Source organism: Larimichthys crocea, chromosome XV (assembly GCF_000972845.2).
Source record: "Larimichthys crocea isolate SSNF chromosome XV, L_crocea_2.0, whole genome shotgun sequence".
Classification (NCBI taxonomy): domain Eukaryota; kingdom Metazoa; phylum Chordata; class Actinopteri; family Sciaenidae; genus Larimichthys; species Larimichthys crocea.
The window spans coordinates 18,763,123-18,907,301 of NC_040025.1; the positions used below are offsets into that span (position 1 = coordinate 18,763,123).

At 39.0% G+C, this 144,179-nt stretch overlaps 7 protein-coding genes across 13 annotated transcripts; 2 read left to right on the forward strand and 5 right to left on the reverse strand.

The window, feature by feature from the left end:
• Positions 1-331: 331 nt before the first annotated feature.
• dffa (DNA fragmentation factor, alpha polypeptide) lies at positions 332-7,411 on the forward strand. The gene is made up of 6 exons (XM_027288838.1): positions 332-563; positions 1,808-1,966; positions 2,042-2,196; positions 2,755-2,959; positions 4,100-4,227; positions 4,954-7,411. Exons 1-6 carry the CDS (start codon positions 473-475, stop codon positions 5,176-5,178), a joined length of 963 nt encoding a protein of 320 aa, XP_027144639.1. The 5' UTR covers positions 332-472; the 3' UTR covers positions 5,179-7,411.
• Positions 7,412-7,511: 100 nt separating this feature from the next.
• Positions 7,512-26,016, reverse strand: masp2 (MBL associated serine protease 2). Its single transcript, XM_027288839.1, has 7 exons — positions 25,965-26,016; positions 12,209-12,303; positions 11,913-12,135; positions 11,654-11,831; positions 10,867-10,998; positions 9,443-9,639; positions 7,512-9,220 (listed from the first exon to the last, which is right to left on the reverse strand). The coding sequence occupies exons 2-7, from the start codon at positions 12,214-12,216 to the stop codon at positions 9,050-9,052; spliced, it is 909 nt and encodes a 302-aa protein (XP_027144640.1). The 5' UTR covers positions 12,217-12,303; positions 25,965-26,016; the 3' UTR covers positions 7,512-9,049.
• Positions 26,017-28,002: 1,986 nt separating this feature from the next.
• sst6.1 (somatostatin family member 6.1) lies at positions 28,003-29,166 on the reverse strand. The gene is made up of 3 exons (XM_027288717.1): positions 28,826-29,166; positions 28,236-28,483; positions 28,003-28,180 (listed from the first exon to the last, which is right to left on the reverse strand). Exons 1-2 carry the CDS (start codon positions 28,928-28,930, stop codon positions 28,256-28,258), a joined length of 333 nt encoding a protein of 110 aa, XP_027144518.1. The 5' UTR covers positions 28,931-29,166; the 3' UTR covers positions 28,003-28,180; positions 28,236-28,255.
• Positions 29,167-32,696: 3,530 nt separating this feature from the next.
• On the reverse strand, positions 32,697-35,866 carry srm (spermidine synthase). Its single transcript, XM_027288982.1, has 9 exons — positions 35,700-35,866; positions 35,455-35,594; positions 35,008-35,128; positions 34,825-34,917; positions 34,542-34,695; positions 34,379-34,462; positions 34,077-34,222; positions 33,838-33,960; positions 32,697-33,754 (listed from the first exon to the last, which is right to left on the reverse strand). Exons 2-9 carry the CDS (start codon positions 35,583-35,585, stop codon positions 33,737-33,739), a joined length of 870 nt encoding a protein of 289 aa, XP_027144783.1. The 5' UTR covers positions 35,586-35,594; positions 35,700-35,866; the 3' UTR covers positions 32,697-33,736.
• A 2,429-nt stretch (positions 35,867-38,295) lies between these two features.
• Positions 38,296-48,790, reverse strand: exosc10 (exosome component 10). Its single transcript, XM_027288948.1, has 25 exons — positions 48,583-48,790; positions 47,462-47,598; positions 47,023-47,146; positions 46,832-46,936; positions 46,483-46,642; positions 46,260-46,368; positions 46,095-46,170; positions 45,899-46,009; positions 45,547-45,690; positions 44,326-44,516; positions 43,973-44,129; positions 43,652-43,800; positions 43,420-43,470; positions 43,189-43,300; positions 42,999-43,046; positions 42,833-42,908; positions 42,647-42,756; positions 42,466-42,558; positions 42,309-42,377; positions 42,113-42,215; positions 41,954-42,027; positions 39,528-39,708; positions 38,839-38,903; positions 38,680-38,756; positions 38,296-38,558 (listed from the first exon to the last, which is right to left on the reverse strand). The coding sequence occupies exons 1-25, from the start codon at positions 48,703-48,705 to the stop codon at positions 38,528-38,530; spliced, it is 2,676 nt and encodes an 891-aa protein (XP_027144749.1). The 5' UTR covers positions 48,706-48,790; the 3' UTR covers positions 38,296-38,527.
• A 1,244-nt stretch (positions 48,791-50,034) lies between these two features.
• On the reverse strand, positions 50,035-82,203 carry cntn3a.2 (contactin 3a, tandem duplicate 2). Of its 2 annotated transcripts, XM_019274691.2 has the most exons (24): positions 81,968-82,203; positions 81,669-81,752; positions 78,912-79,049; positions 78,204-78,339; positions 75,075-75,250; positions 73,691-73,786; positions 73,340-73,543; positions 72,380-72,482; positions 71,833-72,017; positions 70,871-71,007; positions 69,595-69,724; positions 68,978-69,128; positions 68,591-68,718; positions 67,152-67,321; positions 65,635-65,752; positions 61,343-61,501; positions 59,507-59,656; positions 59,248-59,318; positions 58,398-58,632; positions 57,773-57,882; positions 56,079-56,265; positions 55,755-55,867; positions 55,416-55,584; positions 50,035-54,420 (listed from the first exon to the last, which is right to left on the reverse strand). In XM_019274691.2, exons 3-24 carry the CDS (start codon positions 78,964-78,966, stop codon positions 54,323-54,325), a joined length of 3,081 nt encoding a protein of 1,026 aa, XP_019130236.2. In that variant the 5' UTR covers positions 78,967-79,049; positions 81,669-81,752; positions 81,968-82,203; the 3' UTR covers positions 50,035-54,322. The 2 variants fall into 2 exon arrangements, with proteins under 2 accessions (XP_019130236.2, XP_019130235.2); XM_019274690.2 differs by having other exon boundaries at positions 81,669-82,203.
• Positions 82,204-95,685: 13,482 nt separating this feature from the next.
• Positions 95,686-143,059, forward strand: chl1a (cell adhesion molecule L1-like a). 6 transcript variants are annotated; one of them, XM_027288917.1, is made up of 29 exons: positions 111,643-111,757; positions 111,853-111,910; positions 113,956-114,131; positions 114,676-114,784; positions 114,907-115,091; positions 115,226-115,348; positions 116,634-116,804; positions 117,165-117,203; positions 117,394-117,505; positions 117,619-117,800; positions 117,940-118,074; positions 118,170-118,310; positions 120,217-120,328; positions 120,585-120,751; positions 121,568-121,733; positions 122,132-122,256; positions 122,496-122,600; positions 123,993-124,190; positions 124,562-124,632; positions 124,721-124,943; positions 125,696-125,811; positions 127,600-127,804; positions 128,514-128,636; positions 130,450-130,632; positions 136,402-136,515; positions 136,827-136,988; positions 137,346-137,525; positions 138,625-138,697; positions 142,586-143,059. In XM_027288917.1, exons 3-29 carry the CDS (start codon positions 114,050-114,052, stop codon positions 142,797-142,799), a joined length of 3,816 nt encoding a protein of 1,271 aa, XP_027144718.1. In that variant the 5' UTR covers positions 111,643-111,757; positions 111,853-111,910; positions 113,956-114,049; the 3' UTR covers positions 142,800-143,059. The 6 variants fall into 6 exon arrangements, with proteins under 6 accessions (XP_027144719.1, XP_027144716.1, XP_027144721.1 ...); XM_027288918.1 differs by lacking the exons at positions 111,643-111,757; positions 111,853-111,910 and adding an exon at positions 95,686-96,150 and having other exon boundaries at positions 137,346-137,477; XM_027288915.1 differs by lacking the exons at positions 111,643-111,757; positions 111,853-111,910 and adding an exon at positions 95,687-96,150.
• The last annotated feature ends 1,120 nt before the right edge of the window (positions 143,060-144,179 follow it).

The following is a 144,179-nucleotide window of genomic DNA, read 5'->3' on the forward strand; positions in this document are numbered from 1 at the left end:
TGAACTGGTCTCTCAAAGGCAACAGCAGAAGTCACACTGAGGTAAGTTGTTGTGAGTTCATGCACTGTGTTGGTTTTGTTATTTGAACAAGGTGATGTTGATGCACGGTTCATTTTGTGCACCAGTAAAAAAATCATATTTTATTTTTTACTAAAGAAGGGTTCGGTAAATGAGCATATGAAACTGGTGGGGTTCGGTACCTCCAACAAGGTTAAGAACCACTGTTGTAGAGAAACATTAAAACAGTATGACTAACAGGAGCAGGGACGGACACTGTAGGAGTTGACTGTCTCCAGGAGATGGCAGTGTTTGGACGCAGAGGATGACAGACAGCTGCAGGAGAAGAAGACACGGGGGGACACGGCAGCGGTTCCGTATACGAAAGTGAGGACGAGACAGTGGACGAGCACTGCTGTCTGTCTGTGTCTGTCAGAGTTCAGAGAGGAAAGAAAAATACCTTCCTTCACATACAATGACAGACAGACCGTGTAAGGTTTGTAATTTCACCCGACAGAAGTCCTACGGGTTGGTAGTCCCGACCTTAGATGAGCTGAAGTTAAAAGGTGAGTTGTCAGAGTGGCTTTAACTCTCCCAGGAGACTTTTTACAAGTTGATATATAATATCTGTAATAACTGTAAGTCTTCTGTTTTCATAAGAGACGTGTTTGATATCAGACAGGTCTGGCATTAAGGTGTAAGTCTTTTATTTTTAACTGTATTCAGCGGTCTCTTCAAGTTTATCATTTGCATTGATCTTTACCAAACGCCAGGAGTGCTGTGTGAAAGTGAAACACAGATGTTATTCTTCTTATTGTCTTAATGTCAGCCTCTAACAGTACCGCCATTGTGATTTATTTTTATTTTTTATTTTTTTTTGCTGCACGATTTAAGCTTTCCTATCTGTGAAGATCACCAACGAGCTGTGTGCAGAAACATTTCCATCGTGTTCAAACTTGCAGCAGCTCAACATGAAAAGTCAGTGAGTCTCTGCTGTGCTGCTCATTCCTAGGACGCCAGTCAGCAGGCGTTGCCCAGATCACTACACTCTTCAGGAATGGACTCTTCTGTCCATTAGATGTGTTTATATTTGTGCATCTCGGAGATATAGATGTATTATTGCTTTACAGGATGCTTTTTTCGTGTTGATTTAAGTGTGGCACAGTACTGAAATGTGCATCCATCGCTCACCTATAGTGCACAAGTCTGACATTAGGCTGGCAGAGGGGAGCAAGCAGGACTCAATAGGAAGAGCATGAAAGAGGAGATGAAGCTTCACTGGTCTGACTTGTTTTGAAGTACATATCTGGCGGCGAGTTGTTACCGCCTTAATTATTCAGCTTATATACAGTCTAAGTAAATGGTAAATGGACTGTACTTATATAGCGCCTTTCTAGTCTTCCGCCCACTCAAAGCGCTCTACACTACATATCTCATTCACCCACATTCATACACTGATGGCATTGGCTACCATGCAAGGTGCCAACTGCTCATCAGTTTGCGGATCTAACCATTCATACACATTCACACACCGATGGCACAGCCTTCGGGAGCAATTTGGGGTTGAGTGTCTTGCCCAAGGACACTTCGACATGCAGACCGCAGGAGCCGGGGATCGAACCGCCGATCATCTGATTAGTGGACGACCCGCTCAGCCTGCGAGCCACAGCCGCCCGCTAAGGAATGGTTGTCCTGATTATTTTGCAGTGAACTATGGCTAGAGTCTTAAAGTTATCACACGGTGGCACTAAATCAATAAATATTCACATGAGATATGTAAAGTCGTATCACCTCTCTGTTCTTTCCACAGGACGCGAGTTCCTCGGGTTCAGCCCCAGTGAGCCGGTCACGGTGGTCCTAGAGGATGATGGGACGATAGTAGAGGATCAGTCCTACTTTCTGTGTTTACCCTTAAACACAAAGTTCATGCTGTTGCATGAAAAAGAGACGTGGTCTCCGGTTCGCAGGAGTAAGTCTTTCTCCTTGAGATTTGTCTACAGTGACACAGCCTTGTGTTTTGGTACTAATCTACTTTTCATTGCAGTGGATGGTGGCACAGCCTGGATGGCCAGGGATTCTATGTTGCTGGAGGCTGATAGTGTGGACGCAGCCAGTGCTGCAGCACCCTGGTGGGACCTGTCTCAGCAGCTGAAGCATGACCTTGCCAGCATCATCCTCATGTCTGAGGCAGACTTACAGGTACCAATATTATTCCTCTATTTCACAGACAGTGTGCGCTGTCATACCTATACAAACCACGATGAGGAAGTCATACTACTTTCCTCAGTTGTCACAGTCACAGCTTTGTCCTGTTACTGGATGTTATCAGTAGGAACCTACAGGGTTGAGTTTGCGTGTCAAAAACATGTTATGGAAATTATTGAGAGAGAGACTATCATTGGTTTTGGTTGTACTTAAATTACACCAGCCATATCATTTAGGCTGAAATGTGTAACTTCTGCCTTGTGACGTTCTTTCCTTCATTAGTTAGAGAAGGTCACGGTAAAATGTCATTTATCTTAGTCACTTGTGCACTTTAAAAACCTCATTCAGTTCGTTTGAGGCCAGCATAGACCCTGAAAAAGCCATAGTTGAACACAGGCAAATTTTGAAAAGATGTCTGCTTATCTGCGAGACTGTCAGCTTCTTTTATTTTGTCATTATTTGTCATTGCTGTGACTTTGAAGCACCACGAATGTTGTCAAATTTATATTATATTATTGCCTTAAGTATAATTTGTGTCACTTCCTGTTTCAGGCCCTAGTAGACGCCCCATGCGCTGAGCTGGCCACTGCTATGGGCTTCCAAGAGAAGAAGGCAGCAGAACTGCAGGAGACACTGCAGACGGTTTTGGACCGACGAGAGGAGGAGAGGCAGTCCAAGGAGCTCCTCCAGCTGTATCTCAAAGCTTCGGAGAAAGAGGACAGACAGCAGGAAGAGCCAAGTCAGCCCAGCCAGGGAGGTAAGGATGTATCATTATGTGGTGGTTTTCATTTTTACAATATCCTAAATAAAGATCTAGAACATTTTATTCTTGGTTTAGCCTGTCATAGTTTGGTTTCATAGTTTATACTTTGGCTTTTTGACACAATATAAAATATGTGATACGCTGCTACTTTTGGTTAGAAAGTCTTTTTTCGTTTGTGTGTTTCAGTTGGGTCAAACAAACTCTGCAGAAGAGTATTTCTAACTTTGTAGAGTATTTCAAAGAAATGACAGTCAAGAAAGTTTTAGAAATATGGTCGCTTTAGGATTATTAACTCTGCAAGTCTTAATATGTCTTTTGAAGAGGCAACAGTCTGTTAGATAGAAAGTCTCAGAGTCTGTTGATAACACTATAATATCTGACACTGATGCCTGGCTCTTGACTTTTGCTCTGATGGTCTGTTTTAGTAATAATCTTTTTTCTTTGATTTGTTTTTAAGCTTTAATGTGTTGTTTAGGTTATTAGTTTCCAATTATCATGAAAAAAGTTGCTTTCTAAAAAGTAAAAATAAAAAGTCTCAGTCTTAAAATGCTAGACAAATAAAATTAATAGCTATGATCATTTAACATACAACATCCAGCGAAGTCATTAATGTTATCCTATGCTTGTGTAGCCCTGCAGCAAGGAAGTAACCTAAAATCTGCTTGTTCTGTGGATAATGCTGAACCTCAATCAGCAATGTCAGGCTTACACATTTCTGAGAAATATTGAATTGTTGATAAATATTCATGTATATATATATATATATAGCTACCTGTAGGTTTTTATTTAAAAACTAAAAATGCTATTTGTATTCAACAGATCAATATTTTAATCTAAATGTTACCATGGATGACTCATGAATCAAACAAAACAAAATATATAATAATAATATAAAATGCAGATGATGAAAACTACTGTAGATGTTTTTTCTTAAATCCTTTTTTTTTTTTTTTTTTTAAATACATTGCAGTGAAAACACCTCTTGATAAACATGATAGCTCATAAGAGCTGTGCTTGTGCCTTTTGGTCACTAGATGGAACCATTGTTGTGTCTGAATAATCTCACTTCACCTAGCTCACCTATTTGCTTACAAAACAAATGATCCTGAATGAGAACCCATTTTATCGAATCAGGAGCCGGGGACGTGGACGTTCCAGATGGGATGGAGGTGGAGTCCGCATCCGGTTTCATGTCCAGGACACTGATGGTCCTGAAAGGCAAGACAAGCCCAGAGACCAGACTGTCCACTGAGGATCTGCAGGTAGTCCACTCGCACAACAGATCCAGTCTGACTTTAAAAATCTGTTGCAGATGAAAATACCTTTTAAATTTGACTTATGACTAATTGACTAATTTGATATACATACATACGTATGCATATACACATACATTGTATATATCCACAAATGCCTCAGAGCATTCAGTCCTAATAAGTTTGTACATTTAAGTTTATAGATTTAGAAAGACCTGAGCAGCCAAGGTGCATTTATATATCACGATAATGAGGGGCCACTCTTGCCCTTTATCTCATTATATTCTATACCCTTCCTTCTGACACAAGGCTCACACTCTAGTGAGTCTTATAAGCAGCTGTAAAATTGATGAAGCAATTACATAAGACTGACACAGCACATCCATACTGTATTAGTGATGCCGTTCTGTTATATAAACCAAGGGGTAAATTTGAAAACTTCAGCTAGAATGCAGGTGTTAGGTCATTTTGTCCACTCGCATTTGCATAACCAAGGAGCAACTTTCAGTATAATTCAGTACAATACACCAACAATGGCCTCAAATCAATTATTCTCTGACACAGTTGCAACAAAAGCTGCTTCACATATAAGCTGAACATTGGATATCATTTATAATAATAGACTGTGTGTTTGAACAGTTTGTACAGTACATGTGTATGTAAAATGATGATTAAAAGATCTCACATGTTCACATTTCCAGTGTTTAAATGGAAATTTTTCCCATGTGTCTCTAGATGGTAGTGAGCCGAGGGGTGGACGCTATGGAGCAGGTGCTGGGCTTGGGCAAAACAAAGACGACTGCTCTGCTGCAGGCCTGCGAAGCCGAGCTGACCAAACGTCTCCAGCAGGTTCAGGCCGTTCAGTCCATTAGGAGCAGCACACAGCCTGACAGCACCCAGCAGTCCAGTAAGATGAGTACGGAGGAGGATGTAGACACTCCAGCCCAAGGCAGCAACTAAGCAGAGGCTTCACCTGAGCAGAGACTGATAAGAGTTCACACTACCTGCCTCAGGGTCAGTAGAATCGGATATATCCCATGGTACTGATAATATCCATGATGCTGGAATCCATGAATGTTAATGATGTTGACGTTTTGTTAAACTTGCAAACCACTTGAATGCTTTTGCCTCAAGATGGAGAAGAGTGATTTGCACAAGTCATGTTTATCAAAGAAATGTTAGCATTGACCACCAGCATCAGCTTTTTATTGGCTCCTTATTTTGATGCGTGCCATGCTGTGAAAATAATCACACAAAAATATCCATGTGAAACCTAAAGCAATAGATTAACATTTTGGCAAGTGCACTTATCCGCTTTCTTGCTGAGAGTTTGATTAATATGAAACTAGGGAATATGAAGCTGGAGCCAGTAAGCTTGACGTACCATAAAGACTGCAAATGGAGGGAAATGGCTTGCATGGCTCTGTCCAAAGGTAGCAAAAACCACCTACCAGCACCTTGTTGGCTCAACAATTAAGACCTCATGCCTTTGTAGTTTCTGCTGGTTGTCTAGCAACTTCAGTGCGATGATAAAACTCCACGAAATCAATACAGCCGACCAAGTTGTTGTTGCAGTGGTCCTGCATATAACCTCTCATAGAACATTAAATAACATTTTAATAAATAAGCTTCATGGCTGCTAGTAGGTGGATTTTGTTACCTTTGCACAGAGCCAAGCTGGCAGTTCCCCCCTGTTTACAGTCTTTATGCTAAAATATGCTGCGCCAGCTTCATATTTAACAGACAGAAATGAGAGTGGTACCAATCGCATCTAATGAAAATAAGTAGATATGCCAAAATGTGAAACTAATACTTTAGGGTTTTTTATAAACTGTTACTGTTGAATCATCTTCCCAGTATTATTGTTTACATTCTGTTCCACCTTAAACACTGCCAAGACAGAAGACGTGCACTGCTTTTTAATTTTAGAAACTTAGGCTAAATAATGATAAGAAATATAATTTGAACTGGCACAGTACAGAGGCTTGCCACAAGTGACAAATTTTTGTGCTTGTTCCAAATAATTTAAATGTGCTGCTCCTGAAAAGGACAGTACACGTATAGGGTATCTTTAAGTTGAGAACCAGGTTGTTCCTGTGCCTCATAACTCCCTCTTGTCATCTTTCCCAGTGACTCCTGCAAAAAGTCGGCTTTACTAGATTATCAGTAGACTCATAACAACATATCAATTTTTATGTTGTGATGAAAATGTCAAAAATATTTTTATAAATATAAATATTTTTCTAAATATACACTTGCCTAAATTTTACCTTTCCATTTTGTACCACAGTCTGTGTCATTACATTATTTGGTGTGTGACCAATTAGGGAATCTCTTCATGGTAGAATAAATAGTTAAAAAAAATACCATAAATGAGTGCAGGAACTCTTCACCCAAGGCACAATCCCAAAGTAACCTGGACAGCAGTACATTAGAGTGACAACTTTGTGTAAAAGTTAAATTTGCAATGGTAAATGTGCCGATTTGCATGGGAAACACTACCTGATCAGATATTATATTATATAAGGTTATATAACATAAGGTTTATCACTTCATACATGCAATTCTACCTGAACACATGGATGACATTATGGATAAGAGGGACAAAGCTACACCTTTGAGTTACATAGAACCAGTATTTCTGGATGAAAGAAACCATCTATTATATACCATTATTATCAGTCGAGTGTGTATAATGTGTGCAGTCCTGTGTGGCTTATAGGTCATGTGGAACATAGTCTTTGTCATGTCTGTCACCTCATCATCTATCACTTGAACAGGAAGGGTTCCCCATTAGGGAAGAGATCAAGATGTCACTACCAGCTCATTCTTTCACAATCAGAATCAGAAATACTTTAATAATCCCAGGGGGATATTATTTAAATCCTTTCGAGATCTATTTACTCCATATTGTGTTTATGTTCTGCAAAAAGCGTGAGCCTCAACATGGCCAACAATTTTACCAAAAGTAACGTGTCACTCTGATGTTTTATTACCATGAATTAATTGTCATGTCAGTTCCCCAATACATTCCCATTTTGTATTTAATTTAAACACATATGTTACAAGGGGAAGTTGTATATGACTGTACAGTACGTGATTTAAGGTGCCTTTTCTAAACATGTTAAATGGTCCTAGGAGGGTTGTTTTTTTGTTTTTTTTAAATAAAACAAACTCACCCTCAGACCTTTGACAGAACTGTTGTATTTGCCTTATTGACTTTTTTTTATTAATACAATTAAACACATGTAGAAATATGCAATGACGTACCACTGACAATGAAACTGACTGACAGACAAACTCCTCTGAAGACTGAATCAAAATAGTGTTTTTGTTTTTCTGTGTAAATTTAAAATACCTTTAAAATACTGGTTAATACTTACTGTTCCAAAGTCAGAAACATTATTTTTTCTTTTTAAAACTGTATATCACTCTCCACACATACTGGATTCATACACATGATGCAGGGTTGTCAACAAAATAGTGATGGGCTCCAGCTGTAAGTCTATTGGCTGCATGCTGCTGTTAGATATTTTCCAGCTGTTGGTTAATGGGTTTCATGGTGTGCGTAATTCCTGTGGAATTAGCTCCAACTAGGCTGAACAGATAGAAGTGAGTGGGCTACGGGAGAAGTCGATTCATGTGTCACACTGTCTCTGTGAATTAAATTGTGAGTTACCAGTACTCAGGTAACAACTGGGTGTTTGCTCTGCAGTTGCCCTGAGGACTGTCAGGGCATTTCATGCCACAAACAAATCTTATCCTATGTGGTCAGATGACTTTCAGAGAAATCATGTCCACCTAAGACCTTATGATGCTGTTGAGTTGCAAATGCCAAGGTGATGTAAGGGTCAGTGCTTTGCTTTGCTAAGTTGTGGTGGCCTTCAAAGCGCAAAGTATGTAGCAGCACAGCAATCCAGTTAACATAATGAGGTTATAAAACAAGTCATAACTTCACAAAAAAAGTTGTTGTATTTTGTTGTTGGCCTAATTTCAAGAGACAAAATGGGGAAAAACAAATGAAAAATAAATCAACACAAGTGCGTTTATTTCGCACAGCCACACAGACAGGCGTGCTCTTTTTCCCCACTTGTCGGGCACAGATGGAGGAAACGTCACTGAGTGAATGCGAAAGTGTCAAATGAGAGGCAATTTGGTGGGACTGAAGAACCCTACAATAATGGCTGTTTTGATAGAGGAGTAGAGTTGGGATTGCTCAGAACAAGCTGCATAATGTATGAAGGTTAAACGACTAACGTTCACAGCATCTTAGACCAGACGGACTGACTTCCACAATGCTTCACGGAATTAATTTATCATTTCCGCCAGAGCATTAAATTCTGTTCCCGTCTTTAGATAAAAAAGGGCAAAACGTTTTGCAATCAGCAACAATTTTATTGTGTTTTTTTTTGTGTGTGTGACATTCGTGGCTTCAGGTTCTATGTTGTGGTCATGGAAAAATCAAAGTATTTAAATGAACATTTATTTAAAAGTGTTTAAATTACAGTAAGTACAAGTAATTAAGTACAGGCATCTTTGAGTTTTCCTTCCTTTTTATAAGTAATGAAACAAGACTTAATACAAACATGATTCAAATAGGATTGTGCTGGTGAGATTATCAGCATCTCACCTGTAACAATTAGAATAAAACTGCTTGAAAATTGGGAATTAGCTTTCTGGCACTAGGATCATAATTTCATACTAAGGTATCATGAAGATAATGCTTCTGCTAGTCTCATGGTGAAACACAATATCTGAGATTCATCACAAAGGTTTGGCTGTGTGTAACTGTGTAACATGTTTTTACTGTGTATAACTACACATGAAATGTTCATGTCAACGAGCCATCAGTCTTGATACTTGTGTACTTGATCTTCCATCCCTTGTTTTTCCCGGTAGCATCAGATCTGAAAGCAACATGGACTTGGTAACTTCCTGTGTCAATGCGACCTGGTGGAATTGATCCACAGAAAGGTCCATACTCCTGTCCAGCTGTTGAAATCTTGAAAAAGGGGAACATCGATTAAGAAACAGAGATGTTTATTCATTGAATGTCTGACTGATTTATGCCAAGTCAAACTTAAATATGCAGGAAACAGCATGGTCGTACAGTATATCACCCAAGGACGACAAGTGAGTAACATACTGCCTCCACAAGCATGAGGATGAATACATTGCTTATTTATCTCCTGTGTGTGTTATGTTCTGAAGTCACATTACTAACCTTCAACATATCGTATGGACAGGGGGCATCTGGATGTCCCTCTATGTCAAAGGGTTCCAGGAAGTCCAGGATTATTCTGTAGCCCTCCGGCAAATGAATGGTGTGGTCACACTGACTCATGGGTGGGTAGGGACTGGGGTAGCCCTCACTGGTCAGAACTCCCGACAGTGAGGTCAACACCTGGCTGCTGCATGGCACTATAGAGAAGACTCATTGAAATCACACAGTGTTTTAAAGCATGTTTTGGACATTTTGTCCAGTCCTCAAGTGTTTAAAACCAGTGAATCTTCATGTGAATGCCGATAAACAAGTTTTATCTTTATGGATTATAAAGTACTGGCTCTAAAAGTTTTTTGATTGTAAGAAATTGAGTGAACTGAGACATTTACCGGCACCATGAACGATTGGATTAATTTAGGTTTGCCTTATTGCCCCTGCAAGTGTGCAGATGTTGTTACAGACAAAAACAAATGATTATCCAAAAGAGGCTGAGTTGCTGTAATTCATATAATTAGTACAATCTGTAGGCAGATAATCATTTTTGCCGATTCATTGCATGATTTGTTTTGTCACCCTTTTCCTCTGGCAAGGAATAATAATTTAAAGCGCATCAACTGGTAATTGTGATTAATTACCAAGTGTCAGTACATTATTAGTGCTGCACACAGGTATCAATTTTTAATGTCATTTTGAAGTTGCTTTTCCCTTAGGAATCGACAGTAATTAACCTAGCCTTACACCAGCTGGCAGAGATCAACTACTTTATGCATCAGTATTCCTTTTCAGTCTGAAATGAGTTTACACAGGCCAGCTATGATAGAATAAAATCCAGCAATATCAACTCTGTGCCCTGTGTGAAATCTCACAAAATTGTATTTGGAAGATTTATTCTGTGCTACCATGAAATAATTAGAACATTTTGAAACACAAATGGCTTTTTGTCCCAATAATTGGATGCAGTTACAAGCTTACAAACCAGCAATCTGATTAAATTTTCATTAAACGAAGTCTGAAAGTAGCACCGTTTTGGATTTTAATTGTTTTTATAACATCTCACCTCATCTCATATAACACCATTTTGACCGACTGAACTGAAAGATTTGGCCAATAGTTGATTATAACATAAACAGATGCTGTGCGGTTAAAATGTGTTGAAGCCAAACACGTCAAAGAAAAAATCACTGAGCTCTAATGAAAATTGCTTTGCTTTATTATCATCAATATCCACTGTGTCTGGTAGTGAGAAGCTGAGCAGCAGTGTATTTAGGTTGTGAAACACTAAATGCCATATTTACAGGAATCAATATACAGTCAAACACTGTGTGCCCGAGCTCTTAACACTGCACCTCACTATATAGCTTTTGACTCGCTTGGATTGATCTCAGATGAACATGCCTCTTGAGCTTCAGTCTCTTAGCTCTTACCTGTGCAGGATCTGTTGTTGTCATGGAGAAAATATCCTTGTCTGCAGGTGCAGTAATATCCACCGATGTAATTGTGGCAAAAATGATCACAGACTCTCTCCCCGTCTATCTTGGACAGACACTCATTTATGTCTGTTAAAGAGCAAAAGGTGAGAGACTGAACACACAACACAGTAAATGTTTCCAAACATGAACATACTTACATGCAAACGGGGAGAGTGGAATTATTTTTATATGAATTCTCATAAATCCTAAATGTGCGTAAACTAAGTCAGATCATGCATGATAACTTTTTTCATTTTGCATCTTTCTGGAGCGTGTACGTCACCACAAACACTGTATTACGCTGATATGCCTCGACTCGAGAGAACAATTTAAACAAGGCTGCTGCTGCAGGCAACAGGCAACAAATCTCAGAAGTAGCTGGAAGATTAATAAAATATATATCTGTGATGAAACCACAACTTAAATGTAAGGATTAAAGGACGATTAAAAAATAGAAAGTGTTTTTTCTTTTATAATTAAACTGCAAATCTATGCTTAAGTACATTTTGTTATTACATTTGGATAAATCAGTAAGAATATGTGACTTCTAGTAACTTGTTGTTGAACTTCTTTTCTATATGTGCAATTGTTTTGTCACTTTATTTATGCTGTTTATAGTAGTTTTGTGTATACCTGCAATAATATAATCTTGCAATTATTTCTCTAGAAACTCCATGACACGTTTCTCAGTATAATTACATGTAACTGCCTTCTGGCAACAAATGTCACTATGCTGCATCACCTTCCGAGGTGTAAAATGCTTGGAAGCCTGTGAATCGGCCCTCGTTAGAGTAGTCACTCCTAAAGACTACTGACATGAGGTTCCAAGCCGACAGGATAACCGTGTTCCTCGGGGTGCTTTCATGGTTCTTCTCTTCCTGACCGCAGAACCGCAAGGTTTCATTCCCCTCTGCCAAAACCTGGTTTGACAAGGTCAGAAGCTTTTTAGTGAGTGAGCCACCGACTCCAGTGCAGATAATTTAAGTTTCTCTAGCATGTACCTGGATGTAATCATATTCACACTGGTTTGAGGGTTCCATGCTGAAGTGGGTGAAGTAGAGTTTGATCCTGTGGCCATCTGGGACACTGATGTTCCACACTATGTGCTGGTTGTCAGGGTATGGCTGGGGGAAGTTGGGGGAGGTGAAGCTGCCATATAACCGTGTCATTTCCACACTCAGCGAGACATGGAGGAGGGAGAATAAGACAAATACACAGCACCCACTGGGCAAATTTAGGTGTGATTGCAGCATTTTTAAGGATTAATTTGCATAAATAAATGCAATCTGACACTCACCTGGCCATGTTGGTTTAACCGTCCCCAGATATTCCGCGTGTTTTTGAAGCAGTTCACTCTCAGTGATCTGAGGGTAAATGAACCCGGCTGGCTGGCTTGCTGACCGGACGACATTTAGGTAAACAAAGTGAGACAAGCACATGATCAGTTTGTCATCATTCCCCACCTACCTCTGTCACAGAAATCTATCAAACTTATGAATGTCAGAACAATTTATATTGTTTCCTGTTCTGTCAAACAAATTTTCATTTTGCTTTATCACCTCGAATCAGCTTTTACAATTGGAAAATGTTGAAGATGAGAATACTATGTCTTTAAAATTAGTTCTGTTCACTAAACAAGGCCGACACATTACAAATCAACCTAAAAACCCCAAAACAATTTGAACCTTTTCTGCTGTTTGTTGAGTTTGATTCTTAAAATGTAATGATTTTAATTTTAAAATATCTTATTATTTTATAATATAATATAGTATCTTAATTTACATATTAATTATTTACTATTTATAAAAAATTAAATAAAAATAAAAAAATCTGTGTCATACTTCAGTGCCCTGTGAAATTTGTTCAGACAGTGATGCTGATCAAACTAGACTCATGCTGCTAAATTATGGCAGAGCCTGCTCATGATTTCTGAGCTGCTAAACAAAACCCTCAGAAAAATAAATGCACAACAACATTAACCAGCCTGGGCATTTTGTTTGCACCTTAACCAAAGAGGGACAGGAGGTAAAGTGGGTTGTCTTCTAATCACAGTTCGATCCCCGGTTCCTCCTGTCCACATGCAGTGTGAAGAGTCCTTGGGGAAAACACTTAACCCCAAATAGCATCGGAGCTGTGCTCTGTGTGTGTGAATGAGAGGCACATTGGGAGTGCTTTGTACGGCAGAAAAGCGCTTATATAAGTGCAGTCCATTTACCATAATTACTGTATCGCGGACAAAAACAGTCAGTGGTACATCAACATCAGTTTCTTAGTGACTGAAACCAGACTGCATCTTTTTTTTTTGCATGTCTGCACTGTGCCAACTGTTTTAAGGTCAGACTTCATTATAAATGCTTTTATAATGAGGGCATTGCAGAGTATTTATGCTCTCTGTTTTGATGGTGTGTGGATATTGATGTTAGCTTTTCAACCAGCAACCAGTTGTGCATTAAGTAGGCCTGTATTAACAGACCCACATTTTCCCTAACATTAAAACACTAATGGCTAGTATTTGAAGTGAATTATTATAATTATCCACATAAACATCAATGTTAATTTCCGCTTGCAAATGACCTCTCTGATGGTACTCTATTTAAATGGTGCCATAACCTTTTTTTTCCCGCCTGATTGTGAACTAGTGTGATATTGAGCCACAGTGGAGAACACTGATGGCAGATGTTCTCCTGTGGATATCATCCAGGTGCCACTCAGGCTTTGATGCTCCGCTATGATGCACCAACAGAAATGATACCCTCTGCCACCAAACAAAGCCTTTTGGGAAAATCTAACTACATTATAAAAAAACAATAATGATTGTGCCATTTATGTTCTGTGCGTCATTCAGACCTGGGGTCTCATTTCCATTCCCTCTGGGAGTGTAAATTAATTTCAAGCTTCTGGTCTTTTATTTCCAGAGAACTCAGTAGGATCACATATGTGAAAATAGAGAAAGGTCCTTGGCTTTTTATACTTAGACATACCCTCCAATAAGTTAACTTCCTGACAACTTCTTTGTGGCCTCAAGTGAATTTCTCACAATAGTTTTACCCTTTGATACAAACTTCTTAAAACTCAGTATGAGTATGTGTAGAGTATGTGCTGGTCTTCAAAGGGAATGACATACTGTTCTGACCTTTTGGCTATGTTTCTTGGACTTATCATACCAGCAGACTTGAAAATGAAAATTTTATGGGGTCAGTGCCCTTGGCGTTGAAATCTGGTCCTTATATATTTTCTGTACCAGTTTAAGCAGCGAGATGCACACTGCAGACTCCATGGGCCGCTAGTGCTTTTTGTTTTTTCTTAGCACCTGAATTAACATTCAGGTGTTTTACGGTGAAATGTAATACCCTTTTTTTCATACATGCATACAAAGCAACATTTTATGTGATTTGTATATATAAAATAAAATAAATATAATATAAAATAATAATTATTATATTAAAATGTTATTATTAGTAGCTGGTATTTATTTCCATAGCTACAAATGATGAATTTTATGGTAAATAGAGGATGTTTAATATTAATATGTGATATTTAAAATAAGTATGTGATTATTAACTCTGGACATGAATGTATTATTTTATTAAGTATGGTCAAAATAGCTTAAATGAATTATGAATATATATATTCTAACTTAATATGAACAAAATAATATAACATACAAAACAAAAAGATAACCCTAGATCCTAGATGTGACTTCAGTTCTTCCATCAGGGCTGTCAGATCAGAGAAGCAACTAGGCTGTGTGTAAACTATGATGTGTCACAAAGGATTTGAATGTCTTCGTTATTCTCTGACGTGTGGTATTGTGGTCCTGGACTGGTATGAGGACGGTGTTCAGGTTCATTTCCTGGTGCTGGAATGAGAAATTGAATGGTGGTGTAGTCTAAAGGCCTCCATAGACTGCTCTATCTCTTCAGGCTGCAATTTAACAATGCAATCAGACTCCTCCAGCTTCAGCTTGGATGTTTGTTTTCTTGTGTCTTGTTTGTTTTTGTTTTTTTGACTAACCTCCTCTCCATACATTTGAAAAGTGGCTCGTAATTGAACCATTCTCTTAACTCACAGGAGCATTGTGGCATAATAGGATACTCCTCCGAAATCAATTCTAAACATCTTAGCCTCAAATGTCCTGTCTGGACAAACGTGGTGTTGCCAGCAAGCATGGTGATGCTGGAAAGGGTGAACTGTTGATCAATGGGAGTTATTTTCACACCCTGGGCAGAGCTTTAAAGTATAGCCTGACTGGTTTTGACTGCTGCTGGGCCACAAAACAACCCCCAAAATCATGTATTGTGGGGATTAGACTGAATTGTGTGCACTTTCTTCTTCTTCTGCTCAGGTCATGTGGAAGCTAACTTAACAAACATGAGAAGTAGGACCAACACTGCAGTTCAACACTGCCCTCCCTCCCCAACAACTCCCCAACGTAATGATCTCATCACAATGTGATCCCTCTAATCCACCACTGTTCTACGAGGCTCATATACTGGCTGGTGGGTGTACTGGAAAGTGAAGTGCCCTAATCATCTGGTTCACTAGCTTCACGATAGGGAGTGTGTGATCATTGCCCCTCACTAAGGACTAAGGTTGTGCATTTTTGATGTATCACTTGTTGATTATCTATGATTCTATACCCAGAAAAGTGATGCTATAAACCAAGCATATTCAGCCTAAACCCTTTAAATAAACCTCCATATCTACACAATGGCCAGATAAACATGATCAGAAATTAGTTGACAACACCTCACTGAGGTCCATCCTGACCAGCTGCATCGCTGTGTGGTACGGCAGCTGCACTGCATCCTGCCGGAAGACCTGCAGTGCATAATGAGAGCAGCGGAGAAGATCATCGGTCATCAACATCTATAACACGCGCCTGGCCTGCAAAGCATTCAGCATTGCAGGTGACTCCATCCATCCCACCCAGTGCTTCTTCAGCCTCCTGCCTTCCAGGAGGAGAATGAGGAGCCTCCAGGTGAGAACCAGCAGACTGAGAGACAGCTTCATCCACCAGGCCGTCAGGATGCTAAACTCACTCCCAGCTCCCCCTTATTAATAAATAGGTTGACACTGACAACAGCAACAAACAGCTTCTTAAAACTCCATATGAACTGTCTCTTCAACTGCAGAAACTAAGCAACTCCCATCACTATCTAACAGAGCTACCTCTAAGTCCCGGAAATGCTTCAGTCTGATTGGTCGTGACTGAGTTTGGGATTATTCATAAGAGGACATCCAGGAGCCTTTTCCTTATGTGAAGATTTGCATGTTTATATGCATTTTAATGTAAAATATTTGTTCTCATAAAAATGGATCTTTATTGTGTTGTATGATGGCTCATAAATAAACTTTCAAATCATAAAATCATCTCTTTAAGACAATCTGGTAATAGCTTTCTGGTTGCCCCAAATTTATTAAAGCTACTCACTGCAAATGTCAAGTGAAATTTCTTTTTCTGAAAGCAGTGTTTTGTAATTTGCCTTTGCTGTCAATAACTCTACTTTCTAAATGTCATTGCCTTGATTGACACTGAAATACAATAGCTTTAGTAATCACAAACCACTAGAAAGCTGATCCTTCATGATGTTTATTGAGTGGACACACTCAAGTATTTTGGTAGGTGAAGAACTGTTATCTGCACCGCAGCCCATTGCAAAATAGAAAAAAACATATTGCTAAAATGTCTACAGCCACTCACAACGGCACTTTTTGCAGCATGTTCTTAGTTGCTCAGCTTTATGACCTTTTCACACCTTAAGGTCATATATTTCACACCGGAAGGTCACACCTTTCACACTGTTAGGTCATACCTAAGGGTGTGAAAAACCATTCCTTTTATTGTTGCCAACTGTGGACTAAATGTAGTGGCCTATTTAATAATATAGATCAAAACAAAAGGGAGAGTGACACAATTAACACATTAAATATTAGATTTCAAGACTTAATGCTTGGCAGCAGTGAAATGTTTGAGGTGCATGAAGCAATATTATACATATATTATAATAAAAAAGCAATAAGAGGAGTCGCAGAAGAGTATAATAATAAGTCTGTAATTTTCCACAGCTCAATTCTAACTTCTGAATTAGAAGTCTCTCTTCAGGCCGAGCAGCAGAGACTGACTCAGAGAGACTGACTCTAATGATGATGTCATCTGAAGACAAAATCTGGAGCTGCTCTTTAGACGGTGAATAATGATACTGCTGCTGACACCATGACAGCAGCTGTGGTGATTTGACCAGGACATTTTCTGTGTCACCATATCCGCGTGTGGAAGTTTTTTTTTTTTTGCAGAACTAAAAGGTTTTAGAAGAGGCTCGATTGCAGTTTGTTCATTCAGGATATTTTTTTCTGAATGGTTTTAATACTAGTTAAAACATGGGGCATAGGTACACTTTAGCCTCTTTGGGCTGGGATTACTATTACAAAAATAAACATTTAGAAAAATGATCCTGACCAAACAAATATCACATGTTTTTTTAAGTCTTCTTATTCTGAGTCTGGCTATTGCAGGTGTAAATGCAAGCTCTTTAATATTGCTTTTTTTTTATCTGATCAGTTTAAAACTGACAAACACACTGCAGTTAAGTCTCTTTTTATACATGCACAATCTAAATATAAAAGTTAGCTGAGGAACTTACACATGACTTAGAAATGGATATTTCTGTGATTTTATTATTATTGTAAATACAGCTGCACACACGTGTGTGTATATATATATATACACATACAGGCCACAGAGACAAACAAACATTCACACCTACAGCTAATTTAGAGTCACCAATTAAGCTATTAAGTGCATGTCTGGATTGTGGGAGGAAGCTGGAGTACCCGGTGAGAACCCATGCAGATACATTGTGGGAGGAAGCTGGAGTACCCGGTGAGAACCCATGCAGATACCAGGAGGACATACAAACTCCACACAGAAACCCAGCTGAGGTTTGAACCAGGAACTTTCTTGTTGTGAGGTGACAGTGCTAACCACTGTTCCACCATGCCACCCAAATATGATCCATTTTCATCAAAATCAGTGAAATAGTTGGTGGTGTCTGATTTAGGGCCGCAAAGCAATGCACATTTCTCACAGGAGATCAGGCCAAATTACATAGTGCAAGAGCAGGCATCCAGCAACTGGCATTGGCACCGTTCACCTGATTTCAAGTTAGTGAAGCATCAAAACTATTATTATTTTATGGTAGAAAAATTACAGAATCTTGATGTAACGCAAGCAACTATGAATCCATTTGTTATAAAGGTTTCAGGATACATAAAAATAATGGGGCAAGTATTGTACACGTGCGTCATCACCAAAGCTAAACCCACTGGAGTGTTTGTGTGTGTGTACTGTGGATAATTTGCTCACACACAGAGAGCTGAGCATGCATTTGAAACGTGCAGCCACAGAAGGCACAAGCTGTTTTGATGTCAGCATGATCAAATCTAGAATCTCCATGTGCGCGAGACAGATGCTTTCCTCACAGTGCTGTTTCACCTGTTTGTTGTACCATGCGGTAATGAAGTGCATCCTTATTGGAAGTCAGCCGGTCATAAGAAAGAACAGGCCTATTGAGATCAATCGAAAAGACGAAAGCACAGTGAATGTTTGTACCCAGAGAGTCAACAAAAGATGGTTATGAAGATGCAGCGATAGAGAGATTCAAATCAATGTCATATACTAGAAGGAGGCAAAGAGGGGAAAGTTCGTTTTCTTCTCATCCTGGACAATTTACACATCTCTGAACATCTTGTGCTAGAAACAAATTATACTCCCTGCCATGCTAGTACACTTACCCTCACTATGACATCCCTCTGCCATCTTCATCCTCACTCTCATCCTCTTTCTCCCTTTCACCGGCTGCAATCACTGTAGACTCAACCACCCACACGCTGTAAACTGTAATTAAGGACTTGAAGAAGTGGGGATGTGTCACTTGAGCTGAACATAGAGGAACAATGTAGAGTTAATCCACTGTAATTTGCTCGTCCACTGTAGTTTTACAGAAACGATAGAGTCTAAGCTTCCACAGCACACTACCTGCTGCAAATAACAGACAGTTTAAAAGCAGCACAGCCCAACATGTCTCTTAGTGTCAAGGTACTCAATCACTCATTTGTCATTGTCTGATTTCATATCAGTTAGATCTACAGCTTTCAGTACAGAAATGTAAAATGTTGCCAGCAGGAACATTCACGTTTAATTCAGAGAACAGAGAAAACAGGTTTCTAATATTGTTGCTTCCGGCTGTTCCGGGGACTCACTCTGTTGTTAACTTGACTTGCGGCTCGAGGCCAGATGTTCATGAGCCAGAAAAACAGAATTGAGTGAATGCCGTCAATATATATTAACATTTTTCTTTGTTCTGCGGAGAGCGGCAGGTTCAGTTTAATGTTCCATTAACATTGCCATTGTTCTTACTCATTCTACGTGGGCGCAGAGAATACATTAAATTGCATAAAACAAAAATACACCTGGAAATGTCTCTTAGTGATTTCTTGCTAAAGACTCACTTCAATTTCCTGCATGCTTTTTTGACCCCTATCTCTTTCTTTGGATGGTTTAGGATAAAATGACATGAGTAAAAATGGGACTTTAAGAATGTATGAATAAATGATCATGGTGCTGCGCTGCTGTCATTGAGGGAGACAAAATCAATGTTTACATATAATACAAAAGGGAATAATGAGACTAAATGATCGGACAAAATGAGGGTTTTAGATTAATGGAAATTTTCATCCCTTACAAATAGTTGGAGGTTGTTCTGCTAGTATCAGACGGACTGACCAATGCTTCTTCAACTGAATTAATTCTGTGGATGAAAAGTGTCCAGCAGATTTAGACTGATAATTTAAATCTGGTTGTTTTATGTTTAAAACAACCAGATTTAAATTATCAGTTAACATAAATCTATTGTAGTTTCCCTTGGCTTAATGGCTTTTTTTGTTATATAAACTGGATTGTTCAATAAAGGTGCTCATCAGCACTACTGATATAATTTTTATTTACAAAATACATGACTTGACTTTCTAGTTATTTTTGTGGTTCTAATAAAATAAAAAGATCGATGATCTGACCATTGTCCGTGCTGAATGTTGTATATTTTATTTTACTGTGAAAAATAAAAGTGTTCTTTTCAGTAAATGTGGTTAAATTATTGTATCTTTGTTCTAAAAAAAAGGGGGGAGTGGGTTATGGTTCTAAAGAATACAGCTCTTAAAATGTGAATCAATTATGGTAAAAATCTACTGAAAAGTTAGCAAAGGTTGTATTTTTTCACTTTAAGGATGATTGTAACAGAGCCTTGGTACATTTATAACAAAGTGTCTCAAACACTAAACCCACATGTTCAGTATGTAATTTATTGCTCACCCTGGTTTCCAGCATCCCATGATGCTAATGATCAAGAATGGCTCCTGATGAATTGATGTTGAGTCTTTTTGTGCTGGATTTCATTCCTGACGTCAGGCCCATTACTCTTCCAATTTGGTCCTGCACGGCTCTTTTTCACAGATAACAAATACGGTCATTTCCTTGCTAATTCAAACAGGCCCCAGCTTTAGCTGAACTGCCATAAGGCAATAAAGCATTCAGTGACGTTGGTGCGAACAAGCAATGATGAGAAATGGCACACAGGTGCTGCTCTCGCTTCTGAATCCCTTCCTTCATTAGGGTGCCTCAATGCCGCAGCTTTTCTCTTCATTATGTTTGAAACAGCTCTCTTTTACAAAACTACTGAATTACAAAACACTTGCTTGCTCACTCAACGTGACTCTGACAAGTCAGAGGGTAAAAGAAAAAAAAAGATTCATCTCTATTTAATTCTTAGTACTGATCAGCAGTGAATATTTATTCTTAACATAATATATCGACTCATCATGAACATACTCATATCACTGATATGAAATTACATAATAATGCTGACAGACCATGACTCAATAACTCCAGTGGGGATATTAATGGGGGGGTTCTTTCTTGTATAATTGATTAAACATTTTCGGGTCTGTTAGGCTTGAGAAAAATGATGGCCAGCCTGAACATGGATTTCCAATATGAGTAATGGTGCGACTTTCTTGTCAGCAGCGGCAGTTGCCATTAATAAACGAAAACCATCACTGTCACCCGTAATGCTGTGGCAACATTTAACATTTAGCCATCTCAATGGATCACGTCACGTTTTTGTTTTTTTTCTTTTTCTTTTGTGTTGTATCTGGACGGAAACACACATCTTGGGCGGCAGTAGCTCAGTCTGTAGGGATGTAGCTTGGGAACCGGAGGTTGGTCGGTTGAAGTCCAGTATGGACTGAAGTATGGAAGGTGGACTGGCAGCTGGAAAGGTGCTAGTGAAAAAAAAAAAGAATTTACCCCTGAGGGATCAATAAAGTATCTATAAATAAATATCTGCGTCGTGGCAAGACCATTTGACATAAGGGGATTTTGTGTTGTTAGAGCAACTGCAATCAGGTCTATTGCCATCCCACAAGGGCCCAATTGTCCTGAAAATAGTCATAAGCAGCACTACATACTGTGAGAAAATAACATTACTTGAGATCATCATCTGCTGCTGTGGCAACAGATCTATTACAGGAGCAAAGGCTGAGCAAAACAATAATAGTTCTAGTAGCTAATCACAGCAATGTTACCTTTGTGATTAGACCCCTGTATTGTGCACATCATACTGGACACTGCAGTGCTTAAACAAGACAGTAAATATCATCTTGTGCTGCTTTCTCCCCTCCCCACGTCCTATTCTTCTAATGACACTATCACTATGAGTGGTTCCCAGTCCGGAGTCTGACACTCAGCGTAAAAGCCAAACGAATCCACTGTGACGGTAGCTCTTACCACTTTATCATTATAGATCACATTTACTGCGATAAAAGTGACTATAATACAGTAGCACACAGCAATAGAAAGGTATAGACAGAAGCTGTAGTAGTTAGTTTAGTTACTTAGTTTTCTTCTTTCTTTTAATCAGCTTTCCACATCAGAATATCAACACTGTGCAACTGCTGAACATTAACTAACATTAAATATAATGAGGAGTATTTTTCTAACTTTGACAGTTTTTTTCTTTTCAGCAGTTGTATTCAGTGTCCTCATTTAGGATCCTAGTGGCCTGAGGGTAGGAGCTTTTCCTGAGCCTTGAGGCACGTAGACACAATTTGCTTGGACACATTCTCACAGACAGTCAGAACAGATAAAGTGATGAGATTACTTGTCAGTGTAGAGTCATTCAGTTAGTCACCGAAGCACAAAACAATTAATCTTTACATGTTTTGCATTGTCATCAACAGTACAACCACCACAATGGTACTACTTCTACTCATCTGCCTTGATGCTCAACATAACTAAAAATCAGTGGTTTTGTCGATGAAATAGTTAGATTAAAAAAAAATAATAATAATAACTGATCCTATTGTTTTTCTCGGTTTTGCAAATGTTAAATTGCCCTTACCTACAATATCTGAATATAACTGAGCAATGACAAGTTGACCTGTCATCAAAATAGTTCATGCTTACAGTGTATATGTATATAGGTTTAGCTATATATACATTTAAACTGGAACGGTTTAAAAGTGAAGGATGTCATAAACTGCAGATAATATTATATATCAGTATGTCTTAATAATTGACTGATCATGCTTTTCTTACGCTGTTTTAAATCAGTATAGTGTACAGTATAGGTTGTTCAGTAGGGAAAAAAATGAAGTTCATATACTGGTCAGATAAGCAGTATGGTACATTAATGAATTCACATATTCATTAGCACATACCCTAATTATACTTTAAATGGAACGCAAGAGAAAGCTGCTATTAAAAAAGCTGTTTCACAAATTAGTTTATCATTGAGATTATCTTAGGCCAGAGAGTCACGGTGGTATAGAGGCAGCGTCTAACTGCAAACTGCAAATGACTCTGCTTCAAATCCAGCCTGGGACCTCTGTTGCATATCTCCCCCAGTGTGTCCTCCCTGCCTGTTGATTGCCTTCATATAATAAAGCCTAAATGGCTGTTTTTTTTTAGATGGATTGCTGAAATTTGGTACCAACATTCATGGTCCCAAGACTTCTGTGTTCTTCTCAGGATAAATTGTAATAAGGTTGGTGATCCTCTACCCTTTCATCTAGCATCATCAGCAGGTCAAATAATTAATTTGTCACTTTGATTTATGACCACATACTTGCAAAACTAATGGCATTGCCATCAGCCTCAATTGTATTTTGTTAAGTGCTAGTTAGCATGCTGATTTGAACATTTAGCTCAAAACACCACTCTAACGCCTATGTAGCATGGTAGCACATGGCTGTGTAGATTCTTAGTTTTGTTTCAACATAGTCACTGGGGATGATCTAGTTAAAACTTCTTTATTTAAAAAAATATATATATATATTTACTGGTCGACCTAATTAAACTGTGTAGGCAAAAAAATCAAAAACCTCAAGAGGTAGTCGTCCTTGTCAGAGCACACTAATGAGCCCTGGTTTAAGACACTGCAACTTAAAGTGATAAGATTTCTACTTTTTGCTACAATGAATATAGGCTGCGGTTTGTATTTACAGCACTTAAAGGTCATTGTTAACTACATTCTGAAAACAGCGTGTTTTCCTTCCAAACCACAGACCTGCCCAGCCTCCCAAAGTAGTGGCATCCAGAATGAACAGGGTCACTATCGAGAACGGGCGCGCTGCATCCTGTTCCTCATGTTGGTGGCAGCTCATTTTCGGAGGCATGAAAGCGCAGAGGGCCCTATAATGATCAGCTTTTAGCATTGGCACTGGGCAGCTGAATAAGCCATCAGGCATCATTAGGCCCTGCTGGGGAAAACAATCTCTCCATTCCCACCGGTGCTCCCAAACAGGAGAACTCTTTGAGAAAAATACATCAGAGGCACTTAAACCTGCGTATTGTGTGTGCGACAATGTTTTGCTCAGTTGCAATTGGCATCATTCAGTGGTCAAAGACCCCCTATTGTAGCTATTTATAATGCCTTTGAAAAAAAAGAAAGAAGTAAAATTAATTCTGAAACATCCGGTTGTTGGATTACCTCTTGACACCTACGACTTTTTACTTAAAAATAAAATCTTGATTAAAGAAATAGAAGGCAGCAAATGATCAGCAACAGGATGACATGGAATCGTAACATTTCCAACTGTAGATAGTAGAGTCACTTCTGAAAAGGCACTAATGATCTCTCAACAGAGTGATACAAACCTACTGGATGCACAGACAGGTCCATTATTCCTACTGGGTATGTACTTTCCATGGACCATTTTTAAAAATGGTTATTTTTATATTTATTTAGACTTCAAAATGCTTCAGCTAGTCAACCATACTGCATTTGTTCAGTGCTCTGGATACAACATCTGAAATGTCACCACTAAACAAATTGAGCCTGGCTGACAAAGATGAATAAGGCTGCTGCAGGCACCGTGTCCAGAGTCGCTGGGTTAATAAAGCACAAGTACATATCTAAGGACTGCACCGAACTTCCATCTCCGCTTTTTAAACAAATGTACAACCATTGTGTAATAAATCAAATCAAAATTCAGGAAGGGTATTTTTGCCTTTCTTTTTCTTAGCTTAGATGTAAAATTAATGTGGTTTTATATTTCCAATTTACTCTGGTACACATTGAATCCGTACATGCATTGAGTACACAACACATTCTATTAACAATATTTCAGCTGCAGTAACATCAATCTCTAAAGAAAATGATTTTCAACAGATCATCCCACTCCCTTTTATGTAAATCAGTTTTGTTCAGCATAATATAACACTTTGTCGATAGTGTTTGTTGTACACAGAGCAGGACACAGTCTTCTCTGTAGGGGGTAATCACCACACACAACCTGCCTGTTCACACCTTTCCTCTGAAGCATTATCCGAGCGCTGGGTGTTAATTTGGCCTGTCTTGACGGATTGATGCCAGGTTAGGAAACTGTTTGATGTTAACCGTTTCTAAATCTTCACTAGTGCAGGATGAAAATTTGTTCTAGAACATCCATGAGACACAGATCTCACGATCAGTGATATGGACAAAGTAAGGTCCAAGTTCTGAGAATGAACCATACAGAAAATCCGGGGGGCATAAAACCAAAACAATTAGTGCTTATTCTCTGTGGGTTTGTCTCTATAACTGACCCCTTACATATCACACAGATCTGTCTAAATGTTAATATGTTCATGTATTTGCTAGATGTCCACTTGTTCTTCTCATACAGTGTGTGGTTGAGACTATTTACAACCATTCCCAAGATGACTTATGGCCACTTTTTCTACAGTGGGAGATAAAATTATCCAGCATGATACAGCCATGGATCATGAACAATATATATCATGAGATACCACCAACTAAAATCATATATCATGTCAATCATGTATCAGTCATTATAGTGACATCCCATCAAGTTTACAACTATTCTCTGCATTTATGCAACCATGGTGAGTTCACTTTGAAGTTGTTTTTTTTTACTCCTATGAAAAGCACCAACAAAACCTAAGTCTTTCTTATTTTTAAACACCGGCACATTTAAATTTGAATTACACAGTTAGGCCTGAGCACTCCTTTCCCTCCTCCTTCAGATCAAAAGGGAAGCCAATAAAATGCTTTGCTTGCAGGCATCAGCTTTGATGTTGCTCCTCTGCATGCTCATTTAAGCTCAGGGGCATAAAGTCAGGAGTGGACAGCACCTCCACTGACATCAAATTGTTTTGTGCTCATAATCTCAACCCCGGAGATACCGACTGGCATCAATTACTGCATTTTTAGGAGCCGAAATCTCTGTTGTTTTTGAATGATTGCTTCTTTTCTTTTAACATGACACAGTCTAGTTATTCTCCCACAGGTTGTAAGCCTGGAAATGTGTCATTTTGATGCAGGTTTTTACTGCACTCAAGAATAAGAGATGCTGCATGATGAACTGTAATCAAGTAAGCCCACCGGAGCCTTTGTCTATTCAGCATCGCTCAAGAGAGCGACAGAGCAGAGTTCCCAGCGGTTGTGAGAACCATGTAATTATATTGCTTTGAAATTTGTGGAACTATAACTCACCATCAAGCGGTATTTTCAGGGGATCTTGCAGTCAGGATGGATCACTGAAGAGCTTTTCTCTTCAACTGCCTTGAACACAATGACAATAAAAGGAAAAAATGACATCACCATGTCCTTTAATGTCCCACCTGTAATTGAATCAGTATTGTGAACTCATGTTAACTCGTGTATTTGCACATGTGAAATAAGCACATTTATCAGCCATTATCTCCTATTCATCCTGTTCAGGAAGATAATGAGACAGTAACCCGGGTGAGAAGGGTGTATGGAAACTACGATAAGCTTTGCCTTTCTTCTGGATTTCTATGGACTCTGGTGGTACGCTATTGGAGGTTATTTAGTTAAGTTATACTCAACCATTCTACTAAAAGTCTTTCACTGGTATGTTGCTCAGTGCCAAACCTCTGCTGAGCAAAGGGCATTAATTAGTGTGAGCAGAAAACTTCAAACAGAACGTTCACCAGGGGATAGTTGTACAAATTTATTTCTACAGATCTGCTGTAACCTTTTTTCTACTCACCAGTTGTTTTTTAACATAAAGCTCAATAAAAACAAAAGCAGTAATATTTGTGCTTTTTATCCAGACAGCCTTTACTGTGCAAGTATGATCTATAACTCCTCATTGAAATGAAAAGTGACGAGGGAGCCCTTGTTGAGCTGGATTCAATTCTGCATTACGAGTTGTCCCAGTCACACCACACACAGCTTGACCTGGCCAATGGAGGTCTGACTGTGTATGTTAAATACTGAAACCTCAGTAAAATGTAAGAGATGTTTATTTTTATTTTTTGCTAGGAAGTATTAATATATATATTCAGTAATGTGCAAAGAGCTCCTGTGATTGTCAGCCATTTGATTCCCCTTTTCTTTTTGCTCACTGGTCTAATTGGCTATTTTTCACAATTATAAAATATATCAACTGGCTCAAACAGGATATTTGACCTATATATAATTTAACACATGAAATCCATCAGTTCATTAATGGCTGTGGGCCCTGCTTGAAAGTCAATATTTGATTGTGGCCAGCCCCTACTTTACACTCAGTAAGTGGTTAAAAACACACACACAAACACACACACATTGCACTGGTTGTACATGAAGGGCTATGACAGTGTGTGGTAATTGTAGTGTGACTGATTGAGAACAAGGTAGCCAATGCAGGGTCTCGTTTGCTGTACGACTTGAAAAGCGGGTTGACAGGGTCACCCGGGGAACACGTCATTATCTGAACATGCAGCAGCAGCTTTGTCTGTGCTTTCACTCTCAAACACTGAGGTCAGATTCATATCAACACTACATGCCTTTTTTTGACAAACACTGATCTTTAGACTTGTCAGTGTTTTTTACCTTTCAGGCTACACGTATAGTAACTGTTGTAACAGCAACTGAGTGAATATCGGGTCCTGTCTTACTGATATATTTAATGACCAGTGATTGGTCACTGAAGCAACTCCCTCAGCTTGTGACCAGGAATTATTAAGGGCCACTAAGAAAACATGTACCAAGACATTTACATGTTAGTTACGTTAGGTTGAAATATGTTATTAAATATATTTATATTTGTAAAACATTAAGGCATCATTATTTTGATATTATAAAATAATTGTATACATTTTATTTTTTTCATTGGACTATTCAATGTTGTCAAAATATTTCATTTTCCTTGCAGTATTGGTTTTGAAACATATTTTTATAGCAACAAGTAGAAAGCAGAAAAAGTAGCGTACCCATGTTACAAGCTGAGCTTTTCTGTTAGGAGCAGTATACATTAAAACACAGATTGATTGGCTTTTTATGAAGGAAGCTAAAAAATATATTTCTATCCTCACGTTGCCATTTACAGTTACAACTTACTTTAAAGTAGATCTACAATAATAACGGCAGATAAATTTTCAGATTTTTGTTTTTAATCCACAATAAGAACACAGCCATCATGTTTGCATGAAATTTGACTTTGCATTTATATTGTAGAAGCAGGTGGAAAATATGAGCTCTTCTTCTTTTTAAGCAAAAGCAATTAACTGTGATTACCAAATCAAATATTATATCCATGCTTTATTGTGTTGACCCTGAAAGAAACTGTTACATACATAAATACATACAGTGTATACATAAATAGATACATAAATAATTAATATTCAAACAGACACACTGTCTCACTGAAGTCCATCGATGCTGTATGTCTGACAAGTGTGGATGATATGTACAACTGAGGTCTACTACAGTTCATGTGGCGCTGGGAGGGGAAGGAGTACAGTTGGCAGGCATAGCCGAGTGGTTTTGGGGCGCTGTTAGCAGGAGGTGAAAGTTTTCCAGAAGAAGTTTTTACAGGGAGCTTTGCGGTCACGCTGAGGAAGTGATAGCCTGTTGTAGACAGCCCTCTCCTCCAGACGAGACTCCAGCGGCTCCTCCAGATCCATAGGTGCCGCTTCCTCCGGCAGCATGTTGTTGTCCAGAGCTCCATCCAATAAGCCAGACACCAGCTTCAGGATCAACTCCTTGCGCTCTTTGCTTGACTCCTGACAAAAAAATAAATAAATAAAAAAATCAGAAAAGAAGAGAAAATATTTAAGAGACTAGATCATGGAAAATTTTACATCTTGTGGGTTTCTTACTGGGAAGCTCAAGTCTTTCAAGTATTACCATTTTTTCCCCCATTTAAGACAGAGAGAGTGAATTAAAAACTAAATTTAGAAATATCACTATTTTTGGTGATTTCATAAGCAATCATTTGTTCAGCCATTCTTTTTTAAATTCTTCAAAACAATTTCCCACAAAAAAAAGGACAAATTTATCAATAATAACAGCTGAAATCAAGTGCCATGAACTACATATGAATAATAAAAAATCATCCTCCTCACCCTATTCACATGGATGGGGCTCCTATCCTCCACAGGAAGCGCGGCGGCTGCTCTAACGCTGAACAGAACCCCCATGAGAGCTGCTAACACCACCAGGAGCTGCATGCTGTGACAGGAGTGCAGGTGACAGTCACAGGAGCAGGAGGCTCACAGAGATAAGAGTGTGTGAGGGAGTGTGTGTTTGAGAGAGAGAGAGAGAGAGTCTGAGCTGCTCAGACTAGCCAGAGATCCAGTGAAGAGTGGTGGAGAAAGTGCAGTGCAGTTGGTGGCAGCTCGTCACAAGATTTGGAAACCACTGATGTTTCTTCTGCTCTACCTCCAAAGTCCCTCACTCTTTTATATGCCTCTCCCTCTGTCTGCCACTGACGTGGAGGGTGGTGGGTGTATGACGAAGGGTGGAGGGTGTATGTATGCGTGCGTTTTGGGGGTGGGGATGTATGTGAATGTGAGGGTGGAAAAGGAGGGTGGGGGGGGGGGGAAGGGTTCAGGACAGAACAAATGGAACCGTTCAACAGTTAACCTTTTTGACAAATTGTAAGGTTGTTGCGTTCATGTGATTCACCAGAGGGAACATCTGCAGCAGACGACGACGTCATTGGGCTAAAACCAGGTTCTGACATCAACATGTAACTAATGTATTGACACTTATTTTAGACAGCCTCATACAAGACCTCTCTCTCAGACAATTCCCCAACTCATCAACTGTGATATCACCGGATGTAGTGTTGACCATCCTAACACTCATGATCTTATAGGAACAATCAAAAAGAAACATAGACGGACAACAAGTGGACTTATTATTGATTAGTGTTTCACACTGTTCTTCTGGCAACATCTGATTCCCATCACAGTGCTCCTGTGTGCCTCTCTGACACCTGCAGATTACAATTGAACTGTCTGACACTCACCATGACTTGAGGAAGTGTCTTCGGGGAATGCACAACACCAATCGAGTAGAGAAGAAGAAGTTGTTAAAAAAAAAAGAAGAAGAACCAATTCTTCCTCAGCAGTTTATTGCAAGATGTTCAGGACAGAACAAATGGAACTGATGGTGTACTTTAGTTTAGACAGCCATGGGGAATTTGGTAGATTAAACTAGATTAGATTTTAATTTGCCTGTCTGAATTCAAAACAATAATTGGATTTTGTTTCAAGATAAATACTGTTGGCAGGTTTATGGAATAGACTGATGGGGAAAAATGTATGAGAATGTGTTTTTGTAAAAAGCTGTTTAACTTAATTTTAACTGGATTTGCAAAAAACAAAAAAGAAAAAAAAAAGAAAAAAGTCATATTAATGTCTGGAATCTCATTAAATGGGTAACAAGCACAGTGAAAATACAATATATTCCAGTCAAATGCATTATAGTATGTAGGTGTAGTTCAATTAAATTCACAGTATAAGCTAAGCTGTTTGGATTCAACTTGTGAAAAATTGTTTTCCAGTGCATTTAACATGAGTAAATTACTCTTTTTTCCCCAGCCAAGTCTTTTCTACACACTTGTCTTTGGAGCTTTGCCGTGGACAGTGTTTATATTATTCATGTAATATTAATTGAAAATATTAATGAAGCAGAATACATTACAAGTTTTGTTTTTCTTTATTCTTTATACAACAACGATTGGGATGCATTTGCTGGGCATGATATGGAAGCTATACAAAAACACATTTCAAGTTTTACACTTCAAAGAATCATTTATGTGTCTTCTTCCCCAATATGTTTTTCAACAGACATAAAATTATACCGTACAAAGACATACAATTTAGACATAATGAAAACCACAGAACAAGAACAAACACAAAAAACACAAACAAAAAGCAAAAGCAGTAATCTTACTATATTAGTTTTATTAGTTACCCTAATGCTTGAAATATTACTCTTAACAATTCCTATTGCTAATTGCTAACACCTCAAGAGCACACACAGCGATGGTAGTTTTTCATACCATGCTAAAATATGAAGGGACTTCGTCTAACCATTTTTCTAAAATTGTAAGATGTGCAGCATACACACTAAAGTATCTGTACCTATATTTATAATCATAATTCCTGGATAACATGATATGGATTTAGTAGTCTGTCAATGCCAAATACTGACAGCCAAAAAATAAATAAATCAGTTCACAAACAAAGGAGATGATTATATAAAGCACTGCTTTTTTCCCCCTTTAAGACATAATGGAGAGGACATATGGTCACATTTACATTGGATATCTCATATATTTCTAAATATTGTGGCCTTTGCAGGGAGTTAAATAACATCACTAAATAGTTCACAGCTTAAAAAGGTAAACGATTTGTGTAAACGTCTTCTAAATGACTGCATAATCCAATTACTGGTCAACAGTATATGAGGCAAACTTCTCACCAGAAGTGATTATGGAGAGTTGATTACAGCATGCAACATTTTGTTCTCTTGAGAGGAAATTGTTAGAATTAGCTGTAGAAGTAGCTGAGAAAGTGCCCTCAGCGTCCAGGACATATAGCTGAAATATCACAATCAACTTTAGTGTTGTGACGTCTTCAGATGGTGCTAACGGCAAGGAACATACAGTACTTATATTCCAGTTGGCCTTGGTTGATATGTTCAAATGGATTTGTTGTGCTTTCAAAAGAGTGTTTGAGGTATTTTCTTCATACACTGCGGATGTGAAAAAGGCCTGGAGCCAATCCAAAGATTAGCGGACTGTTGAAACAGCTATATATTGGCAATTCAGTGTGTTTGAAGAATCTACAATTGGCCTCCTTAAAAGTATCTGCAGTCCAACCTGCAAGAGAGTTCAAACAATGAATAACATGAGCATGACAACCGGTATAGGTGCTTCAAGATCCTACTAATGTGTGTGAAAGACCTTTTCACTACATGTACTTAATTAACAGTCTCCAGCACCACCTCAACCTCTCTACAAGGAGTCACAAAGGAACACTGACTCACAGATTAACTGAGGATGTTTTGATTAGTGTTATCAATTAAACAGGTTAATCTTAACATGTCGGGTAAGAAAACATTTAACAAAAGACAAAGTGATGCACTGGAGTTCATATGTTCTTATTAGTTATTAATAAAAAGCATAAACATCAGATTTAATATGGGCAGCTAAGAATGCTGCCACCGTCACACACTATAAAGTCAATATGACAGTAATTGACTGCATTGTTGCAGGTTGGTCACATTTTAATAGAAAACCCGTGACGACTGAGGTCTTACACAACAAGAACTACAGTTGATGCAACTTAAGGCAACAACGACACTTCACATATCAAAACACTCACTGAACAACTTGATGGAGCCGAGGGACTTTACATTAAAATAAAAAAATAAACCCTTAAAAACAAAGATATACTTACTGAATATGTATTTGGTGAATCAGAAGAGTATTATTTAAATGCATTTCTTTATACTTCTACACTGTTTAAAACCGGCTCATACATAGACAGATTAAAGGATGCCATCTTGTGCCAGAATAAGAAACTGCATTTGGACCTCTCTTAGTACTACATTACCGTTTATACCACTACCTACAGCACCATGTTCATGGTTAACATTTACTGTGAGCAGCAGATGAAAGATCTCTTGAAACACATCACATATTAACCTGCATTTGGTTGGAAAATGATGTCGCAATAAACAAAGATTAGCTGAAAATTATAAGACAGGGTTTGAGGATAGAAACCTTGAACAAATGACTTCCTAACTGAAGTGGAAAAAAGTTGAATAGTTATCCTGCAATCAAATATCATATATACCTATTAGAGATATTAAAACGTCAATTTAGAATTATTAACTAGAATGTAGTCCTGCACTTAGAAGTGGAACAGAGAAGCCAGAGTAAATCTGTTAGTGGCTGAATGCACAAATCTCAAATAACAATTTTATGTTACCAATTTATTACAGTTCTTATAAAAACACAAATTCATTGTTCAGGTATGACACTATTTCTCAACAAAGGTTAAACGTGGATTTACAATTAACAGGTAGTAACTTAAGAGGTCGATACTGATTTAATGAATCAGCATACAGGCTTACTAGAGCACAGGTTTACTACCGATAGTCGATACCCAAGACAGCAAATTATAGTTGCATAATGAATTCACATTTTAAAGACATTTCTTGCATTGCAAATCTCCAATGCTATACTTGATTTTATTTTATTTTTTAAACACCGTAACATTTAAGTTGTCCATATCATATTGATGGTAATAGCTGAGAATCAATTAAATTGAGTTGATGATGTTTGAAAGACAATTTTCTCAACTCCTTGAGACACTCGAGCTTTTCATCCTGGACAATCTGCCTGGTACACTATGATAGATACATTTTTTATTTTCAACAATAAACAACCACTTTCAGGCACTAAAGGGTTAATGTGTAGAGGACACATTAGTATTCTGAATATACAGCCATGAATCATGTATTGTCCCATGAGCACAAACTGATACTAAACATTACAAGTAAAAGTACAGCAATACATTACATACACATACTCTATATAGTATGTATTATATTGCATAATGTATAGATGAATCTGATAAACAGTACAGTTGTAGAGTGAGGTCAGGTTTGATTGTGATGCTCTTCCCACAGTAAAAATGAAACCGCTCTTCACAAAAATGCCGATAAGACGATCAGAGTACGAATTAAAAACCAAATACATCTGAAAAATAAATAAACACAGAGAGCATGTAAGACTGGAAGGAAGGAAACAGTGGAACGAACACTTTCTCTGTAAAATTCAGCAAGTTCCCACCCAACAATTATTAGCTGCCCCCCAACCAGTAAAATCTTCAGGAGGCTTGTCTCTTCAGTGGTGCCGAACTGCAGGGAGTATGTGAAGAAGCCGTAGAACAGGGTTGTTTATCTGTGGTCTGAAGGCCAGGTAATGGATGAACATGGTGGTCCGTTGGTGCTCGTCATGCTTCACTGAGTACCTGTTAATAGTGAAAAGCAGCAAATATTTAACAGTTTGGAATTGCAACCAAGTCCGGAAAAATTATTTTAACAACAAATTTACCTTTCTTGCAAACTCAGGAAGGACGAATGATGCTTTGTGAATTTCAGGGTTGTAATATTTAAGGTTCATATTTCCCATTTCTTCTTTTGACAGGGCTTTCACTGGTTCCTTGAAGTTTGTTTCCTAATTAAAAAAAGAAGGGGCACCTCAGTCATGAGACAAGTTTTTGTGGTTCAGATACCTCATTCAACAATCAGGCGTGTGGTAGGTAACAAAACGAGAACAAATGGCACCCTTACAGGATTTTTACTGCAGAGCATGAATCCAATTTGACCACTGGGATAAGTTGGGATGGTGGTGTAGGCATATTCCACCACAGGGAATAGGGTCTTGCAGAAGGTTTGCATCTCCTCTATCAGCTCCAAATGGAGCCATTGACACTCTCCTGTGAAATTGACACAAGAGCAGAGGGAAGGGTGAGTTTATTTCCTATGTGACTTTCTTTTGCCACAAAGAAGTCACACACTATCCAAGTCAGTACCTTTTAAATATTAGTCAGCCTTTCTGTGTAATGTAAAACTGTGGTGAAATATTAAGTTACCTTGGGAACAAAGAATTCCACCATTTCTCAATGCTGCCTTCATCAGTTGATAGTACGACTCCTTGAACAAACTCTCAGCAGGTCCTGCAACAAAAACACTCAAATTCAGAATCGGACTTCTATAACTGCTGGCAAACAAAGATGATATTAAAGTGGCACTCACCAACGGGGTCTGAGGAATCGGTTATAATGACGTCGAAGGCATCCTGGTTCTGCTTCATGAATTCAAAGCCGTCTCCAACGTGTAAGGTGAGCTTGGGACTGAAAAACCCTTTGGCCATCCCTGGGAGGTACTTCTTTGATACATTAATGACGTCCTACACAGCAGACAACATCAACACTGAGATGAGCAGGCCAATCACTGATGCAGCGTGTGCAACAAACAATAATCAGTACGGCTCTCAGGAGAGAGAAGCTACAATCCTCATCAGTGTTGTTGCTCCCACCTCATCGATCTCACAAAGAACCACCGACTCCACCAGCGCATTCTTCACCACCTCCCTTAGCACGCCACCGTCTCCGCCGCCAATAATCAGCACCTGTAACAAAGGAGGGGAACAAGTTGTCAAGACGAGGCTCGTGATGACTCACTGCAGATTCATGAATATTCCAAATCTGAGGAAGGATACCTTCTTGGGTGAAGGATGGCTGCACAGGGGAAGGTTAGCAATCATCTCTTGATAGGCAAACTCATCCCTCTCCGTGCACTGGATCACTCCATCCAGCACCAAGACATTCCCATAGGTTTTACTGAAAAATCAACGTGTCATGGCAAAGTGTGAGAGGATGTCACATCACAGAAGTTGGGCAGATGCCTGCTGACGCTCTTACACCAAACACAAACATGCAAACGCACCGTGAGGTTTGGATAAATAAGAAGAGTCACACGGGTTAGCACCTCGGCTACCTATCTGTGCTTCATTCTCAAACCGAGCTGGTTTGTTCGTGAGCTGAAACTCACAGACACACAGTGAGGAAACTCCAAATCCCACGAGCTTTACACTGCTCATTGATTTCTCCTAGGTGCTAACAGCTAGCAGCGTTAGCCAAGTTATCCAGCCCAACAAAGTGCTCACCTCTTGAAAACCATAACATCTTGAAATTTGGATTTCTTGTTGTAGAGGACCTCTTCCACCTGGAGGCTCATGGCTTGACCGGGCCATAACGTGCATTTTTCCGTAAACCATCCATCTTTAATGTGGTCCATGTCAGCTTCCTACGGACACAAGTATCACTAACGTGTTTGGGAGTGTGGCGAGAGTAACTTACGACAAAGATCTGACACTTGGTGGTTCTCTGACAGATAAACTTGATGCCTCACTTCGTAGCGAATGGGAAGCTGCGGACGCCGCTGACTTGCCGCCGTGTGCTCCAATGGAGAGGCGGGATGTGCCGGTTCGTGTATAGTTTGTGTGAGTTCACACGGCGCCAGTGCCGCCCTGCAGCCGAGCGGCAGCAGCGTGGAGGCGCACACGGCTACCGGAAGACAGCTGCAGCCCACGTGAAGCCAAATCATTGCAGCGTGCTACTGCGCATGCGCAAGGACGTGTCGATTAGATTAGAAACTCTTTATTCATTATCATTGTTACAGCAGCAGAGGAAAGTGTAGCACACACTACAGAATTAGAAAAAAGTAGAAAAGGCAAAAAAACAAAAAACAATAAAAAAAACACAATAAACACGAAAAACAATCATACCTCTGTACAATATATAACTTGCCGTATATATCTCTGTACAATATATTTTATTTTATCTTATTTGCTATTGCTTTTTTGATATTTTATTATGTATATTTTGCTTTATAGTATATTTTTATTCGTTGTTTTCACTTGTCACTTTGTGTAATGCTGCTGCTGCAATATAATTTCCCAGCTTGGGATAAATAAAGTATGTATATCTATCTATCTATCTATCTATCTATCTATCTATCTATCTATCTATCTATCTATCTATCTATCTAACCTTCAAAACAGACAAGTCCTGAGGATAAAAGTGGCATGATATATGAAAAGAGTATTGTATTTTATTTTAAAGTGACCATAGTGTAAGAAATATTGCAAAGAAAGTGACCATGATACAAATAATAATATTATTGCAAGAGAAGCGGCCAATATAAATAATATTGGTCACTACTCTTGCAATAAGTAACTAAGTGGTAACTGTTTCTGAATTACAAACAAACAAAAAAATCCCATGTCCCCCTAAACCTTTTTAAACTTACACTTAAAGGTCAAGTGTGTAACATTTAAGGGGTTATATTGGCAGAAATGGAATAGAATAAACATAACTATGTTTTCATGTGTGTAGATTAACCTGAACATAAGAATTATTATGTTTTTATTAGCTTAGAACAGGGGTGTCCAAACTTCTTTTAAAGAGGGTCAGATTTGACAATGTGAAGATGCCCAGGGGCCAATACTAACTTTAAAAATGAACACAAACTGCACTGTTCTGATACTATTTTATTTTTATTATCACAATTATCTTTTATTTTTATTTTTTTTAAATGGCAATGTAACCAGATCTAAACCAATCAGGCATGAGCAAATCTAAAAACCAATTCTGCCTCTAAATTCTAAATAAATTGTATGGAATACGTTAAACTTGCATGAAGTTGATACAAATCTGAACCTCATGTTCATTTTAAATATGACTTATTATGAGTAATGCAAAGTCTGTTAACATTTAAGTTTAAAACCTATCACTCTTGCTGTTGTTTTTCACAAGATCGTTCAGAAGTTAATGTTTCATGTCTAGTTACATAACACCAGCAGTCAATCTGACAGAAGCTGCGGGCTGCATGAAATCTGACCTGCCTTAGAATTAACCTTTTATATCTACACAGGTAATAGGTCCTCTTCTGCGGAGTCCGCCATGTTGAACCACAATGTTTCTACAATAAACCCATTATGGACAATCCACACTGGCTCTAGATAGGACCTTTTCTGTTTTTTGAGAGTTTCACGGTCACAGGAGGATAAAGCGAGCGGTATTCAGTTAGGTGCTATCTGCAATTTCACAGCTAGATGCCACTAAATCCTACACACTGCACTTTTACAAGACGCTGTCTGCGCACGCTCGCAGTGTTTAATGGTACATGATTTTTTCACTTTGTTTTTAAACTACTTGTGTCATACAGTACCATTTTGAATATGCATGATCATATAGGAAGGAAAGAAGGAGCAGTACCACAGGTCCTTCATTCCAACAGCAGTCAGGCTCTTTAATACCAGCACAACTTGATTACTTTTTTTTATATTCATTATTTAGGAGTCATTTCTTATCCATCTTGTATACGCGAGCTGCTGTGTCAAGTGAATTTCCCCTGTGTGGGATCATTAGTGTATCTTATCTTATCTTATACTACATAGCATGCCAGGATCAGTGTGCGTTCATATAAAATGTGATGTAATTTTCTGGATTTTGTTTAGAATTAACAGAGCTAGTTGTCGATCAGAAACACTGAGTCGATGACTGGGAGAATACAGTATGTGCAAAGCTGCAGCAAAGTAAAGGTGTACTTATTTCAGTTACGAGTACATTAGTATCATGGACTTGGTGTTGTACCATCGTGCTAGCATCAACATGACTTGTAATAATAATGATGTTAACAGTTCTAATGATAATTCACATTTTCACTTTAGAACACACCCATCATTGAGAGGAATCTCCAAATACTTCAGTTTGGGAAACTGTATTCTACTGACACATTCACACAAAATGTATTTATTTTTTTGCCATCTTGCAAGTGTGGATATTCTCTTATTTACCCGCTAGCACTCCACCTTTATTATTTTTCCTATCACCTTAATACGAGTCTGAGAGTTGTGAAGAAAGGTCTGATAATGATACTGCTCCACCGCCAAACTGAAATATTTGTTTCGATTAAAAAAAAAGTAGCAAGAACAGAGAGAACCTTTTCCTCCAAAAATCGTCTTTAATAATGAGGTCTGTGCATCAACATATTTACAAGGTAAACAGTTTCACAGATGAAAAAAAGAAAAACTTTTGAAATGTGTTAAATAGTGAGAATTTCACTGGAAATAAGGAAACATTGGGAATATTGTTTCTGCAAATCAAAAACAAAAAACAACAAGTAAGAAGTTTTAAAATAAAGACTGAAAAAAAAGCAAAGAGTGCAAAGAGAGTTTATCTTTTGGGCCAGTTATGCCGGAATCCTCTGCAGAGAATAAGAAAAGACAGAATAGTTAACACACTGGGATGTTTGCACAGGCAACAACAACAACAAGAAGAACAACAACAACAACTCTTCCACTCTATATTGTCAACTGTATGTTTACCTTTCAGATTTTCCAGCCAGGTATGACATGCTTTTACCTCCAGCTCCAAAATTGGATTTTTGTCCCTTGGGTGTTCTCTGGCGGACAAAAGATTTAAATTTGTCAGGCACTAATAAAATCTATATTCTTCAATAAACATATCAATTAACAAACAAATACCTTTTTCCTAAAATCTTGGCCTTGTCGGTTTGGATCAAACTGTGTGTTGTCCTTTGGTTTGGAGCCTGTAAAAGCAAGCACTGATTTTGTTATAAACATTAGGATTACACTGCTATTTGGATGTCTTAACTTATACAATGTTTGTTCCTACTTATTACATGTCTTGAGGGCACTTCCCTTTATTGATGTTTTACTGAGACTGGCAGGGTAAGGTAAAGTTCAGGTTAATGTATAAATGGAGGGATTCCAGAACAGAACAATGGTCAGGGACAGGTTAGAGAGGTGACATCTAGATTGGGGATATACTGGCTACTGATTAGGGAATATGTTGAAGAAAACCGTTTAGATGCTATATGTGCAAATTGTCTGTTAACAATTTTCAGGGGTTGAGACAGCCCATTTTAGGAAAATGTATAAGAACCAACTGTCAGAGCTCCTCAGGGAGCCTTTTTCTCTGTAACCCCTTTAGTGTGTTGCACTGTGAAACGCTCCTCTTGTACAAGAACAATAAATTCAACTTAAACTTTGAATCCAGTCCTCCTTTATTTAAAGTTTTTTTTTTTAATTCCTGTAACAGATTTCAATTCATTTTCATAATGTACAACAACTAACTGAATGTAAAGTCAGATTTTATTTCTCTGATGTGATAAAGAAAAACAAAACAAAACAATAACAAACAGTATGCATACCAGCAAAGACGTTGAGGTCTGATTGACTGTAGTCGAAGGGCTTGAAGCTGTCTTGGGCAGGTGGTTCGGTCTTCTGGGGTTTCTCTGCGGATTTCATCAGCTTCTTACTCGGTTTGGGAGTCGACTCTCCAACCTCACTGGCAACCCTCTCTCTTTTCTTTGCGCCGCCTTTCGCAGATTCCTAAAGAAATTGGTGAGCAACATAAAATTCTGGACAATACTCAGAATAAACATTGTAATAAACGTATTCTTAACTGTGTGTACTTGTGTCTGACAAGATAATGTGTTGAATGAGTATTCCAAGCTATGGGACAACATATGTGCAGTTTTGTTGAATAGGTCATCAAACACGTCTTTTTATTGACGACCATTAAATTGCATGAAAAATATACATCAAGGGAATCTTGAGGAATTAAAAGGGAATTATAAAGAGATGGAGTAACACATGCTACTACACCAGATGTATTTCTTTGTACCCCACTCAACAGTATTACACTGTATGGGCTGTTTATTGAAAGATTTATACTGCAGTGACCCACTTTTGCTGCCATTTACAGTTTGAAATTTCACTTTGCTTCATGGTCTGCAACATTAAAATAGGATATCTCTGAAGATAAGAACAGAACGACAGAAAACCATTTAATCTTTAAACCTGTAGCAATCACTGCTACACTGCTCTTTCACCATACAAAATATGTCATCAGTCTTCAAGATGAGATTAAAATTACAGTTATCCAAACATGGCAAAGGCGAAGAGACCAGGAGGATGACAGAAGGAGCTGAGAACAGAAAAATAGAGTAACCAAGGAATAGAGTAAATCCCAGACTGACTTTTAGTCGTTGGTGAGAGATTTATCAAATGAAAGGCTGAAAGACAGACGCCAAGCTGGGCTTCTAGCTGTTGGACTAGTAAGTAATATGAGCTGGCTGTGTGATATTAGAAAAGTTGGTGATCACAAGTGGACATGTGGACAACAGTCCAACCGTAATATTACAAAAACGGGGGTGCTAAATCGCAAAAAAAAAAAGACATCAACTTTTTGTGATTCTGCTTCCATAAACCTGTTCCACGTATGCATTGGTTAAAAAGGCTTTACATTATATACCTAGATAAGTGACATAAGGTGTGAACGACAGCCTTTGTATCGCCTCACAGGAGGTTGTGCCTTCATAATTGCTTTGCAATTACAAACCTGCCAAATGAAGCTGGAAACTGAAAACAGCTTCACCATCCTTATTTATGAGTTTGAATAAAGATTTATTTACATCATTTGTTACAACTAATAATACCAATTTGCTTATGGTTGCACATGAAATATCTTGACACAGCATGTTTTCTTGTTTCTGATTCATTTACCTGACTTTGACCTGAGAGCAGTTCATTGTTTTTTTCATGATTTACTGTCACCAGTGATGTTGGAGCACAGCACATACTCTTAAAGATATCAATCATAATATCAGTACAGTAGAAGCTTTGGAGAACCACAAAGCTTTCTCTCAAACTGAAATTAGACAAGAAAACTGACAAGTTAGCCAGCAGAGCCAATATTTGTGTGCAGTTGGCAGGTTGTCAAGTGTTAGTTTTCAAGTCCTGCTGCCAACACTTTCGACTATAATACATGCCACCAGCCAGTGCCAACATGCTTATTTGCTGGTGCCGTTTCAGCAGGAGGTGTCTTAAAACCAAGTTTTCACTTAAGTCATCATCACACAATGGATTACTGTTGTGTACAACACAGTAAAGCAGCATGTTGTGCGTTGATGGCTGAAGGCTTACCCTGAGGGGCAGAAGGAGGGAAGCAGGGACAGAAGGGAGAACCAAATGGCAGTGACCGTTCCCTCTGTACTCTTGCGGTGTGGACACAAGATGAAGTACAGAGACTATTGTTGAACTGAGCATATAAACTAGAGAGGAAACACCATATGGTGGTAAGAGCACGTAATAGTAACCACGCGGGAGGGTGCCAAGCAATACCCCGGAGAAACTAAGCTAACAGAAAGAGGGCTTTTGGGCAGACAGTAGTTATTGTTATTCCCCAGGAGAAAAGAAAAACATTTGATAAGTGGAAGACGTGTCTCTAATGCTCCAATCTCATGCTGTGTGTTCTTTTTCCCCACAGACACATTGTGTGACAGATATAAATATTAAAAGGCTACAAGCATGCCGGTACTGCAAACTGGCAGGAATAGTTCCTTCGCTTGCGAGTTAACACATTTAGGAGCAGGAACACCAGCCATGTCCGAGAAACTGGCTATTAAAGCACAATCTTTAAAATGTCGTGCCAGGCTCTTGGGTGAATATAACTCATGTTTTTCATGGATTTGTACTTTCCCAATGGGGACATCAACAGTGAAGATGACTAAGTGTAAAGACTATCTGAGGCAGCACGGATGAAAACAGAAGGACAGGAGTGCAAATGACTCACCGCTGCTTGCTGGCGAACTGTGGCAACGTTTTGGAGAGACTCCTGGTAGCTCTGTTTAGCTTTGTTTCTTTCCTCTGTGGAAAACAATATTTTAAATACAATGAGGAACATAAGTTAAAAAAGAAAAGTGTAAATTTAGAGTAAGTTAGATGCCATTACCTGTCACTTTCTTTATCTGTTCTTTTGCTTCTTTGGTTTTCCTCTTCTCCTCCAACTCCTTCTGTTGCTGCTCGATACTCTGCAGTTTCCATCTTTTACTGATCTGTGAAAAAGTGACATGGCACAGCAAATAATACTCAAACATGTTCTTTAGAGGACAATACAAAAAGTTGACTCTATGGAGCTCTTGGATTACCTCAAATATTTTTGAAGACGGGTCAAACTTGGCATTCTTGTTGACGTGCACTTCAGTGGAGGGCAAATACTGAGAGATACAGAGATATCAACAATGTGTGTCTGGCTGAATAAAATGCAAACAATAGTGAAGGTTGACACTTCATGTCATCTCTTACCATTCTAAAAGGGTTTTCAAAAGACTCAATAATACGTCTGGCTTTCATTTGAGCCACGGGGAGGGACTCCTGTTCATTCTGTGCTTCCAGCTCCTTCAAAAAGGAAGCAGAGTTCTCACATTAGGCATCACTGCTACAAACAAAATCGACCATGTAAAGTCAACTACAAAATGATCTTTACCTCAAAGAGTGTGATTTTAGCTGCTGCAATGAGGCCACTTGTTTTTTGGGCATCAACATCCATTTTGTTGTCATCATCTGAGAAGAGCGTCCCTTGTTTCACAGGCAGTTCTGGAAACAAATGTATTTATTTATGGCACTAAGATATCAAACCACCAGGCTAATGCACCTTGCGTTTCGAGCTTACCATCAGGAGAAAAGGGGTGGAGGTCAGTCACAGAGACCCTGGAGGTATCATGAGGACCAAACAACGTGATTTCCGTCTAGAAAATGATACAAAATCACATTTATTTTACTCCGGTCGTGATTTCTTCAACAACTAAAAACTAAAAAGATTCTTCTTTTTTACCAACCTTCTTTATAGGTGTGAGTCCCTTGTTCTTTTGAGCTGCAATCTCAGCCTTTGTGAAGTGTAGAAAAAAAAATGTTTGATTGATTTAGGTACCTTCATTGACAAGTGACCTAACAACACCAACAGTGAAATTACATCACTGGCCAAAAACAAATTATATCCCCCTGTGGTGCCAGCCCTTTTTTCCTCACCTTAAGGAGAGGCATTTCTCTGGCCTGCTGCACTAGCAAATGGAGCTCATTGACCTGCTGCCTCAACAGCGGGGGTACAGGGTTACAGCAGGCAATGATGCCCTGAGGCTCTCTGAGAAGGTAAGGACAAAATACTGTGCTGCAGGTTATTAATGAAAAAACTCTACACTGAAGAGAAAACAACTAACACTAAACTAATAAAAACCGAAATGGGAAATTTAATCAACTTACTTGGGCAGCTCCTCAGATATCTTGATCATCATATGAGTAGGCAGGACGTATCTACATACACAAATAACACCAAAACATGTTAAGACAGACGGCGAAAGATTATGAATGAAGTATGAAGATTGTCACAAAAATGTGCAGATTGCAAAATCTGGCTGGGCACAAACTATTAATATGAATAACAGCTCTAGCGGATTTCCAGAACAGCAAGTTCATCCATTTCCAAATAGCCTACCCGGTGCTTTCATCTTCCTGCCTGGCCAGTTTGTCCCTCCAGGCAAAGAGAAGTCTGAAGGCAGTGAGCTGCTGGGTGTTAAAAGACCTTTTCTGCTTCCTCTGCAGCTCCAGATATGACTCCTCTGTGTATATAGGCTTCATATATTTCTGTATGAAAGGGGGGTGGCACGGTGAATTGTGACAAATGTCGAAAAATGTAGGAGATTAAAGTGTGGAAATGTAAAAATGTGAAGGCAATAAAAGATATAGAGAATAGTGGAACAGGCATATAGAGGTTGATTTTTAAGTGTCAATTTTTCAAAATGTAATGAGATTTCACCTTCAGGGAAAGGTCTCTGCTCTTGTTCCAGACACTCTGCAGAAGGCCAGGCTGCCCGTGGTTAAAGTCCAACAGCTGCGCCCTCACACAGTCATAGATGTAAAGGAGGTAGTGGGTGTCTGTCCGGGCATACTGCACCATCTCCTCTGGTAAGGGGCTACAAGGCCAAGTTATGGGACATTTTTTACTTCAACTGCCAATGGTTAATAATATATCATAAGTATTTTAAGAGTAATGTTACAGGCAATCTTAAATGCATGATGGATTTTCCTGCTAAGAGATTAAAAATAAACTCTATCCAGTTAAAGCTAAACAATAATAAGAGTCAAATGGCCCATTAGTCATCTCCATACCGAATCCTCCAGTCAGCCAGCTGGTAGCGCTTGTCTGAGTCTACTTTGCAGAAGTGTGTGAGCAGGTGGTCCAGGGAATGTCTGGCTAGGTTCAGAGCTCGGCTGGCCTGATGTGTGTCAAAAAGGTTGACGACATACAAACCGAAGTCCCTCTGGAGCCACTCAATGTCAGAGTCAGAGCCATGAAATACCTGAGACCAAGAAAGAAAGATTCAGCTGAACAGTCTCTGGTAAGGTAGCCAAATATTAATTACAATAACAACAACAATAATAATAAATAATGTGACTTGCTTGGATACAAACATTTTTTGAACCAATTATCTTCAAAACTACTGACAATCTATGTGACATTTTTCAATTTGGATTCTTTCACCCACACATCACACACTGAAGGATACTTTTTCACAAGTATCCTACAGTGTGTGAGTCATGGCGACTCCCACACAGCGCAGTACATTCGGCAACTTTATTAAACACGTCTTAAAACCGTGGGGCTCCAAGACACCTCAGAGGTTTCAAGACTATATCCTTTCAAATTTTATATCACAGCATTAGATTTCCTTCTCCAGGTTACTTTAGACGGTTCAGATGCAACCAGTTCATAAAGTAGTCTGAGGCTGAGCAATTTTCAATCACATTTGAATTAAATATTACATACACCTGAGGCCATTTTAGTTACTAAGACTTGGGAAAGTGATGACACAGCTTAAACAAATACAGTAAAAGGAACAAGTGTTCCGACAAAAAGACAGAATTTCTTTAAATATCCTCAGTTTAACTATCTAAACTACTTATTTTCCAAGTAAAACCAAAAGGGACTGCACCAGATATATCTGTCATATTTGTTTTAGAGATACTGCTGGTCAAAGTTGAACCAGAAGGTAGGTCCTGCAAAATCTAATGGACTTCTTTGACTGACAGTTTAATATACATCTTTATTTCAGTTTCAAACAACTGTTAGTTAAATCTGTGCTCTCTGCATTTCCTTTGCAACGCTATGAGTTGCCCTATCCTCCTTTAAGGATAACGTTGGATAAACAGTAATAAAAAGAAAGATTATTTCTGCTCCAATCCCACCATTAAAAAAACAATGAAAACCTCCCCCCCATAAAAACAGCCATGCAGTTGCCCATTTTGAAATCAAATCTAATCTCATCTTCCCTGTAGACAGTTAACAGAACAGGATACAGGAACAAATAATTTTTGGAGCGGTTGAATTACCTTGACAATAGCTGGGTCAGTGAATGCCTCATTCAGGATGTACAACTCGCTGCGGAGCTCCAAAGTGTCGATGATGAAGTCTTCCTCTCTGGTGGAGATCTGCATTAGTGAGGTGAGGCCGAGGAAACTCCTGTAGGAATGGTGCTGCACCGGAGAGGAGAGAGCGTTAACAGAACTTCTGCTTACATGGAAGAAGCTACAGCCTCAAAATTCACAACAGACTTGAATCGGTTTCTTTGTAAAACAAGCCTGACAAAAGGTACCGTCTGCTGCCTGGCTGTATTAGATCACAGATCTAAATTACATTGCAGGGTTATATATAGACATCTTAGAACGTTTTCCAATTCTGTACCTCGAGGTCCACTGCAAATTCAGACAATTTGCACAGCTTCTCATTCAGAGCCACCAGATCTTCCAGTGTATCAATGAAGGAGCAGTTGGTCTCAGCCATTGGTTTGTACATCTGAACATAATACACAAGCGACAGATTTAGTAAAAGGTCAAACCAACAATGAGTGGAGTGCTTTCACAGGCTCAGTAGAACCTACCTGTGGTTCTGGCTTAGACAGAAGTCTTTCCGGTATTATAAAATGGTCCAATTCATACTGGTATGGATGTGCAAACCTGCATAGATCAAAATCACAAGTTTAGATGAACAACGAGAAATAGGAAAAGACAAAATATTAATATACTTTACATGGGAGAAGTCTTACATGTCTTCAACGTGTTCCTGAGTTCTCTGCTGGTGAATGAAATCAGCCAGAGCAGCTGGGACATCGATATCCTCAGGTCTCTCTTTACGGATTTGTTTGTTGGTGAAATCTATGAGCGAAGAGCAAGAGAGTAAATATGTTACAAATGTTAAAGAGGTGAGAGTATATGTCAAATAAATGTAACAAAAACAACGTATGGAAGAACATGAAAAATATTTCTTACATGGAGGAAGAGGCTTTATCGCATTGGGTTTGATGAAGATCTTGGGAATAAATGGTGTGTTGCTATTGTCGACCTTTTCCTTGAATTTCAGCTGAGGCCTGGCAACATTCTTGGCGTGGAGCAATCGGAACATCCCAGAACGACTGCCAGAGCCTGAACCCTGATCAATAAAAGCATTGTTTACCACAAGGTGTACAAATATTTATTTGTCAACTGTTCCAATAAAACAACAACAAAAATGCTGCAGTGCTTTTCATCCTTGAATGCCAGGACTGGCATAAAATGTCTCACGCAGCTCCAAAAAAACCGAGCATCTACAGTATAAGAGCCGAGAGGTTAATTAGCCAACCTTGCGATTCCAGCTGGAAACAACAATCTTGGGAGGCTGAAAGCCTGCAGGCATGACAGGCTGCTGGCTCCTATTCACCCCATCAGCTTCATCAAGAAGAATCCCCTGGAAATCAGATACAAGAGCTCGGTTGGTTTGCAAAGACTTTTTCATGAAGAAATTTGCATTAACGTCAGAGACGCAGGTCATACCACTCTTTCCAGGATGACGTCGTTGGAGTCCACGACCAAATCAAACCTCTCTTCCAGCCCCGTCAGCTTGTTCCGGTCTCTCATGTGAGATCTGCAGCCGTGGTGTTGCATTATCTGGCTCATGCTAACACAGTAACAGGAATTCAGCTGAGAATCAGGTTTGGCAGTTGGCAGGTTACTCTGCAAGCCAATTCTTATATTTGAAAGTTTAAGACTCAGACAAACTTGCTTCCACAAACAGCACTGAAACAGGATGTGATGGAGCAGTAAATGAACTATGAGGGAGATGTTACTAATACACAAACTGGGGTGACATGTCACATGAAATGTGAACTTTAACCTGCGAATGTGCCACAGCTCCACAGCTCCTGACAAAATGTGTCAGTCCCGTGGGCTTTAAGGCCAAAACTCAAAAGACACAACAACATATGGCACTCACCAGTGTAAGAGCTTATCTCCTTGACTTTCACAGAACTCCTGGAAGCCCGGGAAGCTCCGATAGAAATCAAACTCATCTCCAGTTTGAGGCAAGGCGGCGGATGATTTGGTGGCGGATAACACAGCACCCAGTCCATACTGCAGAGGAGGGACAGGGTGAGATGTCAGTGAATACTTCTTCTTCAATATAATCAAAGGTAGTACAAATTACCACTGAGAGCAGAGGAACGCTGAGATGCAATGTTTCTTTTGCTCTTTGCTTTATGTCTAATGTCATATTGAGGTTTTCAAAACATTTAAAGGTGCAGTGTGTAAGATCTGTGGCCTTTATCTTCAGAATAAGGCAGGCATGGGATATAAAAGTCACAACTATGTTTTCATGCATGTATAATCACCTTAAAATAAGAGTTTGTTTTTTTTGTTACTTAAAAATCAGCATGTCCTCTTCAAAAGGAGGCTACCATGTTGAAACACTGTGTTTCTACAGTAGCCCACAACTGACAAACTAAATACTGACTCTACGCAGAGTCCTTAAAGTGTTTGTTTCTCCTTTACACGAGGAAGGTGAGGGTGATGTGAGGAGTTTCCAATGCAGAGATTACACTAGATGCAACTAAATCCTACACGCTGGACCTTTAAATTGTTTCATTACATGGGTGGTGTTTAAATAACTAGTTCAGATTTCACTAGTGGAATGAAAATATATCAAATGTAACATTTCTGATAATGATTTGCTATTTACCTTTTAAAAAGTCTTATTTTTTTACTTGCTTTCTTTTCAACACTTCAGCTGAGTTGAACAACTTTGGGCGTGTAGTGAGAAGTTTTCAACCACCACTATGACATGTGTCTTTTTTGACGAACCAAGATTAGTCATATTAGTCATATTTACTTTCAGCCTTGCATGAAAACATTTACCTCATGACCAGCACAGACTTTCAGCCTTGCATGAAAACATTTACCTCATGACCAGCACAGCAAAGAGGCTTAATGTTAATATTGTCACTTTAATAAATCAGGTTACATGTGAACAGAGAGCTGTGTGTGTTTATAATGTGACTGCAGCTCCACGTTGCCCACCTGACTCAACACCTCCGCGTCCGCCTGCGTTAGTTCACTTACTTTAACAAAGGCGTCCACGTCTTTGAACCCGGGACACAGCTCGCCTTTCTCCTCGTCGTTGGTGTCTGAACTGGTGTCTTGAAGCCCACTGTTTGTGGAGACGCCACTGTGTGAAGCAGCCATCGTTTTTAGTTTGCTGTGTACATGTGAGCACACAGGAAGCAGCTCGCTGTTTTCTTCGGAGCTGCTCGGAGACAGAGGCAGCGCCACCTATCGACGCGGAGTGGACAACGACGCAGAAATACAGGCTCACCATTTATTCAAATATTATTGGAAATATTGCTACATCATCATATGTGAAATGATCTGAAACGTATAGGCTTATTATTTCACATTTCTACTGCATCATTTGAGGTTTTCTTTGTCTTCATGTTTACTGCTACCACTCCAAATCCATAACAGGACATGAATCTTTTCATTTTTCCACTGCATGGTTAAGCTCTGGTTGTCAGTGTACCAGCTCAATGCAATGCAGCCTCATGTCTGTGTTGGATGGAGCATTGCACCAGGATGCTGGTACCATGAGGGGGCAGTATTGACATTTGGAATCTGCAGCAAGTTAAACTCCAACATCTGCACTGTGTTGCAGGGATATGAGGGGAAGAAATACACACCAATCACATCTTAGCCAATATCTCTGTAAGAGCTCGCTCAAACCATATTTGAAATCATAGCATTTTTGGCTGGTTTTCAGCAATAGAGGTGTTACCATTGGTGTGTAACTAATACGAATCCCCTTTCCTTAGTGTCTGCTGTAAAAGGAAGCCACCGTAGCCTATTGCAGTGATTCAGTGGTCAATAGCATGTGAAGAGCCATTGCTGAAGTATTGACACACCAGCTCATTACGGATGATCTGTGGTGTGTAGGGAGAAACCTCTCTTTTCTTCACTTCCCCTTCCTATTGATCTCTTCACAGGGTCCTCTCCCTCTTATTATCTTAAAAGCATCTCTGCAACACTGGCTTAATCAATATTTCACAGTAGCTTTCTATGTCATTCCGTTGTTTCAGTGGAAGATATCTGGACTTCCACGTCACATCCATGCTCTAATAATACAAAGAATTGAACCAGTGTTGTTCGCAAAAGCGACAGTCCAAAGATTGTGTATTCCTTTAAATACTGAATGTGATGTATAGTATTCAAAACATTCGATTTTCTGTGATCATAGTCCTTATTATAAAATAACACAATTAGTATATGCAGCAAAAACCTTTGCAGATGTGTTCTTAACCACTGAATAGGATGTTACTGGTTCCATTTACTCTCATTTATATGCTTTTTAATAATATTATGCATTTTATAGCTTTGATGATGCCCCAAAGCACCACTCAAATTCCTCCTGCAGTAAAAAAACAGTAAAACTGCTGATGCTGAAAATGACACCGTGCCACACATAATTCCTAAAGGAAAGAAAGAAAAGAAGAAAAAAAAAACAGAAGAGAAAATCCTCAATGAATTGTTTTTATTAACTCCCTCATTTAGAAAACACAGATGCACCAAACAATATCGTACATGCACAGCTTCAGCATATCAAGATCAGCTGATGACTTTTCAATGTGAAAACATTACTGCCACGATCTCACGGAGATCAACCTGGACATCAAAATACTGAGGAGTCACAACAAAAAGGCCAAGCGTTGTCACCCAGAGAGCTGTAATTGTATTTTCTTTATCAATCTTAATGGAATTACAAATTTTGGGTAACTCGTTTATTCATTTTCTGATCAATTCTGCCATTTCTGGTTTTAAAAGTAGCAAGACAATTGTAAAGTCGTATTGGTATAAAAAGACAAAAAGTACTAGTAGATAGAAGTACTTGTATCATCTACTGTGCACTGGCCGACTACCTTGTAACAGGTAGTGTTTGTGTCATTGCACCACAAGGCTGTGTGTTATGGCAGCTGCTAAGAAATGTTACTCTCTGCTCATGTATTTTTCAGAATCTGGGTTTGACTGAGAATTACAATTGGAAGTAGGACACCACCGTTCGGTCTCCCAGTTGGGGGCATTGCTTCAAATCACAACAAAATGCATACAGTATGTACATTATACTGTATGAAGGCAAGAGAGATCTCACCGCACTGGCTTTTGATTCAGCCGACACTGGCTCTTAAAATTATATAGTTAATAGTTACTTTAAACACTTGACCTTTGTGCAGAATTTTTAGAAGAAAAAAGACAAAACAAATTAAAAAAACAATCAGAACCATATCAAACATTAAAAACAAGAGAACAAATCCAAATGAAAGCATCTCCACAGTACTGATACATTACAAAACAAAGAGGTTGGCAATGCTTCTATGTACCCAAGACACAAGTTCATAAGCTGTAATGTTGTCTTTTTTCCAGTTCATAATCAATAAATTAGCCAGAAAGATGCATTTCCTCTGTAAACATTTGTTAGCTTAACAATGACATTCTGTGATGAAAGAATGATTACAGATTAACCACACATAAAGCCACAAAAACAACAGAACAGGATTCAAAGAAGAAAGACTGCTTTCAGAAAAGTTTTTAACACTTATCGGGGGAAGCAAAACCTTTTGTCTTCACATTTAATACAAAATGGATCCTGCAAGATTCACCTGACCTGGTCTTGGATTCTGGAGCTTTTTTCCCCCCACTTGTTCCTTTTCACTAGCAATTCATGTTAATGTGATAGAAAGACAGAAATTTCAACTGAAACTTGTTTTTTTTTTCCTCCCATATTGACCTTGTATTACTGTGTTTGAATGTCCACAATTTTCCTGTTGCCCAAAGCCCTGAACCATGGTTAAGTACAAGAAATGAGTTTAAACTATTTCTTTTTTCAAATAGCACAATGGTCTTCTGAAAAACGGTTGTTCATGTCACCACAGGGCACTGGTTCTCAAATCTGTTTGTATATTTTCCCTATATAAATTATATTCAATCAACTTAGTGTCTCTTCATATTTTCCCCTTGGTCTGTCCATGTTGCCCCTGCAGTTGTTTTATGCCCCCCAGTTTGAGAACCACTGCCGCAGGGTAAAGTAATAACCACACAGACATGCACGTGTGCACACCCACGCACACACTCATACACTCTTGAATCTTCCTGGTGTCATCTTGATGGGATTGTCCTGATTTAGTCCTCCCTTAATCCTGATATATTAGTCTTGTGTGGGTGTCAGTAGTACTATTACTCCTATGCCCTTTCCCATAGAATCCCCTCAGGCCTGCTCTAATTTACTAAGATATTTTAATGTCTGCTAAATCACGGCACATATCAGGCTTTCCATTCGTCAAGTCAGACTGTTAAATAGACCCTTGTGTCGGTTGCTGACAGATTTGTGATCTATCTGCTCCTGAAACTATAGGGCTACTGAAAGGTAGGATGAAGCAGGTCTGAATACCTGAGCAGAGGGGTTTCGCTGAAATACAGAAATAAACAATGACAACACATAACCACATAAAAGAAGCCAATACAACCAACAAGAAAGGACAGATTCACAGAGTATTAAATCACAGCTGACCATACATTTTGCCAAATGATGTCTAAGCTGGTGGCTAGATTTCAATTATAAGACTGGCACAATTGGCACTCACTCTCGTCTTGACTGCGATGGTTTGACTGTGTGTTTGCCCAGATGGAAGAAGAGTCGGGCTGTAAATAATGATTTTTTCCAATCAGTGTATAAGATGTCAGAAAATAGAGGTGCACAATTTCCCCCAAGCTCAAGGTTCTGTTTTTGAATGTCCAAAGATATTATACCATGGTCACTGAGAATTCTGGATAATGATTAGCTGGCAGGTGACTCTCTATGTCCGGTAACTAGACAACATAACTGGACACTTCTGACACAGCTCTTTGTCATTATAAATAAACGCACCGGTATCAAATTTATTTGAGAAAATAATCTTAAGTCAAGATAAATTTAACATCTTGAGATTTTCCTTTAACCACATCTGAACAGTACTCATCAGCAAACTGAGTTTACTCAGTGACTGAAGCATACTCTATTGACTTCCTAATTTGAGTAGAAAAAAGACCTTCTTAAAAGAACTCTTTAAAGGAACTGTTGAACACTTTGGAAATTAGCTAATTTGCTTCCTTGCAGAGAGTTAGATGAGAAAATGATTAACAGTCAACAACAGCTAAGGAGCCTATGGCCTAGGTTATGGATGAAAAGAACTAGTTTGTATCACTCAGTCGGAAGAAAAACATGGTTATAGCTGTTCTGAACGGACAAAGTGGAGGCTGAAAGCCAGCTGTTACAGCGAGGGGTGAGACGTGATAATCGTGTAAATATTGGTAGAACTTTGCATGTTTTCAGTCTCCCCTGCAAAGCATTTATAGCAAAATCTCTGCATCTCTGTATGACTGGCCAATCACAGCATGAAGTTGGCGTTATGTTCATATTGTCATTTTAGGAAAATGAAAGGAAATTGTCAGAAGCCACCCCCAAATAAGCATCCTTCCCAAAATGTAGAACTGTTATTTTATAGTTAATGTGGATTTTGACTCTCCTGCAGCCGGGCAGACTTCACTGTAAGGAAAGAAAGATCTGTAAACAGGCTAAAACCCGTGGCACAGCCTTGTAAAACTATCAGCTGCTGTGGTGCTTGGCTACATGTTGCTTAGCAACACAAGCAGCAGCCGAGATACAGGAATTGCTGTATATTTCATGTTATTACTATAAACAACAGCACAAGTGAGATTAAAAGAATGATATATAAATAATTGAATAACAGGTATTTTTATTTTGATGACATATAGCAGTTTGTCGGCATGTGGCCATGGTATAATAGCCTCGTCTGCGTTATGTCTGGCATTTTTTCCCTTGATAAATGATTTAAATGATATATTGTTAATTGTTTTCTGTCAATTGACTGATTGTTTCAGCATTAGCGTTCAAGGAAATACATTGGCAGTTATACACTTCTCCCACTACTGCTGTGTACAGACAGGTCCAATCCATCAATCAGTCGGCTCTCCCAATAACTGGTCTGAGGCATTAAAACCTGTAGGAGCTCTCGTGGTACATTCAGCTCTACACAATGAAATGATAAAATGGCTAACACCGGCACTGTGAGCTGTTCTGTCGGTTTGATCTGGGACACATTAAATGGAGCACGTAAAGATGAAGATGGCTGCAGTATGTTCTGAAACACTGAGTATCACTGACTAGTGTCTATAAGTGACGGTGTTACAAGAATCTCCAAAGGCACGGGCACGGGTGAATGAACATGTTCCGACTCGCCAATTCAGATGTGGAGAGGAAAAATGAAAATATTCCTAAATACAAAATACAACTTCTCATCACGGCCCTCCGCATGGTACACTGAGACCTCCAATAATAAGAAACTGTGAGGAGTAAAATGTTGAGGAAAGCATGAAGCTATCGTAGCATTAACAACAAGAAGGCTGAAACTACTTTGGCACATGAATGGAAGTAAGGCATCTGTATCATTCGAAAAAAAAAAAAAAGAGTTGAAATGGAGCATTGTTCCCAACCCGACAGAAATGTCAAAACAGACCTACGTTAAAAAAAAAGAAAAGAAAAAGAACAGAAGGAAAAAGGCTCAAGCGTTCACTGTTAATTAAGTGTCTGACAGCACGCTCCACTCTTGTGCTGCCTCATACCCGCAAACTAACACTGCAAAGTAGTATGTGGTCACCTCCAAAAATGAGAGAGAGGAAAAAAAAGAGATACGTTCACAAATTAAAGAAAGAAATACTAATAAGAAGGTTGAAAAACAGAGCAGAGCTTTTCAATGTGTCACGACGTTGACCTGAATGTTGGTATTGCAATGGCGATGAGCAGGGAGAGGGGGGAGATGTCCACACTGCAGGAACTCGAGCCACGGGCACTCATACCTGAAAGACAAAAAATCACCATGATAAACTGATGATAAAACAGCAGGAGGAAGTGGACGGTTGGCAGAAGCACCACTTTGCAGCATCCATCTGATGTACTAACATCTTATCTTATGTTTTTAACTGAAAACATAAACTTGAAATGTGATAAAAACTAATTTATGTCCTGGCTAATGACTGTGACTGTAAGTAAAAAAAATGTGCTAAGAAAGCTGAGTGTCAAGGGACCAGGAATCTGGTGCGGTTTGCTCTCATCAATAGTTTCTCATTTATGATTTAAGTGACTCAATTAAACTCTTATGGATCGCTGAGCATTTTCCTGTAACTTGTCATAATATCCATAAAAACCCTTTCTTGGATAAAATATATATTATTGATGTACAAGAAACCACATCTGATGTTTCCAACTACTATTTTCTATGAAACAGCACTCTGTCTGGTGTGCTAATGCGTTTTTCCCACATCTATTTTTTTTCATCCAAATAATCTCTGGGAAAAAAAAGCCTATTTTTCAAATTAAATTTAAAAGAAAAGCCAGTGTGGAATTCTATCTCTCAAATGCTGTTTTCAGGAATTCAACGGAGAATATCAACAATGCAAATTAGCATTTAGAGCAGAGGAAGAGCCCCCTGGAGTCCCACAGGACAGTAATAGCATCTAGTAAAAGAGGAAGTCAACCTCTGCGACAGAGATGGATTGTGCTGCATATTTCAGCAAAATCCAAGCCTGGAAGAGCCAAACGGGGGTGGTTGGGGACACCACTAATGGTAAGTCAACTGAGGACAAAATGTCCCTGTCAAGTTTAGGAAGTGTTAAGTGACTTCATTCAAGAGTGGGCAAATAATGAAAAATTCAACTTGTGAGAGATTGAGGCCCCAGATGAAAATACGTGTCAAATGTTTCCATTATGTCTGTTTCGCACAAGGGCAAACTAAACTGAAATCATTCCTTGAACTTTCTATTTTGAACCGCTACAACCCCCCGAGCGAGCTTACTTAGTTGGTGGATTCGTACAGGATCTGAGGCCGGGCCCAGCCCTCCTTCACTCAGCGTTCGAATGAGGATAATGTAGTCGTCCTCTTCTTCAGGGAGGGTCAGCTCTGCTGTTGAATTAGCTGTTGTGAGTGTGTTTATCTCTTTGTGTCTCTGTCTCCTGTATGACAGCTGAATGGGGGGAGAGAAACAAGGTGGGTGACACATTGTAAACATGCATTCTTACAACCTGACAGCACAGAGCTAGCCAACACGCAGGTATGGTCTATTCTTTCGCTCAGTCTATTACATAATAGGAATACACATGGTACAGGCGAGCTTACTGACAATGTAAAACTCACTTGGTAGCCTGTAACTTCTGACTCTGATTCCATTGCCACCACAGGTTCCCAGTAAAGAGACAGCTGAGATCCAATTAAGGTCCATTCAATGTTCAGGGGAGGTTGGGTTGGTGCTACATGATATAAAAATAATTCATTGCTGTATGTCAAAACATAATCTTGTTACTGTCACATCATTATAAATGAATGATCATAACACTGCTTCTAATAACGATATTAGAAGTATATTTTTTCTCCTGCACTAAGAACACCTCTGAATTATAATCAACGTGGACACAAAATCAAAGACTTGAGCGGCAGAGCGTCTTGGATGCCGCAACTTACGTGGCTTTTTGGTGGTGACGTTAATTGCAGGGAGAAAGGGGCCTGTGCCGGCTGTGTTGAAAGCGCTGACCGTGAGGAAATACTGTGTGTTTCCTGCCAAGCCGCTCACTGTGACTGAGGTCTGGTTCCAAGGCACCCTAACCTTCCCCATGGTCTCTGGTTTAGTGTCATCCTCCCAGTAAACCACCTGTTTGAGATGGAGAGCACACCACCTGCGATTTAAACTGTGACAAGTGGCTCTCGCATACAGCACAAACAAAGCATTTGTAGTTGTTTTTGATGTCTTGAGAGAAATGTGGAGTTGTTAAATGATCGCTGCTGGGTGTAGCCTCTTAAGAAAATCACAGTATTCTTTTACCTTTCCAGTAGGATATCTGATCTGTTAGCACAAAGCCTTTGATAATGTACTTTTACAAGTCCTAAGAGTGTTTCACTGTTTTTCAGATACTAACGAAGTAACCCAACAGGGAATTATGAATCATCGTTTTCTGTACATCTGCTGATTTTTTTGAGTAATTAAGCACTTTAATCATTATAAATAAAAGAAAAAAAGAAAAAAATGTTCTTTATTATTTCACCAAGCCCAAAGTGGCTACATCAAAAAATGTATTTTGTCCAACCAGCATGTGAAAACACAAGAAAAGAGTGTTACAGAGCTACAAACAGCACATGTGAATAATAAATGTTCACATGTGAGAGGCTCGGACCAGTTGAGCGTTTATGTTTGATGACTGAAATGATTAATCAATTATCAAAATTAACAATCAAGATTTTTTGTGGCTCGACTAATGGATTTATTGTCGAATCGTTTCAGCATTTCAAAACATCAATCTTTGCTGCGTCATACAGCATGTGAGATTTATTCTTCCACTAATGCAAATCTAGTTAATTATGATATGCATTCAAATGAAAATATTACAGACCAAATACCAACTAAAGTTACCAATCATAAAATAAGTGACTGTTTTGTTCAAACTGAAAATAAATGATCCCTAAAACTACATCCATCCCCCACCCACAGACGTTTGTCATCATTATTCAATGTTGGCTGACATCTCTGAAGTAGCTCTGATATGAAATGGCACAAAAGCTTACCCCCCCCCAATAAAATTATGGAAACAACGAACAACATCTTACATTAAAGCTCTTTGATCACCCTGATTATTCAGTCAGAAATATGCAGGTGAGGCAATCAGGCTGTCCCAGTTTTTAAAGTAAAATAGAACGCAGCCTGCTGTGTTGGGTTTAAAATGTAATAGTTCAATATTCCGTTTTATTCAAGGAATAAAGATCAGACTTTTAACAACTTTCAGTACCATCACAAAATTTCTTGTATGTTACCATGGTATTTTTTGGTATTCTGACATGAGGTCTGGTATAGTATTGCAGCACAGACTGCATCAGAGCATCAGAAAGCTCCATATCATGATACTCCATAAATGACAGCAACAAGAAAAGGCATATGGACGGACAATTTTCTTTTGTTCTCTTGAAAACGCTGTGACATGTTTTCCTGTCTTGTTTCTACAAAGAACTGTATAATTTTGGCAGTAACAGTCGCCTAACTGAAACAGCCATTTCCATGGCGACACAGAGTTAGGAAGTGATGGCTTTGAGGTACAACGGGGGTGATGACAAGCATTTGAATTGTGTTGTGTGTGATTTCTATTTCCATTTAAAAGGGTAAAATGTACCTCATAGCCCAGTACCCTTTCAGGGGTGAAGGAGAGAGCCTGCCAATTCACCTCAATCTCAGAGGCTGAGACACTTCTGGCCCAGACTCCCGCTGGCATCCCACTTGGCTCTGAAAACAGACAACAGGAGACATTGAGCATTTCTGTCTTCTTCCAGCAGTACGAGAGACACGCAGAACAAATCTCTTCAATTTTTACATTTACAACAGTGCGGTATTCTTGTTGATCCCTGCTTGGATGAATCATCACATGCAGGTGCTGGTAAATAGACCAACACCACACTACAGACTGACCCTCTCTTAGCGCGCTGAGAGGTAGCATAGATCTAAATGCCAACCGGTTTTCACTTTGGCATAGCCATTCAAAAGTGGTGATATTTGGAGGCCATCAACCCATTTTTACATAGATGTGCTGCAATTCCTCCATCCCAGTTTTCAATGCTTTTTATTTCACTTCTAACATTGTTTTCTCTGGATTTATTTTGCTGCATGTGTCTTCTTTTCATTGCAAGCAGATGAATACATTTCTATTTGTTGAAAACCACTTTCATGATCTTTGTCCTTTTCAAAAACAGAAAAAAAGTTTTGTAGCTTTACAAAAATCCCACTCACATTCATTCCCTTACCTATCTCCGCAGAGTAGATGGTGACCACGGGGCTGAAGGGACCCTGCCCTTTGCTGTTGTAAGTGCCAACCTTGACATGAAATGGAGAGAACGGGGCGATGCTATCGTTGCGGTACACGTAGCGTGATGCACCGGGGGCAGAGGTGGCCACGTGAGTCCAGCTAACTTCTCCGAAGGCACGGAAAGCAATGATGTAACCAAAGCTCTCACCATTCTGTAGTTCTTCGGGGACAGGCTGAGAGTGAAACACAAAACTATAGTGATATTAAAACATATACAAACCACTCTTGTTCACCCCGCCGCTGGGCTGCCACAATCAGCACTCAACTCTTGTGGTGCCAAAAGAAGTGTGTGACCCACAAATTGCTTTTGTGACCCACCTGACGAAATGAAATGAGCGGTAAAATGCCATTAAAAAAAAAAGAATCTAAGCTCATTATAGAATATCTGTGCAGCTTTTAAAATGAAAAGGTATTTCTGATTTTATTGAAATGAGAAAACTCAAATAATGAGATAGCTTTTGTCGACTAATGACTTCTTCAATATTAATATTATTTTTCAACTACCTGACTGATTTCCTGCTTTGCTAAATTTGAGCCATTCAGGCTGAATAACAGCAATTCACCACAGATCAAAGCCTCATAAATAACAATAAATGTCAAATTCAGTGTTCTGCTTGTGTATACATCGCCTCTGCCTTACAAAAGAAATTACTTCAGTGCCAGACTCCAACTGACCCAAAAATTTACGAAACCACAAGCATTAATAGCATCTCACTCATAGATAAAAAAAAAAGGATTAACTGCAGCCACTTTGAGTAACAGGCTAGAACATAAGACTGATGACTTACCTCCCATGTGATGACCAGTTCAGATCTGCTTCCACCTCCTCCACCCACATCACCTGGTGCGGCGTCAGGAACTACACAACACAGACCTAGTTCAGATCTCCATATAAGAAATACTTAAGAAAGGTGTACAAAACAAGATGGTAGTGTAATCCCCATTCCTCATCTGCATCTGTGCAGATTATGCTTTAAAGTTAGGATATTTTCTTATTGATCAGGATGTGTGATTTTAAGGGAAAATGGTGAATTGAATTTACGGTACCTGCGTCCTCTGTCCTGGTCTTGACTGACACAGGGCTGGGTTCTCCAACCCCAACACTGTTTTTGGCCAAAACCCGAAACTCATACTCCACCCAGGCATTGAGGTCCACAACAGTGGTTGTCAGTGTGTTCCCATCAATTATCTCAGGCACTGGAAAAAAAGCAAAACAAAAATATAGAGTATGTACTTCACACACAAGCATATAAAAAAAACAGAGGGAATAACTGAATAAAAGTTAAACAAGGTGACCAAATCTATTCACAGTTGCAAACTAATTAAATGAAAAAGACAAATGATTAAACAAGTACGTCTTGAAAAGTGTAGATTGCTTCATTCTCTAAATGTCAAGGCTTTTAGTCTAGACTGTCAAAGGTCTGGCATAGAGCTGGAAAACAGACTTTTCTCTCCGTGCCTTGTGTTTCACAGCAAAAATAAATACTTAAACTGATGCGCAGGTGTCAAGAGCCTGCAAGAGACCGTATGACCTCATAAGAAGGCCCTCCAATGTCCATTCTCACTGCTCCTCACCTACAATAGATACGTGAAATTCAGAGGATGAATATGAGGTAAGGCAAAATAACATAAAGAGGCGAGCTGTGAGTATTGCTGTCTGCAAGTGTTTTCTTTGATGCCAACGCTTAAGATGAAATTTTAAAATCCTACATACAGTAGCTTCAAACCCATTTTTTTCAGTTTCAAGTTGCCCCAACTTGAAACAAGCTGTAAACACAACACTGACACTCACAACAATCTATCTCACATTTATTTTATATGGTAAACGTGATAGTAGTCGCCTATTTACACATCCAGTAGACATAGAGTAACATTAAAAACCATTTGGAGTTGTGTTATTGACCATATTCTCTTCTTTTACCTCTGTTTTTGGTCTCTACCGACTCTACCGAAATATCTGGCTCTTTAGCTGTGAAATACTTTATATTAGCCACAAGCTATTTTAGGTTGTTTGCTATCTTTTTTTTATGAAAACACCTGAGCACTGGAGCCAAAAGAGAGCGGTGAGTAGAAAAAAAAAAACAATGAGATGAAAGATGTGAAAAAGCTCTGCAGAGCTGAGGGTAACTGAAGGGTCAAGTGATAATTATGTTTGAGTTCCTCATTCCAAGCGACCCCATTCAAATTACACATTGTCACTAGATCCTTTCTTGATATAAAAATATAAATTTTAGCAGATTTAGCAGAGCCTATTCCTTGTTTTTCTTCTTGTGTTATAGGAACTGTGCTCTGTGTCATTGTGGAATTAATTATTGGTGGATGTGTAATGTGCTCTACACTTATGAGCTGCATGAGTTTTATAAGAGATCTAATTAACACACCTACTTCACACATAGAAACAGATGAATTTGACACTGGTTTCGAACTAACTATGTCTCATTTGCAGTTCTTTTTTCAGTGAACTAATAAACTCATAAAATAAAATGAAAAAAAAAAAAAGATCATTTGGCGGATTTTTTTGTCCAAAGCAACTTGCAACATGTGCATTCAACCTCTGTACTTACAAGAGCTAGATGTCATCCAAACAGACTTGACTTGGCTTAAGCAGATAAAAAGGATTTTGGTTTTGACTGAGGCAGGAGTAAAGGTCATTAAAGTGGTTTAAATGAGATCATGGCAATATAGCAGGAAAGCAGGAACGACGACCTCTAGTCCTCTAGAGTAAGACCCTGAATCTGTCCCATCTGTAGAGCCTTCATTCAGCAGCTGACCCTACATTCTGACCTTCCAACTGCAGGAGCATTTCCCTGCGGGGATCCATGAATTATATGAATAACACCATATGTGGTATAAGATGAAAATTCATCTTCGAGTGCTGCCTACCTGTGTTAACCCTCTGCCAGCCCACAGTGAAGGGAGTCCTGGTTTGGATGAGGTAATTGGTGATGGGGCTGCCGTTGTCTCTGCCGGGGCTCCAGACCAGCTGAGCTGTACTGTCTGTCACCTCCTCCACTGTCAAAGAGTCTGGTGGGCTGGGGGAACCTGGCTCAATCACAGGAACAGACACTGCGTGAGACACTTGCACATGCAGAGGCACAGACGGGGCTACAAAATGTGCATGCAAGTGTGTAGACTCACACATACTGCAGGAAAAGACATGAACAGCAAATATATTTGCACAAAGAAAACCCATCCAGCTACACTATATTGCCACAAGAGATTACTATGCTTAGTTGAAAGCCTCTATATCTTGAAATCAATGTTAATAAGAGAAAACCATTTTTAAAAAGCTTTGAGTTTAAGAGAAGTTTTGTCCTTCACGTGGAATTAAAATTAATTCAAGATTTATCACCAAACTTGTAATCCTTCCCTTTCATGGTCCTCCTGGTAATGGATCGATGAAACAGAAGACGTAAGGAGATGCAGGGAGTTGAATTAAAAGGTAAAAGATGAAAAAGGGCCTCATAGCCCTGAACAACCAGTTTTTTTCATTTATTTTCATTATCCCACCAATTAAGCGATGTGATGTTTTACTTTAGCCTCATCTACTCTTTCCTGTCCTAATGAACGTGTCGGCTCATCAGAAATAATAGACCACTAGAGAACTGTGAGACAGACCGCAGACTAATAACGCCCCTAGCTCTGCTCACACTCCTCACCAGCTCTGAAGTGGTTTTTAATCTGAACTAACCCATTGCAGTTATCAATGCGTTAAATTATTATTTTAACAAAAAACAAATCAATGCTTTGGAAAAACAAACAACTGAATTTGTGTTTATCGGTTGATGAACTAAGTATGTGCTATATATGTGTGTGAATGCATGTATGAGTGGATATTAGGAAACTATGCTCAACATGCATGTTGACAAGTAACTGCTGAACTACATTTACTTGTTTACAGAAGCCTTTAATGTGCTGCCCACATATATTTGGCCTTAAAGCTCGGGATTTAGAGATATTGATCTTTGTAAAACTCATTAGCAGCTCTTGGTAAAAAAACAAAAAAACAACTCTAATACACTGGCCTCATTAATACATATTAATGGAGCACACAATCACAGATCAATTCCTTATCCTCTTAATTATATTTCATTGGCTGAGGCACGAGGGTGCTGTCAGGGTCTTGAGGGTGTTCAAATAATCTGTTATTAATATGGACAGACTGTCTGGGCTTTTGTTGTGAACTTAGTGCATGGCAAATTAATATCTGGCTGCATTATTAATACTTACAAACATTGTACAGACAGATTATTTTGAGCTATACTGAATATTACTTAATTTTGCAATTTATGTAACACATGTCAGAAGTGAAACTAAATAACAGCTTGTGGTAAAAGTGATAAAATATTAAAAAAACAAATAGACACAGTGTTGTACCGACTATATTTCCCTACGCACTGTCTTCCAGAATGATGATGATGATGACGATGATGATGAAACTGGCAAATAAGCCCGAGTGCTCACCAAGTGGTTCGAATACAAATGACTGTCATGTTATTCATATAACATGACCTTCTCCATAACCACCACCACCCATCGGAGTGTTTGCCAGGCGCTGTAGAGTGGCATCTGAAGCATTTCTATTGCCATTGTAGAAAACAAGAACACAGATGATCACTCGAGTCTTTGTGTCAGGAGCTATTATCATTGACCTTCAGTGCTGCGAGAGGAGTGAAGTGAGAAAGGATGGGGAATAGCAGCGTGCAAAATGATTGTGCCACTACGACTGACTAATATTACATGATTGCAATAATGCGTCTATTGCCAATAACATTTTCTACTATTCCACTGCGCATTATTCACATAGTTGTCTTAACATTAATATTGCATTGTGCAATGTAAATGTAAATGCAGCCACAGAGAGAAGCTAGACTCTGCTCAACCTATGTACCTCTCACAGTGCATGCGAGAGTTTTGGGTTTATTTGTCAAGTTTTGGAGTTATCTGTCTTTGAGACCCCTGCCTCCTCACCAAAATAAATAGGGAAAGGGAAGGGAGGGGGGTGACATTATCAAAAAATTCAACAGCAACATCTCTCTCCAGATTTAGTGTCAACAGTCCACAGATAGTTTGTCTGGTAGAAAGTAGTTACAGTGAAAACAGCTTCTTCTGTCTGTTATGCAGACAGGGACAGGGGGACTTTTCAAAGTTAGTGCTGGAAAGTAACTTGGTACACATACTGAAGTACTAAATTTAAGCACAGTTCTTGTATGTGAGTATTTCCGTTGTATTTGACACTTTAAGTGGGAGGTATCATACTTCTGACAGTACTCTACAGATGAGAACTTAGAGCTTATGAAATACAATACATTGTTGAAAATTATTTTATTCCCAACTTTTTAAGGCTTGTGAAAAGCCCTCAAAAAATTTCATCAATTCTAAACTTCTCAGATAGTTTTAGTTAAATAACTGTTAGGCGGCTACAAAAAAAAGTGCATATTCCTGATTATACTTACAGGATTTTTGCTTGTAATACAGTATTTTGCAAAGTTGTATTGCTACTTTTATGTAAGTAAATGATCTAAGTACTTCTTCCACTAGCGTGCAATAAAACTGTCTGCATGGATAGATACCATTGGAGGTAAGTGAGAAAACATGTTTCTTTGTAATTTGTGTGAGCACAGCTTTTATCTTGGGTGTTTCATTTGTGTTTAGTATGGCTTTGCACATTGATTGAAAGAGTTGCTTGTGTCCTTCATGGATCATAGGTATATCAGTAGTGGGGTTTTCCTAACGGGATAATGATTGGCTGTCTGCTAGATTGGAAAATAATATTCTAACATCGACATGTTTGCATTTGTGAATAATCAAAGCCATTCTTTGCCCTCCATGACTGGTTTTCTATTCAGCTTCATGCTTTGTCGCCCAACATTTGAAACCATTCGATCCAAGCGATGAGACATCCATGACAGCTGCCGTGAGCAGGAAGTGTAAATAATGCACAATCTGACAAGTTTCTCTCCAGTCAATACTAGGGCCAATCCATTTTCATGGATATTGCTTCTACTTTAAGAAACAATCGTATTTCTATTTAGTCCTCAGCCATTTGGAAAGGCGTACTTATTAATGAAATTTGCCAAGCTGAATCCCTGGTCACTACGTATGCTTACAACATACTGTATGGATACAAACCATTTCAGATCTCGACACCAAATTCTTCCCTCATCTCCTCTGATAATTAACACATTTACGTAGTGACAATTTTCTGGGCTGTTTGGTGTACTGATCAAAACCAGAAACATCCTTCCTCTTCTCACTTTGCACGCAGTACAAACCTATCACTCCCCAAAACACACAACAAAAGTTCCATTTTGTTCTGCCCGATGTAACTCTCGACAATTGTGTCTCTCTGGAGCTATACATACTGCATGAGCGAGCACAGACGGGCATCTAAACATTATACTGTCAAGTGTACGGCCACGATATTGGAAATTGGCCATTACAAGGAGAAAGAAAGAAAGAAAGAAAGAAAGAAAAAAACACACACATAGCTGATATTCCTGTAATTTCACACAGTTTTGTCAAGTTCTCTAGTTCCACAAACATCCCTGAATGCAATATAAAAGAGAAGAAAGCCTCTTTTATTTGGTGTAATCAAGCGGCTGCTACCAGAAATAAGCAGGACATAAAAACTGTGTACTCGCTGATGACATCCAAAATGATTTTCATGAGAATATGGGCATTTTGGCCGCACTGCAATCACCAGCTGAAACAAAACCCATTTGAGTTTAGAAGCCAAAATGAACATTATACGCCCTGACAGTCAGCGTTCTTTATATTCTCATATCCGTATAATTTTTTCTTTTGCCTTTATTTATTAATTTTTTTGCAACACGGCTTTATTTGACAACCTTTACAAAACACAGACATATTTTTATCGTGGCTACATCCGTCACCCACTTTACAGTTATAACATGTCGAAGTGTCCTTGAGCAAGACACTGAACCCATGGGTGATCCCAGTGCAGCACACACAGTGTGTGTGGGTGAATGAGAGGCAAATTGCAAAGAGCTTTGTCCCTTAAGGTATGAAAGCAATATATAAGTGCAGTCCATTTGCCATTAACGGTTAAGTCTAGATTTTAATTTCCTTTTTTTTTTAAAAACCCAGGAACAATCCTGGCTGTAAGCCCTATTTTAATTAGTGACTGCAGAGCAGAGAGGAGGTTTTCTTACCTTTCACAATCAATACAGCCACGGCTGACAGGCTCTCCACATCCGTGTCCACCACACAGATATATTTGCCGGCATGGTAAAGCTGAATGTTCCTGATCATCAGATCTCCTGCTGTTCTCTACCAAAGAGGAGAGAAAGCTTTATGTAGCATGAAAGATAACAGACCTTGTGACAGCTTATTAAAGAATGTAGTGAAGCATATATAAGGTGCAGTAAATAGCAGTGCCAAAAACATTTGCAGATCCTGCAGTTATTTAGCTGTGACTCTGCAGAGGAAAATCAGGCCTGTTTTTAAAAAGATATTACCAAATACCAGAGATATTTTATCCAGATCTCTTGACAGTCCTTGCTGTCAAAGCCATAAAGGCAAACATAATGAAAAATTACTGAATATGACAGAACCTCTTAGTCACACGCTTCTGTTCAAGATGAGCTCAGGTCCAAGGCCAGAATTCGTAAAAATCGCATGCAGCAAATATCATTTTTGTATTTGACAAGGATTCAGCTATTTCACTTGCTTTTTGCAGAAGTCATCACCATGACCTTCACGATCTGTTGTGAGAAACTACACAAATAAGATATTTCTACTGAGTTCAGCCAGTTTTTGCTTGATTGGAAAGGAAAAAAAGGCCCACTAGATCCACATCTGAGAGAACACCCGTAAGCAGCAAATGGTAAATTAGTGGTGAAATCGTTCTCTTGGCATTGGCAAGGAAATGTGGCAGTAAAGCCAACACAGTTTAATTATGGAAATTAAATTCCTTGAAGCAGCAAAGTTAAGTTGATAATCTCTTTGGACTGGGGACATTCTAGCATTTCTGGGGAAGGAGTCTCTTTTCAGATAAGAACATTGTCAGTCAACACACACAGGAAGAATGGTTAATCTCCATTGGTGTGAGGGTGTTCTGAGAGTGTTTTGTCATTTGGGGCTCTGCCATGCCTTCATACTTTTTTAAAGGACAACTCTAATGATGTGTATCCCCTTTCTGTTATAAGGAGCTGTGCAGCAGGCTATGTCAAAGTAGGATTTGAAAAGAATTCAGGACCAGCCAAAAGTATAAAAAAAATAGATTACTTTAGAAAGCTGAACTCGTGTAGGAGAAGTGTACTCAAAACGATGACAACCTGTCACAATGGCTGAGCAACTAACGCATTACCTACATGATGATTTTTATGTAGGAAGTGTATTTTGACTCAGCAACCGCCATGTTTCTATTTAAAAATGTACAACTGGAAGCTCAGAAGGGGCAGAATGATCTGATGGTGCTTCCTTCCAATGATTGTCACATTCATGCCGATTATCATGCCTCCGAGGAGGCTTTCAGAATCGCGAAAAGGATGGTATCACACCCGTTACAGCAAAACTAGCCACCGTAAATCTCTCTAAGAGATACCACGATGTCAAGGCATAAGCTGTCGCTTTTAACTAATAGAGGGGAAGAAGTGCAGCAAGATGGGAAAGAGGTGCCAACCGCCCATTCACACGTTCTGAAGAAGGATGACTGCTGGTCACTCACCCCACCCACTAACTCAAAGTGACCGTCTCCCTTGGCAATGAGCTGTCCGTTAAAGGCCCAGGAGAAAGAAACGTCAAGGACGGGGTCGCTGGCGACCTGACAGGGTAACACGATGCTCTCGCCCACAATAATCTCCATGTCCACTGGCCCCTGGGTGATTCTGGTTGGATCTGGCCCAAAAAAAAAAAAGTGAGTGGGAGTCATTTCTGGCCTGGAGGGCGGTCAATCTCATGGGACATTTCATTGCAACAAGATGAGCGGTGTTTTGTTGATTTTCTGGAATAGAGGCACACATGTCATACAGCACTCTGTAATACACTAAGTCACAGACTGAGCAGTATTATCTGTACAGAGGAAGGTCCCCTGAAAGTCTTAGTCGAATAATGTGATAACATGAAGCCTGCCACTAGTAAAATGGCCTAATACTCCAGGCTGACACTGCTAGAATAATCTTCTGAAATCCTGATGGCAATTACAATACGCTGTGGATCAGATAAAACTTCATGTAATAGGCTCCACTGTGCATCCAGAACAAAAATGAGAGGGCACTGCTTCAAAGTCTACAATGGCAATCATTTGACTAAGTCTGTTGTGCTTCAAAAGTCAAGATAATGAATCTGCTAGGATCAAATAAAGAAGGTACATCACAAAGGAAGAGGATTTTCACTCTTACACATCTTACCTTATATGGACTGCTGAAAAAGGTAGAGAGTGTACCCTCAGTTCTTAAGATAGTAATAATCAATGACTGGGTCACAGCTCTGTATCGCTGACTACATTATGGCCATGAAAAATAGTCATTTAGAAACATAACTGGCCTTGGCACTTACAGGGGCAGACAATAGCATTCAGCACATTAATAAAACCAATAAGAGAACACGCAACTATCACTCCACTGGAAATACACGCTTGACAATAACAGCATCTATAACACCTCCTCACTAACGCTTTCATTGCTTCCACTCAGGGCGCTTTCATTTGTTGCAGTAAATTGGTTGTTTCGACTGCTTTGAGGAAAACAATGATCGAGTATTTTCTCAAACACCTTCCAAGTGCATTATTGCAGCTGCTGCAAAATGCTGCCAAACAAAACAACTCAATAAAATGAAAGACAAGAGTTTTTTTTTTTTTTTACTCGAGTTGCAGTAACAATTATATCTCCTGGGGAAAAAAAATCACATTTAAAAAAAAAATAAAAACATTTATGGATGTTATTTTATAATGCAAAGATGTTGGGCCCCTTAAAAAAAGAGACTTCCTGAAGTTTGGCACACTCCTCACAGCAAAACCTAAAGTTTCTTTATGTTTTCTACCCACCAGTTATTGACTGAGGTCCTCACGGTACAGTAGCTCTCTCCTGTGTTAATCCATACTGAGCAACAAATTCTGCTTACTAAGTGGGACCAACAAACATTCTGCTATTTAACAGCGGAGCTCACCTGTAACAAGGAGCCTTCCAGTTGTACTTGACATGCCAAATCTATTCCGAGCGAAGCACGTATAGCTGCCTGCATCAGACTTGCTCACGTTGGCAAGCCTCAATGTTCCATCCGGGGAAAGGGTGATCCTATAGGAGCGTACAAAGAGAGACAGCAGCTCACAGTCCAACATCAAAGACTTCAGATAAACTGTCGATTTTGGATTTGTCTACATGTCAGTGATCATTGCGCTTTTAGGCAATTTGCATATGCGACCAAAATGGGGCGCAGCTGGCATGAAGAAACACTGAATTGAATTACGTGCATACATCGCAATCACTGCTTTGAACAGCCGCCAGGCTTTTGCACTTTCAGAACACATGTAGCAACTTTCAGTTCAGTTGTTACCTGTCATTGGTGTGAATGGGCAGGTTTCCTTTCTTCCACAAAATGCTGGCAATAGGATAGGCCTGAGGTTTACACTCTAAAGTCACTGTAGTTCCTGCCTTGGCTTTGAGCAAAGCTCTGAGGACATTCCCTGTGAAGTCTGGGGGAGAGGCTGATGGGAAACAGTAAACTGAATTTAGTACAAGACTGCAGCAAATCTCATAGGGCATCTGAAGCATGCTTCAGTTTGATCTGTGAAAGTCATCAAATGGTAAAGTAATGGAGACACTTGTAATAGGAGTCAAACAAATATAAAACGGATTTTTTTTATTCTTTTTTCGATGTAGAAAACGGATTTATGAAGAAAGCTGTAGAAGATCAGTTTACTCTCCTGGCTGTTTACGATTCAACTGGGAATTCTGTATTCATCACCCCATCCTCACCACAACATTTAAGTGAATCAGGATACCACCAAGAAAAAAATATATTTTTAAAATACGTTTGCCCCACAAAACCATCCTCACTGACCCCAATATCTGCTAATCCAGACAACCTTTAAGAATGACAGTAGTTGACCTTTAAGATTCTTTGACAACAATGATTTGAGGATTTAAGGGACCGATAAAATGCCATCCTACCTAAAACCATCAGTTCAGCAGCAAAATATATGACGCCGTGTTTATTCTCAGCCACACACTGGTACATGCCGGCGTCAGATAGTGTCAGCACTGACACTGACAGGACTCCGTCCTCCACATGGATTCTGTCCTGTGATAGAAAGGTTGAAAGGAAGCAATTATTGCTTAAGACTTAAAGGTAGCTTTTGCTTTGCTCAGCACGCTCTGGCAAAGCTCAATAACCATCGGATTGGGTTAGAGGCACTGTCAATGGGCACAGATCAAATCAGGATTATATTTCAGAGAATAAATCAGTCAGAGTGTAAACGACATTTTTTTCCATATGTGCTTGTTCAGACCATGTAAACCAGATTTGGATGTTTTCGGGATTAATATCCGACAGTGAAAACTGAGCTTGTGTCTGTGTGGCTAAATTAATTAGTTTCCTTTAATTTTGGTCCATATACAGGCATCATCAAACATTTATTATGAATGATTTACCCAGAGCAGATTTAGACTGATCCATAAAATGGAACCCATCACCTATTCATAATTTTAATTAAGGTACACATTTACATGACAGAAAGCTCATCATAAGCTATGTTTGGTATACCTGAAACTGAAATCATGAAAAGCACATGGTACTTCTCCTTTAATCACGCAAATGTCAATCATATTCTAAATAATGCCCCATTGAATATATTTGTGAAATCAAATTAAAGTATGACATTTTAAAAAATGCAGTTTTAATAATAAAATCAGACAGGTTATATTTGTAGTCTAACTCAAAAGAAGAGGCCTCGCCCTGAGATTTATTAAATACAAGTAAGAAAATCAAGTTTAAAGGTATGCATCTCAAAATTACACAAGACTGCATGTATTTCTCTGGTGGTCTAGAGCCAGGTGTGCAGCTATACAGTATATTTCACAGGAGATTGAGTCCATTGTCCCTAAATCTGGAGGAGCTTTAACATGCACCATGAATAATGAAAAACAACCACTGGCTCCATTCAGATGAAATGGAGCAATCTCCCAGGGACTACACTGATCCACTCTCTAAGACTGTGTAATCTGCCATGGTAGAGCAGAATAAGAGACAGTTGCATCCATGCCTCATGAATGACACACCTCAGCAAGATGTTTACACTCTCCTCTCATCTCACTCTAAATTGCACTTGGAAAAAGAGCAATGTGAAATATTGAACAGTTTAAAAAAAAGAGAAAGGGTGAGGATGAGCTGAAGCCGAAGATTAAGTCTTTAAAATAAAATATTGGTAGGTGGCAGGCTGTAATTTACCTCTGAGAGCAGCTGTTGGCCGTTCTTCAGCCACGTGTAGGAGGGTTTCGGCTTCCCATTGGCCCGGCACTCCCAGTATAGTCTCTCCTCTATGGCCAGCGCTGTGTCCTTCATAGCCTGGATCCACTGAGGCTTGGCTGAGGGAACAGAAATATACTCGGTGAAATGTCTGACGTGAAGCGAGAGGACAGGTTTTGAAGGTGCAGAATGATCTCATTAAATACGCCACCATCCAAAATAGTTCAAAGAAAAGCACATGCAGACTGACAGCTCAGATAAGTGGAAATCATGAAAACGTTAGCGGAATGGGTTTGTCTTTAAAGAAGATAGAGGAGAGAAGAGTGAATGTAGGGTATCACTCAATTTCATCACTTAAATGTGTCAGCAGCCTGTGGCAACTCAAGATTAGCACCATAGACTGTGCCACAAAACAGGAAGCTCTCCTGACAGCTGAAGTGCACCCGACACCACTGCTCACCTCTACCTGTCACCTTAATTCTGTGCATAATAAACATCACCCCCCTGTCTGTTTCCCATCCAGCACACAACTCACCCTGCATCTTACCTCTTACATATTTACACCTTTTCAGGAATTTTCATGGGTAGAGTGTTGTGCCCATAATAAGCACAGCTCACTTCGCAGGCACTGTACATACCGTCAGCTCCAATTTCACAAGTGTCATTTTCCCTCTCTCACAAAAATTCACGGCTGAAGTAAGCCAAGAACCCAGAAATGTAATAACAGCAGTAAAATTAAAACCAACAGTGCTTATTATCAGGGAAGAAGGTAATGACTTTTTCCGGCTGTGTATATAACAATAAGCTGTTAAAATTCTTACAGTTATTATATTAACCATATAACAATTCTTGACCACTTAAAACAGCTGTTGACGTCACATACTGAGAGCATTAAATCCAGAATAGGATGGATCTTAAACAATGCTTAATAATTTTACAGTTACCATAGAAGGCCAGTCGGCCAGTGGCCATGTTCTTGCCCATCTTGTTCTCAGCCACACACTCGTATCCTCCTGTATCATCCTGCTGGAAGCTGGGAATCTCCAGCACAGCATTAGAGTACTTCATTTTGACTTTGCTGGGGAACGGAACGCCGTTAGCCCTCTTCCAAGTGATCTCTGGCACGGGGCTGGAAGAGACAGAGGAAGAAGGAAATCTAAGAAGGAAATCACGATTCGCGCTCCTTTGAACTTTTAAGACTGTTGCTGAGGTTGCAGGTGTCTGCAATAATCCTGCAATAAAGTGTTCGATAGAGCTTAAAGTCTGTTTGCTGCATTTTATTTGTGGATGAGTGGTCTGAGTTACCTCAATCTGACAACAACAACAAAAAAAAATCTGTCTCACATGCTTTTCAGACCAATCACAGCTTGATGCCACACTCTATGAAATATAATTGCCACAGTAACGTTACGATATAGAAATCCGGAGGTTCCTCATCCAGAATGAAAGACAGGAGAAGATTGGAAACATGCTTCAAGGAATCCAGCTTACTTCCCAAGGGCGAAACACTCCAGCGTAACTGTTGATCCTTTTGCAGCGGGCACATTGTCTGGGAAATTAACTTCTATTTTCGGCTCGTATTCACCCATCACTCCTATGAAGAGCAAGCACAAGAACTTGCTCAGTCCTCCATTATTCATGACTTACACGCAATATGGCTTGCATTATGGACCAAACAATAGCACTGTAAAACTAACAGAGGAGAAATAAAAGACACATGAGCAAACATTCTCTCATGGGTAAACTCAAAGTAGTACATCACTTAAGTGTGCAGTCACAAGAATGCAGCAAAACACCAGCAGGGAATAATCTCACTTTCTTCGTGGTGGAACAGATGGATATAGATATCTTGTTGTTTTTTTCAGCTCGTCTGGCTGTTTGTCTATTATCTCAAAGCTTGAGTGGGCAGTTCCCAACCTCTGCTCTTTTATTGTTAATATCAGTATTCATGGAAGAGACTGGGATCAGAAAGTGATGCGATGGGATTTAAATTTATGCAGCTACATGTACAGTACACTGAGTGGAAACTAACTGCTTGAGCCACCAGAACACTCAATGTAATGGTCCAGTGACGTATATCTTATGTTTAATTCATTCCAAAGGCAATCTTTATTCACTCTTTCCATGAAAGCATAACAGAGAATAGAGCAACAGACCATAGAGGCCCGCACTGAGTATTCATGTGAAAAGACAGGGAAAGCTTTTAAAGCAAATGCGAATTACAAGAAAGCTAAGTCAGCAAAGACTTGGATTTGGGCGCTTTGTTTGCTGGCCTACATTCAGGCTATTTACTTACAGACATTATCACTCTGTGATTCAACCACAGTGAGGCACGACAGGACAAAGAACACTCTGGCTAACATGATGATTAAAGCCACCTTGAAAAGGAAGGTCTTTAATACATGGTTGAAAGGTATACTAGTCACATCATGGCCTAAGCTGTTGTCTTACCATCTGTCCTGAGGATCAGAGATGTTGGTGAGCTGTGAACTTTGCCCTTTGTGATGCTGTTCATCACTACGCAAGTGTAGTTACCCACGTCAGAGGTCTCCACCTTGGCAATGTAAAGGTTTCCCGTCTGCTGGGAGACGAAACGCCGATTGTCTTGTTGAACAAAGTATGGGTACTCATTGAAGACCCATGCATAAGTAAGGTCTGGAAGACAAACAAGTGATAAAGAGTCTTAAATGTGATTGTAAACAGGCTAATAAATGGGGGCAGGATTATAGTGTACTTAAGTCTTTTAAAAGACATCACTAGAACTTGAAAATAACTTCAGCTGATGAAGGTGAGACAGTTTACCTCCTGAGGAAGTCGGCGTCCCACAGAGCAACACCACTCCTTGCCCCTCTCGGACTGACACTGCACTTCTGGTGTGGACTTTGAAATGATCTAAGTCTGAGAGAGAGGTGGAGGGGATGAAAAGAAAGATCACCGCAGGATCTCACATATCAGAGAGAAAACAGAACTGAGTAAAAGCTCTCAGCAATACACTGATACAAGACCATAAGGAAATTGTCATGAGAATTGCACCTCTGTGAAGCCTGAGAGAGACAGCGAGACAGGGTGAGATGGACAAGAGCGTATACATATTAGAAGTTTTGTAAAAGATCAGTGGAAACGTCTGAACCTAGACACTGAAGTAGATATTACATATGAGAGGTGATAACTCCAGTCATGTACGTGAAACCTGGGACAGGCTGCAGCCCAAAAGGGTTGTTTAAACTAAATAAATAAAATAATAAAATAATACATAATAAGTTACTTATTCTAACTTGAGCTATAGTTGGTTAAAAAAGTAACCATAGCTTATTATTAATCAATAACATCACATCCAACTAATGCTTTCCCACGTACCCATTGTGGTATCTGGACATGTCGGCATGTCCTCTCTTTATAATTCACAGACTTTGCTGCAGTCAGTTTTCTATTGGGACTATTTTTTACAGATTATCCAATGTAACCTTTTTTTATGCAAAGTCCTATTGTTGTTGAGGTATTATCAGTATCAAATGTCTTTATTCAGTTTTCTCAGCCATGCATTTCTTAAAAGTTTGTCAAATAAAACCAAAACTATCCACAATGCCAGATACCACCAAGAAAAGGTGTCAAAAGATGCTTTGTTGTCATCATGAATAGAACCCTGAATGAACAGCGCATAACCAATAAGTGTTTGTTTCTTTATTCATTTCAGGTGTTTGCTCAGCTATGTGATGTGAAAGATATCAGCGTTTACTTGTCACATTTGTGGCAGTGCAGTTGTATTTCTATTCATCTGCAATATTTTATTTTTTGTTGAATAAATGTTCCAGTCACAGTTAACACTGCTTTCTTCAGGTTTAGGTCCTTATTCAGATTGCACTACTTGAGCAGTTTAGTTGCCCACTTTGACCCAGAGTGCTTCCAATAAAAAGCGAGTTTTCATCAAGCTAAGCAACTAAATTGAAGCAGTCATTCATTTGAGTAAAGAAGGGTCGTCACTCAGACTGCTGCCATGTTACTTCAACAGTTAATGTAGCTTTACACCAACTTTTCAGAGTGCTGCACTCTGATAAATATTGCAAATATCGCCCACCCAGCTCAGTGTGTGTCTGCATTATTTCATTATTTGCTAAGTGCAGTTACACTTCCACAATGCCATTTCTTAGTAAAAAAAAAAAAGTGCCAGATACTGACTACAACTTACAGGCAAACTGCAGACTTGCTCTCCTGCTGAGGATAGCTCCTACAGTGTTGTACGCCATACACTGGTACATCCCTACATCCTGGTAGCGGTCCAGACTGCTTATAATGAGGTTGCCCCCAGACAGACGCCGCCGGCGATCCAGGCCCAGATTTATGAGAGTCCCATTCAATGACCATCTGTGAGGGCAAAGACACCATCAGTCCCTGGCAAAATGCACTGTCCATTTCTTTCTACCAACCAAGGTGGTCTGACAGGAGGTGAGCTGCGAACACAACTCACTGTAGTAACTCACTTGCAGTAAGAATAATATGCTGTACATTTGTGCTGGAGGAATTCACAGGCTTGAAGCATGTACAGCATGATTTTTGCAGGTGTGATGTTTGCTATTAATTTTTCTCCTGCAGTGCATCAACTTTCCTGACAAGCAAACAAAGTTTCAAACAAAAGTATTTTTCTACAGACATAAACTTGGAAAAGACAGTTGATGAATGTGCGCGCATCTGTTAAAAAGTCGATACATTGATACACATTTGAGTTGAGTCTGCAGTCTTTGTCACTTTTTTGTTTCCTTTACAATGAGAAATCCTTGTCGACAGACATTTTATGTTTTATAAATGCTTTCCGTCTTTCATATTCTGCATATTTTTTCATGATTGTTGATTTTGTGCCTGCAATCTAATGACGCATATGGCTGCGATGTCTGTGAAAGTTCTTTGTTGAACCTACATGTTACATTGTTATTGGTTATGTGTTATCGTGCAAATGTCTTATTTATATTGTGTGTTTTATATTTATTTTATTCTTTTAATCTATATTTTGCTCTATCATTATTTGCTGCTGCAGCTATCCCATTTTACCCTCAGGGATCATTAAAGTTTAATCTCAGAGTACCATACAGAAAGCTGTCCTCTGCTATTTAAGTGAAGCAGAAGATAAAGGTTTTAAAAGCCATCCCAGATATTATCATCAGTCTTAACCATAATCACCTCTTCTCTGCCACATTATATTTACATAATGTGACATTATTCCACCTTTGACTTCTCATTAGGACAAAACATTAGCTCTTGGCAAGAGGTAACAGTGAGCTGATGTAACAAAGGATGCCTTTTCCACTCCGTTTCCTCTGCTATTACATCTTTCTCAGGTGTGAGAATTTAAAAAAATAAACTTGCATATTTAAAAAAAAGAAGCACCTAAAAGAACTCTTAAAAACACAAGGTTAATTCATTGATTTAAACAAGTCCTGTTATTCAGTGAGAAAATACTTTCTTTTTCTAACACCACAACACTCCATCACTTTAAAAATGCTATTCATAAATAGAGCATTGATGGGTTCAAGGGCAGAGCACTTTTCAAGAATGTTCCATCATTTTTCTCAAAGCACAGAAAATATATTTTTTTTCTTTAGACACATTTTTTCTTTTCTGCTTTCCTTAAGAGGAAATGAAAGACACTGTACCGCCATAATGGGCAACTTTCCAATTGCTTTCAAGTCTAGCTTCTAAAATAATTTCTTAAAGAATATATCTAAACCACTGAACATTGATGAGTGCTTGCTGCCATATTCCAGACACTTATAATTGATAGCTGTTTTGCTGCATGTACTGAGATTAACTCTACTACTTCTTAAGGCAGTATGGTTTGAGAGGCTGTGCACGTTGAATACCTAAACAGCTGGATCGGGTTGTGATGCATGCTTGTGTGTGTTAAGGTGTTTGTGTCCTGTCCTCAGTCACCATTTTCACCTCTTTCTGACCTGCTCTGAAGTGCCTGTGCTGTTCAGTGGTTCCCTGAACACCAGACAGGTGATTGAATAGCAGTTCCAAAACTGAATTACTCTGCTTGAGACTCACATGTTGTCTGACCATCTGACCACAGAGAAACTTGAGTATTTCAGATGATCCTGCAGTCCATAACCACAGGCTCCAAGTTTTTTTTATTTTTTTTAAATTGCATCACTTTTACGACACGCTGCGGAAAAGATGCTTTTCTCTATCAAATGTGGCTTTCTCATGAGTTTCTATCGCACTACAGTGTGCATACTATGAACGTTTCATCTCTTTGTGAGTGATAAGACTGGCAGAGGAAAGGAGAAGAAGGGGGGAGGGAGCAGTGTGAAGCTATTTACACTTCAAGAGAGAGGTGCTGAGGGCATGCAGAGCCTAGCACAGCCAGCTTGAGAAGACACCACGTTAAACATGCTCATCTCACCTTTAATCAGTACATGGAAATACCTGGTTTCGTAAAAAGCTTGAAATAATGAGCGCATATGTACTCCACACCACTATCATTCAGCTCATCTGTGCTGCAGTAATCCCACTGTTGAACACCAAAGACCCTTGTAATCAATGTCTGTTAGCGCCAACTATAAACCCGCATTGGTCTCATCATGGCATTTTTGAGGAGAGGAGATTTAAGATTTATTAAAATGCTACACATGTCTCACTAACATAATAACTGGTGAGACAAGAAGCAGATTGGTGCATGTATGAGAATCAAATCATCAAAGCCATAATGACACCACTGATGCTTCTATTCAATGACCGAAATGGGTTTAACCTTCCTACTCCATGTGAAAAATTATACAATAATGAATGATTAGTCTTTATAGTATTGTAAATGATGACATGAATGGACAATGTCGACTATTTATAGGATTTTTTTTTTTTATTTAATGATGTGCACCAAAGAATATTTTAAAAGCATTTCAAAAAGGTGGTTGTTTTAGACAGTTTTTTTTTTTGTTTTTTTTACAGTTTTTATGTTGTGACGCATCTAAACCCCTCCCTGTTTCCTGCACTGATTGCAGTACTTAACAGTAAACAAGGTCCTTTTATGACATTGTCAGCTCAGAAAATGCTTTCAGTGATGAAAGTAATGAGAAGAATAGGGATAGTGTGCACATAAAGGGCTAATTATTTACCCAAGTCCCTCAGATAAATGATTACTACTTACTAAACTACAGAGATTTGTACTGAAATTGAATTTTTATTTTTATTAATTTTTGTTTATTGATTTGTGAATCAGATTTTCACTTGCTTCAAGGGTCATAGTACAAATAAACCTCAAATAATGATCTATGGCTTTATCTAAATGCTTACATACACTGTAAGTTGAATTTGCACTTACCTGTACTGAGGAGGTGGTATTCCCTTAGCATCACACGTCAGAGTAGCTTCTTCTTCTATGGAGTCGACAGGAATAAATAAGTCACCTGGCTCCATCCTCCATCTTGGACCATGGTATGATCCACTGTCCAGACAATCTGTCAGAGAAACAGTAACTGTCTGAGCATAACAACAGAAAAAAAACGCTTTTTTGATAGAATCTGGCTTCCATAATTCAACGTTCTTCCAGAGGAAATAAGATATTTTGGTCTAATAGTGACTCTCTTCCAAAGTGGGAGGTTGGACATTAGTAAATATGGAAATGAGTCAGTATGTTTCATATTATCCTGAGTTGTTGCAAATGCTGATTAGTTGCTTTTCCAGCAATTAAAAACATCTGTATTTTCATATGATACAAAAGAACATTATTAACAAACAAATGCATTTCTTGATGTAACAGAAGCTTTTTCTCTGTGTTACTTAGTGCAAATGAAAAGTATATACGACAAGGAAACAACATCAAATATCTCTCTCAGAGTAGTGAAGAGAAAGATTGAGAGTGTTGCCTCTGTGTTGTGAATGGAAGTCAATACTGAGGAGTTTTCCTCTAAACCCGGGTCCACCCTATCATCTCTGACACTGACGTGATTTTCAGCTCTTCAGATCTCATCCCGCAACTGTAAATGTCCAAACATGAAAGAATCATTACTCATATAAAAAGGTGGTTTACCTGCCAGACAGTCGATGATTGATAACAGTAGAAGCTGTTTCCATGGCAACGTCATCTTTGGCAGCCAAGGGCAAATGAGACTTTCATCCAATAATCTTTGAAATGGCACTCGTGTTCTCCGAGAGAGGGAAGCTTGACCTGTTGGAACAAGAATTTTTTTGTAAGACACCAGCGAACCCCAAAATATTTTGAATCCTGCTCTCAACATTGTGGCACTTAATGATCAGGAGAAGACAAGGGAAGTGTGGCAGTTTTATTATAGGAAGTATGATTATAGTCAAATTGGATGTGGAGTTTGGTGCAGGATGTGTCTCATTTTTTCCATCCATTCACACATTTCTAATCAGTGACGATCCAGGCAGTGTCACTTTCCGCCCTGTGGTTTGGCCAACTTGCACCCAGAGATGTCTGAGGGTGATACCAGAGGCATATGGGAGGAAGCCCATGCCAATCTATTAGGGGAGCGACCAACGCCTAAGCTCATCCTTCACTTGGACGGATTCACTCTGGCTGCCTGAGGAGACTTGGACCTGGGAATTGGGTGCCATCCAATCAATTAGATTCACCCACAGCAGCATGTGTCTCCCCACATGCTGGGGTGAATCAAGACAGGCTGATGAGGAAGCCATTCCACCCAGGTCCATAATCAAGGGCAAGTGTCTGCTCGTGGCATGTGTTGCAAATTGCAATGCACCCACTTCTTGCAGGAGGAGACTGAGCGAGTAATGATGCAATTATGAAATGTCAAACATACACACAACGGAGAACCGACAATAACACAGCAGTTAAGAGAGCAGTAACGCATACATGGATGTGTTCAGAGTAAATGCAGATTTGCCGACACGTGCACCTGCATGAAAAAAAACATGCACATGGAAACACACACACAACACAAATTTCCTCAAGAGGTGTTCAAGATGTAGTAAGGGCAGAGACAGATAATAAAACCAATCTGCTAAATGTCACACAACCCACACACACACACCTACACACCAAACGCACTTTCTAACTGTGTACAACACGTATAACACCCTGCCTCCACATGCACACACATACTCACTTTCCATTTAGAAGACATAAGCCGTGATGTGACCTAATCCCGGACGAGCCTTGTTCAAAACGCTACTTATGGAGGGTCTAATTGTTTGTCAGCTGCCTGGATGTCAAATCAGACACGTGGGGTCTCAGCCAGGATTTTTTTCCTTTCCTTTCATGTTTGCTCTGTCCTTTTTCTTCCCCAAAAGTCTGCAAAATTGGATTGGTACGCTTCCTCTCAAGAAGAGTCCTGCATGCCATACCTCAGTGATAGGCCCACAGTGTGCAAACTGCTGGCACCTCAGGACTGAGGATTTTTTTGTGTGGAAGGTATGGTGGGTATTACACTACTGTCGAATTTGCATGTTCTGGTTTGCATTTGTAATAGGTTTTTGTTGGGGATGGCACCATCTAACAGCTGATGCAGTGTGGGGGGTTTTGTTTTGTTTTATCGAATAAATAATTCACAAGTATACAGAATTCTGACAGTGATATTACACAGAGAAAATCACTCAGTGGTTCACAGGTACGTACTGTATAAGACCGTTCACACACATGCACACACATGGAACACACACAGATGCGAGCGCCAGCATGAAGGCACCCACCCACATGCGCACATGCACACGCACAGTCGCACACACTTTCTCAGCTTGCACTCATAGATAATGGTGCTAACGATGGCGGTGATAAAAGGTGGTGAGAGGGCTTTGCATGGTGAATCACTCTCAAACAAGGAGGGTACCTTCCTGAAACAACGCAGCGCTGGGTTAACTGACATGAAAAAAATAATGTATAATCACGATATCTGCCACCTCCATCACACTCTGCCTGCATCCAAGTAACACGCTGGTTGAACAAATAGCCCAGCTGGCAGAGTGGGAGTGTACTTACTTTGAAGGCCTGAGCTGCATTCATCACAGATATTTCATCTGACATTATGGCATACCAGCGTGCAATTACCTGGTGAATGTTGCAGGGTAGAGATTGTGTACTTAGGTGTGTGTGTCTGTGTGTGTGTGCCCTTAGAGGGTTTATGGAGGGTATTTTATTATTATTTAAATTATATTTATTATTATATCTTATTACCTTTAAATACCTTTGAAAGAGGTTTCTTAATTGTATAGCTTTTCTTTTTCATCAGCCAACACATGCAAAGCACCATTCACGCAAGTCCCCCAAGACTGATTTAACTCTAAATTGTGTTGGTGTTGGCCTTCAGAGAGTGAGGTGAAGTGAAACCAGGCTGCAGTGTGGCATCACACCAGGTAGGTACCACAGGAGCTAGTTAAGAGGCTGAAATACCACTATGGGAGTAATGCAACAGCATCTCTACATCAATTTGACAAAGGAAGGCATGGCTGAGCCACAAAACAACTCCTTATTTCTTTCTTTATTTTTTTTTTAAAATGTGTGAATGCATACCAAAATCAGACAACTCAGTGTATAGGAATTGGCTGCAGTTGGGAGGGTCACGTTACTCCAGCCTGAAATAAACAATTAATATCAAATATGAGGCATCAGGAATTTGATGGGCCAATTCGGGATAGTAGGAGAGACAGGCCGACGTGTGAGCCCTGTTAGAGTGGATAAATATTTTAGCATATAAATATCACTGTGTAAATAATTGATCTTTCTGTATTTGTGCACGTTCACAAGTGGCAAGCGCGCTCATGGTGCTATATATATTTGTGTGTGTGTGTGTGTGTGTGTGTGTCTTACCTCTTATCTTGAGATATCTTGAGACCAGCAGGAACCAAATTCAGCCCTCACGGAAAAAGCGACAGATTGATGATCCATGGAAACCTTGTTAGGAAAAATTTTGGTCACAATCGCAAGGTCGTTCATACAGGTGAAAAATTGAGCCAATGGTCAGTCAGAGAGAACGGGTAACGCAGGAGGCATAAACACACGCGTCTCATATCGCTGCTTTCCTCCCCTCTCCTCCACTCCCCACCAAAAAAAAAAAGAAAAACACACACACACACACGCACACACACACACTCACACACAACACCCACGTTGTTTGCTGTGCTGAATCACATTTGAAACATCCTCAGTTAAAGACTCTCGACTCTCGTCTGTGTTTATGCTCTCCAAATCCAACACGCGTAGGTCTGAAAATTGGGCTTGGAAAAAAAAAAGGGGGGAATCTTGCAGAGATGATTTATTATGCGCATCAAGTCAGCTCCCCCTGCGAAGAAGAAGAAGTGGGCTGCACGGCGGCGAGGAGGCGATGAAGCAGACAGAGGCAGCAGCAGCAGCAGCAGTGTTGGGATGGGAAGGTGCGGGGAGGGGAGCGAGGAACCAAGACGCACCTGGCGGAAAACTGCACCCCCCTGCGTCAGACTGTAGTACTACACTGCAACGAAACCGTGAGCGGTTCACCATCAGTGGAGGAGAGAGTCAATGATCTTCATATTTCTACCTCTCTGACTCTTGGATAGCTTTGGTGAGATTCACCTGCAAAGAGAACGAGAGAGAGAGAAAAAAGAAAAAACTGTATTTGAACTTTTAGCCCTGATTAAAGGTCCAGTATGTCCAGGAGTATTTCTTTGCAGGAACTATATACAGTATATAATAATAATATAATATTCATTAGCATGCTTAAATTAGTCATTGTGCTTCTTAAAGTGAGCCCTTTATATCTACAGTCAGAGCGAGTCCTCTTCCATGGAGTCCGCCAATTTGAACCACCATTCAGAACAGACAAACTACAAGTGATCTAGATGTGGCCTTTTGCCTTTTTTTCCTACATGTTTGAAGGAGAGGGTGAGACTTCCATTTGGTTGCTTCACTGCTAGGGCACTACTATATCCTACACACTGGACCTTTAACGCAACACTGTGTAGAAATTGGTATTTAGTGCCCACAGTTTGAGATTGTAATACCATGCATAAATAAAATATATAATATAACATCAGTTATATGCAACAACACAAGACATAGCAGCCAGTCAATGTTACTTATTAATCCAACAACAAGAAGTTCAGCTCTTCAGCTGTCTATCAGTCTTTTATTTCACAAAGCTCTCACCAACAACTAAGAGTAAATCTCTTGACTGACTTTTAGTCCTAACCCTAACCCTAACCACTCTCATGTGTCTCTCATTTAATATGAAGCTACAGCCAGGAGATCGGTAGCTTAATTTATCATATGCATAGCCTGGCTCTATCCTAAGGTAACAAAACCCACCTTCTACACCTCCAAAGCTCACTAATTAACATGCTATTAATTGTTGGTGTGAAAAAAAAGACAAATTGCAGTTTTACAAGGAAGCATGTGCCAGACTATTTCTTGATTGGAGTCTTGTTGTCACCATGAAGTTGCCAGGCAGAAACTGCAATTTGTGTTAATTAGTGAGCGTTTGAGATGCTGGTAGATAGATTTCAGAGTCAGGCTGGCTGTTATTTCACCCTGCTTGCAGTTTTTATGCTAAGCTAACAGGCTGCTGGCTCCAGCCACACGTCACGGAAAGATATGAGAGTGATCTCAATCTTCGCAACTAAACTGAGAAGCTTATTTCCCAAAATGTCACACAATTCCACAACTCTGGAAATAATGGGTATGTGACACTCTTCAGTAGTCACTTATTTACTCCACCAAGCTTTCATTTCACACTGAAAAGGCGTCATAAAATCAGCTTGTGTGAGCTTATGAGCCAGGACTGGCTGCCAGTTATAATATGTGGGGTCAGTAAGAGCCATCGGGACTCAAGTATACATGTACCAGAAAAAACAATATAATGAGCTGCAAGTGGCTGAAAACATAGAGCTGCAGAGTGGGGTGTTAAAATTACTCAAAAATGTGAGTGTGCCTTCTTCTTTGTGTGGGGCATGCATGTGCGCTGAGTGACATCACTCAAAGTTGTTGTGATCGGAGGAGGCTGAAGTGTTTTGGGTACAACTAAACCTGTTTTCCACTGAACAATCACCACACAGAAAATGTGCCTGGTTATTATGGAAATGTAATGGAGCAGATACGTATAGTTAAAACATGCAAACAAAGACTGAGTGGACTATGATATGGATAGTCGTGACATTTTTATCTTTATAATTATTATTACTGTTTATATAATGATTTGTGCTTTTTTTTAACTGAGCTGTTGAACCCACCCTTTTCTCATTGGCTTTTAACACCATGCAGAGGGTTGATTTTATGTGTATACATGCATATTTTTATTTACTTATTTATTTACGTTTATGTTATTTATTTTATCTTGTGCGGGTAGTGCTTTTAATTTATTTTATTTTATTTTTATTGTTTACTATCTTTCTATTATCTACTTAATGTATTTATTGTGTTATTTATTGTGTTTTATCTTGTTGTACGTCACTTTGAAAACCTTGTGTTTGCTAAAATCGTGCTATATAAATAAAGTGGATTGGATTGGATTGAAATGTCACAGTAGGTATAGATATAGATTTAGGAAAATATAGATGTAAATCATAAAATGAATGATGGCAGCGTAAATTTAATGTCTTTAATTTCAAGATCCTAGTATTAAATGGAATGCAGCCATTGCTAAATCAGTAATAACTTCACTTTTTGTACCATGACTAATCAAAATGTCTTGCCAAGCTATGATCCACGGTATTCCAAGCACTTTTATTCTTGAAACTCAACTTGAAAAAGAATCTGAAACTTTTACAGTCAATATTTGCTGAATTATTTACCAAAATTATTTGATTGTATAACTATAATTCCAACTTGCCAACTTTTGAGTTTACTGGGGGTTTTTTTTCCATCCTCAGTTAAGTTGTTTTCCTCCGCTTATCTGAATCATGGGTCTTAAAGATAAATACAGTGTGCTGTATGTTGTATAGATTGTAACGCCCTCTAAGATAAATTTGTGATTTTGTGCTGGAACAAAATGTGCTTTACCTCACTCTACTATAACTCAAAACTGCCGTTGCCAACTGAAAGAAATTGGGTTGGTATTCGTACTGAGTTGCAGAAGGCTGACGTTTCACTGTTTCTGATAAGCATCCGCTGACAGCTTTGGTTCATGGTGAAAGGATATATTTCCCATGACAAGACTGGAAAGAAACTGCTTTCTCTCCCAACTCTCTTTCCTTCTTTCTTTCTTTATTCATCATACGCCACTCTCAGGTACATAACTTTCCTCTATTACTCTCTGTCTCTCTCTTTCTATCTGTCTCTTTCTCTTGGACACAAACACCGAATCCCTCTTCTTTACTACTGCAGTCATGTTACCCTTGTGTACTTCACCACCAAGTCAATATCTGTGCTGGGACTCAGTGAAGCCTAACTGTATTATCGTAGGTCCCATAGTCCCTCAGTCTACTAGGAACCCCATTAAACCTACATTGATCATCCTCATTTCAGGCCCAGGTTCCTTTAACATGGCCAGGGCATCGTTAATAATGCTCTATACAGCAGCCATTTGACATTTCCTTTAATTATGGCTGTAATTTATTCATGCACTTGATCCTAGGAGCTTGTTGTGAAAAGCTTCCTCCAGGAATATTTTATCCTGCTTCTCTCGAGGCCCACGGCTTAACCATCTTAATAGCAAACCCCTGAAGGTATTACTTCCTTCAGTGTGTGTGTGTGTGTGTGCGTGTGTGGATGTGTGTGTATGATGGCAATGAGCATTGTGCCTTGAATGCGTGTGTTAAGCTGCAAAAGTCATTAGGTCTTATTTCTCAACCATTCAGAGGACTCAATGTAAATTCTTCTGTATTACTAGCTTGTCTAGTTTTGGGAGAGAACAAAGAAAAGTGCAAATGGTTGCAAGATCTGTGCTTATCGCACAATGCAGAGACCCCCATGTTTAACCCAGTTTTGCAGAGGAAAACATCACCGCTTAATTTGCTCACTCTGCAGGTCGGTTAACAGACAGCGAAACACAGCAATTTCCCACAAAGTAGCGGAGGAAATCTCAAATGCCCAGACCTCGAATGGGATTTAAGATGTTAATTATGATGTTTCTTGATCACAGTACATTGCTCAACTCATGACTGCACACCTGACAGAAATTTTCAGGCAGTGTGGGGGAAAAATGCTTTTGAAGACCGGGAAGTGGAGGCTCTTACATGAAAACCACACACACACACACACACACACACACACACACACACACACACACACACACACACACACACACACAGCGAGAGAGATGTAGAAACAGAAGGCAATTTGTCACTTGTAAATAGAAAGTAATTTGACTATTTGTCAATTTGTCAGGACTGGAGAAAACATAATATAGCCTTCTTTATTATTTCATGAAAAAATGAATTGAATGCTTCAAATATGTAAACTTAGATCACTTTCATTTTCATTGCAATCATTTTTCACAAAACCATAAATCCTCCTCCTCTTTTTATATCCCTTTGCTTCATTGTATAATACATCCAAACATAAAAAAAACATCTCTCACTTAGGTGGTTGTCAATCATAAAAAGGTTTGGGTGTTGTTTGCAGTTCACTTTAATATATCACACAGATACTCTTAATGATGCTCTCACGTTCTCTTTTATATTAATTCAGTGTTTCAGTGTTTTTACTTCTTTTTTTTTACATTTCTCATAGTGTTAGTTCATTAGCCAGGCTGCTTTCAACAACCTTGCATTGAAGACTAATGGGTCAGCATACCTTTTATTGCACACTGCAGTTTCATGGCTGTGGAGGTCCATTACTTTGGAGGATCAAGAATTTACTTTCTACTGCTGCTGATAGGGAGGTCTGGGCTAATGAAGGGAAAGATCTACTCTGAGATAAATCCTCCGGCAGGTCAATGAAAAATTGCTTGGCTAACAGAAGAGACCTGTAAGTAGAAACCACCAGCTTGTGAGGTCTGACCATGGGTAGGTCCAGAGTAGAAACCACCAGCTTGTGAGGTCTGACCATGGGTAGGTCCAGTGAATTCAACGGGGAGGTGAATACGGCAGCGACAGCAATACACAGCAATCACAAGGGGTCAGTCTTATTTTAAAAATATAATATATTCATTTATTAATCTTAATTAGCATAGGTTGCATATTAGATATTTTAAATTCAACCTGTTTTTTTTTTTTAGTTTGACGTGGAGACCTGCATGCAGCATTTCACCAATAATTAAAAATATTACTAAAGATATTTTGAGACATCGATTACCTATGACACCTGAACAAACAAGCATGAAATTGGACATACCTTTTCACTGCATTTACATTGTGAGCAACTGACTACAGGAATTCTTTATTATGCTACATTTATAGCACAAGATAGGCTGGAAGGGTGACTAGGACAGTATTTATATAACATGAAGTGAACTAAAGCTTTCTTGCAACAACAGATGGCGGTGAAAATGAAAGACTGATTATATCCATTATCAGCTCTTATCCCTCTTTGTCTATTAAACAAACTCACGCAGAGTTATGCTCGGGGGGGAGCAAACAATAGCCTCCTCCTTTGCAACACAAAACAATATGGTTTATTGGAAATGCGATCATAATCTAGATCATAATTTATCAGCACTTACTATACCTCTTCTGTGCAACACAGGCTACTACTAATTATCTCTACAGGTTCATTAATTATATTAAGGTAACTTAATTCAACAATTAACAATTGATTGCAGGAAAATGTCACACAATGATAAATTGGACAAAATGCCACACATATTGTACAGTAGTACCCTGAATGACATTCGTAGGCGGTGGACAAAATAAAGAGAAATTTGGTGAAGCTCATAATGGTCAGCTGTGCTAGAGACTGTCAGAGGTGTTGATTCGACTTGATGGTCATTCAGAGGCTGCAGTTTGTAGTGCTATTAAGCAAATGTTCGCTTAAGTGTTTTTTAGTCGCCGTTGGTGAGGGTCTACTTATGAGCACTGGTCCTGGTTGCCAAAGCAGTTATCCTGTGTGTGAAATAAGTTTATTGAGACGTTCCCTTTGCTGCTTTGTATAATTTCACAGTGTTCGTGACTCATGTACCAGCTATTTTAACAGTGATAACTGCTAAAGTAAAAAGGCAACTTCACATGTGTGAGTCATTTCTAAGTTGAATACTAACAAGCAGTGTGTGCCAGATTTACTGTAAGAGAGATGTCAAAATCACAGATTTTACGATGAGTTTTCAAGACAGCATAAGGCAACTTAAAGAGGCATAAAGAGGCCAGAGGGTGTCTTCCTCTAACTCTTTGCAGCAGTGCATCACCCTTGCAGTAATTTGGGGTTTAGTGTCTCACTCAAGGGCTCTTTAGCAGTGTTTGTGGTCTGTAACAACAGCACCTTGCAGTTGATAGTGTGCAAATTTAATGGCCAGAACCTTGCAGCCAGTGCCAGGAATCAACCCAAGAGAGTTTTTTATAGTAGTTTGTTGATAGTCAGTATCTCTGTACCTCTAGGCCAACCTTGAAGTTTTGACAAGATTAAATTGCACTGACATCATCATATCCCAATGCCTTTACGGCCCTGGTAAAAGGTCCCTAAATCCTAAACTCGCAGTGCAGACAGAATTAGACTCACTGCCTGTAGCCTTGCACTGCTGAGCAGAAAACTGTGGAAGGAGCAGGTGGCAGCAGACATTACTGCCCACGTCCTCATGCCAATCTTAACAGACATTTTCAGTGCCGCTCATTTGGTTATGAATTCTGCCAATGGCAACACATGAAGTGATAACCGAATCAAAATGGCTTTAATGCTTTAGCTTCAGTCAGGACATGGGGGAGGGGAGGTGTTAAGGGTGGTAAAGAGAGGAGATTGTTAAATGGAACAACTCACCATGTGTTATGAATTTTCAGACAGAGAGTCTGTCCTGCTTTCATGTTCGGGGATACTTTATTTGACAAAATTAAGGCACCGCACAGATTTAAATCATGCTTTTAGACAATTGGGACTGTTTGTATCCATAGAAACTGACCAGCCTGATATAGCGCGTGTTTATACTCACCTAGACATCCCCAATGTTTAGGTTGTGCGGCTGTTCCATTTATTTAAGCAGCTATAAATATTTAACCGTAAAACTGTTGTGGGGGATGATACAAAAGTACTTTCAGCTGAATATTCATTACCTATAAATATTTTATCTCTCATTTCACCAGTTCTCCATTGATTCATCGTGTGTGTGTGTCTGTGTGTATGTGGCTACATGTGTGCATGGTGCATGTTGCTTTCAGGGTTCAGTTTTGCCGGACCAATATTAGGTTGTCTGACATCTGTAATCAATAAAACTACTGAACCTACAAGGTCAGCCTACCTCACATGAGATAGACAATTTTTCCTCTCATACGAAGCTGCATGAATCTACACAATTAAACATGTTTTTGGTTGGCTGAAGGGTCACATTTACCTCTCATTAATTTCTACAAAATATCTAGATATCAGATACAATAGTTAATATTTACTTCACTTACTCAAAGGAAATTAACCTATTAACCTTAGCAAATGAGTGCTTTCACATTCATTTAATTTCAGTAATTAGTGTGTTAATTATTATAGATACCTTTCAAATACCTTGCAGACGGCTAGTGCTTTTTTTTAATGAAACACAGGTCACTGGTAATGCATAAAAAACATATCTGTGAGTGAACAAATATAATCTATTATTATCAGAAAAGAAGTGTAAAATTCTACATCTTCACCCAACTTGCTTAAGCCAACAAATGCTGCCTGGCCCTGTAGTGTGCCTCCTTAAATGAAATGTTTACCTCCTTCATGAGAAAAAGAGGCAGTTGGGAATTGTGTGTAGTTTCATTTTGAGAGTATTAGAGGCTTATACGTAAGTGAACCCTGCAGTATAATGGAGCAAACAGTGGGGATGTCACCAAAGTGGGTTCTCTCCCAAACTCCCTCCCAGAGAGGACTCCCTCTGGCACATAAACACACAATGGGGATGTTCAGCTACAGTGCAGCCCGGTGCTGCTGGCATTTGTTTCCAGACATTGTTCTCAAGTGTTCGATGAAAAGATCTAGGTGATTGGGATTTAGATATATATAGGTCCAAGGTTCAGACCACTGTATGGATTTTCAATAGTTGCCCCCCTAATGAATGTTTTCACTCTACTTGTCAATGACACAATGATCTTCTGCGCTTAGCATACATTAAAGGCTACAAGCATATCAGCTTGTGTATGAAAACAAAACTGTCACAGTCGATTTTTAAAGCTTCAGTTGCAATTAGGTATCAACATCACAAAACGTTGACAAAACGTTCTCATCAGCACACTCGACAAAATGCTAAAACACAATCAACCTCAAACAGCTGGTAACGAGCAACGACGCTGCAGTTCTTGAAGTGTTAACTGGCACATTTTTTGGTGACCGATGATGCAGAAATACTGTGAAAACGGGGGGATGTTTTCTCATTATGGCCAGCACAAACAGCGATAGATCTGCTTGGCTCTCAAGTTTTCATGGATGATCATTAGCCGGTTAAGGGTGAACACATCTGTTTCCCAGTGCCTTTGCCTAGCTTAGCATTCAGGAAGTAAAACGCATGAATTATTCAAACATCTTGATTAACATAAAGGATCCCTTAATGGTCAACATGCTGACTTATGAATGTACACGAAACAGAAAATCTATATTACAAGAGTATAAAGATAAAACTTTGTTGGAGCACTGTAAAGAGTCTAATGGGACTAATTGGATTGTGTGTTTTTTGTTACTGTTTTAGTACTGTACTTGATATATTACAAATATCCGCTGCTGTAAACTAAAGAAAACAAACCTAAACTAAGATAAAACTAGGGTTGTTTTTTTTGAAGCTCAGTATTTCAACTTTTATGTGAAGCTTTTCTCACAGCTGTTATTGCACAAGTATTCGGTCAGTGCACTAAAGAAGCAATGCACCAGGCCTTTACTTTCAACCAACTCTCAAACCTACTGTATGATGACATTGGCCTGTTATTTGAAATCAGCTGATACTGTGCCTTTTCAGAAGGACTTCATGTAGCAGCTTAGAATACTTTAAGTGTTGGCTGCCAGACACAATCCTGCAATGTCATACAGTATAACGAACCTGTTTCTATTTGCACGGCAGTGCTTTTTTTTCCAGCACTTTCTACAGTGAGGCGAGTGTGCGTACAAACACACATTCATACTCATGCTTGTTCTCTTTCTCTCTCCCACACACACACACACACACACAGATACACACTGTATACATCCAAAGTAGAGCACAGAACAACACAACAAAGCATAAATGCAACCCTTAGTCACATATTCCCAACGTTCATGTGTATTAAAGTCATTTAACATTTTAATTTCAATTCCCATGGGCACAAATATTCTAGCGAGCAGCCTGCAACACTGCTAAGTGGTGATGATGTAACTTCTCATATACCACTGCAACACCGATATTACACACATTCTCTCACCCACACCCACACCCCTGGGTCTTAAGTCAGTACATGAAGGCAGCTGGCTTTGATTGCACTTATCAGTCAACATTTATTCCCGGTCGGTCTCCATTTTGAGCCCATTGCAATGCTGTTATCTCGTTGGGCAGAAAATATGAGACAATCCATTGTCAGTACAACTGAAAATTTGAATGAGGTGTTTGGTGTTCCCACTGTAGTCTGCATAATACAATCAGTCATTAAAAAACACATGCAGTGTTATGAGACACATTCTCTGAAGCATTCATCTTCCGAGAGCGCATTGCTCAGCACAGTGTCTCCTCCTTTCTGTCTACATCCCTTTCTTCCATTCTGGCACTCTTATGAATATTATACTTTAAGGTTGGACACCTGTATTTTGCACAGCATGCAGGCATTTAAACTTGTACTGAACTGAATGGATACATAGAAGGATCCCTGACATCTTAAGGTCAGTGGTCACATGCTGGCCCTTAATACAAAGAAGCTCATTGGAGAATTTCATACAGTGAGCAGAAGCTCAGTCTTGTACTATAGATAATCCACTGCTAATATTCTCAGTGTGTGATAGCTTTTACGGCAAAAGGACTGTCAGTCAAAAGCAGGTGGCAGTGCAGAATCCCACTGAAATCTCTGTTTTATGTTTAAAGAAACCTCTAAGGGCAGATAATTATCTTTTCTCTCTAAAAAAAAAAATCTTCTTATTAAATTATTTTATCTGGTGCAAATCCTTTACCAAGTGCCTTTAATGTACATTCAATTAGATATCTACCATCTAGAGGAGGCTGCATCAATCTTAGATTAGATTTTACATTAGTTGAATATCTATCTTATCTTAAGACATTTATAGGTACATTGTTAAATATATATTACAAAGTGCTGCTTTTGCTCTCCTGCTTTCTCTTGCATTCAGCCTTATTCACCTTCCCTAACAATTATCTGAAGGTCAATTTGAGAACAATTTTGCCAAAGAATTCATATTAAGGTCAGGCTGAAACATAACACATGAAACAAATTTCCCACAGTTTAGCCAGCCAGCAGCCATTCACAACTTGCCATGGTAAAGACTTTGGATGAACTGTGGAATATTTTCCTAAACATAGAGGTCATCAGATTTAGTGATTTGATACAATATTTTATTTTATGTCCAATAATCAGTACCTCGGATTGCTGAAATAACTACACGGGCTAGAGTATGGAAACCACGGGGAAATAGAAGCTCCCTCTAGTGTTTAACTCTGCTAAATAAAATATGCCCACAGAGGACCCAGCAGTGGAAACACCAGAAGAATATTTCTTGTTTAACTAAATGAAAAAAAAAAATCCACATTCAACCAAGAACAAAACACTGGAAGAAGCAGTAGTGGTGCAGGGTAGGTTTCATGCTCAAATACACCTGAATGAGATTGACAGTAGATACTGTACATAATTATCTTCTGTGATATTAAAACTGGACCTTAAGCTGACCTTTTAAATGTACTAATTTGGCTTAATCAGTCAACTCTTTTTATATTTCCTAGCTTCGCTAAAACAAGATAACACCAGCAAGCGATGTTAGAATATGTCCAATAAATTCAAAATTCAAGCCTGGTTAAATTTTGTTAAACTTTTTGAGCTTGTTGATGGGAGCCTGTAGGAAAACTGTTTCTGGATTGAGTTGCCGCTCCCCTGGTGTGCAAGGCCATCTGAGATGTCACTAGGGGGCATTGTTATACTGCAGGAGGAAATAAGACATTACTATGGCAACCTCATTTTCTACACTCCTTCTTCTGTGGAATATATTTCGGCCTATGGCTAGCTCAAAAGCATAGGCACAGGTCAGTGTGGTTTAACATAGGTTGTTTCTTGTCCACATACTATACTTACATTAATACATACTGAGACCCAAATGTGGAGAGGAATCTACAGCTCTCACTTGTCAGCAGTGAGTTGCTTTGAGTCAGAGAGAAACACAACTTGAGGTCAAGATTACAGGTCATTGCAGCACAATGGCCTCATAATGGGTGAAAATATGTGATCGTAAAGCTCTGCTCTGGTGTCTCTCTTTTTCAAGGGTAATGTCAAGGTTCAGGACACAGTGTTCAGTTTGAGTTTGAGTGGTAATTGGAATGTAAGCTTCTTCTCAGTAGCCTTACAATTACGTTTGGACCTTGTGGGAACAGAGTATGGCCTGGGTAACTTGAATTTGAAGTGCTTTATTTATGGTCTATACATGCTTATAGAAGCTTTAGTGTTTTATATATATTTGCAGTGCATAAAGAGCTAAAATGTCACTCAAAAGCAACACTGCATGGAGATTTAGCATCCCCAGTTTCAGAGTATGTTACCACTGTTGTAAATATGGACTGACAACTTTGCTAACAGCCAAACATCGAGCAAACAAGACATAGAAGTCAGCTAATATTACGTACTAGTCCAACAGCAACAACTTAACTACTTACCAACTTCTCATATACCTGAACTTACCAACCAAAAGCAGTCAGAGATTTACTGTTTTCATTTATTTTCTCCAGCAGCCTCTTGTTCGATTTTCTCTCTTTGCTTTCGCCATCAACATCTTTTCTGTCCTCTTGCCTCTGCCATTTTGTCCATAGAGGCTGCTGAGCCTGATTATATTACCAGCGTGCCCAGCTCCAGTTCTGACACTGGTTCAACTCTCAATCAACATCCCCTTGTGCCCTGGGCCTGAAAACCTCCTCTTCATGGTGATCTAAAATGTCTGTGGTACAAACACTAAAACTCCCCCAGTGCTCTGAGCTCATGATCCGGGCAGCCTGGCTAACAAACTGAGCTAACAGCAGCTATAGGTCACAGTTTACTTGACTGTCAGAAAACAATTTCTATTTCTAATATGATCCAGCTTCACCAAAATCAGTAAAATAGTGGGTGATTTGTGACTTAGTGACATTCATTACATTATTCATTGCAGAAACAGGAATACAGGAAACAGAGTGGGGATGACAGAGATACCATTCACCTGATTACAAATCAGGGTAGCATCAAACAGATTTAAAATAAGTTATTTTATAGTAGAAAATCTATATAATGTTGCTTTAAGATTTTTAAAGATTACAACATATAAAACGATTCATACCCCAGTTAAACCCTCTAAAAGTTTGAGCTGTAAAATGCAAATGCTTGCACACTTTTAAGGTATTGAACATGTCATAAAAATATAATGACTTTGAAAATCTAATGTTTAAAATTTGAGTTACTTTTCTTTCTAGACTAGAGTGTGTTGTTTTTGTGTTTTGTGCTGTACACGAGGAACCAGTATATTGAAAGGCCTTCCCACAAGAACGTTAACTGCCAAGGTATGCCTGGAAATTAAAATCTTAAATTTATAGTCCAACTAAGAGTATTGGTCAACAAAATTCTATTTTTACACACAGTTTACAGAAGAGCATCCTTTACTATGTGATTTGATCCTCTGATTACAGAAGGAGTATCAACAAAGACATACTGTCTGCTGTTCACGCTCCACAGCGCTGTGGACTAAATCTTGCTTGTAACATCACTGTTATACAAAAGGGATATTATTGTAGATATTATTCAGTTAATTGTCAATCAAATCAATCAATAACTTGTTTTCACAAAACTTGATTGGCCTCCAATAAATTATGCAATAAATTATTTTTATTTTACATTAGTTCTTAATCTAACAATTATTTTCTTGATTAATCAAATGATTGCCTATAGGGAGGGAATAGACCTTATCACAGCTTTCTCTTGTCTTCTATTCTACAGTTTTGATGACAAAGAAATTCAACATATAATATAATATTCATATAACTTGAACCAGTGACTACTCTTTTCTTAAAATTGAATTAAATTATTAATCATTTGTCATAATGAATTGAATAATCGGGTTTCTTGTTCAAATCCCTCCTATCTGTGGACAGGTCATCGTAAAGATAATGAAAGTTGCTGATGTGCTCAAAGTAATATCATATGGAGTGTGTTATGTTATGTAGGTACATACCTCAGTCCACGTTCCTTCAGAGACTCCAACAAACACTCATTCTTTTCATTCCTGCTTTGTTTTTATTGTTCACTGAAGGAGCTCGTGTAACCCTGTGGTGAGTGTGACTGTAAGTGAACTCAGATGGGTGTGTCATCCTGTACAAACACTGGCATGGTTTTATGTGTTTTCACCTACTCACGTCCTAAGTGCGCACCAGAGATACATTGTAAAGTAGCACTCGTCCATTTGAAATTACAAGCTATTCTTTTCGCTGTATTACCTTTAAATTTGAGTGGGCAAATACAGTAGGGAGAAGGTTAAGTCCACTCAGCAGCCATTTATCCTCTTTAGATATTCGGGAAAGGGCAATTACGTGCATGAATGAACAGTGATTGTCCTTTGGAAATCACCTATAACTAATGTAACCGACGATTATGAGGAGGGTTTTTACGCACGTCATGCGCAGGTACTCCACGACTGCGCTCTCCCTTTGATTGACACCGAACATGGGCGCGCACGGAAATACACATGTCCACGTTCTCTATACGCGCATACTTTAGCGCCTGTGGGTGCCTGTCGGTTATAGTCGATGACAGCAGTCATTCCACATTAGAGTGACTGCGTGTCCTTTGACCTCTGTCGCTTCCAAAATAGAGAGACGACCTTGTGCAGACTTGAGTCAGAGCTGCAGTTGTTGACTACGCAAGTCAAAGAGTTCCACACGTTGGACTTGTGAGGGGGAAAACAAAGTAGTTACGCCTAAGTGTTCCTGCAGGAGTTGTGATGTTTGTCACCGCCTCAACACTGAATCAGATCACGGACTAAAAGTTGGCATCACTTTAAAAGTTTTGGTGAAGACTAAACTTCAGCAGAAACAAGACTCTTGTCATCACTCCAGGTGCTCGTCTTATGGGTAAGCTGTACAGAAAAGTGATACATTTAGACAACTTCTTAACGTTATTTTATCCAGGTTTGTGACAGAAAAACCCATCTCTGTCTTAGAGGGACATTGTGACAGCTGCAAGTTTGAACTTCTTATTTATTTATCAGGTGAAATCAGAGACAGTTGTACCTGTGATCCCTGCAGAGCCACAACAACAACAATCAAAAATGAATTTGTACCCACGTTGGGTTATTGAAACCAAGGTGTAAAATGTTATAGTGGATCAGCCAGTTTAGACTTTTTTCCATCTTGGCAAATCATTGTGTTGGTGATTGTGTTTCTCCCTCCCTCTGCAGATCAGGAATTTTCATTATGTACATGTTGTTTTTCATACTGACGGAAGAACAACAACTATGCAAAACATGTTTCCCCATCAGTACTGAATGTCACATCAAAGCTCTGTTTGATAATAATCTCTTTCATGGGTTTTGCTTTTACCTTTTGTTTTCTGTGAACCTCATAATTCCTGGTGTCAAAAATCATCCGTGTGAATTACACATGTTCATCCATCGTCAGTGATTCAAAGATGATGACTGGATTTTTGCTGTGTTGAGATGTTCTGTCTCACTATTATCCCTCATGCTGAGCTTCTGCTTTTTTGATTTGTCTTTTTCCAACAGCCGAGTGTTAATTAGAGTTAGGGTTTTCACCGACAGTGATTTTCTGATTTATATAAAAAAGTGCCTGATTCTTCAGTCATGTTAAACTCAATTGCTCACTTACGTTCACAAGTCTAGAGTTCTTGTAATGTGAATGGTTTATAGTGAGATCACATCTCTCTCTGTCTGTTCCTCTGTCTGGTCACTCAGAGAGTAAAGAGGAGTGGTGTCGGGTGAGTTGCCCAGGGCATTGGCCACGCTTGGTTCTGTAAACTCGTCCCTATTCAAGCCTCTGTAGCTTTGTCATAGCGAAATGGGTCGAGTCTCCCTCTTTGTGTAGCCCAACTTGACTGAAATGTGGTAACTGGGGAATCCTGGGAATCCTCACTCCCTGTGGTGATATTTGGGCCAAGCTTTTAATAAATTAATTTACAGTAGAACAAGTTGTTACATGAGAAACGGTCAGCTTTCAGTATAATCTTTAAAAAAAACCATCCAATTATGTGTTCGTTCACGCGTGATTCTTTCTTTGCTGAATGATTAGTAGTTTCAGTTCAAGCCTCTTGAATGTAATGATTTCTTAACTTTCTTTTTTCTTTTTACACCATTGTACATGGAACATCTTTGTGGTTTTGGAAGCATAATGGGCATTTTTCACTATTTTCTATGGTTTTAGTGAATGATTAAGGGATTGATCAAGAAGGAAATCATCTGATTAATCAGTTTGAAACGCAACAATATTGACTTTACTGTCAAAGAAAAGCATTAAATCCTTACTTGTGAGAAGCTGTAACCAGTAAATGTTTGCCATTTCAGCTCCACTTAGATTCAATCCATTTCAAACACAGACATTTCTGACTCTACCTTTTTCAGTGTAAAGATTTGAATCATTTTTTCTCCCTAAGAAACACTGCATTGTGCAGGTTGTTTAGACTAAATGGTTCGCCACAAAAATGGATTGAACCTTCTAAATCCGTGGCTCACCAGCATTTTCTGGTTTATTAGAGGCAGGGAGAGGTTGATAAATTCTAAATGTCAGATGGTGAGTGGTTTGTCTGAGTGCACTTCTTATGAAACAAGCGCATGAATGCAGACTGACAGATTCACACAGATTCACACTGGATCTGTCATAATGCTTTGACACCGTGAAATGGAAAATCAAAACTTTCCAAGGCAAATAGCTCATAGCTGAACATAAATGTAGTGTCCCAGTAAATCACTTCCTACCACTTTTTTAGAGACTGTACACAACGTCACCCTGAGACAGGTATATCCAGCATGTGTTGCCACATGCCAGGCATGCTGTCTCCGCCTATCTAGCCTGCCTTTCAGAGAAAAGGAAGAGATAATAGCTCCTCTGTAACCCCTGTAATTGTATAATTGGAGCCTGTCAGAGGAGTTTTACTATATTTGCTAAGCACTTTAGATCTTGGTCAAACTTTGGCTTTACAGAAGTATTAAACTGACAAAAAAAACACTTCCAATTCTTAAAATTTAATTTTGTATTATTTATTGAATGGATTAGAAATTCTGCCAAATGTGTCGCGACAGAAAAGAGTATGTTTAGCTGCTGTCAGCATCTAAGCAGCTCATTGTTATCCATTAGGAGCAGCCAGTGCAGTGTAAGAGCCTTACCAGGCAGGGGGTGAGTTTCTCAGCTACTTAATCAGTGACATGTTGGGAAGAGTAAAACTCCATGCTAGTAAACAACAATATGCGATCAACATGCCGCCACTGCATGAAAGAATATAAAATAACCTTGTAATCTAATTTAGAGGGAGAATAAAGTGTCTAGATTGCAAATAGCTTTTTTCTTCTGTCACTTCCAGAGGGATTTCAGATATTTCAGATGTGAGTCACTAGGAATCGATCTCTGTGTTGGAGCTTTATTGATGAGAAAGACACAGTTGGGGATTCTCTCAATTAGAAAAAACAGAAAGGGAGGCGAACAAATACTTAATGCCATAGATAGTAAAATCAACAGCCAGTTGGCTTATTATATTTTCACTAAAATATAAAAGTTGTTACATAAGATGCTAAATTATTCAATGTGCAAAGGAACAACATTACACACAATTTCACAGTGAAGTCATTCATAAATTACAACAGTCAATTCCACAGAGAGCACTTTAAAGTAGACAGCAAAATCTGCGAAACATCTCTTATTCCTGAAGAAAAGAATACATCGGAAAAAAAAATGTTATTGTGTTTGCTTTTCTAGAGAAGCACAATAATCACATACTTTACATATCAATAGACTCAGAGAAAGCATTCATGTGGATTAACTGTTTAAGCACTGTTTAAGAAGATAATCTGTGAATACTGCATACATGAATAAATTTAGAAGTCTGTGTATTTTAGTAGATAACAGCTGGCAGAAACATTTTCTTTACATGTTTAAATCATGTTCTGTGCAAACTGATCTGACGTTAGCATCTTTTTATATCAGGTCCAGTCTTCAAGTGCCATCCATCATCTGCAACCAGACCCCATTATAAAACTAAAGGATTGGTGAAGAATCTAAAGGGGAATTTTTACGTTTGATAAAGAATAGCAGGTGGTTATGCTGGTGAGTCGTTCCCATGGTCTTTCCTGCTGTGAGTATTAGTTTGTGCTTCCGTGCCATAAAAGGACATGCAGGACTCCCTTTCCCGCTTCTCGCTCAATAATTTAATGATGCTTAGTTGGCTTTGATCAGATGATGACCATGAAAGAGAAACTAAACAGGTTGAGCAGTGATGTGTGTATTTGGTGAGGGAATTTATTGCTTTCCTCCGAGGACAGCCAGTCCACATTTGGAATGCTTGTGAAATATTTACAGGGACTCACCACTGTCTGAACACTGTGGTTTAAAATAGAGGGATCACTGTCAGGAAATCATTGTGTCTTCAGTCTATCATGTTTTTTTGTTTGTTTTTTTACATTTGTTGACAGATTTGTTAACATCAAACCTCCACCAGTGAAGGGATTAAGCTTGTATCCTGTGGAAATTTCTTTAAAATCCCCAGTAAATCTTTCCAGCCTAAATACCATCAGTCTTGTTACCATGGTGCCTGGCTTTCTGCCCCTTAGCTCTGGTTCCTAACAACCAGGAGCAAAGGTCATGACCGCTCTAGCCGACAACTGTTTGGTGAAATACACGCCTCACACAGGGGGCACAAATAACTTTGCTTCCCTGTCTGAACTGTTCTGAGGTTTCTTTGGCAAGTGCAAGAGGAGCGGGATGATCTGGCTATGCGGGCGGTCACGTATGCTGTCCTCAGCCTCCCCCCGTGCTGCACTCTTTAGAAGCTTTTGCACAAGATCAGTTGACAATAGGCAGCATTCCTCCTAGCAAGTGAGGAACATGGTTTGCTGGCACTTGAAATGCTCTTCACAGCATTCATCTGGACTTGTGCTTTTGAACAGTGCCCTCACTGTTAAGCCTCCTCTTTCAGGGACAAACGCTCATTTTGAGACAGCAGTACCGAAATAAGTTGTGATATAGCGCATCGCCTTGTTGACAGTGACAGCATGTCCCAGTTGCTCGTGTATGAAATAAACATCCTCTCTGTGTGTGGTCACCTCCTGCAGATTTATCAGTGGATCATTGTAAACTCTGTTTTGTTTTGGTCCTTGAACCTGTAGAGAGGGGGATACATTAAATAGGCTTGTTCAAAATCAAAGCATGTCACATGATCAACAATATGTCTGACTGTACAGCACAAACATGTATGGAAACATAATTATAACAGGTTTCCAGTGTGCAGGAGTAAAGAATTTGGCTATGACACATGGTTTCCATGTTCATACATGTTCTCCTGTTTGAAAGCTGGGATGATCTATAAGAGTCACAACAGCTTCCCACCGCTAACAGGAGGCTCAAAACATATCTCTTTAAGTTTTATGCTGGGTAGCATTTTCTAGTATATTCCTTGATTTTCAGTAATGTATAAAGTTGAAAGATGTGGAGTATTTAAATCCTTTATTTGAAGGAAAGTAGAAAACCATGATGCGAAAAATACTGAAAGCAAAACAAAAGTACCAAGTTTGTTATAGTATGTACTAACTAATGTATGCAATACAAACAGGATAATGTGTTATACATACATTATTTGATTACTATTACTCATTCATTATGTGTGCAACAATATATTATTATTATCATTTTAACTACTTTATGTATTTTTACTACTTTATGTATTATTAGTACTTTAGTATTTATGTCTATTAAATCTACTAAGTAACTAGTAACTATACCTGTTAAATAAAGATAGAAGAGTAAAAAATATAATATTTCTTAGTTAAATATAGGTATAAAGTAGCATAAAACTGAGGTACTTAAATCAAGTAAAACTGTACTTTTTTAGTTGCAAACTGTTTTTGAGGGCTGGTAAAACTGTACTTTTTTAGTTGCAAACTGTTTTTGAGGGCTGCGGAAACGAGCTGTAAACGCAATGTTGACATTTCACAAGATTTTAAGACGATGCTTATTCATACATCAAGCAGATCCGGAGCAACATTCTCATTCATTTGTTGTGTCTCTGGCCATCAGGCATTTTTTTTATTACCAATGAATCTGCTAATTTTTATTATTACCAGTCAGTTATTTAGTCTAATATAGTGAAAATGGTGAAAAATATTCACTACGGAGTTGCTAATATAGTGAAAATGGTGAAAAATATTCACTACGGAGTTGACATCTACAAAATTATTTGATATTTTCAACTGACATTCAAATAAATAGATATCCAGCTTTCTATCATGTAAGACAAAAGAAGAAAAGGATGAAATCCTCTCAGTCAGTCAACCAGTCCATTCATTGACTATGCTTTTCAGCTCTACTTGAAACATCAAACCGAAGAAAAGGCTAGTGGTGCATGAGATGTGATTTAATTACCACATAAGTTGAAAATGTTATCTTAAGAGATTTCTATTTTATCCATTAGAGGCAGCAATCCTTTTAATGCTCAGAGTTTTACCCCTGTGGAGAGCACTTTGAGTAAGTGTTGTACAAGTTTGTCTGATTTCCTACAGTGTTTCACGGGAATATATGTTGTTTTATCTTATTATATCTTACCCATGCCTCTGAAATCCATAGCTCTACTTTTGTGACACGCCATGGGAGGATTAACTTTGACCCTTGCACTCCAAGTGCGGTGATTTTGCTCATCTACTGCTGGTATTCCTAACAACAGGCTAGAACTGAATGTCTGTATTTTCCTGCTGCTGGAATTTGATTCATATGGTAATGAGCTGAAGTCCCATGGATTTCTCTCTCCTGTGCCGTAGATATCACACCCAAAACTTTCTTTCCCCCCTTTTCTCGCTTTCTGTCTGTTTTTGTCGCACTTGTGCTCCCCAACTTTCAAGGGTCACACCCTTGCTTGCAGTAATCGTACACAACACTCCTAATGTGGCAGCATGCGGTTCTACATTTGTTGATATGCATCTGCATTGCTGTCATGCCGTGTAGGTTCAGATAAATCAGCATACAACTCTCTGCTTGTCTGAAATGTTTGTTTTCATTGAATAGATAAAGATAAGGCAGCTTGAAAGTTCCCTCAGATAAAGATAATATTTTTTTGATGACTTGATTTTCTTGATGAGCAAAACAGCTCATTCCTGTTCACACAAGTAACCATACAGTGACTATACTTTCACAAGTCTTTTATAAAAATTTATTGTAAAACGAATCTTTACTGATGAAATTAACTGAACCATGATATACATAGTAAATGAAATTACATACAACAAACTTGATTTTTAACTTTCTCTTTGTCTGGTATAATGGTGATAACTTAGCTCACTTAGAGGACTATATCTAAAAATAATAGTACAGTAGATGAAATGCCCCTATATGTCAGAGTACACTCAAATAATATTTTGGGCACTTATGTATTTCAATTACATAGAACATTTCCATCCATTTGAATTACAAAGTTTTAATATAAATTCACTTACAAACTTAATGTGAAGCAAGTAATATGATTTATGTAATAGTACTAATAAACTCAAAATGAATGCATTAAATTTTACTGTTGGCTTTATTAATATTGAATGCATACACCTGGCTACTACTACACTACTGTGTAGTGGAAGCACATTGAGTTTATTAGTACTATTACATAAATCTTATTGCTTGTACTAAGTTTTTTAGTTAATTCATATTAAACCTATGTTATTCTATGTAACTGAAATGCAGTCCTGCATTTTGGCCCCAATTTTTTTTGTGTGTATTCTTCTGTCTACTTGATTGGTAAATTGTAATAAATTGACCTATCTACATGAGCTGAATTTGTTACATGTGTACAAACCCACCATATTTAAAGTGATTGGAGTGCTCTGACTAAATGCTCGTCACTGTAGAAAAACAAAATCCCTTGGCTGAGGTTTGTGCTCTAGTTAAAACATGCTTTTGCTGGTGTAGGTAGTGAAAATAGAGGATTAGCAGATTAGCATGTTTTGTAAAAACAATGAAACACTAAGAATTTCTTTGCATTTCCAGTATTTACTCTGTTCTCTCTTAACTCTGTTTAGTAAAACAGATCAACTACAGGATACAGAATGGTAAGGACTGTGCACCACAGACGATGAACTAGATGTTCAACAGCAGTAACATACTGGTTTATGTTTAAGACATATATCATTGACGTGATTTATCTGTGTAGCAGCCCTTTGAGTAATCAGCTGTGTGCAGAGATGTTGTGTTTCCTGTTGCTGTTTCTCTATGGTATCAGACCTTTCATATTATTTTGAAGTTTAAGCTTTAGCTATTAAGGTTTACTGCTGTGTTGTAGCAACCAAATGCCCTCCTAACTCTATCTTTGAGTTAGACAGTAGGGTTTTTGATCATTGTTTAATTATTAGTCAGCAGAGTTGCCAGGGGGGTGTTGCAATCTCTGACTTACAGTAAACAGGCTTCAGTTAATACTTGGCTCTGAATGTGAGACCAGCCACCCTGCCAACATACTCAGTCTGTGTTGAAACATTTATTACCTGACTGATGCTGTCACTTGTTATATGGGCCCACCTGTTCACATGCTGAAAGATGTCAAGCAGTGTATCATCTGCATACAGACTGATCCAGGCCACCTTGTCCTTCTGGGCATTTCTTTCCTTTGCTCTGGCACTTTCCTCCATACACCATCTCCCAAACTTCCGACCCAACACAGCGGAACCCCTAAAACACTCTTTTATGGACCCTTTCAATTGGGCACACAGACCAGAACAAACACTTTCATTCATGGTGTTCCAAAAATGCTAATGAAGCAAGGTCCTGACACTTTCACAAGGGTACCCCTGTCATGGGCCTGTGTTAGACAGCAGTGAGGCTATCACTCACACAGGGTGATGCAAGGTACAGCTCCTATGTTTTCTGTCCAGAGAGTAATTTAGAAGCTGATGAGTCTCCTTAAGCGCTGTTGGCTCCGAGCCATAGCATTGATGTAACAGATTAAAACAAAATGAAATAGGATATTGGAGGCTGTTTCCAGAAAAAGCTCATGAAATGCCTCAGCTGCCTTTAGTGCCGTAATAGAAGGACATTTCGTCCACCCATTAGTCATTCTTATATTAGGATCACCATGATTGTGTTTTTAGATGGCTTTTCTCACTGATTGAGATAACATGCCCCTCAAATAAAATATCACTTGTCTGTTTTGTTCATTACATGTTTAAGTTTCAAAGGTCTAGGTTTTATTCAGTTCCCCCCAAAAGGTTGTCGTTTTTTGATTGATTATGTGTTGTAAGCTTGCTCCACATGTAATGATGTTTGATGAAAAGCTTTGTGGGTGCGCTTTGGGGTGACTCATGAGCCCTGCAGTAGTTTCGTGACATGTTGCAGCAGATGCTTCAAAACTCACTGACTGCCAGCTCATCATGAGTGGGCAGAAAAATAAATTATAACGAATTCATTTCTCAAGTCTGATGATGAGAAACCTTCTTTGTGGATTTTTTTCTTTCTCCCAAAAACATGTAGTGAATGAAAAGAATTTCATTATTTCTCTTCATTTCATCAAGAATGTTTTTTTTTTGTATAATGCTGTTATGCATTTGACAGCATATTATCATTGCTCCATATGCTTGTGATTAAAAGGTATTATCTATTTTTTTTAAACTTGCTTCTTAATGACACACACACTTATAGGATTAGAGTGCTGGTTTAGACTCTCTTTATCCAGACAAACAGATGTTATGGTACAAATATTACTCGTCATCCTTTTGTGTCTTGTTTGTGAAGAAACTAGGCTGCAGGTGCAAGCTGTTTGAAGAAAGACCTAAATGCAATTTGGTGACAAGAACATCACTCCTTTTTTCCCTCCTTTCTTTTAGTCCATCTAAGGCTTGAGTAATACACCCACAAACTATGTTTTTGGTCTTTAAAAGCAAGGGTGGAAGAGGGCACGTGGGAAAGAGAGTGTTTATAATGGTGTGTGCAGGCTACAAGACCAGGCAGGTCTCACCCTGAAGTAAGGCTTCAAGACTTTATGTGTATAAGCCCTTTGAAGATGAATATTAATCAACAACATTACATTTTTGAGAGAGAGAGAGAGCATTGCTAAACATGATAAAATGGCATTTATCACAACTTGTCACTAAGTACATGGAAGTGTCTGTAGCTTCATGTACAGCTGTTGTTGTCTGTGCTACCAACTGAGCTAATGAACACCCCAGAGATTTAAATTTTTAATATATAATATATTCGCACAAGTTGACCGACATAAGATCTTGATCCAGTAATAATATATTTTTTTAAAAAGAATAACAAATGAAAAAACATGTACATTGCAAATCATTTACACATGTTCTTCAACATTTCAAGGTCTCTAGATGCAGTGCATTGTCTTTGCAGACAGAAACTGAACTTCTAGTGTCTCATGTCATTGGTGCTTATCCTGCACGTAAATAGACTCAGATGCACGCGGTGCCAGCACTGTATTTATATATTCTTTGTCCTCATCAACTAAACATACAGAAATCATTGTTGAAACTAATTAAAGACATGATGCCCAAATAAATAAAATAGTTTTAAGTTAAAAGACAGCAGTGGAAACCTCAGTGACATCAAAAAGAGGAAATAATGAGGTAAATAATAAAGGTATTATTTCATTAAATTATAGTAATTATAGTAACAGTAAATCTGTAAACATAATATTCATAAAAAAACACTATAATGCCACACAATGCCACAATATTTTTTTTAAGTCAAACTTTTGTGGAGTAGCTTTAGTCAAAATACTGAAGGACTGCACTTATAGGAACAGTGGTCCTGAAGCAAAACATCTTCCATTTGTTGGACTTCTTCTGAAAAAAGACTTTAACAACCCAACTAAATACCACTTTAGGCCTTCAAGATTATCCCATAAACTAATTACCAGCTTAGTTCAGACCATAGAGCACAGCACTGCTCTGTTATCTGCCTCTCTGCAACAGCGATGAACAATGTGTCAGGGTGAATGAAGGTGTGAAGAGGTCTTTCCGTGGCCTCGGTGTATGAAGGGGGGAAGTTGAGTGTGACTGTTTGTCTCCACACTGTCTCTTCCTGTGTTACTAGCTGTGGCAAACTGATTAAGCCCCTGAATGCCACTCTTTGTCACTCTTCACTTCTGTTATGGACATGTTTCTATAGTGATTCATGTTGTTTTTCAGCCTGTGTGCTCAACATTCATTTTTTTTAACGGAACGTCAAGTTTTGCAATAATTCTTTTCACATTCTCACACACATTTTGTGTGGAGGGTAAATATTTCTATTTCTAATAGCGTGCCAACTGTTTGCGTGCCAGGCTGACTCCTGTTTAGGCAGCTCTTCACATGACATTGCACAGGAATCACTTAATGGAGCGACACACCTTCATAAACGTCCACACAGCCTATGTGCTGTGTTCCAGGGATTGATCACAGGCAAGGAGTAACTGTGGAGTGGAATGTGACATAAAACATTATAGGATGCAGGATGCAAGTATTCAAATTCAAATAGTTTCAAACCTGCGCACATACTTTGCGATGTTTTTGTAGGAGTGTTTTGAGGTTTTGAAATATGAGCCACTACACGCTTTGGCTTTAAACCTGTTACGCTTGTATACAACGTAAAAGTATAGAACTCCTGCCTCTTTACATAATACTGGAAGCACAGGTTTGATGTGGCTGTGTCTGTGAATTTCAAACTTGCATAATTACTAGCTTGTTGAAGTGCTCAGAGGACTAGAACAAACACAGGTCACATTACTGCTGCAACACGTAATGAAGAAAAAAGGTAAGGGGAGTTACTTTATGACCTTTGCAACCTGACTTCAACTTCAGGATGTTTTAAGAGGGAAACACGGCCGTAGGCACTTTCTTTAAACTAAGAAAAATTCAAACGGTAATTTTGTCTCCTCATTGGTATAGAAAAAAACCCTGAATACCAGGTTATATACTTCAGAGATGGACTCTCCCTTTTAATGTTCAGACTTTGCCATAAGAATTGATTACTGTCCTAAATGAACTACTGTGCTACTGTAACTTACACCCAATGATTTATTTGACTGTCACTGGGAGCACTCTAAGACTATGCCTGATATTGGCATCAGTTCAGAGGTTGTTTTAGTATGTCTATGTCAACACAATCAAACAAAGTGCCATTTCCAGATAAGCAGTGAAATCAGTTGTCAGTAACTGAAGATAATAAAACACAAAGGCAAAGGCATGACAAAACATGATCAATCAACATTCAAAATGTGTGCATGACAGTGAGTCACAGGTCTGACTCATAGTCTAACATTCACAAACACATTCTTTAAAGTCAGGATTCTTTTGCATGTGGCTTAATAACTCTGTAGATGAACTTCAAATGTATTTAAAGATGCCTGGGAACCAGTTATGGCCTGATGCCTGAGAGGTTTCTGAAACGGCCATAAAATTAGCTTAATTACACATTCTTTTGTGTGGACGGTGAAGGGGCATTAGACAAGCCCCTTCACTGTCCATTTTTAAAAAATGTCTTAAGACCCATTTTTATTCCTTGGCTTTTAACCCAGCATGAGACTCTGTTTCTGTTTTTGCTTTAATATTATTTTAACATTGTTTTATCGTTTATTATTGTTTTTATATTGTTCTTTATTTTATATGTCTTATATTTCATGTTCTATTTTATGTACAGCACTTTGTGTCAGCTGCGGCTGTTTTTAAAGGGCTTTATAAATAAAGTTGAGTTGAGTTGAGTTGAGTGTTCAACATCCTGAATTTTAAGAATGAAATGTTAAATAGCCCAACCAAGTGAGTTCAGATGAGTTTGTGTAGTTGTGTACTTGCACTAAAACAAAGTAGTCAGGGGGAAGGTTCTGTTTGTAAAAGCACTCTACTATTTCTTCTTGAATACAGTTTGTCTGAAAGCTGGCTTCCTCTCGGTCTGTCCCAGCAGATGTTTATGGTCGTCTGAAACCTCCTCCATCATTGCTGTCATTATCTGTGCTGACAGCAAATCTTGTCATGATGTGTTTCTTTTGTGTGTGCTGTTGTATGTCTGCTGGTGTCTACACATAGTGTTGTATGGTTAAACCCTCAAACAATGTTTGAGAATGTAATATCAGCATGAATGGCTCACAGCATTAGTCGCTGTTGTAAAACATTCCCTGTACATATTTAGGTGTGTCCTGTTTTTTTGTTCTTTCTTTGATTACACTTATTACACACACGCACATATACTATTATGGTTGCTTTAACCCAGTCATCTCATGTTGTAGTATGTCAAGGTATCTGTAAGCTTGTTTGGAAGGTATTTTTATAATTACTAAGCATTGGGGAGCTTTGCATGAAGACAGAAGCAAAAGACTTGTAATTATCAGAGAGCACCGCAGACTTTTGGGTAGGAAATGCATCATGACAAAGGCACGGGGCAGGTCAACCTTTTCAGTTAGTCACCACAGGGAACTGAGATGTTGGTGGTGATGTGAAGTCGGAATTCACAAATGAGGTTGCCTCTCGTTTGTTTTAACATCCACGTTAATTAAACAAGCACAATGAAACTGGTCATGAGTAGAGACCCTGAAAACTCTTGCGAGCTCTGTGCCGTCGCTTTTGTTTATTTCATTGTGTAAATGTCATCAGTCAGCTGTGAGTCACAATTAAAACGATGATAACACATAATTTATCAGCACCATTAAATAGAAAATAACTGGTCCTCTCCAGTGTAGTGTGACCATGTCAGTATGTCAGTCTCTGAGAGTTAGGAGCTGTTCATGTAGAGTACTGTACACGATTAGTTGTTTGGTCTAGTGACAAGAAATAGAAAAAAAGTCCATCTCAGTTTGTCAGAGTTGTTTTATCTGACCAACCGTCTATAGCCTTTAAATATTCGGTTTCTAATCATAAAAAAAAACAAAGAAAAGTAGAAAATGTTGTACAGCAAATGTTGTATATGTTACAAGTTTAAAAGTGTAAAACTGTAGTAACAAATGAAGTTTTACTGGGGTTCACCGCTCTCAACTCTCTCTTAAAGTAATCTGGAAAACAATTAAAAAGTCAGTAAGCGAAAGAGCGGACCACCATCTTTTCCTCACAAAATCTGTCTCTTTATTACAACAACAATAAACAATAAACATCCCCTACTGTAAACATGTTTCAATTTCAATTCTCATTTGTTAGTTTAAACTTCTTCCACACACTTTCTTTTAAGTGCCATAACATACAAAGAATGGATCAGGTTTAGCTATTATCATGTTAGCTTATATAACTATACTTTTGTTTTGGTTAACTCAGGAAATCCACTAATGTATCCAGGTAATACGGTAAATCACAAACCCTATAGGATGAGTATTTAAATGACTTCAGAGCCAAAACCACGAAACATAATACACATAGGGAAAACTGCTCAACTTATACTGTATCTTTAAACACAACCGGACACATAACAGCTCATATAACTTTAGGAATAATCCCAACTTTTAGTCATAAACAGTCAATCTATCTTCTTTTAACATTAACCATCAGTCATAACATGTCAGGATATCTAAAAAAACAGAAATACAAACACACCAGGGAGTGAGGAACCTAGCACATAGCATCACACATACACAGTCACACATATCAGAAACAAACTCATCACAGCTACAATACATTACTACACATTTCAGGAGGAATTGGTCCTGGAAAACAGAATTAAAAAGTCAGTGAGCGAAAGAGCAGACCACCATCTTTTCCTCACAAAATTTGTCTGAGGGAAGAGGGAGGAGTCGCTCACCTTAGGCCCCCCGGTGAAACCATACCTGCACTCCAGTTATTCTTTCTTTTCTTTTTTTTCTTCACCCCCCCATCAAGATTGTCCTTCACAATAAAATGTAAGAATTATATTTAACCTTGAGCTGGTTGCTACAGACAGTAACAAAGTACTGTGTAAAATGATGTTCTCATGTCAACATCAGATTTCAACCGTAAACAAACAAAAAGTGACTATGTGCTCTTCCATTAAGGTGTATCACATATAAAATGAAAAACATTAACTTGTTTTCAAATTAGTTCCAGTTGTTATTATAAAATATGTATCACAAAAGATTTGTTATTCCTTAAGCATCAGTCTATGTTTAGTCTCCTTTTCTTTTGGTTCTAACTTTGCATTTTCCAGTTCCAACAACATGCAGCCAGGTGACTCTATGCATACATTTAAATAGACCAGACAATATATATTTGGACATACTACAGCTATTGTCTTTTGTACATGCCAAGCTCTGACTATGACTATGCAAGTCTGTTAGGGTTTTGCCTCTAAGGTTGTTTTCTGTGTTTACAAAGTCTTGCTCTCTTAAACATGGAAAAGGTCAATTTGATGTGATGACAACTGTCTTAAATGGGCTGTGTAATTATGTCCAGTAAAAGTGGCTTAAGGTTGAATTGTGGGCAAGTCTGAATCAGTAACTGGTTTAAAAAGTGTGAAGTATAACTTCCTATTTGACACAAATAAATAGACACAAAAAGACACATACAGTTAGGTTAGTTCCCCCTCCAGAACAGCTCACTAAAGCTTCCTTTTAAACATACGTCTGTCATTCTTCTCTTTAGAATAAATAGTATCCGGAAAAGATTAGTATGGAGCTTGCACCACCTAGTTTCAAGCTTTAATATACCAAGGCTGTGAATTTCAACTCTTTTTCCTGCTGGTTGAATGACCCTGCACAGCAGTGTGTTTTGCTTACCCAACCAGTGCGGTGATTATGTCTCCATTAGGCTTAGAAAATGATGTTGTTGATACAATCTCCATTATTGCCAATACACCGCAAATCAGGAAATAAACTGAAAAACACTTTCAGACACTCAGGACAGTGTCTCTAATGCTACCTGTGTCACAAATGTAATATAAATAGAGCCTATTGAGAGAATTACAGATAGACATCTGAGACCTCAGCATAAAATGGGAGATTTAAGTTGTTTGAATAGCTTCAGGAGAAATACAGATTGAACTGAAACATTTCTTTACATATCTCCAGATAAGAAACCGTGTTTGCACCATTAAAAAAACCTTTAAACGACAGAATCCAAGTGACCTGCTATCCACAACATCATGTCTATTTCAAGCATGTTCTCCCATGCCTTCATCTATCAATACCCTAGAGCATTGCATGAAAATTAAAGTACACTTCCACAAAAGCTCCACTCCTCTGAGAGCAGATGACTCCCTTCTCTTTTCAATAGAGCTAAGACACATTGCATTAAAATCATTGAGACGAAGCCGGGTGTAAATGGGCGTGCATAGTTTGTGGAAGGCAGGATGGAGGGATCAACAGAGAAAAAAAGGAGAGAGAGAGTGAGGGAGAGACATGCCTGTACTTCCTCTCCGCCCATTCTTTAATGTTCACTGAGTAGCCCTGCAGTGCAGGCTTTGTCCCAGTCATTGTCACAGGCTTAGAGAGCCTCTTTACCAAGTGAGAAGCTTTGGCGACATATGTCACTTCAGTGAGTCTCCTGTCGCTCTTTAGCTGCTTGAGTGGAGGGGCGGGTAGGGAGGCGTGTCTGTCCACAAACGTGAGGTGAAGAACGAAGGACATGTCAGAGATGTTCAGAGAGAGTTGCTGGAATGATCCATTGATGGTTCTGTCCTGTACTTTTTTCCATGGACTTTTAGTGTAGCTGCCTTGGGCCTCTTCTAGAGGTGGACTTGAGGTGGAATGACTCAAAAACTAGTGAGTATTCTTTATGAAGTAGTATTTTGGGAATGGTTTCTTTCTGTGTTTACCGTACATGTATTTAAATAGAGGTGTACACATCCTTGTAGGTCGCCTGAGGCAGGTTTCTTTAATTTAAAGAAAAGGAGAGGGGTCATTGTATACAGTGTGTGTTAGCAAGGATTAGTCATGTGGTAGTCACACTCTTCATGACTTGGTCAGCTATTGGTTTAGGAACACAATCCCTGCGGATTTGTGGCTATGATCTGCCATGTGTTCAGGTAATAGATCCTTTAGTCCCAAAACAAATGCTTTGTTATCTGTTTACACAGAGACTCCACCCCATTTTACGCTCCAAGGATTTTTCCTTTACACAGACTGTCAGCTTTTGTTTAAGTTATCATTTAAGTGGTAGGTTTGCAGATCTCCACGTGCATATAAAGATTAGTCATGTGCCTTACCTAAAGGTACCCTGGGTGTGTACCGGGGAGTGGATTTGCTACACATGAATGAAAGTTGCCTGTTTGATTGTTGCCTTGTTGCCAGGATCAACACAAATCCGGATAAAAGGTCATAGTCCTCATGTCACTGGTTGACTCTGGGCCTCCTACCTAACATGGTCTCTGCATGCCCTGCTGGAGAGTTTTCTGTCTGTGATTTAAATTACAGCATGGTCACTAAAGTTTATACTTAAAGCTATAATAGTTCTGTAGGTGGCAACGCTGTATCTGTAAGTGGTCTGTAATGCAAAATGTGTGTGTGCATGTGTGAATAGCATCAGACTAAAATAGATTTACAGCTTTATAACAACATGAAAATGTATGTTTACTCCAGTGGAACAAACATCATCTAACCAGCTTTGTTAACCATTCAATCCGGCTGAAGATAATCACAAAAAGTCCTTATTGCAAATAATACTCTGCCACAATCTCTCAATTTGTTTAATTGATTCTAAATTCAAGCAGCTTAATCCTGAATCTCGTTTCAGCAATTACCACATTAACCTTTCTCACTAAGAAGGGACAACTCATGCAGTTTTGTGTCCTTAGAAGAACCCAGAGTAGCACAGAGTCATTGTTAAGCAGCGTACTGTATGACTGCTGGGGCTCCCCGCCTTCATTCTCCTGATAGCAGGATTAGCTAGAGGGTGAATCCATTTGGCATTGCCAGCGCTGCCGTCTCAGCTCTGTGAGAACTAAGCCGTGAAATACTGATGGGCTAAAACCAATTTATAGTCTGGCATCTTGGATCTAGCGATCATAGCAGACAGCTTTGTGCCAGCCGGGTTTACAGTAAGCATGCCATGCGATGCCACCAGCCAGGCTTAGCAGTTCAAAGAGTAATCTCCAGACAGGCACTCTGATGTGTTGAGCTACAGGATCACAACAATGAGAGACAACTGACTTTAGTGTCCTTTAGTGTCGTCAATGAGACATTTTGCATCATTTTCTTTAAATAATACAGACCTTTAAATTACTTCATTTTTATTCAAGAAGATATTTAATGTGCAAATGGATGAAACTGAATTACTCTAATTAAAGTTTAAAATTAAGGATTTAAAATATTCAACTTGAAATTACTCAGTTGCTGATGATCCTATGTGACTGTTCTGCCTTTGAAAGCTAAACCTTAAGATTCATTTAATAAATGCCCTTTAGGTGATCTACATTTACTTGCAAAACATCATGAAGAACTCTATTCTTACCCCGAGGCACAGCACGTTTGAAATGAAAATATCAAAACAAAAAATTCTTTGTATTTTAATGGGGATTATCATAGAAAAACACTGGAAAGTATGTTGGTTTGATGTTTTTTATGTTGTCGGATCTTATTTATATATTTGCCTTCTGGTCTTACCTTACTTGGCAGTCAGCCAGGTTGTATAAAGTGCCTGTTTTCAACAGTGCTACCTTAAGTGTTATTATTTGCAGCCTGTCTGGAGCTTAACACCTCTGTGATGTTTATTCAGCACTGCATTTCTGAGATTAGAACAGATGTTTATCTGACCAACTGTTGTAAGTTGAATTGGTCAATTTATGTCCATGTTATTGTGACTCCCGTAGGTCCACTGTGCCTTACAAACTCCAAGTGACGCCAGTTGATCTGCATCCACACGTTCTTTTGATCCCTACTGTCTGCATTAACCAGTGGAGGGTGATGAGGTTGGTGGGGATCTTGCAGCTTGTTCTGCTTTTGGCCTTGACCTCCAGGGCCACAGGCTTCAGTATCCCTCTGGAAGGTAAGAGTGGCGTGATACTTGTTAAGGTCGTGCTTACTTAATCAGTACTTCACCTTCAGGAAATATGAACAGTCGTTTGACAAGGTTTGATTGACATGCAAGGCGACATTTTTATTAGTAGTATAGTCTTTCCCTCTGTTCTGAGTAACATTTGTGAAAAATGTGTCCATGCTGCTTCAGTATAAATATTTACAGCTTTTTAAAATTAGGCCTAACAAATAACAACTTTGTGTAAACTGTTTAAATCACAAGTGTTCCAGCTGAGGTGTCTTTGTTTAGGACTAAGAATGCTTTGCAATCAAATCCTGGTGTGCTATTTTAGTTCAGTGTCTATCTTGTCCAGATTACGCAGAGTTGTTGACATACACCTTTGCCTGTATTCTCTTTCATTTCAAACAGTGGAGAAAGAAAAGAATAGGACATGGTAGAAGAATAATACAACAATACAATACATACAACAATACATTATTTTTTTGTAGTGTGATCTTGTAGAAAAAGTGAAAGTTTAATTAACATTTTAGTGTTTTGTGTCTTCATATTATAGTGGAGCAACCTCCAACCATAATATCTCACTCATCTGGTCCCATTATCGCCCTTCCTTTTGACCAAACCATAAAGATTAAGTGTGAAGCCAAGGGCAACCCACCACCAGAGTAAGTGATACCAACATGATCTCTGTCACAAAAAACAAAACCAAATTCTATCAATGTTTCAGATGAAGTTTGACAAAAAATCATAGCTCTCATCAGCTGCATTGATTATTTTGCTCCAACAGATACAGATGGACAAAAGATGGCGAAGACTTTATCCCTCACATCACAACAAACAAAACAGACCACACAGGTGGAACCTTTGTGCTTCACAACAAGCACCATGTTCAGTTTCAGGGTAAATACAGATGCTATGCTTCCAACAAACTCGGAACTGCCATGACGGAGGAGATTGAACTAATATTTCCCAGTGAGTAACCTTTACAAAAGACACTCATCTGTTATGTGAAGCTTCTGGCTAATGCTTTTTTTTTTAAAGTCACTATAAAACTGATTATTTTTTTGTCAGGGTCAATGTTTTAATTTTGTTTAATGTCTGATTAGGTGTCCCCAAGTTTCTAAAGGAAAAACCTTCACCCATTGTTGTTGAGGAAGGAGATCCAATCATCCTGCACTGTAATCCTCCAGAAGGCGTAGCCCCACGTCAAATTTACTGGATGTCTATTGGTAAGCCAGGAAGCAACTGTTTATGCTTGTGATTTATACAGTTGATCAAGTCAACAGTTTGGTTTACTCCCGCCCAGAAAACAGTTAATGTTCTTCAACTATAAACACTCTTTCAAGCCGCTGCGTCACTTTCAATTGTGCTCCACATTTATTACATTGATGGTGCATGGATGTCAGTGGCCAAACATTCACACATCACACTGTTTTCTCTGTGTAAATATTTTAATGGTCTGTCTATATCACACTTTTCTCAAGTTTCTCACAGATGAATATGTTTCTAAAAAAAAAATAGCTGTCAACACTATGTACTTTGGAAAAGGCACATCCCCTGGCTGTCCTCACCCTCCACAGTGAAGTTAGCAGTGACAATACGAAGAATGGTACACACTTGATGCTCACGTTTGATTCACATCAGGGTCATTTTACCCACCACTGCCAACGAAAATGATTTACTGTGTAGAAAGCCCTTCAAATTCTGTCTGAAGTGCTTTTGGCAATAGGGGCCGAGTTTTCTGTCAGCCCTAGGAGAGCTCCTCAGCCGCCTCTAACAAACCTGACTGATGTCCAAAAGAAAAAAATATAGTTTTTTAGGTGCTCATAAGGACGGAGCCTAGAGGCAAAGGACAGAGTAGTTGAAAGCATTGTGCACAACCCTCTCACACATTTATGTTTCCAACACAACAATCAATACATTGTGCATGATAAAAGACACTTAAATATATACAGTAGTTTCATACTGATGATGTGAGTCTTCACAATCCAGCAGAACATTGTTGGAAAAATATTGTTTTAGTGATTGATCTTTCAACCATCTTCAACTGCCGTGTAACTTAATCAGAACCAAGTACAGTATACAATAATATAAGATTTTATAGAGAGTTTTCCTTGAATATTCAACAAAACATATGACTTAAGGCTATATCTTAAATGAAGCTGTTAAGTACTGTGAATGGTCTGACCAAGGAATAACACAGGGCGTCACTGACCCGTGACTTAAATAATGGCTCTATGTAAACCAAATATGCTGTCACAGTGTAGTTACGAGTTCACCGGCTCCATACATGGAAACTCTTTGTGGTGTTTCCATTAACACTGAGCTTATATGAGGCTACGCTGTGCTGCATTTTGTTATCATGAGACCTGAGACCTTGTTTGTCTTTTTATTTATTCATGTATTTTGAGAGGTTCAATTTGTGCTTTCTTACCAGCCACAATTAAAAATGTAGATTGACTCTATCCGCAAACAGACATTGTATATCATTAATACAAATATGCTTTTTTCCAGGTCTCCAGCATATTGAGCAGGATGAGAGGGTTTCCATGGGCACTGATGGCAACCTGTACTTCTCTAATGCCCTACAGAAAGACAGTCGTCAAGACTACTGTTGCTTTGCTGCCTTCTCCAGAATACGCACCATCGTCCAGAAAACTCCCATGGCTGTTGTGGTCAAGAGCTGTAGGTTTACAAAATAATCTGTGTGGCTTTAATTGAAATAAAGCCAACTATACTTTCTGTATCGAGTGTTTATCATGACATCAGGTACAGATCCCTGAGAAGTTAAAATACAAAGAAATGTTACAGGTTTTTTGCTTTCTTAAAGAGTGTGAAAGGAGAACATTTGCATGTATTTTCAGGTATTTTTACTGTTTTATTTAACACGTTCCTGTACCACATACCAAGAAGCAGGGCTTGCCTTGTCATGTTTATTCTCTGTGAAACTCTGCTATGACAGGATTGAGCAATGCATGTCGACAAAGACAAACCATCTTTGCCACTACCAGCATTATTCTCACAGTATTGTGGTCTCTGTTCCAGTGAAAGCTGACAATGAATCTGCTGACGGTGGTGATGCCAGTAAGTGATAACCACACATCAAGCCTTCACAGCATAAGTCAGAACATGTCTTACATTATGCAAACAGGCAACACACCTAGCTGTTTTGTCTTGTAGATGCAGGTGATGGCTTGACAATAAGGTTGTGTGTAGCTGATGTTGCTGTTAAAAGTATACACAAGACTGAGTCAAACTATTGTGTTCAATTCAGCTGACGCCCCCCCAGTGAGAATACCCAGCCTGCTGCTGCCCTCTGGTGTCCAGACTGAGAAGGTGCTGTTGAAAGGAGAGACTCTGGAGCTTGAGTGTATACCACAGGGATAGTATGTATACATACTACATCATCACAACTAAAACCACACCATTGCTATAAATGAAATATTATCATATTTATCTGGCATTATGTCCCATAAAATATCATTGCTTTATGTCGTAGTCCTACTCCAGAGATAAAATGGATGAAAATGGGAGAAAAGCTGCATCCACGGACAAAATTTATGAACTTTGGAAAGCAGTTGACCATATCTGCTGTGGAAGAAAGGGATGCAGGAAAATACATGTGTACAGCCAAAAACACTGCTGGACAGGCTGTCCACTACTTTGATGTGATAGTGGAAGGTAAGTCAACCACATGTGCTACAGTAATTCCGCATGTATTTGTGGGTGCGTTTGTTGTTGTCTCAAAGAGAAAGCTGTTGACACTGGGGTGGCAGTTGTTTTGACTCAGACCAACACAGCTCCTCTTAACATCCCCCAGAGCCGCCAAAGTGGCTGACAGAGCCTCCTCAGAGCCAGCTGACTGTGATTGGGTCTGATGTTCACATCAAGTGCTCGGTCAGTGGAAAACCACCACCAGACATAACATGGAGGAGGAATGGAGAATTGTTCAGAGGTGAGTGGAAAGCAATTCAAGCTGTGGTTTTATGTGTGCCACTGTAATCCTTGTGAAATGATTTTGATGTTTCTATGTCCATTTGTTGCCGTCAGATGACCCACAGAGCAACAGGCGGGTGCTTGATGACACTGTGGTGCTCCATAACGCCAGACCAGAGGACAGTGCCATCTACCAGTGTGACGCCTCCAACAGTCACGGCAGTATTCTAGCCAACATTAACATCATGGTCATGAGTGAGTATCAAAGCAAGGCTTTAGCCCCGCACAACCAGCTTTTAAACACAGGGGCCACTTTAGATCTGGGAAATGTGCAGTTTGTGTGAGCTCAGTACCATTTCACCATTGCTTCAGATTTTCAGGTGGTTCATTCACTGACAGATAATGCCAAGTCTTTATGTCTTTTTATTGGCTACGGCAAGTTTTTCCTTCTTTAATCACCCAGTTTTGTGCTCACATGCTCACTAAAGCTTCATCTTTTCTTCGGCTTTTGGCTGTAAAAGTAGCAGGTGTTCTGCTACTGTAAATAAAAAGAAATCACACCCACATAGAGCTAATGTTCTCTGCAATTTCTGCTGTTGCATCCCATCTGTCTCAATGTTTTACAACTTAAAATGTAGCTCTGCTTTTGTACTATGCTGTACTACTTACTCACGATTTGCCTGTTGACACGAATGGGAAAGTCTAACAGGATCTTCTATTCATTATAGTCTATAGAGTAAATGGCTACGTTTATATAGCATTTTTATCCAAAGCCTCCACTGTGATTTGTGGATGACCCTCTCTACCTCATGAGTCACACCTGCCCCAGCTATTCTCTAGTAATCAGAGGGTCCCTGGTTTACTGGCTCCCCAGTCCAGTATAAGTGTCTTTGGGCAAGATACTGAACCCCAGATTGCTCCCATTGGCTGTACTATAGGCATGCACACATGTGTGTATGGATGAGCTTATATCATCTTGAGCACTTTGGATAGGAAATGATGAACAGCTGGCACCTTGCATAGCAGGCTCAGTGTACAGTATGAATCTGTGTGTGAATGGGTAATTGTGTGTGTCGTAAAGCGCTTTGAGTGGTTGGTAGACCAGAAAAGTGCTGCATATATACAAGTCAAGCCATTTTCTATGTACAAACTTGAACAAAGTCAGTCCCTTCTATAATTATATGGCATTACATACTATTTTTCACTCACTTATCTCCATTCTAACACTCCTCACTTGATAGCATATGCTTCATGAATATGTCACCGTCTGGAGGAGTAGATGTTAACTCAAATGAGAAAAGAGTCCTACCTATAGAGAGTGTCACCCCCTCTGCAACAGGAACGTGCATGATTACTTTCATTATCAATTCTCAATTAATTCAGTGTTTAATTTTTACTAAATAATTTATTCATTGCTTCGACTATAAAGTGTCAGCAAAAAGAAAAAAAAAAGGCCACAATCACGGTTTCCCAAAGCCCAGATTTACATATGTAGATTGCTTACTTTGTTTTTGTTTTAGAAGATTTTTTGCTTAAAAATATCTATTAACAAATTAATTAATTGGTAAATCATTTCAGCTTTGCACATGATTATGCTGTATTTGATCATATTTAACCTGATTTAAAAACTGTTAAAAACAATTATATTAGGGGTGTCGGTTAGCTGAGTTGGCAGAGCAGCAGCATTATGTACGAAGGCTCAGTACTTGGCCAGGGTTCGAATCCGACCTGCGGCTCTTTCCCGCATGTCATTCCCCATCTCTCTCTCTCCCCACATTCCTGTCACTCTTCAGCTGTCTCTCTCAAATAATAGCTCAAAAAGTAAATATCTTTTAAAAACCTCCAAAACAATGATGTTAAATTGTTTTTACCTGATATGTGATCCTGGAATGAACCACACACCATACTATTTGGTGGAGCAAGTTTATGTTCCTAGATTTTTAATCTTATTTTATTACTTCGGCTCTCTATAAAAACATGTTATATCTCCTGAAGTGTTACAAGAGGGTTGTGATGCTTGTGCCTCTGTTTGAACTACAGTATATCTGTATTTTCAGTCATCTTTTCTTCTGCCATTATTTCCTGTTAACAAAAAAAATCTCATGGGCTATAACTTGACATTTGAGCAGCTGTAATATCTCCTCCTTCCCCTTCCTCGTAGATATGGCTCCACGGATATTGACAAGAGACTACCAAGAGTATGCTGTAGTACTGGGAGGGGACATCATCATGAACTGCAGTGTTTTCAGCTCCCCACCACCTGCCATCTCTTGGTAAGTGTTCACCAGGGAGAACAGGTATGAGTCTCAGTGACGTTTGTCAGTGAGAAGTTTCACACATTTTGACACATACAAGACAGAAGAACTTTACACCTTCTTTGTGTGATACGTTTTTGTCATGTAACTATAATTGTATTTATTTGCAGATGTCTAAAAATGAACCAGATCACTTACATGTTTGCATGATATGATCTAATTTTGACACGTATGTCCGTTTTAATGAGTTTTGTTACTTAAATTGTGCTCCTAGGGTCAAATATGAGACTCCAGAAACCAACGAGGGGGACCGACTTTTCACACTTCCAAATGGATCTTTGCAAATCATCAGTGCAGAAAAAAACGACAGTGGAAAATATGTGTGTGTTGCCTTTAACACGGAGGGCAAGTCGGCTGTCAATGCTATACTGGATGTGAAAGGTATCTTAACAACATGATTAGTGTTGACTTTCTTAAGCGGGATTAGTACTAAGTCAGTGCACACACAATTATTCATCAAAGGGCCAGTTACATAAATGACAGTGAGAGCTTTTCAAATGCTTTTGTCTGCTTGGCTAGACTAGAGGTGGATAAAACACTTGTTATTCAGGGGAACTGACCCTTTAAAATCAAAGTAAATGTGTTATAACCACACTTGGTCTCATTATTTTGTAACTGAAATATTTTGGGGTTTTTTTGCAGGTCATTGGTTTAATAGAATGTTTAAATCACCCAACAAAGACATTGTTATGTCATTTTACATGAAGTTTAAGATCTGGAAGGGAGAACCTTTTTTTCATCTCTTTTTAACATGGTCTGTTGTGTTTAGTAGTCTTAGTAGGTCCTTAGAAACATCCTGCCTTTTAGCACCAGCAGTAAATATCCTGGCATCTCAACTCTAAATTCATCTTTCATTGATGTTATAAAAAAAAGCAGCATAAATAATAATATGGTGGAACATATTTAGAAATATATTTGAAGGGACATTTCATAAATGCAAATTAAAATGTAGATTTATTGAGCTATATCAAGATATTCCATTTTATTAGATGTCTCACATATCAAAAAGGCTGCGGGAAAGACTAATTCATAAAATAAATAATTTGGCTCAACTTCAGATATTCACATCTTATTTGAAGCATGCAGGAATTATGATTTTACCTTTGGCTCCTGCCTAAGAAGACAAATATCATTATATTTTAATTGTTTTTATTTCATGTATGTGCTTCTGTTTCTGGCTATTTTTTTTATCTTTAGACCCGACAGAAATAGTAGATCCACCTCAGGATGCACAGATCATCAGTGGGACCACAGCTCAGTTTGTGTGCCAGGCAGCCTATGATAAAAGCCTGAAAGGCTCCTTTGAGGTGATATGGAGGAAGGATGGACAGGAGATCTCACTTTCCTTTGAGGAAAATTCCAAGTAGGTGGCTGGGGTTTGATAGTGTTTCCATTGATTTTCAGGTGTATTTTTGCTGAAGATGGATTTGTTCAGTGTCTTTACCAAGATGAAAAATACAAAAAGCTTTGTTCCTGATCAGTAGAGAGTTGAAGACAGGAAATTTTGTTGGTCTCTTGGTTGGTTGGTCTACCAAGGTTATATATTTTTTTTGGACTGGTCCTTAGGCAGTTTGTTATCTAAAAACATGCCACGGTTTTAGTCACAGTAGTTGGAACAGTTCATATTAATAAAAGCAATGAGTGTAGAGAATTATGCAGCTTTGGCTGAGGTACTGTACATACTCAGTGAATAATTTCTACTTGACTGATTGATTATATTTGTGTCTATACTAATACTAACAAATGCGCTCATTTGTTCAGATACTTTGTGGATGATGGCATGCTGCAGATCATGAATGTGAACCTGAGTGATCAGGGACTATACACATGCATTGCTAGAACCAGCATAGACCAGGACAATGCCACTGCACTACTCACCGTATTGGGTAAGAGGGTTTTGTAAATAATATATATATATATATAGTATATAATATATATAGAATAGTATAGAATGTCAATAATTATTATTTGCATGTTTTTTGAAATGACTGAGAAATTATTTATTTAAACCAGGGCATTGTGGTTTGGATGGTATTATCATATTTAAATCCTCCAGATGTTTGGTCATGAAACTGACCGTTGATACTGAACAATCAATGTTGTTGTTGTTGTTGTTGTGTTACAGACATTCCTGATGCCCCCCAAAATTTACAAATGTCTGAACTTAAGAGTCCAAGGAACGTTTTGCTGTCTTGGGTTCCTGGGAGTGATCACAACAGCTCTGTAACAGGTAGATACTAATGTAGACAAAATGCAACAAAGAAAAATGACTTGTTGGCTCATTAACTTGTATACTGTTGTCCACTGTCAGTCATTACACTTACAGTAATTGTAATGATGTAATTGTTATTTATTTGGGGTGTTTTTACAAAATAAATAGTGTGAACTTGTTAGCCGCATGTCAACTCTGGCCATCCCTAGGACAATGTTAGGAAATTCCAACTTTATTGTCCAACTAGAGGTGGAAGTTTTTCTTTCTTCTCTCACCGTAAGAGACAATAAATCACATAATAGTATTGCACATAAACAAACAAGCTGGTAGTTGAGACTGTGTAGATAAAAGTTTTTACACAAAAACAGGTTGAACTGCATCACCTTAGGTCTGCAGACGACTGTTAAAAACTGAATTGGTCTCTGATGCAGGTTAATTTAGTTATTGAACATCGCTGTCATGTCTCCTCTGTTGTAAAAAAGAGATTCAGCTGCTGTGATCACTGTTGAGTGCAAAAGTTCTTTAACAAGTGCTGGCTGCAAGTTGCTGTGAAGTGCCGAGGATCCTGGCAGCGAATCTTGTGTCTGATTTACGCTTCAAAAAGGGGCTCATTTATTTTTGGAACGTAGTCATGATGAGAATGTGTATTGATTGATAAATGTATCCTCTTGTGATGTTTATTAGCTTTGATACCTGTTATCTATGATCAGAAATTACAGTAGATATTCCTGAAGAAGATAATTTGTTAGACTGAAATGTGTAGTCATTTAATTGTCTAATTAAACATCTTGGAGCAATGGACATCAGTTGTAAGACCAGCTCATTTTTAACTGATATGTGGATCAAGCAACTTGGCTCAGCACCAGATGGATGTGTGTAGAAATATTCATGATTAATTTGCCATGGAAATTGCCAAAAGCCATGGCTGTGTCTGAAATCACTCCCTTGTTTGCTCATTTATTAATCCCAACATGATAAACAGTCAGTCGGGTACTCCAAGGGAGTAGTTAACTGAGACTTTGGACACATATAAATCATTCTCATCTTTGACACGCTTGCAGGTGGAGTGTTGCATGACTAATTTACACGTCTGTCATTCCAGGAATAAGTCCATATTAACTCTCTTTTAGCTCTGTTCTTTCATTTTTTAAGGATACTACAAAGTGTGTGTATCTTATGATATGGCTAACCTTGTTCTCCCTGACGTTTGTACATAATGTATAGACATGTGAGTGAGAATTAATGTTTAAATATTTACTTATTGGTCTTGTGAAAGCATTCAACATGTATTGTTTAGAACTATCAATAACGTATAGTGGACTGCACAGTACAATAAAAGTCCAATGCATGCTTTCATCAGTTGTATGGTAGTTGAAATGTGTATGACTCCTGTCTCCTCCATGAACACAGAATTTATAGTGGAGTGTGAGGAGAACCAATGGGAGCCCGGCAGGTGGAAGGAGCTACAGAAAGTCCCTGGTAACCAGGCAACAGCCGAGCTGGCACTACACGGACACCTTAACTACCAGTTCAGAGTGTATGCTGTTAATGTTGTTGGACCGGGACCCCCCAGTGAGCCCACTGAGAGATACAAAACACCCCCTGCTGGTGAGACTCACTCCCTTTAATTAACATTTTTGGCTGTGGTTATCTGTCCATTCTGACAGCATGTAAAGTTTTTACATTTTATAGTGTAGAGTGTTTGGGGAGGCATTGTTTTGGTTACAGCACTTTCAGCAGTAGGGAGCAGTAGTGGGTATTTTTTTAGTCTCAGAAGTCCTTAAAGTTCCCAAATATTAGCTCCAGCACATAGTGCTGGTTAGCCTTGAGTCTCATTTAAATAAACTTATAAAATGACTTTCATAGAGTCCGTTTTAGCTGAATAATATAGATAGATGTAATAAAAGAGACTAGAGTCAAAAATAAGATTACGACTATTTTTTCATTTATGAATATAAATATTCAACTTCTTTTCAAAGCTCCTGATAGAAACCCACAAAATATAAAAATTCAAGGCCATCTTCCTCATCAAATGGACATTAGCTGGGAGGTAAGAGCATATCTGTCTTCATAAAACCTTTATAGAATGGAAGTATTCTTCAAGATTTCAAAGTCACCAGTACACTGTCCTGTTGTAGCCACTGTTGCCTATTGAACACAATGGCCCAGGTCTCGAGTACAAGGTGAGCTACAGGAAACTGGGGGTGGAAGATATCTGGAGGGAGCATCTGGTCAAAAGGCACTCCTTTGTGGTGAGGAACACTTCCACCTTTGTCCCCTACGAGATCAAAATCCAGAGCCGAAACAGCCACGGCTGGGGACCAGAACCTGAAGTTGTTACTGGTTACTCTGGAGAAGATGGTAAGTTATTGACTTTATATGTCCTGTACTGTATGTATTCATGTCCTTATTACATTTAATTCAGAAACTCATTATATGTGAATAAGCAACTCACTTCAGTGCTTACTATTTCCTTTAAACATAGCCTAAACGCTGAACTAGCCCATGTAGCTGTTGTTTTGCTTGTCACTTACTATGAACTTTTTGTGTTACCGTATCTCACCCTGCCTTCAGTCGTCTTTTGGCATTGTCTACAGGAAAATGTGTCAGGTTAAGTTCTTTCCTTTTTTTACTTTTGCCCATGGTTTTACCCTGTGCAGGTGTGCAGTAGTGACTTTTCCTCCCCTTTTGTAAAAAGGAAAAAAAGAGAAACTCCTTTACTAAATCCAGCAGGTGGCAGATAACCTTTGTCGAGCAGAGGGATGCCAAATTTCCACTTCTGTCTCAGAAGGTGTGGGAGATTTGACAGATCACGACACACTTCACGCTGTAGGCCTACTGAGGCACGATGGCTGCTTCTCTCTGTAGTGCTTCATCATTTCCTGCTACCAGTACAGAAACATCTAGGGTAGAAAATAGAGATAGCATTTCATGATTGGTGTTGTATTTGTCCCTGATGAAAGATAAATATACAGTAAGCTTTAAGCACTAAGAAGAATACATTTTGTTTTCAACAGCTCAGACCGTTCTGTCTTTATATAATATGGTAGTAGTAACAAGAGTCTCTGCAAAGATGGCTTGTTTCACCATGTCTGCATTCCCCTGTTCTTTAGTCCCCACTGCAGCACCACGGGATGTAGCAGTGGAGGTGTTCAACACCACTGTTCTGAGAGTTAGCTGGACCCCGGCTCCACCTACCACAGTGAGAGGTCATCTAGGGGGCTATGATGTAAGTTTTCATGGTCTTGAAGTATAATTTCTTTCAGACTACTATGTATAACTGAAATGGCAACAGTGGGACTCTGAACAGCGATGATTTTGTAGCATAATATTACACAGTACATTAATTACTTGGCATTGACGGTGAGATGAGTCCAAAGAAGTAATTAGAAGTGTTATCATGGAATCATGAAATAACATGTGCAGTAATTACTTAATATTGACTTGGTAATCAGGCATACATATGAATTATTGGTTTTAGGGTTATCCACCTTTAATTTCTAGATAAAACTGATGCAAAAAGATAAATAGATAATGAGCTGCAACTTTGTACAAAACAGAATAAATAACTATCACTTTTTAAAGACTTCTGTAATTACTGATTATATTGATATTATGTACTTTATTGCTGTAGTTTAATATAAAGTTCTATCAGTGTTTTTTATTAAGTAATGACCATTATTTTCACAAAGTTGTGCGACAGGCAGCAGACAAAGAGTTTCGTTTAATAATACAAGCTTTGATTTGGAAGGTTAACTTGGAAGGTCGAAATCCTTTTTCCGGATTATCTGGTGCTATTTTTATTCCCAGCACATTTTCTCATTAGTCTCATTATACCAGATATTTCCCATTTTCACTCATCTGTCTTCAGTGTGTCATGATCAAAGACAGCTCTCCAGGAAAGAGACACCATTTACCTCTACTGTTTTCTCTTTTATATGTGCCCCTTTCAACCGATACTGTAAATGGAAACAATGTTATTTTAACAGGGCAGGCTACAGCTGAAACAGAGGTAGAAAAATGTTCATTATGTGATTTTGTAACAGTGAATCTTCTTTTTTAAGTGCTATATCCCAATAGTCTCAGACTCAGCTGTGGTATACATACTTTTTTAAAGCAAATCTTCCATCGGACATTATGAGCGAAATACTGACATAGCTTGTAAATCATAACACTCAATTATCCAAAAATAAATTTATGGGTGGATTAAACTTGACAAATGCACATATCTGCTAGTAATTATAGTAATGAGCACATTGAGAAAGATTATTCCCTGACGTTGTAATGGTGTAAGATTTTGTGGGGTTCATCCAACCTGATTTGTTTTCACGGTCTGTCTTTCAGTCTTTCAGACTTCACTAATGACCCCTTTTTTTAATGGTGTACGTTTTCTGGTTGAATGATTTTTTCATTAGTTATCTAAGAAACCGCAGCCAACCACCTGTAGAGGCTGGACTCATCGATGAGATTTCTGCTAATGCTCACTGAGGCATCTCAGTTTTAGCAGGCTTGTGAATTAATCAAGAAATAAGTTCAAAGCTTGACTGGTGTATGGTGTTTTTCTATTTTATTTTAATCTTTCATTTATTTAATTGTTGTATAATTGAATAAAATAATTTGTAATATGTGATCTTTAATCCAAAAAGTACTTAAATATGAACATATGATGTAGAACCTGTTTAAATCATACTTTTGTCACATTTGTCTTCGCCTATATAGGTGTTGTCATTAAAGGTACATAGGCATCACAGTGGATGACAGAATGACACATGATTGTGTAAAGTAGCTATTTTATAACACACCATTACTGGAGGTGATTTACATCTCAGACTCACAGTTCATGTGTTATCTGATTCCAGGTATCTGCCTCATTAAAGGGGAAACCAGGCAAAGTTTCTGCTCCTCTGTGTCTTCTATTTCACTGTTCTGTCTTAATCGCTGACTCTCCTTCTTCATCTTCTCTCTGTGGTCTGTTCAGACACGTTCTTTAACATTGTCCGTTACCTCCCTCTCACAGGTACGCTGGTTGAGAAAACGGAGCCTGCTGAATCCCAACAAGATTTTAGATGAACGCCAGTCCATGTCTTTTCCTGGGAATAGGAGTCATGCCATCGTGCCAAGCCTTGAACCTTTCTCTGAATACAGACTCACTGTCAACGTTTTCAACAAGAAAGGAAATGGGCCCAACAGTGATCCGGTCACCTTCAGCACTCCAGAGGGAGGTGAGGTTACGCAGCAATAACTTATCGCACACTTAAAAATACTTGTGTTTAGTACACAAAAAATGACAGATACACCAGAGCTTGGAACATATTTATGACTTGGTGGACAGTTCAAGTGACTCAGACAACGAGGAAGCGATTTTAAACAGAGGCACACATTTCATTTATATTGAAATCCCGCTCCACTCAAAAATGTGTTTGTGTGCTTATTGTACTTCATTTGGATGTTTGTGCTTCACTGTGCAGAATGATAAATGTGACATCAGAAAGCTGGTTTTAAAATTCATCTGCCGGAGGAGGGAAAGTTTCTCTGTGCTCACCTTAAATCTGGGTTTAAGACGTGTGCACACAAGCATGATTTGTGACATCAAAACTACTTTCAGTCATGGTCGAGTGTGATATACATATTTGACATTGTGACACACAGTCACTAAGAATGACAAAGTGTCACATCGTACATCAGCGTGTTTATCGTCTGTTAAACAAATAAGAAAGCTCAAAAAAGTTTCATGCATGACAGAAATAATATGAAGCATGAAACGACACTTGTGAACATATTTGGACATGATTGATTCAAGCATGCTATAAATATCCCAACACTAAAACAGACAGTCATTTTGAGGCGATGAAAAGATTCCAAATAAATAACAAGCTGCTAGAGAAGCATGTCTATACAGTCGATGTATTAACGTTTCTTTCATTTTTACAGTTCCTGAGCAAGTGCCCATCCTGACGGCCTCTGATGCCCAGGATGACTCCATTTTGCTGGTATGGGGTCCACCCCTGGTAGCAAACGGCATCCTCACTGGTTATCTTCTGCAGTACCACCTCAGTATGTACAAAGTTGTTTGAAGAACATTCATTGACTTACACTTTGCAAACCTTTGGTGCTATGTGAGTGTTTTTATGAATAGATTTCTCTTTGCTGTAGCTCAGGACCTTGTCTGTCGGGTGAGGTGTTGTGGGCGAAGTGTAAACAGGACTGCAGCTGCCTGTTAGTTGAGAGTAGGTGAGAAAAGATTAGGTTAGAGGGCAGAAAATGTGGAGGAGGTGGATGTGGGATACTACAGTTTAGCTTCAAGCCTACAGATTTCACACCCATTCGATAAACCTACATACTACTACACCTCTCACATCATCTATACATTTTTCTCCCTTACCACTCTGCTCTTGTGGTATCATACTACATAGACACTAGGTTGCACTGTTTAACACAGAACACTTGACTGTGGTCTGCAGCAGCCCATCTGTGCAGGCTACTTTAGGTTGTGGTTTGACAGTTCCCTCAGCGTTTCTTATCGCATATCCTCCTGCACTGCGGTTTCTCTTCCAGAAAGATCATTTAAGCCAGCACTGTTTGTGCTTCTTCTAAAAATTTATTTGGCATTTATCACTCAGACACATTTCTTCTTGGAAAAAAAACAAAAAAAAACAAAAAAACAAACACTACCTTTATGCTTGAGAATAGTTAGGAGTGAGGTGTGAGTGAGGGGCTTTCATTACGCTTCCTCTGTTTTCAAAGCCTACACTCTTGTCGGCTGACATTTCTGAAGTCTTTTGTGTAAAATGTGAAGGCAGAGACAGCCCTTTGCCGCCTCCACCAGCACCCACAGAGTCTGGCCATCTCTTCAATACACTCTGTCCCCCTCTCCTTTCTGCTTTTTCCAGTATCAGATGTCAGACTTTGCACAGATATTCCCACACAATGCAGGCTGTGGGTGTTGGAGGTTTTTCACTTGTACTGATTCACCATGTGACTCCATGCACTCCAAGAATAGCTTCAATTTATCTTTCTGTTAATTCTATGGATTTAATATAATAAATGTTGTACTATTGTGCACAGTCTGCACATGCTCAAGTTGTGAACAAGTCACTGTAATTTTTCACTGTATAATCTGATAATGTTTATAAACACATAAAACATCAGGTTTTCTGTGCTGCAAACAAACATCAATTTTCCGAAGCGGCACTACAGGCTTGGCACTTATTCAGTTCTCACCTGCATTTCATCATTGGCACAGTAATGACTTCAATGAGGAGGGTTCAGGAGAAGTGTGTTTCTCTTCTTTCTACAGTCTGCACACATACTGTACTTTGATCTATAATGCAAGTTTGTGATACATTATGCTGCTTGTGATTGCCGCTCTACTGGTTTCCCACTACTGCTTCTGCCTTATGTTTCATTTTTTTATTTTGTCTCTTTATATTCCTTCTGCTTTCTCCACCTGTTGCAATTTTTGTCCTTTAACACTACTGTTTTTTTCATGTTTCGTGTTTATCACATCTACTCAATTTCCTTCTGTTCCTTCTACCTTCTACCTCCTCCTCCTCTTTTCATCCATTGCCACTTGTTTACAGCCCCCTCCTCTTGAGCTCTCTATCTCCTTTAATCTCATCTCACCTTTCTTCATAATGTATTCCTCCTCAGCTCACCTGTCACAGCATGTAGCTGCTACATTCACTCTCTGCATGAGCTACCATGACATCTCTTCATCTTCCCCCTCCCTCAACCATTGACCCTCATTATAGCTGTGTTCCATTAACATAAAACACGAGACAACAGTGATGACTTCTTCTGTGTCTATCTGTTGCAGTCTCACTCATGCCTCGTGAACTGACCTGACATCTTTCCCCTTCCTCTATAGTTAATGAGACCACACTGGAGGTGGTTGATTCCCAGGAGATAAACATCACTGTGGCTGACACCACCCAGTGGCAGCTTCAGGGCTTAAAGGAGGGCAGCCTCTACCGCTTCCATCTCTCTGCCTGCACTCGAGCTGGTTGTGGACCTCCGCTGGCCCAGGAGAGCAGCACTGTTGTTCTAGGACGTGAGTAGATGAAATCAGTGTACCTGTACCTCATGTCGTGGTAGTGTGGCTAATAAGATATAACTGGCATTGGTTTGGGTATGAAAGCTCCAATTGTTTTTGAAGCTTACGGACACAGTAGTTGCAACATAATAATTCAAACAATGATGATGTCATCAGGGTTATCTGGGGTTGGACACTACATTTTTTATTTATGTAAAGGCTGTGTTACACACTTGGAGTTGGAAAGAAGTGGGCTGTTTACAAGGCATGGATGGTCGACTGCAAAGATTATTCATTGCATTGTGGGAATTGTGGGATCCAGTGTTTTTGGAGCTCATCCCACGCTGAAAAAAAGTCAGGACATTTTATCATCTGATGCAAAGTTTTTGATATTCGCATCACTTCTTCTCTGGATTTTCACTTGTCAAAACAGTTTGGTGAGCCATTCAGAGATTTTAATAAAAGCACAATAACGTTTTCTCATACAACACTGATGTGCAGTACCGCCTCTTTTTAGTTTTGTTTTGAAGTCTAGCAGCAGAATTGAGAATCAGTTTTATCCTCTAAATACCTTTTTGAAGAAGACCAGTGAAAACTTGCAACAGTCTGCTTGGGATAAAAACATGAATTCACTTTGTGGGAACTCACTATGTTAGGAGTACCTGTATCTTAGCTGTGTTCATCATATTCCCTGAGATGTGGGGATAGACATAAACTTGATTAGATCAAACAATGCTACTTTTGGCCACTGTGCTTATGTCTGATTTAAAGCTTGGTTCAAATTCAACACAGGCTTAAAGCATGACTTCTGATTTAATCTGGCCAACGAGAGATCCAAGGTTCTTGGATAGTGGATTTCTTTGGCTTTGAGGCCTAGTAGGATTTTTTTGTTTTTGTTTTTTTGATTGCAGAAACACAGGATGTAAGTGAGATTAAGGCATTTTGTTCTAGCTCTACAGAAATGTACAATCATGTGTCATCTGCATAGCTGTGAAAATTTACATTAAACACTATGAAGAAAGATGACATAAAAGCAGCTATAACAAAAGAAGTGCTGATTTCTGGACAACATCAATCCCTGACAAGATATAAAATTCCCTCTCAGTTATGTATGTACAAAGCAAATTTAAAACATCTAAAAGACATTTTTAATGGGGTGCCATTAAATCCTATTGTTGTTTTTTGTCTATTTTTAAAAAAATGTCTTAAAAAAAATGTTGATCCATTTATTACCAACCTTTTTGTTTGTCCTAATATCCTGACTTTTTTTTCAGGGTATTATTTAATTTCAGAACGCTGATCAGATATCTTTTCGAGTGTCTTGCTTCACAGATGGAGGCCTGTAACTAATGAGAACATTATTTTAAAGGTTAGGTTTTTAGGATCAACAGCCTAACAACAGCACAAAAAAGTCTCTAGTTGTAGTAATCAAGATGACACTTGATTTAGTTTTAAGGAAGAGATGAACAAATAATAATATATTGTTATATTTGCTGTATAGTATAGTATATGAGTATATACAGAGGTTGTCATCCTTCACTACAATACCAGCTTTGATGGTAATTATTTTTTTTTTTTACTATTTCATAAACTCCTTGCTTGCAGTAGAGTGGAGTCTGGAAAGTGAATGTTAGAGGTCATGACAGGTTTTAACAGCTGATCCAATATAGAGCTCAGTACTGTAGAAATAGGCTCTTCTTTCAGTGCATGCAGCCTTATCATACTAAGTAAGTAGCTATAGGATCTTAATAAATTGAACATGGAGCTCCAGATCAGCTTTTCTGCACTTCCTTTCAGTGGTTCTGTGTGATCTATTTAGTGGCACATACCTCTTAATGACCTTATGTGTTAATCAGGTTGTTGTTCACTGTGTCAGCCATTTCAGCCACTGAACAAGTGTGAATTAATGGGCTGATATGTGGGGAGAGAACAAAACCTCCACTCAAGCATTTTTGTTTCTATTTTTCTATTTTCTACTGATTTGTCTGACATTTGTAGTCAAAATGTGTAAAAGGAAATTTTCACGACATCAGTCAGAAACAGCATTTTTGATATGACCTGAAAACATATGTTACAATTCTGATGTGCAGCCACAGCAATGTGCTGAATAAATTTTGGTAGGTTAATAAATTCAGCAGTATAGGTGTCAGCAATTTTACAATAACTGATGTGCAGGTAAAATTATTCTGTCAAAACTGCTGATACAGACGGGTTTAGAGAATTCAGGAATTAAACAAGTATCTTGTTGGTCTGTAGGACAACTCGAGGTCCACATCTCAGTAAAACATGAATCTGTCTGAATCAACCTCAATACAAGTAGGTTGATTTGAAAACAGTCCCATCTTTTCTCTTGAACGGTAAATAGTTGTAGTTTACACCATCAGCTAATTTTCAGCCACTACATGCACATTTATCTTTGTTTAACATGATTAAAGTTAATTTATGTTGAATTTGAGATGATAGCATGATTTAAAATACTTCTAATATCAGAATTATTGTTTCGTTTTTGTACAAAAATTAGATAAACCCTGGTCAAAATTGGTGCACGCTACTTTATGTGTTGCTCTCAGCCTATGCATTTTCCCACTAGGGGGTGTCAAAGTGTTCAAATTCTACACACATTGTGCCTTTAATTTGGATCTTACATCAAGTAAAGCCATGCACAGTCTGTCTGTTTTAGCTTAACTCTTCGCGAACACTTTACACTGGTGGTTTGTTGAACCATATAATTTAATTCAACCAATTTGGCTCAAAGATTGACAGCATTTTCTTCCAGCACTTAATTTTAGCCGCATTTGGCAGGTGATCATTTCAGCCCTGATAATACACGATAATTACTAAAAAATCCGTGCTGGACTTTCATGGCAGTTCAAAGTTCCTGTAAAATTCCTTCCTTCATTACTTGTCAGGCAAAAAGACGTAAGCACATTAGAGAATATGCATCCACCATCTCTGGATGTTTTAATAAAAGCTATTCATTCCTCTCTGGCTTTTATATTTCCTTTGAGAGGCTCTGCATCTTGTAGGTGGATGTCCAGCCTGAGAGCCATTAGATGCATTGTTTGTAAATACGGCTGAGTAGAGGCTCAGTTGGGAGATAAAATGGTTCTGTTTTGGAGCACTGTCCTCCGGGCATGTTAGTCACAATGCAGCAGAGTAGATTTATGGATGCCAATAGCACAGAGCCAGGGCACCATGAATTTAGAGACGCTGATGGGAAGTGATGGAGTGACAGTGAAAAGAATAAATGTGAGTTAGCGAGGCAAGGCTACGAAGTGTTCCTTTTACATTTGTGACCGAATGAGCTTTTAATGGTTATTGCCATTTAGTTAAGCTGCCATTATTATTAAGGCAGTTAACTGCCTTAATAATAATAAAATAAAAAAATAGTCTGGACAAATCACAGACTAACATACCAGAACAAAAAAAAACAGCCAGTATCAGAAGATGTGTTGGTGTGTGTGTGTGTGTTTTTGGTCAAAAGACTTTGTAATGCAAAGATTGTGGCTGAAGTGAGGACAGACATAAAACAACACAGGAGGGGGGAAGGATGGGGCGAAACATCTGTGAGAAAGAGGAGCAGGAAAAACTGAGACAAAAGAGCTAACAGCTATAGCAGAGGAGTATGGCGGAGAGAAAAAAATGTCTATTTTTCTCCATCAGGTCTCATGAGATAACAAAGAAGCAGAGATAAAGAGTACTGCAAACATGACAAAAAGCACAGAGTCACACAGAAATAACCAGCGCCTCCAGAGATTAAATTATTTGCTCCCCGGCACAGCATTTGAACATTGAACTTGTTATCGCCAACATATTTAACTTAAGATTTGAAAAAGTTTTAGTTAGAAACATAATAATCAAAGGTTGGATTCATCTTCAATCAGCTCAGGATTTAACAGTAATAGCAGGACAGGTTGTGTCTGTGTACAGCAGGGTTAATTGTTTTAGTTCAGCTACAAAACAACGTGTGCAAATTGAATGATGTGTACATTTATACAGTTATACCAACGATTGCAATTTCAGTTTAGTCAACACTGGAAAATTACAAACACAGTTTATCAAACCAATAGCATTAATATTCAATTCAATTCAGATTAATCCGACCCCAAACATGTTGTCACGCAGTAAACTACAAATCGCTTAAAATGGTTTAATATAGAAATAGATACAGAAATAACTATGCAGCTACAGCATGAGGTTCATTTTTCGATAATCACATTGTTACATTTTCTGTGTTGTAATCGAAAGAATTGTACACTGTAATGAGAAACTGTAGCTTTCAGTATCAGTTCAGAGCCATATATGAATGCAGTAAACTTCATATGTAAATATATATGCTCGAAATTAGTTTAGAGTGGCTTTAATCAATATTTTTATAAGAAATGTCTCAAATGATGATGTGAAAAAGAGAAAGTGTTCACTCAAAGGGATGAACCTGCAAAGAATTACCACCTTAATTTGCACATCTCCTCAGCTTTGAGGCGATTTAAGCAAGGTTGAGCTCATTGTACAGTTTAGTACACTCCGCTCTTATAGTGTCAATTCCAAACAAAGCTGCTTTGAATTATTAAGTACAGTAATTGGGAGGACAACGTGTATAAGCACCCTCTGGTGGTGCAGCTTCAACAAACAAATCCAAAGCACCCCTAACAAACAGATCTCTCGTACAGGCAGAAACCTGCATGTGGTTGTATTTGTGGGGCACTGCCCATGTGTATCAATCTAAGTAGATGCGTGTGTGCGCTGTGTGTGTGTGTGTGTGTGTGCCTCGTCCATAAACCTTAAAGCTGGCTTTCCATATATCTGTAATCTTCTGCTGTATTTCATTTTCTTTCTATCCCTCTGAAGATTTGTCCCTAACTCCAGCTGTGGCCCCTGTTCAGAGCAGTATGTATCACTGCCTGCAGCTGCAGCAGCTCACTAACCTAAACGTAGTGATAAAGATAGGCATGGTTGTAGGTGTGTTGGTGTAGTGAGTAGCTGGACATCATTAAAAGTCCCTTTGTAGTTGTATAGACATAGTGTGAGTAATTCCCTAATAGCAGTCATAAATTGACAATCGCTGTTTGAATTTTTTGTTATGTAGACCCTACTGCTACAGTTACATTGTTTACTATCAGCTGCATTGTACTCGTACAGTTATTGCCATTAAAACTGTTTTCCTGGTTGCTCTAACAATCCTGCCTTCATGTAGTCTGTAGAGCTTGCTTGTTGCACAATTTAGAGTATTAGACCTGACAGTATGTAGCACAAATCTAACATCTAAGGCTTTGCTTTCATTTCAGGCCACAACTGCTCTCGCTCCTTTCCCAGCTCTATCCCAGACAATTCTACTCATGCCCCTTTAGGTATATATCTCACACAAACACAGCCAATGATATCCTTGTGATTTCATATCGATCTACCTCAACTTTCAGCTAACAATGGGATTCAGTGTCGTTTTAATCTATTCTGATATCAGCTCATGGTGGGGGGGGGCGTCAGGGAATGCCAGCTTTGCCTAAGAGACAGTGAAGACTAGATGTCACTCACACCCACGATCTCTATATCTACCCTTTATGAGTCAAAATCCAGCTCCACTCAATTAAGTCTGAAGCCCAACGTTGCCTTTTGAACTGTCATCTTGAAGGGTTTCTGCTAGCTGCAACTGTTCTCAAGCTGTGGGGAAACCTATTTGCCTCTGCTAATCCTCTTTTCCTGCTTTTTTTTTCTCTCCTTTCCTTTGTGTCTGTCTGTGTTTTCCTTTCCTCCTTATTTTCCTCCTCCTATTTCGTCTCTCTTTATCAGTTCCGGCCCTGTTGAACATAAGCTCTTATGTGAGTGACACCTTTGCCAAAATCAGCTGGACTGCCAGAGAGGAGCAGCAGGACTCGCAGCTTTATGTGGCTTATATGAATAACCGTAAGCTACTTTTCCTTTCCCCGCCTTGTGAACCATTTACATGAATTTGCGGTGGCATCGTGTTTAGGTGTAACTAGGAAGGTTTTTTTTTTTATAAACCCCTAAAAAAATTTATAAGCCTAACATCTGCATGGCTACTTCAAGCATTTCCAGGATTGCCTCAACATGTATTACAGTGCATTTAAAGTTATATATAGTACAAACATTTTGTAACTTAATTCATGGCAATGGCTCATCCTATCTTCTTTTTCGATAGTGTGGATGCTAATACAGACTTGCTGCTTGTGCACTTCTTGTGCTTGGCTGTGTAGGTGATGGTAACTGGCGGATTTCAGAGGCTGTTAACACTTCTCAAAGTTTCCACGTAATTGATGGGCTCCACCCTGGGGCGGTGTACACTGTACGCCTCATGGCCAAGAGGCTGCTCGATAACGCTAGCATTTTCGAAGATGTTATCCAGACTCAAGTCAAAGGTGAGAGGAGAGAGAGGTGTCACAATCGATGGAGTTTAGTGATCTGACTTGTAACCTGCCATAACAATACAGGCATATCATTGATGAATTGATACTGACTGTGGTGAATGTGATTGTATTTATTTTTCCTGCGTCTCTGTGCATTTGTTTTTGTTTTTCTCCTATCAAAAATTCTTTCAGAAGAGATAGTGTTATAGGGAGTGTCGAATATGATGTGAGAACATCCTCTCAAACTTGAATCCATCATGTTGTTCTGTTTTCAGTCAAATATAAAGTTGTATGAAGAGGGCTTGAGGGGACTGTCATACTCAAATACACATTGATCCTTGAGCTCTCCATCTTGGTTTTGTTTCTCAGGTGCGGAAGGTCAGCGGAGAGACATTTCAACCCAGGGCTGGATCATTGGGACCATGTGTGCTGTGGTGCTCCTCACCCTTGTTGCACTCATGGCCTGCTTTGTTAGGAGAAACAAAGGTGGCAAGTATGCAGGTACGCCATCGCCGAACCAGCGACGAGACATGTTCTCCATGGAAAAAGGTCAGTTACCATTTGACCAGGGTTGTGTCCCCTTGTTGTTTCGCTTCAGGAAGTTTATTAAAATCAAACTCATGAAATGTACAGCACACGTAGACACCAGCTTGGTGTGTTTATAAGCAATTTAATTATCGGAAATGTAAACATCACTAGTTTTACACATTTACACTTATAATATGATTTTGGTTGACTTCCTGAGAGAGTGAAAATGACCCCCACCCTGTTTGGAAGTGCATCATGCATGCTAACCCTGCCAAGCCCACTGAAATGCATGCAGCCAGTGTAGATTTACTGCATGTGAAATAATTTGTGTGGCCCCATTATCTCTGCCAGGTACCTCTGATTAGATACCCTGTCAAGCCAGACGAGAGTGGGAACCAGCTGGCTTTGTTCCACACCTCCCCACCCCTCACCTGTGCAGACCTTTCCATGCACCTTTGCCAAGTTCAGTCCTCACAATGCTACCTACCTGCAAAGTGTGTCCTCACTCGGTTTCTTCCCTCCCAGCCTGTTTTCCTTTCGTCTCCGCACCACTCCGCTTCTTTGCCTGCGGTAGCTTTTGACATGGAGCTCTGAATATTTCATCAGCTCCTTTGGATTCCCCCTTTGCCCATCCAGCTCTTTTCATGAAATCCCTCCTTTGTCTCTCTTAAAAAAACAACTGGTATTTTTTTAAAGCATATTTATACAAAGAGCTCATGTGTAGCACTTTGCACAGACATACAAAAGAGAGGCTTTCAGTATCCACACTTGATATTATGTTTACACAGTCACATATAGTCATTCTCAAAAGTTTTTCAGTTACTTTTTAATTTCAACTCTTATACATACACTTAAGTGGTCCAAAAGTTCAGATCATTTCTTTTTGTAAACTTGAGGTTGATTAAAACTAACAAAAGACAGACATGCTCTGTTTGTTATTTCCCTTTGGAAAATGTTCAAGGCTGGATCCTTTATAGTTAATCTGAATCTGAAGCTTCACAAACGATTTTATATGCCAAAAGTACTAGTTATAGCACCAAGTAATATGTAATAACATCTATGGATGAAAGTGCAGCTCTTTAACAATGGTGCTGAAATGTCTGTCTTCCTCCCCCTGCAGTGAAAGAGAAGGAAGACCTCCACCTTGACGTGGAGTCACAAGGAATGAATGATGACACCTTCTGTGAATACAGGTGAGCTGTACTGCTGTGAGGGTGTGAGGGTGAGGAAATGACATTTTTTATCTCCTTGAAATGTACTGTGTTGTAATCGAACAACCATATGTTAAATATTTTCTGGCTGAGAAACTCATTTGTCATGTGTCACAGTAATTTTCTTTCTCTCCCATCCCAAAAGCAAACCACACATTCATGATCTATGCCAGGATCAGCCCAGAAGACATTGTTCTCATCATTTAATAGGCTAGGTAATCAAACTGTAGTTAAGAGTAGTGGGTAATAAAATCTTTGCTCCCCTTTAGTTGATTACGTGCTGTTACTTTGTTAACATTTCTGATTTCTGAGTCAGCTTAGTTCTGTAGAGATTAGACATGTAGACACATTGTCAGTGTTACTATGTAAGTGTCCATATACAATACATGTAAATGCATGTCATTATACCAGAAATAATCTCAAATTAAACATCAATACTCTCATATATTGATGGTATGTAACCAGACCACAGGATGTAAACCAGCAGACATTTTTAGAAAAAGTATAATTTGAAGATCATGATGAGAATGAGACTAGAATATAAAAAACACATGCTTTCTATCCACCAGTGGAACTGAATGGAAGCGTCTAATTTCTACAGCCAAAGGCAGAATGCCAGATCTTAACTGAGCACAAACATACCCTGGAGCTCTGGTCAGATTAAGGATGATATTTTGCTTGGTGTGTGTGTGTGTGTGTGTGTGTGTGTGTGTGTGTGTGTGTGGTTAGGGGGGGGATTGATGGTAGTATGACCCCACTTTGCAACCAAGAGTTTTCTTAGACAACCGCTATCACCCTATGAATAAGATCAGCTGCCTACTGAACCTATTGATGTTATGTGTCAGCCACCTCTAACATAAAAAGATGTAGATTGTTAGTGAAACATGACATGTTGGTATAGTGCCTCTGCTTACCTCTAAAACCTGATTCACACTGTGTTTTATAAGTGTTAGTATCCAGTAGAATATCTTCAGCACAGACCACATTTTTAATTGCAACAGAGAAAGCTTCAACTGCAGACACATATATTGATTCTGGACGTACAGGAAATGCTGATGGAAAATATTTTGTATTCAATAAAACAGGCATATAAACTAAGCAAATATGGAGAAAAACTGAACCCTTAAAGCCCGAAGCAGACAGCTGTTGTACTTTATAATAGCTGTAGAATTTCAATTGTTTGCATTGTTTAGCCGCTACGGTGACAGTTTAGGGAAATCGACTGAATCCTATTTTGCTTGACAGCACTGCAGCAACTATGTGACAATACTGTGTTTGTCTGTGTGCACGCAACAGAAATCACCTAAAATAGCCTCTTCTGTCTGCTTTGATTCTGCTCGTCATCATATTATTTAGAACACGATTACTCACAATGGTATGGTTGCTGCCAATTGCTTTCCTGAGTCTCTTGCCAAGACTATGATTCTGTTCAACACGAAAGATTGCATTGTCTACAGTCCTGTTTATAGATTATAGATTATATTATTGATTACATAGTAGTTTAAAGATGCTACAAGTATGGTTTTACTGTCCACTATCTCTAAATGACTAGGTTTGTGTGAATGGATAGGGTTGTCGATCAGTATTTCCGTACTGGTGCTGAGGTTTGTTGTTGCTGCTGTTTTCTGTTAGGTTTAACACTGATGGAAAGAACCAGAAGAAGTGCTTTGTAATAATTTGATATTATCATACAGCAATCTTCAGTAAAATCTTATTACGAAGATATGATTATTTTGGTATTGTTTCATCCAAATTAATGATACAATGCAAGTTTTGATTAGAATTACAATAAAGGACAGTATATTGTTTTTCAAACATCAGTTTTATGATGTTACAAGTAATCCACCATGTCGTGACACATGCATGTATTTTCAGAAAACATATTAATATTGTATAATGTTGTGGTATTGATTTTAGCTCTGATACCAAGTTTACTGGGCAGGAGAGGCAGTGGTAATATGAGTTGGTGCAGATGTTTGGCTGCGACTTTCTGTTTAGAATGCCTCTCATGGTTGGTTTCATGAAGCTGACTACTGTCCCCCCAGAGTGCCCTTAGCCTTACTATGATGTTGTTTTCCTGGCTTTAGAGCTAGATTCAGGGCTCTCTTGTGCCCTTTGAATCTCTGAAGGCAATAGACCACCTACTGGTATTCCACGTGTCTGGGGAGCTGACAAGTGGTAATTATGCTTCAGACAATTTCTCTTTGGAGACAGCCCTCTGCTGCCTTGCCCCTCTGTCCAGTGCAAGAACAGCAGGTGTCATAGCCGGGGTAGGCTGTTAGCCAACAATGTGATGCAATGTTTTCCTCAGCTAGTTTATCTCATATTTTTTTTATCTCCATTCCCTTTTTTCCCCTCATCCCTCTCATCTTCTCATATATTTTGGAGTTGGGGAGATGGCAGTAGATGAGGCAAAGTAGTTATCCCGAAACCATTAAACTAAAACAAATTCAACTTTCGTTACAAAGAGGGGGTATAAAAAAATCTCCTTCCACCACCTGTGCTGTGCTGCCCCCAAACCAAGTCAGCATGGGTCAGTGGCGAGACAAATTTAATTACCTTTTGCGTGGTGATGTGCCCCCATCGCACACCTGTTTGTGCAGCTTGAGGAAAGCCTTTTCACGGCAGCTGAGACAGAGCTGGACCCTGACCAACGACTTGAATGAGAGCTAGGGCTTAAAAACACTCAGCCCCATTTTATCACTGTATTCAAAGTCACTGTGGGTGGGCTGCAGCGGCTGCGGCATTCCACTACTCTTAGATAACAGCCACTTATCTTCGGCACTCTAGAGTCGTCAGAGAATGAAGGTTTGATAAGAGTTGAAAGCGGACCTTATGTGGCTTGCATGGTAAACGGCCTTCATGAAATGGAACAGATAAGATTGGTTATTAAAAATCCCAGTGAAGGAGACACGATTTGTAATCTTGGCTTGAACCACGTCTCCACGCTAAAATGCTGCTCGAAACATCAAGCTTGTATTTGACACAGGTGTCAACTACAGTACGCCTCAAATGGCACTATCATATAGCAGCCACCTGAGCGTCGTCTGTCCCTGACTGCAGACGCACTGTGATGGGAATACTAAACCAAAAGGGGATAGAGAGAGAGAGAGAGGTGTTGAAACATGGGAATTAGAAAAGAGGACAGGGAGGAAAAATATCCTCAGTGTTTTGAGGTGACCCCACGTCTTGTAGTGAGACACCTGCAAGTTGGCCAGTTGCCCAGCCTTAAATTGGCATCTAATCTCCTCGGCCTGTGTGTGGGCCCCACGGGAATACCAGGAATGACAGGCTGTTTGTCTGGGATTGCATATGCCCCACCTCTTCTCCCCTCTTTCTTCATCCTTTCTCAATCTCAGCCGCCCCCACCCCTCCTCCCACACACACACACACAAACACACACACTGGCGCGCATACACACATACACACACCTCCCACTCGTCTTCTTTCTCACTGCACTCTGGCAATTTCCATTGCTGGTTCTAAAGAGATTTGAAATTGCCTTTGGTCCTGAAGCCTTGGCAATTAGCAATTAGTGAAGTGATTGTAGCAAGTCTTGCCCGCCTCCCTTGTGCTCCCTTTCCTGCTGTGCAGCCGCTGCATCCACCCCTGCTTACCGCCTGTAGTGATGTATTGAAACCATAAGAACTTTGTGTGAGTGTGCGTGTGTTGGATCAGTCAAGCATTTAATAGTCTATATGTGCTCTACAGGCTGTAGGCTGGTGTTGTGTCACGTGACATTATGTGTGCTTGTATCAAAGACAGCCTCTGTATTTCTTCCAAACATCTGCCTGATGTACTATACAATGTGTTTGTTTATGCGCCGCACCACTGACCTCGTCCATCCTTCTCTGTTGTTGTTGATGGCAGTGACAGCGATGAGAAGCCACTGAAGGGCAGTGGCTTGTCTTCCCTGAATGGCGATGACGCAGTGGGGGACGGCGTCAGCAGAGACAGCCTGGTTGACTACGCTGACGGTGGAGGAGAATTCAATGAGGACGGTTCATTTATCGGAGAATATTCCGGCCGCAGGCACGGAGGCTCTGTTAGCGAGCCCAGTGGACCCAGTACAGTCACTGCATAAAGCCAAGCTCCAGCTGAAACGGTCTACTTCAAATCCTTTCAAGATACTTTTTAAATTCAGCTTCCCCTGGTATTAAATATAGCCTGAATAGCCAAATATTTGAAATTTTTTATTTTTATTTTTTACAGCAGGCTGAAGGACCATACACATCAGTGTAAATACCATGCAAGTTTTTGTACAAACTGTAAGAGAATGACCTGTATCATTTGAGTGTTTCATGATTTTATTAATGATAATAAAAAAAATGTAATTGCTTTTTATATCAAGAGGACACAACAGCATAAACATAAGAACATGCACACAAGAACAAATTCACATATCAAGCTAAACGTTCCACTGGTTTGCTTTGGGGGAATTACAGCAAGGATGTACTGCGTAAGTTGTTAGCAGGAAGGTAAAGTGCTAAGTGTGTTGCTGCATTTATCTCTGGAGTGTAATCATGAACACATTCTTTTAAGGAATGAATGAAGCTTTTCACCTAAGGGCCTCCCCAGTACTTAAAAGGACGTTTTTAAACTAAAGCAATCTGTTATTTATAAGACTTTGGACTTTTTTAATTATGTGTCTTTATTCTGCTCCATATCAGTGTGAATCACTCAACATCCCTTTAATATTATCAGGCAGCTTTAATTTATTATCTTGAAATTGTTCATCGTCGAGTACTTCCTTCCCAGTTTTTATTTATTTATTTAGTTTTTTTTTTTACTGGGTGCAGTGATTCATCAGTTTCTCTCTGCTGCTCCTTTTCTGTAATTTAAAAAGCACACACTTAACATCACGAGCGCACTTTCAAGTTTAGATGTCCTTCAACTGAACATGGAATGTGAATACATTATGAGAAAAATTCCTTCCTTCGTGCTTAGTTATTTTCCAAATTCTACAGGAAATTTCGTTCATAAATAAGCACGAGGTAATTTTGGAATGTAGCAAACATGTCTGAAATTAACTCGATATTCTCAAAGAAAATTCTCAAACAAATAGCAAAATATTTTTCCATCATCTGCACAATACACGAATTCTCACATGCATAATGCATGTTGCTAAAATATTCATCAAGGAAATAACTCAAAGCTCAGATGTGACCTATTCAACATTATTTGACAGATGTATTAAAACAGGATGAAGCAGTGGTGCTTGATACTACAACAGCGCTGTTTTGGTCTATTCTCCATGAGCCTTTATACTCCACTATGAGCATTACAGAAGCAGAGATGCTTTTAAAGTTTAGTTTTAGAAATGGAGTGCTTGGTGTGATAATGTTTCCTTGGTTAATGTGCTTCTACCATAAGTAAGTAGGCAACATAGTTAAATTGTTTTTCTTCTGTTTGTTTTTTTACGATTGTGATTCCGCACAGGGTGTTTAATTTTTAAAAATCGACC

What these genes read in the sequence shown, in the direction of transcription:
- sst6.1 (XM_027288717.1), bottom strand. Translation starts at nt 28,930, where the DNA reads ATGCAGCTCCTGGTGGTGTTAGCAGCTCTCATGGGGGTTCTGTTCAGC. An exon ending in GCCCCATCCATGTGAATAGG is followed by an intron (nt 28,484 to 28,825) that starts GTGAGGAGGATG and finishes TTTTTTTGTCAG; the next exon opens with GAGTCAAGCAAAGAGCGCAA.
- masp2 (XM_027288839.1), bottom strand. An exon ending in CAACAACAGATCCTGCACAG is followed by an intron (nt 9,640 to 10,866) that starts GTAAGAGCTAAG and finishes TCTTCTCTATAG; the next exon opens with TGCCATGCAGCAGCCAGGTG. An exon ending in GTCCATACGATATGTTGAAG is followed by an intron (nt 9,221 to 9,442) that starts GTTAGTAATGTG and finishes CCCTTTTTCAAG; the next exon opens with ATTTCAACAGCTGGACAGGA.
- srm (XM_027288982.1), bottom strand. Translation starts at nt 35,585, where the DNA reads ATGGACCACATTAAAGATGGATGGTTTACGGAAAAATGCACGTTATGG. An exon ending in TTCTTTGTGAGATCGATGAG is followed by an intron (nt 34,696 to 34,824) that starts GTGGGAGCAACA and finishes TCTGCTGTGTAG; the next exon opens with GACGTCATTAATGTATCAAA. An exon ending in CGATTCCTCAGACCCCGTTG is followed by an intron (nt 34,463 to 34,541) that starts GTGAGTGCCACT and finishes TTTTTGTTGCAG; the next exon opens with GACCTGCTGAGAGTTTGTTC.
- cntn3a.2 (XM_019274691.2), bottom strand. Translation starts at nt 78,966, where the DNA reads ATGACGTTGCCATGGAAACAGCTTCTACTGTTATCAATCATCGACTGT. An exon ending in AATCATCGACTGTCTGGCAG is followed by an intron (nt 78,340 to 78,911) that starts GTAAACCACCTT and finishes TTTCTCTGACAG; the next exon opens with ATTGTCTGGACAGTGGATCA. An exon ending in ATACCACCTCCTCAGTACAG is followed by an intron (nt 75,251 to 78,203) that starts GTAAGTGCAAAT and finishes TTGCCCTCACAG; the next exon opens with ATGGTCATTGAATGGGACTC.
- dffa (XM_027288838.1), top strand. Translation starts at nt 473, where the DNA reads ATGACAGACAGACCGTGTAAGGTTTGTAATTTCACCCGACAGAAGTCC. An exon ending in AGATGAGCTGAAGTTAAAAG is followed by an intron (nt 564 to 1,807) that starts GTGAGTTGTCAG and finishes TTCTTTCCACAG; the next exon opens with GACGCGAGTTCCTCGGGTTC. An exon ending in TGTCTGAGGCAGACTTACAG is followed by an intron (nt 2,197 to 2,754) that starts GTACCAATATTA and finishes TTCCTGTTTCAG; the next exon opens with GCCCTAGTAGACGCCCCATG.
- exosc10 (XM_027288948.1), bottom strand. Translation starts at nt 48,705, where the DNA reads ATGGCTGCTTCACACAGTGGCGTCTCCACAAACAGTGGGCTTCAAGAC. An exon ending in GATAAAGCCTCTTCCTCCAT is followed by an intron (nt 46,369 to 46,482) that starts GTAAGAAATATT and finishes CTTCGCTCATAG; the next exon opens with ATTTCACCAACAAACAAATC. An exon ending in AGACCTCAACGTCTTTGCTG is followed by an intron (nt 38,904 to 39,527) that starts GTATGCATACTG and finishes TTGCTTTTACAG; the next exon opens with GCTCCAAACCAAAGGACAAC.
- chl1a (XM_027288915.1), top strand. Translation starts at nt 114,050, where the DNA reads ATGAGGTTGGTGGGGATCTTGCAGCTTGTTCTGCTTTTGGCCTTGACC. An exon ending in CTTCAGTATCCCTCTGGAAG is followed by an intron (nt 114,132 to 114,675) that starts GTAAGAGTGGCG and finishes TTCATATTATAG; the next exon opens with TGGAGCAACCTCCAACCATA. An exon ending in CTTTGATGTGATAGTGGAAG is followed by an intron (nt 117,801 to 117,939) that starts GTAAGTCAACCA and finishes AACATCCCCCAG; the next exon opens with AGCCGCCAAAGTGGCTGACA.